At 31.6% G+C, this 143,825-nt stretch overlaps 14 protein-coding genes, 1 long non-coding RNA gene and 1 other non-coding gene across 19 annotated transcripts; 4 read left to right on the top strand and 12 right to left on the bottom strand.

The window, feature by feature from the left end:
• The first annotated feature begins 5,390 nt into the window (after nt 1–5,390).
• Nucleotides 5,391–9,783, top strand: LOC114374941 (NAC domain-containing protein 73-like). Its single transcript, XM_028332668.1, has 4 exons — nt 5,391–5,510; nt 5,652–5,900; nt 6,284–6,473; nt 8,584–9,783. The coding sequence occupies exons 2-4, from the start codon at nt 5,709–5,711 to the stop codon at nt 9,198–9,200; spliced, it is 999 nt and encodes a 332-aa protein (XP_028188469.1). The 5' UTR covers nt 5,391–5,510; nt 5,652–5,708; the 3' UTR covers nt 9,201–9,783.
• Nucleotides 9,784–16,848: 7,065 nt separating this feature from the next.
• Nucleotides 16,849–26,075, bottom strand: LOC114374940 (guanylate-binding protein 3-like). The gene is made up of 14 exons (XM_028332667.1): nt 25,772–26,075; nt 24,683–24,844; nt 24,410–24,475; nt 24,121–24,264; nt 23,844–23,957; nt 22,589–22,690; nt 22,321–22,506; nt 21,468–21,557; nt 21,257–21,391; nt 19,798–19,920; nt 19,620–19,705; nt 18,932–19,544; nt 18,700–18,777; nt 16,849–18,231 (listed from the first exon to the last, which is right to left on the bottom strand). The coding sequence occupies exons 1-14, from the start codon at nt 26,015–26,017 to the stop codon at nt 17,197–17,199; spliced, it is 3,180 nt and encodes a 1,059-aa protein (XP_028188468.1). The 5' UTR covers nt 26,018–26,075; the 3' UTR covers nt 16,849–17,196.
• A 6,336-nt stretch (nt 26,076–32,411) lies between these two features.
• Nucleotides 32,412–33,159, bottom strand: LOC114374471 (glutaredoxin-C9-like). Its single transcript, XM_028332112.1, has one exon. It carries the CDS (start codon nt 33,111–33,113, stop codon nt 32,712–32,714), a length of 402 nt encoding a protein of 133 aa, XP_028187913.1. The 5' UTR covers nt 33,114–33,159; the 3' UTR covers nt 32,412–32,711.
• Nucleotides 33,160–38,406: 5,247 nt separating this feature from the next.
• LOC114375614 (MLO-like protein 6) lies at nt 38,407–43,787 on the bottom strand. The gene is made up of 14 exons (XM_028333443.1): nt 43,668–43,787; nt 43,439–43,496; nt 43,155–43,309; nt 42,561–42,677; nt 42,267–42,327; nt 40,643–40,731; nt 40,438–40,512; nt 40,232–40,320; nt 40,081–40,130; nt 39,931–39,971; nt 39,664–39,837; nt 39,538–39,573; nt 39,065–39,193; nt 38,407–38,880 (listed from the first exon to the last, which is right to left on the bottom strand). The coding sequence occupies exons 1-14, from the start codon at nt 43,785–43,787 to the stop codon at nt 38,548–38,550; spliced, it is 1,527 nt and encodes a 508-aa protein (XP_028189244.1). The 3' UTR covers nt 38,407–38,547.
• Nucleotides 43,788–44,876: 1,089 nt separating this feature from the next.
• On the bottom strand, nt 44,877–47,351 carry LOC114373824. Of its 2 annotated transcripts, none has more exons than XR_003658470.1 (4): nt 47,330–47,351; nt 46,901–47,069; nt 45,955–45,995; nt 44,877–45,400 (listed from the first exon to the last, which is right to left on the bottom strand). It is a non-coding gene; the product is annotated as an uncharacterized LOC114373824 (long non-coding RNA). The 2 variants fall into 2 exon arrangements; XR_003658469.1 differs by lacking the exon at nt 47,330–47,351 and adding an exon at nt 47,162–47,244.
• Nucleotides 47,352–48,999: 1,648 nt separating this feature from the next.
• On the bottom strand, nt 49,000–55,304 carry LOC114376434 (auxin response factor 3-like). The gene is made up of 11 exons (XM_028334552.1): nt 54,221–55,304; nt 53,845–53,901; nt 53,256–53,438; nt 52,960–53,044; nt 52,781–52,871; nt 52,535–52,699; nt 51,983–52,102; nt 51,827–51,902; nt 50,460–50,619; nt 49,421–50,355; nt 49,000–49,324 (listed from the first exon to the last, which is right to left on the bottom strand). The coding sequence occupies exons 1-11, from the start codon at nt 54,539–54,541 to the stop codon at nt 49,307–49,309; spliced, it is 2,211 nt and encodes a 736-aa protein (XP_028190353.1). The 5' UTR covers nt 54,542–55,304; the 3' UTR covers nt 49,000–49,306.
• Nucleotides 55,305–70,895: 15,591 nt separating this feature from the next.
• LOC114373727 lies at nt 70,896–71,840 on the bottom strand. Its single transcript, XM_028331249.1, is given in 2 exon segments — nt 70,896–71,547; nt 71,638–71,840. Coding segments are annotated over 2 exon segments (705 nt in total). The 5' UTR covers nt 71,810–71,840; the 3' UTR covers nt 70,896–71,014.
• Nucleotides 71,841–73,315: 1,475 nt separating this feature from the next.
• Nucleotides 73,316–75,817, bottom strand: LOC114373725 (pterin-4-alpha-carbinolamine dehydratase 2, mitochondrial-like). Its single transcript, XM_028331247.1, has 6 exons — nt 75,477–75,817; nt 75,309–75,394; nt 75,137–75,222; nt 74,618–74,741; nt 74,449–74,517; nt 73,316–73,742 (listed from the first exon to the last, which is right to left on the bottom strand). The coding sequence occupies exons 1-6, from the start codon at nt 75,575–75,577 to the stop codon at nt 73,654–73,656; spliced, it is 555 nt and encodes a 184-aa protein (XP_028187048.1). The 5' UTR covers nt 75,578–75,817; the 3' UTR covers nt 73,316–73,653.
• An 11,005-nt stretch (nt 75,818–86,822) lies between these two features.
• LOC114374980 (pathogenesis-related genes transcriptional activator PTI5-like) lies at nt 86,823–87,785 on the top strand. The gene has a single exon (XM_028332709.1). It carries the CDS (start codon nt 86,857–86,859, stop codon nt 87,529–87,531), a length of 675 nt encoding a protein of 224 aa, XP_028188510.1. The 5' UTR covers nt 86,823–86,856; the 3' UTR covers nt 87,532–87,785.
• A 2,795-nt stretch (nt 87,786–90,580) lies between these two features.
• LOC114373428 (ethylene-responsive transcription factor ERF091-like) lies at nt 90,581–91,700 on the bottom strand. Its single transcript, XM_028330888.1, has one exon. The coding sequence runs from the start codon at nt 91,585–91,587 to the stop codon at nt 90,790–90,792; it is 798 nt and encodes a 265-aa protein (XP_028186689.1). The 5' UTR covers nt 91,588–91,700; the 3' UTR covers nt 90,581–90,789.
• Nucleotides 91,701–97,814: 6,114 nt separating this feature from the next.
• LOC114375659 (GDSL esterase/lipase At5g45960-like) lies at nt 97,815–104,141 on the top strand. The gene is made up of 5 exons (XM_028333507.1): nt 97,815–98,168; nt 98,268–98,401; nt 99,127–99,360; nt 103,415–103,691; nt 103,789–104,141. Exons 1-5 carry the CDS (start codon nt 97,907–97,909, stop codon nt 103,980–103,982), a joined length of 1,101 nt encoding a protein of 366 aa, XP_028189308.1. The 5' UTR covers nt 97,815–97,906; the 3' UTR covers nt 103,983–104,141.
• Nucleotides 104,142–108,801: 4,660 nt separating this feature from the next.
• On the bottom strand, nt 108,802–114,191 carry LOC114375433 (GDSL esterase/lipase At5g45950-like). Its single transcript, XM_028333214.1, has 5 exons — nt 113,832–114,191; nt 111,529–111,659; nt 111,169–111,402; nt 109,568–109,814; nt 108,802–109,128 (listed from the first exon to the last, which is right to left on the bottom strand). Exons 1-5 carry the CDS (start codon nt 114,121–114,123, stop codon nt 108,941–108,943), a joined length of 1,092 nt encoding a protein of 363 aa, XP_028189015.1. The 5' UTR covers nt 114,124–114,191; the 3' UTR covers nt 108,802–108,940.
• Nucleotides 114,192–117,338: 3,147 nt separating this feature from the next.
• On the top strand, nt 117,339–117,411 carry TRNAE-CUC. Its single transcript has one exon. It is a non-coding gene; the product is annotated as a tRNA-Glu (tRNA).
• A 3,287-nt stretch (nt 117,412–120,698) lies between these two features.
• On the bottom strand, nt 120,699–125,042 carry LOC114373661 (D-aminoacyl-tRNA deacylase-like). 2 transcript variants are annotated; one of them, XR_003658449.1, is made up of 7 exons: nt 124,714–125,042; nt 124,539–124,636; nt 124,305–124,445; nt 124,001–124,081; nt 121,478–121,503; nt 121,321–121,376; nt 120,699–121,225 (listed from the first exon to the last, which is right to left on the bottom strand). XR_003658449.1 is itself a non-coding variant. In XM_028331170.1 (6 exons), the coding sequence occupies exons 1-6, from the start codon at nt 125,025–125,027 to the stop codon at nt 121,222–121,224; spliced, it is 639 nt and encodes a 212-aa protein (XP_028186971.1). In that variant the 5' UTR covers nt 125,028–125,038; the 3' UTR covers nt 120,699–121,221. The 2 variants fall into 2 exon arrangements, 1 of the variants encoding a protein (XP_028186971.1); XM_028331170.1 differs by lacking the exon at nt 124,001–124,081 and having other exon boundaries at nt 124,714–125,038.
• Nucleotides 125,043–125,839: 797 nt separating this feature from the next.
• Nucleotides 125,840–131,159, bottom strand: LOC114374083 (glutamate receptor 2.7-like). The gene is made up of 5 exons (XM_028331680.1): nt 130,805–131,159; nt 129,196–130,475; nt 128,507–128,813; nt 127,971–128,368; nt 125,840–126,729 (listed from the first exon to the last, which is right to left on the bottom strand). The coding sequence occupies exons 1-5, from the start codon at nt 131,085–131,087 to the stop codon at nt 126,178–126,180; spliced, it is 2,820 nt and encodes a 939-aa protein (XP_028187481.1). The 5' UTR covers nt 131,088–131,159; the 3' UTR covers nt 125,840–126,177.
• Nucleotides 131,160–134,278: 3,119 nt separating this feature from the next.
• LOC114373835 (glutamate receptor 2.7-like) lies at nt 134,279–140,765 on the bottom strand. 2 transcript variants are annotated; one of them, XM_028331382.1, is made up of 6 exons: nt 140,370–140,765; nt 138,231–138,414; nt 136,883–138,144; nt 136,151–136,457; nt 135,306–135,700; nt 134,279–134,922 (listed from the first exon to the last, which is right to left on the bottom strand). In XM_028331382.1, the coding sequence occupies exons 2-6, from the start codon at nt 138,331–138,333 to the stop codon at nt 134,419–134,421; spliced, it is 2,571 nt and encodes an 856-aa protein (XP_028187183.1). In that variant the 5' UTR covers nt 138,334–138,414; nt 140,370–140,765; the 3' UTR covers nt 134,279–134,418. The 2 variants fall into 2 exon arrangements, with proteins under 2 accessions (XP_028187183.1, XP_028187182.1); XM_028331381.1 differs by lacking the exon at nt 140,370–140,765 and having other exon boundaries at nt 138,231–138,764.
• Nucleotides 140,766–143,825: the final 3,060 nt, after the last annotated feature.

Raw genomic sequence — 143,825 nt, 5'->3', positions numbered from 1 at the left:
GAATCGAATATGCGACTTTCGTGTTATTAGCACGATGTTCTAATCAACTAAGTTAATAGGTCAATTATGTTATAAAATCATTAATATCGTTATATATAATACTAAATTTTTTTATGTATATTTAATGCAAATGTAAATTTAAATAATAAATTTTGATCTAATAATTAATTTATTTACATATATTAATTTTTATGAAACTTATGATTTTTATTTAAAATTTATACATGTAAAAAAATACATTATTAGATCAAAATTAATTGTAATAAGGTCAAAAAATACATTAGTAATTTTATGTTAATAAACTTATGATTTTTATTTACAATTTATATAGGTAAAAAAATTAATTATTAGATCAAAATTAATCGTCATAAAATTTATTATCTAAATTTACATGTACGTTAAATATACATTAGAAATTTTAGTGTTATATATAACAATATTAATTATTTTATAATATAATTAACTTATTAACTTAGTTGGTTAGAGTGTCGTACTAATAACTTGAAAGTTACATGTTCAATTCCTACATGAGCCATTAATTTTTAAATTAATTCGTAAAATATATTTTTGAAAAAAATTTAATACAATCGTTAGCTTTACAAAAGGATAAAATTGAAATTACATATATTATGCTGGGTGTACCAACAATTTGATGGGTACGAAAAGCAATGTCCAGAATACAATAACCTAGATTGGAACCACACACAAGGTTTTGGGCTTTCGGTATATGTTTAGGCCATGGGGTGGGGTGGTGCAACACAGATCCGTGACTCATATTTAACGATTTTTCTTGGGACAAAACTTAAATGCAAGTAATTACGTGCTTTTGTACTGTTGATCATAATTAGAGTTTATTCTTCGCAATTTACAGAAATCTTCAATGTAAAAGTTGTATTAGGTGAATTACTGAGCTGAAGAATACTTTTGAGTATAAAATTTAAATACAGTTCTTTAAGTGTTTTCAATATGATTTTTTTTAAAATTAGAATTAAAGTTCTATTTTGCTGATAATGGAAATGCCAAAGCGTGGACTCTATATTATGGCATTTTTACGTGTGAAATAGAACCATAGTTAGGGTATAATGCGTTCCTTGGAAAATCCTACCCATTTTCATCCTATATGAACAGTCAGTCAGTCATGTCTAGACTAATTGACGCATAACAACCAGTCAGCCACCTTCTAGAAAATCTGAGATGTTAAAATCACAGGAAACTAAGATAGTTTTAAATTGTTGTACGTATAAAACGTCTTAATTTGTTTAATTAGTTAAGAAAAGCACTAATTAAAAACATATTTCTATATTTATTAAAAAATGTCATTAATAATCATACTATTTGTGGACCTTAAAAGCATAATGTTAAAGCAAACATCTCCCTAGTAGAAGTACACGTTGACATATTGTATCATTGTGTAGCTTCCCATATACAAGTGTTAGGTTCACTGTTCATTTCTTTTATGTCACTTCTTTCTATACAAACAACTGACAATTTGCGGTAATAAGATTCAATCTAATTAACTTGACATTACTTTGATCCATATAAAATATAGAAATGTGATATACATACAATAATTTATATGACAGTTTGTATAACATTATTTTATGTTCAACCCAAAAATATTTACAATACGATGAAATTAATTATTATTTTATCCAAAGTTTTATTTACACATGAAACTCATTTAAAATCTTATGTAGAGAGAATCAAACATTTTTTTGACTGATAGAGAGAATTAAACATAGAAAACAACAATTTACAAATTATTAAGGTCAAGGGTTATGTCCAAATTCCAATCCTAAAAATTAAAAGGTTTACTCAAATATTTTCATATAGACATGAAAAACCAAAAAGATGAAACGAGAACATTCAAATTAGAAAGAAAAACAAAGAGATAAATTATCTTCAACTTGATTCTCATGATGCTCTAATCTCTTAGGTTTCGACACCTTCAAACTATCCCTAAAAGAAGTATTTAATACCTAGGGCTAAAAGAGCTCAAGCCTAACACAAATTAAAAGAAAAAAAAAATCGCTGAAAATAGAGTACTTAACCGCACATCTCAGTTGTGGCTACCATTATCCATGGTGAAATTGTGACGAGCTCAACTTGAAAAATCTCTCTTACCAATAGTCAATATTGTCAAGGGACCCACCACAGTCAAGGCGTGATCAAATTCAGCAAAGGTCTCTCTTTACAAAAATTGTGGATAAATATTTATTGATGTTAGGCACTATTTGTATGTCGTTTTAATTTTTATAAGTTAAGATATGTTCAAAATACTACACCTATGTCAAGTTGTCTAGATATAACTAATTTTCTCTGTGGTCCCTTTATAATTCAATCAAAGTCTCCTCATGGAAAGTCTTTGTTTAAGTTTTTCATAAACAATAGACACCAAAATAACCTTAATCACATTATTGGAGCTCAAGTTATGACTGATTTTATTTCTCTTGCTTTAGTTCATTCCACAAATAATCTTTTCTAATTAAAATCACAAAAATACAACCTAGTGTAAGAAAAAAAATCATAAACAACATAAATTAAATAAATAATGATGCATAAATCTAACACAAAATACATGCAAAACAAGTATAAAACATGACACAAAGGAAAACTCCGTGTAGTACTTTCATAACTAATCAACTTGATCTAATATAAGTATTTTAACTTTTTTTTTCTTTTTTACTTTCCCCCCTTTTTTATATTTTTAGAAAAATTATACAAAATATATAAATATAGAATTTTCTAACTTGCACTCATTTGTTTGCTTTAGAAAAAATGTTTTAGCAAACTACACCACCTATTTAGTTTTTAGTACATTAGAAAAACAAATTTATAACTTGCTAAAATATTGTTCTTTCTAAAAAGCAACGATTTAATACACACTAACAAATCTTTATAGAATTTACTAATTTATATTCATTTGTTTTTTAACAACAACTATGCTAATTAGCTTATTCATAACTCGAATACTCGAATTTGAGACTTCTAATTAAACTAGAATAATCTCATGCAAGTTAACCCACTCCTTGATGATATTATAACTTGTTAAAATACTCATTCTAAAAAAAATTAAGTATATATTAACAAATTCATATAAATATATGTTTATATGATTCTTTCTAAATCTTTTCATTTTTTAAATATTTTCTTTTCAAATTAATTATATTCTATCGTAAAAAAAATTATAACTTCTATTTTTTTAATATAACTTTAAAGTTGTAACTATTTTTTTTAGAAAAATTATTTTAGATGTCCTAAATTATTTAGGACATCAAAGTCATAAATATTTATAAATATTTTTTTAATTAATTAATAGTGATTTTAGTTTTTTTTTTCATTATTAGTTTTATTTAATATTTTTGTATATTATTTTATTTAATGTTTTCTATATTTTTATATATTATATTATTTAATATATTTTTTACATTATTTTATTTAATATTTTTTTTCATAATGTTAAGAATTATTATTTGTTTTTTAAATTAAAAAAAATAATATAAATTAATTAAATTTAAATAAAAATATAAAAATGTACTATATATGTATGTATAATACATTTTAATATTTTTATTTAAATTTAATTCTTTTATATATTTTTTTTCTAATTTACAAAACAACTAATAATCTTTTAAAATTAGTAAAAAGTATGAAAAATATTAAAATAATAATATAGAAAATATATTAAATAAAACAATATACAAAAATATAGAAAATATTAAATAAAAAACAATGTACAAATATAGAAAATATTAAATATTTTTTATGTATAAAAATATAAAAAATATTAAATAAAACTAACAATGAAAATAAATTAAATTATTTAATAATTAATTTTTAAAAAATTATTTACGACTGCTAAAACAAAAATAAAAAAATTAAAATACTTACTACTTTAAAGTCGTATTAAAAAATAAATAAAAATCATAAATTTTTTTACAATTTTAATAGGAAAGAAAAAAAAGTTATAAAAAATCTTATGACTTTGTACTAAAAAATGGTAAGATATCTTATAACTTATTTTTTTTAGGAATGAAGTTAAATTTTACTCCCATATCTAATGATTTTGAAAGAAAAAAACTGTATACTTTTTATCTTCCCTTGTGCGTACGTATACTATATACGGTATTCTGCGGAAAACATCGTCGTCCGAAAAAAACAAGAAGCTTAACGCCTAAGCTTCTCTCGCCTGGCTTCTTGGAGAAGCTCTCAAAAACGTGTTGGCGGATGTCACGTCGGAAAAATAATTAATAAATGGCTCTGCTTCTCTCTGTCCGTCTCTACTTTTCATACTTTGAAGTCAACATCCAAACCAGATCATATTTATATTATTCCAAGTCCATTTATACAAATTCAATGCAAATCCCTCCAACGTCCAAACGTCGATGACTTCGGCAGCAAGTGTCTTGTACTGTACCATATCATAATCTATTGTTTAATGGAAAACACTTAGATGCTAAAACATGTGATAACAGTATGAAATGAGATCACTTCAATCCTCTGGTTAGCAAAATGTAACAATATTCATAAAAAATGTAACAATACATTATTAATATTACGTTGTCTTTTTATTTTTTTTATCTTTTAATTATTGTGTTTAAGATCATGGTACGTAGATTAACAAAATTGTTTACGAAATTCTCTGAATATTGTACCATGTTTTGCGTGAAACTTTGAACGCATTTTCGTTGGGTTCAGAAGACAATATACGTGGAATAATTGTTTGGTATGGGTGTTAAATGTTAATAAAGGGGAGTAACAGGACTATACTTATAAAAGAAAAGATTAAAATCTAAAATAAATTCAACTTCTTTCTTAAATTAAAAATTAACTCATGCATTTCAACTTTTGAAAGAATTAAATATGAATTTCTATGAGAGTTTACATAAATCATAAACGTATTCTTCATGTTACGTTCTTGATCGGTTCGTATGTACATGTCTCTTCTGATGTGTATGAATTTTCACATATCTTTAACTGCACTAAATTTTGACGCTGCAGCTAACACAAATAAACTCTAGAGTGGTGAAACGTCTTAAGAAGAATCAGGTTGCTCCATCTCCACTCTTTGCTACCACCACCTTTTCCCCCATCTTTTTAACTCGGGTAATATAAGATTAATTATAATAGTGCTTGTCTTTCTTTTTGCTAGTAAAGTTTTAATATTAATTCATGTATAATTAATAACGATACCCTTTTTAATTGCTCAATTAGGTAAAGTGTAATTAGTTGTATTGTATCCGGAACAAAGTCTCCCTAACTAGGACGCACTTATTCCGTTGTAAAAGCGTATATACGAGAGCGTAGCCAAACGTGACCTCCAAGCAACCTTCCCTATATCTAGACCCACCTTTTATTTCTCACCTTTTTTTAATAAGCTCTATATCCTCTCTCTCTCTCTCTCTCTCTCTCTGAACAAGAGCCTGCAGCCAGAGTTAGAGGGAAATCAAGCACGGCTCAATCATCGAATCATAGAGAACACATACAGAAGAAGGAAAAGTGGAACCCTGGTACGATTAAATTCTCGATCTCTTTCAGTAATTTGAAGTTGATTCAGAACAACCGAGTCCCTAAAGAGACAAAGCTACTAGCTTTACCTTTCCTCACTCCTTTTCATCTCTATTTTTTTTTTTTTTTTTGTATTTTACTAGGAAGCTGATATTGTAGGAAGGTTTGCAAGAAAACGGATTTTGTTTTGAGATATATGCATGTGCAAGTGCATAGGGAAATTAACAAAAAATAAGATGACATGGTGCAATGACTCTGACGAGAATAGGGTTATTGAATCAATCACGCCAAGAATAACTATTACTCCTAACACTGATGACAAAAAGCTCACCCAAGAAATTAGAACCACAGCATGCCCCTCGTGCGGCCATAACATTGCATTCAAAGATAAGGTACTTATTATATTGTCGGTAAATATTTTGTTTTATAATTTAAAATTTATAAAAATATATTATTTGCATTAATTTTATTTTTATAAAAATAAAATATTTATCTTAGAATTTGTTACATAAAATTAAAATTCTTATTTTTTGAGATTTTACTTTTGGAGGATCAAACGCAATTAACTCATTATTTTAAATTTTTTGGAATTTTATTAATACTGTTGTTCTTTTATTTAATCTGGGGTTATGCATCTTCTTTTTATTTATTTATTTTATTTTCTAACACTTATAACCTATAAATGTTTGTGCTTTTTCTCTTTTAAGTTGTTTTTTGTTTATATATGAACCAATCTCTTATTAGTTTGTGTTGTACGTGTGTGGTGAAATATTAGGGTGGAATCCATGACTTGCCGGGGTTACCAGCTGGAGTTAAGTTTGACCCAAATGACCAAGAAATATTAGAACATTTGGAGGCAAAAGTTGCGTCTGATGCATGCAAGCTTCATCCCCTAATTGATGAGTTCATACCAACGCTCGAAGGCGAGAATGGGATCTGTTATACACACCCAGAAAAACTACCAGGTGCTTCATGTTTTAATTACTTTATTTTATTTTAATTATTTTTCTGTCTAATTAATTATTAGTATAGTTTCGTGTTTTAGAATACCTATCGCATATATGTTATATACACATCATTGAAATTCTCATTAATCGGGAGACACGTACGTCTTGATGTGCACGATACCGCATGCATGAAATTAATTGTTTTAGTAATGAAATAATTTATTTTCCTTTGAAAAGGATCTCTAATCATAAGGCGGTTCAAATTTGAAAATGACAGCAGAACATTTTATGCACTCTATATAAAATGAGATCTCAAAAATTAACATTATCATACAATATCTTTGGTTTTAACATGACTTTCATAAACATTCTTCTTATTTTTTTTAGAGATACCAAAGATTTTAAGATGGCTAGAAATTCTAGCATGTGAAATTGGGGATAAAAATAAACGGATAGCTGAAATAAAAAAAATTACAAGTGTAAACAATCATGCATTTCTTCATTCGTCGTTCTTGCAATTGCTCCGTCCAGTACTCCTTGTATGTGTCATTCTTAAGTTGATATTTTCAAAGAAGAAGCACATGGGAGAAGCACGCACCTCTTTTATATAACTTCTTGTTCAAGTATGTTGCAAGAAAGTTCTTATGTTAGCAATGACTACCAAACTGATCAAAAGTGGCATCCTATCTTACATAGCCATGTAGCAAGAGTAATGTAAATGTCAGCCCTTAATTTTCAGCAATATTTTTTATTTTATGACATATTTCAACATGATACCAAATAGAGGATTGTTGTCGGCTAATTGTATCAACAAAAGAAAAATGAGGTTGCTGCCGTTTTACTCTTAATGAGGAGCTTTCTCAATTTCTTACTCGATTCAACTTTTATAAATATACACTCATTTTCTCTTATATTTCATTTTCATCAAATTTTCTTTTAAAGTTATCTTTTTTTTTTTTACTTGCATATCATTTATTATACCTATTTTTTTCTCCTTACCTTTTCTTTTTTGTTTTTTTTTTATCTCTCTTCTTTTCATCTAAATACATTTCACAAACGGATATATGTCTAAATTTTTCCTACTGGATAATACCCACTTTTTTTATGAGATTCAATTCCCAAACATCACAAATTAAAAAGGGTAGCTTTTTTCTGGCATCCCTTGTGGGATGTGGAATTAGTAGAATGAAGAGAGATGTTGAGAAATAAAATATATGCCATTATAAAGAAAGAAAGAAATAGAAATTAAGAAAAATAAAGATCGATGTAAAGGAATGTAAGGAAAAACGAGTATGAAAAATTTAAAATTCTATATAAACTGAATTACTATTTTTTTTTACTTTAATATATTTATGTGAGAGCTAATAGAAATAAAAAATATATATTCCAAGTCTTAGTATTAAAGCATTTTTTTTCTATGTGGTGCTTCAACGACACCCTCAAAGAGAGTGTTGATTCATGTTAATTAATTTGGATTAATCTTTAATATAGTCATCGACTAATACAAGCCATTTTTTTATGTTTAATTGATGTAGAGCTAGCAATTCATCAGTACTGATACATAAATAATGCAACGATTCATGTAATTAATGTGTACACCTCCTCTTTCTCATGTTTTCCGTAACCTTTTGAATTATTAATAAGATAATGATAATGAATGCCTTATTGTTTCAATAACTTCATTCTTTTTTTCTCAGCATTTCAACCACTTCATTAATGGTCATTATTTGTTTTTATCTTTCTTTTCATATCATATTAATTAACTATCATACTTTCTCTTTCTTTTCTCAGTTTATCACTCTAGATATCAAGTAAACTTTGTGGGTCCCTTCATCATTTTTCATAGTAACATTCCTCAATATACAGTGTTTCCTTAATTACACAATTAATAATTCCTCTTTTTTTTTATTATGGGTCTGGCTCCTCTGAAATGAGTGTCTTCAGAGAATAAAGTGTAGTCTCAATTGTTGATATTTATCTTATCAACATATTCCTCTTTTCAGATGAGACAATTCCTTTCATTATATATGTTGTGTTTTATGAATATGCATAAATCTCATAACCAGAAGATTCCTTTAAAATGCGAGAGATATAAGAAATTGTTCTATATATGAAACAATATATGCAGGAGTTAGCAAAGATGGGCAGATCCGCCATTTCTTTCACAGGCCCTCAAAAGCATACACGACTGGAACAAGGAAAAGAAGAAAGGTTCACACTGATGATGAAGGAATTGAAACAAGATGGCACAAAACGGGAAAAACTAGAGCAGTTTTTGCATCTGGTGGTGCAGTGAAAGGTTTTAAGAAAATACTAGTACTCTACACCAACTATGGAAGGCAAAAGAAGCCTGAGAAAACTTACTGGGTGATGCATCAATACCATCTTGGCAATACTGAAGAAGAGAAAGATGGAGAACTAGTTGTTTCAAAAGTCTTCTACCAAACACAACCTAGACAATGTGTTAATCCCATTATCATAAAGGACCCGTACGAAAAAATGTTGAATGGTGGAAGTGTCCAAGACAGCACAAATACATCAATAACTAAAACTACTGCAACTCTTTTGGATTGCTACAATGCTCCTTACATAGATTATGATCATGCCCATGCGAGTCATAATAGGGAAAGTTCCTCACAACTAATAATTCCCAGCTCGGTTGTTCAGGTTGATGGCTCTTATATTCGCTCAACAATGGATGCAAAGAAAGCAAGATTTGAAAGTAACACTGGGAAGAGCTTCTAGGTAGACAAGCAGTGACAATGATTTACAGCATGTCCTCCATATTGTTTCCATTACTAATTGAGTAATAGTATTTATATGTGAAATTAGACTGAAGGAATTCCAAGGGTTGGAAAAATATAGGTTTTTCCTTGAATTATTGAGATCAATATGGCGCAGGCATGATGGACTTTCCCATAATTGACCCTGGTTGAAGTTGAGAGACAAGCAAGAAGGTATATATATTTGCGGTACTGTAGTTTGATTTTAATTTTAGGGTACATGTATATTCGTAAAATGTGTTTATACTTTATAGATATTACAATACGTGGTAGGGTTATCGTTTATTGACAACTCTTCAGAACTATGTCAGTCTATATATTATGTTTTGTCTAGAATTGAACTTTTCACCCCCTCAATCCTGAAAAAATTGCTGAGATGTTTCATTATTATTATATTATACATCTCAGCAACTTTGCTGGGAAGTTTCAAGTTTGTCCCTCTTGATGTTTTTCCCCCTCTTTCCTTTGGTCGTTGATACAATAGAACCTTCTTTTTCTTTGAAAGGTTGATTGTAAAATAACGTCAAGATCGTAGAATTTTCTTATTTATGATTCTAAATCGCGTTTCCAACTGCTATGATGCGGACTACGGCTGTTATAACGTGATATTATTATATGTTTGTACTTTGTTTGCTTAATATAAAAAAAAATTTATAATTATTCTAATTATTTATATATTTTTCTCATAAAATAACATAATTTTTCATTTGTTTTAAGACTTGATATTCCTAACATTCTATATGGTTATACTCATTCAATTATTGACACTTAGAAATTAGAATAGAAGATTAAAATCAGAATTTTTATTTTTTTTACAAAAAATGAAATAAAATGATGCTAAGGTTTCGTTGCGGTTTTAATATGATTTCAATATAATTACGTTGTAGTATTTTATGTGATTGAAATTTACATCACAATTGTGGACAGATATAGTTGTAGACATCAGTGCAACAATAATATTGTTGTCACAATTGTAGTTGTGGACAGTTGTGGACTGTAATTTAAAATTTATGATTTTCATGTTTTCATTGTGGAAGAATTTTTATTGTTTTTATCTTTTTTGAGTTGCTTTAATATTATTCAGATAATGTTATAAAAAAATTATATAATTAGCCTATAAAAAATCACTATATGAATTTAAAATAAATTTATAAAAACTAAAAAATTTATATAATAATATTAATTAAATAATAGTATAAAAAAACTTATATTTATATTGTGAGAAATCCTAATTAAATTTAATGTTATTACTAATTACATGCATTGCATTGAGTGCTCTAAATTAGAACCTTCTTGTTTTCTTTCTCCACAAGCATTCTAGTTAAGAAATTATCCCGTTAATATCTTAATTGAAATATTATCCACTAACTTATTGACTAAGGTCAAGTACCAAAAGCGTACGCGACAAGAAAAGAAAATGTGGAACTTTGAATGCCAGAAATAATTGGAAAGGGCCTGCCTCAAGGATCATATCCCCTTCGTTAATTACTAGTACTACGTACGCCCAGCGAGAATAAACCAATCTACAAATTAATTAAGTACAAACTAAGGGGAAAAGAAATCATTTCATTGCAGAAGTTCAAGGTCTTCTTAATGTTCTTAAAAAAACAAAAAGTTTTCTTAATTAATGAATTATATTACGTATTAATATGTATACAATAAATTTACGTGATATTTTTTAAAGCATTATTATTTTGTGTTTCTATTTATCTCTTTAATTATTATACAAATATATAATTTTCTTTCTTAATTTGAATGTTAATCCAACAAACTTATTAAAAGCATGTTGTCATTGCTTTTCTGGGTATTCATTGTCAAGTTAATATTACTTTTTATCTTACATTAGATTTTAAGTTTAATATCTTTGAAATTTTAGTATAATTTTTTTCATAGTGTCAACTAAATAGAAATTAGTATTAACAATTTTTAAGATAATTATTATATTAGATAACAAATTTATCATACATACTAATAGTATGATAAGATGATAATATAAATTTTTCTTACATTATTCATAACCTATTTTCCTTTTTTTAATGTTATTGAGGTACGTGTAAATTGAGTTACGCCAATCAATAGTAATTAACATTAATAGTTGAATTTTTTCAAACTTATTTTTTAAATTGAGTGTTTTTTAATAAAAACAAACCATTTTTTTTGTTTTTTTAATGTGTTTGTTAATTTAAACTATTTTTACTTAAAATAAATAATTTTATGCTTATTTTAAAAAGTAAATCATACCTTTTTAAAAAAAAACATTTTTTATAAAAAATACTTATTTTAATATTTTTTTTAAAAGTTTAAACAAACTTAGTGATTTGTTTGCTGGGTTCCAAAATCAATAACTATCCTGAAAATTCTCTCATTAAGCATGGGCTGTCATTAGTTGTCTATTTTCTTTATGAAAAAAAGTTAGTTGACTATAAGTTGTAAACATGTATGAAACCTAACTATGTTGGTAGGTACGATCTTAATAGTAGATATACGCTATGCATGCTTTTCAACTTAGTTAAGACTTCCTGATCTGGCATTCAATTCGCCAATGGTGGAAAGGAATGAAACTTGTTACGTACGGTTTTCATTTTAATATTATAGTTTTGCTATAGATTCTTTGCAATTGGTACTTTGTGAGCTTGTCGAGTGGAAGTTGCTTGCTGTGATTCTGTGAAGAAACCATAACCATGTTAGTATATATATAAGTTACCGCATGAAGCAACACATACAAATGTAATGTGAGACAGGTACCCTCCATTCATATGTTGGTACTTTGTCACGTAGACATGCAACCAAAAGTCATTAAGGGATTCCGTTTGATTTGTTTTTAAGTTTTTCCATCATGCAATTTTAAGTGTTTTCTCCTAGGACAGTATATAATACGCTTCAACCCATATTTTTTTTTATGCTCTCTTCTCATCAAACACGTCACGAAACTCATGAGGAAGCTTGGGGAAATCAAGTCCAATTTGGAATCAACTGTTGTTGCTGTTTTTATAGCCAATGAAACAACCAATGAAGAGAATTCTGCAATTACTGGAGTTGTTGTGGATGTCAAAGATGGTCTCCTCGATAAGCTCAAGGATGGCCTTCTTTAAGTCTTTCTTATCCCATCCATGTATCTCTTGCATTTGTAAATTAAAATTAAAGAAATGTGTAAGTACCTCTGAATTTCTCTCTTTGAAAAACTTTAGTACCAATTTCAATTCCAATTGTAATGTTTCTACAAGTTTTATATTTGTGCTTGTGCACTTTTTCTGCTCAGGTAACGGATCGACATGGCCGATAATAGGAAAAAAATTGAAGAGTAATTTTCTTTTCAAATAAATGTTAATTTTTAACCATCAACATTTTAGTTCAGGGTGTATATAATTAGGATTTCAAAAGATTTTAAAATATTCTAAAAAATTCTTAAGATACTTAATTAAAATTTTTAAATAATTAAAATAAATATATCTTATGATATTCAATTAAGAATATTAGAATTTTTTAAGGAATGTAAGAAAGTTTATTAGTATTTAATTAAGTTTTTTACAACTTAAAAAAAATCTTTTGGTATTTAAAAGTATACAAATTTTCATAAATTTTTTCTTAGGATAGATTTTAATGGATTTCATCAAATATTTTAGTAAAAATACACATTAAAAATTATCATCCAAACTCTTAAGATTTCGTGAGATTTTTTTCTTTTTTTTCTTACTAATTAAAATGTTTTTTTTCATCATACATAATTCATTGTCTTTTTATTGAAAGCAATAGACATTTATAATTTTTTTATTCTTTTGACCAAGGGACATGTCCTAGAACATATGATATGAGAAATTTTTCTAATTTTTTGAATTTAAAATTGGATATCTTGATTATGTGCTTATACATATAAATGATTTTAAATAATATATATATATATATATATATATATATATATATATATATATATATATATATATATATATATATATATATAAACATAAGAAATATATAGTTTTAATGTGTGAGAAATTGACTCATGTATAAATGGGATTTAAAATAATTGTTAGACATGATTTTTGTTTGATTTTTATACAATTAACATGATGATGATTGAAGGAAAATGAGTTTATTGTACTTATAAAGATGCTAGGAAAAATTTATTTGTTTTGTAACAGATTTATGATTCTTTTTATAGGATGATGAATTTTATTTAAAGTACTAAATAAAAAAAATCATGAATCTTTATTAATAATTTAGAATGTTTTATAAAAAATACATGAAATTCTTTAAAATTTTAAAAATTCATAATATGTTTTCAAATCTTATAAATTCATATTTTATAAATCCATTAAAATTTGAACCACAAAATCTTAATTATAAAAGTCTTTTAAAAAAATCTTTAAAATTATTACATTCTAATAAAATCTTTTAAAGTCCACTAAACTTTTTTACACCAAAATAATTATTTAAACTTCTATTTCAATACACTCTCTTAAATTCTAAGATTAAAATTACTAATTTTTTTAAATACGTTGATCAAGGTGTTGTTTAATTGTGAGGAGGGAAGATGAGAGGAGAGAAGAGAATTGGTGAGAAAAGAAAAGAATTATAGGTAAGAAATATAGGAGAATAGAATGGAAATTTTTGAATTAAAGTTAGTTAGTAAATAATAAAAAAGAAATATTGAAGTTGAGTAAATGAACATTTTAACCTTTTTAAAATATAATACTTACACCACCAAGCACTATAAGCCATTTTAATCATTCACTGATGCTTTTTTTTTTTTTTTTTACTTAGCCGGTTTCGATCTTATTTTCTTTTGTCAATTGGTTGTGATCCTATTATTCCAGTGAATAGGCACAAGAATGAAAATTCTATTATCAAACAAAAATTTATCCTTCCCCTCTCTCTCTCTTGTTTCCTCTGTGTCTCTCACCCACTTTATCCCCTGTTTCCCTTTTTACAACTTTTCTTCACCAACAAGTTTGCAATTGGAAGTTCACCAACATATCGCATACCATACAAATCACAGATCTGAATCCATTCCAAATTTAAATTTCAAACCCACAAAAATCTATATTTAGGAAATAAAAAATCAACAAAATTCTCACAGAAAGTAATTCATTCATTTCAAATATCAAACCTTCAAACCAAATTATACAATTCCAGAGCAACTAAAATTGAAATAAAAAATGGTCAGAGATGTTGACAAGGCCAGCAGATCCAGGGACGGTGTCGGTGGCGACCAGCAAAGAGGCGGGAGAGGATTTTTTCATGGTGTGGTTGGCGACGACAGATGGAAGGTCGTCGGTGTGGTGGTGGTGGGTATCGCCGGCGAAGTCAGAATGAGCAGCAGGGTTTAAGCAGGAGAGAAGACAAGTATGAGAGTCACTGTGAAAAAAAACAGAATTAGAATTTGAATAGAGAATAGAAATAACTAAAAAAAAATTGAGTTTTTTTTGTTATTAATTATTAAATCTTTTTTTTTAAACAAAATTATGATTTTGGTAAAGAATTGTTGTTTATTAATTGTTACTTAGTACTAATAAAAAAATTAATAATTACTTATAATATTTTAATTAAAATTTGTTTTCAAATATAATTTTACAAATTTTTTTTGAGATACATTAGTAATAAAAAAAGAATTTGAAACTTTTTTTTTTTCCTAAAACCCTTACTTGGTTGTTTGGGCCTTAAATCAGCCCTATGAGCAACAAAAGAGAGTAGGGAATTTGTAGGGGTATTTTTGGTGGACACCCCACAAAACATTAAAAGGACAAAAATATATTTCATTTCTTCACATATTGATGATTCGTATGATTCATATGAATCGATGATTTGTATGTGAATTTTTTTTAACTCATACGGATCAACAATTTGTATGAGTTTTTTTTTTTTTTTACGGATTGTCAATCCGTATGGGCCTACGGATTCCCAATCCGTACGTGGCCCATAGGATTTTATTTTTATTTTTTTTCAAAAATATAATTTATGATTTAATTTAAAATTAATGGTTCAAGTAGGGATCAAATTTGTGTCTCCTACATTATTAAGAAAATACTCAAACTAACTGAACTAATAAACATATTATACTATAAACAAATAGTGTCGCTATATATAATAGACATAATTTATATAATGAGCTTTCCAATATATAAAATATATTTTTCAAATTTGTTTAAAATTTAGTAATCTTATACTTTACAATGCAAAATCAACTAATAAAATTTAGTTTTTTTAAAAAAAAAAAGTAATACCCACTAAATCTAATAATCAACTACTAATGGTGTAAATTGCACTTGAAAGACACCTAAAATTCTAAAATATATATTGTTTGAAAATAAAGTAATACATTTTTACAAAATATCCTTAATTTAGTATCAACTCTTAATTACTATTTTTTTTAAAAATTGTTTACAAATTTTTTGGAATCCCACAAAAATACGACCTTAATGATCCAATTTATATACTATTGCGATAGTAAAAAAATTAAAATTTTTTTTTTTTTAGAAATTTTTTATTAATTTACTTTATTTACAAAATTTGATAATTAAACAAATTTGATATTTAATTGAATGATGTATTCAGATATTTTTTTTATAGCAATTGATAATTAAATAAATTTGATATTTTTTTACATATGTAAATACTTATTAAACCTATGATTTTTATTTATAATTTATATATGTAAACAAATTAATTATTAGATAAAAAATAATCATCAAAAAATTTATTATGTAAATTTACATATACATTAGATATAAATTAAAAATTTTAATGTTATATATAACGACACTATTTATTTATAATATAATATGTCTATTAATTTAGTTGATTTGAGTGATCTATTAATAATGCAGGAAACATGTTTGAGTATGAGTTAAAACTTATACGAATTATCAATCCATAAAAAAAAAAAGTGAAGGACATTTTCATTTTTGTACTGTTTTATTGGGTGCCTCAGAAAAATGTTAGATATCCCTGTAAATTCCCAAGAGAGTACGAGAGATAGCAGGGAGGGTCAGAGGAGGCTGAGGGCAAGATTGGAAAAGGAGATGCGCACTGACAATTTCTCTTCATATCTGTTCATACGAGAGAAAGAAAATAAAACGTGTGGGTCCCACAATTTTTTTTTAATTTCTGCTCAAATCATTACAACCAAAGCACTCATATATTCCTAATTCTTTGTTGTTTTTTTTTTCCTTTTCTCATTAACTTAGGTGCAATTAAACTGACACTAAATATCTTAATTTTAAAAAAAAATTAAAATTACAAAATACATAAAACATAAAATAAAGAAATTAAAATTATATTTTAACCTTAAATTTACATTAAATCAAACATTTTACTGTTTATTAAATTTTTATTTTTTTATTTTATGTAAAAATATATAAATTTATTAAAAAATATAGTGTAATTTTTTTATATTATTATTTAATCGCATTATTTTTTACATTATCTAATGACATGATCATGTATTGTAAATTTAATAATATATATAATGATTATGAATTCATACCTAAATTTTTAATTGATTCTCAAGCATACTGGTTACAACTATGCACATGATTTGAAAGTATACTAACATTTACTAATTATTTTTTAATCCGTTCTTCAGGAACAAAAGGGATGCTCAACTAAAAGGCTAATCTAAATATATGGTTTGAAACTAATTTAATATCCATTGTTAGTAGCGTTAACTTACAAATAAACACCGAATACAACTATACAAAATCTACTGAATACAACTAACTCGAGCATTTAATTTAACAAATGAAGATCAGACCATCATCTCTTTGGCCAACCGGAGTCATTACTAGCAAGCCAACTAAACACATACAGTATAATGATTAATGAAGCTAAAACTGAAAAATCGAATTAACAAAACACTTATGGTCTAGATGCGAGCCACCATGACATAAATGAAATTTGTATGGCCCACACCCTTGTTAGAGGCCTCTACTGGTGGACATGATTACATGCTATGCCATTGCCTATGACTTCTGAAGAACACATTTCTCGTACAGAGCAAGGATAGCTTTCTTGTTGGGATTCTTCAACTCAAGCAGCTGATCACCGTAGTTGTGTTTTGTCAGCTCTTGCTTGAGCTTCTGGATGGTAAACTTTTTATAATCATCCTCGTTAGTTTGCTGACTATAGTTGTCTTCATCACCTCCAATGGAACTAACATCTTCCAGATGTGAAAACTTAAGTGGACTAGATGTACTCTTAGATCTCTTAGTTCCCCTTAAGATTCTAGGGCTCGAATCCATGTCCTGACCAGATTCTACACCTATATCATCTACCCTCAAACGCTTTCCACGAGAGGCAGTTTTTAGCTCACTGTCCAATATTGTTTCATTCAGTTGAAACTTAGTCAGTTCTTGATGGAGAGAATCAATTTTTGCTTGTGCAGACTGTAACTGGAGAGAGAGAGAGTCGGCCCTGCTATTTGCCTGAGCACATGCTTCACGTTCTGTTTCCAAAAGTTGATCAAGAATCTGTGTGCTATTTCGCCTCTGTGTTCCATCTTTCTCCAAGAGTGAATCTATATCCTTCTCTCTCTGTCCCACCTTTTCCTCTAGTGTTGAAACCCTAACAAGTGCATCTTTCTCTGAATCCCTCACTCTTTGCAATTCACCTTCCAAATTATCTTTCTCCCTCTCCAAATTTTCAATTTTCCTCTCAGCCCTTTCAATATGTGCCAGTCTCTCAATTGCAAGCCTCTGCATCTCGCTCATCTCCTTCTGAGCCAAGTTGGCTTCAGCCCTAGCTTTGTCAGCTACTTCAGTAGCCCTTACAGCTTCTTTTTCAGCAATTTGACATCTTTCCTGAACTTCCTCAAATTTTATGCACTCGGTGTTGTACTTCTCCTTTAGATGGTTAATCTCCTGTTGAATTACCATTACATCCTTCTCATATGACTGAGCCCTAGCATTTTCAGTTTTCAATCTCTCAATCAACTTTTTAATTTCAAGCCTCAGTGGTGATATCTCTGACTCATAATTTCTTATTTTTGACTCAGCAGCCTGCACACATTTCTACCATCAGACATGGTATTTAAACCCTAAAGGTCAACAAGTGTACAATAGACAATACAAAAAAATCAATTGCAAAAGTATCCAAGTTGACTTCAGGTATCAAATGAGTTTCTCTGGTTTAAATCAAGTGCTACTCGGTTAAAACACCAACCATGGCACTTAACACAATCAAGTTAAGAATTCCTAATACTCTCAACTCCAATCATCAGTTTTTATTTTATTTTATTTTTATTGGTGGGGGAGGGGGAGGGTGAAAGAAATAGGTCAGAGTATCAAATAAAAAACAAAATTCATTATAAACATGCACAAGATAAATCTTGTCATTACTGAGAGCCCTTGAAGTGTTCCGTGGGACAAATAGTCCGTCTGGTATGAAAAAGATATGAAGGTGGAAGTGAAAGCAAAGGAGTATACAAAACAGTTTTCTTGAATTATCTTAGCAGGCATGAATCTTACCTTCAATTCCAATTTCAAAGTTGTTAAACACTGCTCAGCATGCTCAATTTTGGCAGTTTTCTCCTTTATTTTATCTTCCTGTATAAACCAACAAGGAGAAACGAATAAGAACTCCATTCTCCATCCCATTCATCATATACAACATTAATAAGCTCATTGAACTTTATGCAACAGCAATTCTAGGTAACCAGCAATTTGCAAAAGTGCAGAGCAGGAATATCAGAGAGCCTACCTTTTCAGCCAAAGTGCTAGAAAATTCCTCTCTTAAAGCATCTTCCCTCAATTGTGATTGCTTGTTTGTGTACTCCTGCACAATTGCTGCCTTCTCTAGAGCAGCTTTTGCTTCTCTAACAGCAATTTCATACTTCCGCTTCCACTCTTCAGCCTCCTCCTGAGCAGACTGGGATTGCTCCCTTGCTGCAGCCAACCTTGCTTCAGCAGCACTACTATGTGACTTGAGGGCTGCTATTTCAGAACTAGCTTGGTCTTCCTCAGATTTATGCCTTGATAAAACTTGTTCATATTTTCTTTTCCAATCCATGGATTCTTGCTTGGTAGAATCCAATGTTTTTGATAAGCTAGAATATCTCTCATCCAATGAGCGACAGCTAGCCCTCAGTTCAGTAATGCGATTCATATATTCATCAGTTAGTTGCTTCTTATCATTGATGGCATCCTCATAGCGTTTAATATACTCAGACTTTTCACTTTCACTGGTTTCCAGTCTCTTATTAAGCAGGGCAATCTTATCTTCAGTCAATCGATAGTTTAAACTGAGAGAACTCTTGTCAGATTCAACTTTATTTATCAGTCTCCTGGTTAGGTCTAGTACCGGGCCTTCAAAACTAGGGCAACCGACAAGTAAACTATTAAAAGTCAATTTTAAAAGAAACAATTAAAAACAATTTCTGCAGACAAACCTTTGTTGTAAGAAGACAGCAAGTTTTTGCCACTTCTCTGGAGCTTGAATGGATTTTTCATATTCACATAAAAGAGCATCAAGAACCTGCATAAGATATACATAATCAAGTCAGTTTGTCATTTCAATAAAGCCACCCTACTAACATGAATATTTGCAGTTAGCCAAACAACAATTACCTTGGCAACATTATCTATCTTTGCATCGGAAGCATTACAAGCTGCCCTTAGCCTCTTTTCCATAGACTGTATGGCATTAGAGCATTGTAGATCAGCTTCCATATACGCATTCCTCTTATAATCCTGTCCAGAGTCAATAAAATAGAAGCATAACATACAATATTAGGCCACTCCCCAAAAAGAAAAGATGGCATACCCCTTAAAAATAACTAGTGTAATAATTATAGTAAAGTTAGGTTAGTCAAAGGTCAAAAACCAGAATTCATTTTAATAATTCTTTAAATTTTTAACAGAAGCAGTAAGCACCACGTGATGCTTGCCAATAAGAAAAGGAAACAAATCTAAACGATTGTCACAGACCAATAAGAAAGAACAAATCTAATTTGATTGAGTAATTAATTGACAGGAAAGGAGAGAATTCTCCTTCCAAGGGTCTCTTCTCCTTCAAAACTGAGCAACTGCTTGGTTTCCAAATTATATCAATTAAAATACAAACAGAAGGACTACTAATGAACACAATTATATAGCCAAAATAAAACTTTATCTGCCCTATATGAAATATTCTATTTAGAACAGAAACCACACAAGCGATCCTATGTAGCACCAACCAGAAAACATATTTACTTAAAGATTCTAAGTGCAAACTAGCAGAAACACTGCCAGGCTCCCAATAAGGAGCTGATGCAGCAGAGAAACACAGGAGCACAAAAGCTTCCTTATCAAGAGTGTACCAAAAGACAGGAAGAAGGGACATTTTTCAATGTGGCCGATCATTTAGTCCCATGTACAAATGCCCAAAAAAAAGTAAGATTATTACAATCTTGGTAATGGTAGAAGTCTAGAAGATGACATGTACCTGATAACAGGGAAATTATCCAAACAAAAGTGGGAGAAGATGAACATAAAATTTCATACAGGGGGCAATTCCCAATTTCAACTTTTAGGACAAGGTTGAGCTTCAAGGAGATGGCACTGATATAACCCAAGACAAAGAATTATAGAAGAATAAAAGAAATATGATGCAAAGCAGTTGGAGCAGTTACAAAAACTTAGTTGCATGATTAAGAGTAGCTACAAAATTGATTGTGGTTAGCATTGTATGAATAAGGGCGTAGCTAAAGTAATAGGAAAGAGTAGAAGAGGTTTCATTCTGAATTATTAGCATTTGAGGAGCTAACTAGAAGCGCAATTGTTAAAGGGCAAACCATTTGAAGGGGAAACCCTTGGAAGGTCAATTCTCTCTTTTTTTTCTGCTTTCCATTCAGTAAACATTACAGAAATGATCATGCTTTTTGTCTATTCTGTTTTCTCATTTCCCTATCCAAAATCACAGACTAAATTGTGGATTTGTAAGATACCTGACTAAAAAAAAATTATATCTACTCTGATATGCAAATAAGTTTTACCAAATAAAGTTTAATCAGTTAATTGCACTCAAATAATTTTGAATATACAATACCTCAAATGCCTTTTTGAGGAATTTCTGCAGCATGCCTTCATATTTTGTTCTTACTGAACCAACCCCTACAGCACTAGCAGTAAAGGCTGCCATTGAAATTCGAACTGCCTTTTCATGTGCTTCCCTCAAAGCAGCCTACAAGCATTGTAATTAGAAAAGGAAAGGAAAATAAATATATAATCACCATTCAATTTCAATTTGAATAACTAACCTCCTCAGGAGGCTTAGTACAGTCAAAAGAGGACATATAAATCTCGGCAGCAGAATCATAAGCTTTACGACACTCAGCTTCTTCAACACTCTGCAAGTCAACACTCAGCAACAATAAATGCAAACCAAAACTAAGGAATTTATGCTTGAAAAAATTTCCATCCCAACTTATATTTTACTTCCATTACTGAATCCTATTACATATACATGGTAAGAAGTACATATGGAATCCTCACAGGTATTAGTTCACAAACCAGAAAAAAAAAACAAAAACCATTCACATTAAAAGGAAGGGCATAGAAGAATACAGTACACAATTGATGTGAAGAAATTTCACAGCAGAACTTTCAACTTCCAAATGAATTTTTTGGTGGTTGTGAAAATAATGAATATATGACACATGTACAAGCTAAATAAATAACCATTGTGTTAGGATGGCCCCTGTTAATTAGGCCTTGTAAGTTGAGAGTTGGCCGTATAATCTTAAATTAGGCTGTATAATAATGAATATATGACACATGTACAAGCTAATAATCATTGTAATTAGGCCTTGTCAGTTAAGAATTGGGTGGGAGAAACCAGAATCTAGAATTCCTGGGCCAAAGCTTTAAAAAGTATAATGAGAATCTTAAACAAAAATAAAGATGGTAAAATGTAAAACAGGACAACAGCTGTCAAAAAGTCATATTATGCAATGAGCCACTAATGTTTCTGAAAACATATTCATTATATTATTTTATTAGTTATTGCCACGTATGGCCAAAATTAGAAACATAGTTTAATAACATTAAAAAATTCCTTTTATGATATGATATTCTCACATGCAGCCTTGGTTTAATGATGGACAAACTGACCTGCCAGGAGGAAGAAATTGTAGGCACAGCACCATGATTGAGAGCATCCAGATAAGATTCAGTGATTCCAATCAACACAGGACCTGTCATCATAGTTGCCCCAACTTGTTTTGGCCTTGCTCTCTCAAAAACAAACTTCGTCAGAGTATCCAGGCTAGATCGAAATTCAGGCCGTAATTTTTCCAACTGCACATTGAAGATAAAAATTTCAAGTCATGAGACAACAAAATGAATGACAAAAGAATATGGTAACTGGTAAAACACCAACCGATATCTGATCAAGTCGCTGTAGATCATTTTCATCGTTCAGAGGTCGCACAAGAGTGAAGCATTCTCTATCTGGGAATAAAGCCCGAATGGAATCTCGAATCTACTGATTGATATTGTCAGAAAATTAGCAATTCAGAAGAATAAACCAAGTTCATCATTTGCGATTTGCTAATAATGCTATAAAAGCTTACAAAACGGATTTGGTTTAAAATATAGTGCACAACTATAATGAGAGCATGCATTACAATAAAAGAAAATAAGCCACAGAAGGATTTGAGTAAATGGAAAGCAGACAGGGCAATACTAGATTGACCTTCCTGATAAATTCATGAACAAGACTTAAGTGATGTTCTATAGTTACTTTTGGTGCTATTTTCCAATGAAAACACAAGTGTAACAGTTCATCAATGAAAATATAAAATGTGTAATAATCGTTACACATGTTGTATTTTCATTGGGAAATAGCCCCAAAAATAACTATAAAACAACCCCTAAGTTTTGTCCTTAATGCATCTCTATCTGATTATTTTATTCCCCATATTATTTCATGTATTTTTAGATATAGCAAAAACCGAGTATGGTCTGTATTTGTAAGGACACTTGTGTTTGGTTTTAGAGTTACCACAGCTTTCAATGCACTGCACGGATGCTTTAACACGTTCAACGTGAAAATAAACATGCCTTCAGTTTTCAAGTTGTTAGCATGGAAGAGAAGGGACTCAAAAAGTAATTAGGGGGAGTTAGAACTGTAAGTTAAGGACAGTTAGAACAGTTAGAGAAAGTTAGAGCAGGACAGCAGCTAGTTAGAACATATCAGTTAAATAAATATTGAGGATAGAAGGTGTTGCAAAAGGGTCTTTTATCCATAGGGAATTGCTGCATTAAAGTCAACGGTTCATGAATGTTCAGATTAATGCATAGTGCTTGTATTGTGTACTTATTGGATTCCATTTATATTTACAGTTAAATGTAATTAATTCTGAAATGTATATAAATATATATCTTGCTTGGTGCATTTTCACTCCAGTGTTTCATTAAGAGAATTAGAAAGTCTGTAAGAAAGGGGAAACCCTTTGTGAAGGGGAAAACCTTGGAGGAAAATCATTTATCCTATTCTCATGCATTCAATAAAATTGTCAAGTAAAGAATTTCCAATTTATTTAAGGATCGTAATCAGATGGATAAGCCTTGTGAATTGATAATAATGGTTTCTGTGAAAAAATAAAGAACTAAAATAGGAAGTAGAAAGATACCTCGTTTTTAGCAGTTATATCTTTTCCACTCCCTTGGAAAGGCCTCAAAGCAATTTCCAGATAGTCACGGGGTGTTATTTTTCTGTTATCTTCTACGAGGTCCAAATAGAAGTCCTGCCAGCAAGAGGAATGACAAAAATAAGGCAAAGACTGAAACTAGACACCAGAAGTAAGCTAAGATAACATCAAAAGCTCAAAGCACAAGATCAAAAAATAAGAATCTCAAGTTTCCAAAATATGTGATGGAACGGTGACAAAAGGTTTCTAAACATCATACTCTTAGAAGCCAAACAAAAATAGGGGAAAACTGTCCCAGTTCAGATGTAGAACTCCTTCCTCCAGATGCTCTAACACGAATGTGCTTTGTCATCTGAGTGACAAGAGAAAGTCGATCAAGGGCAGCCTCATCAATACCACCCATCTAGACAAGAGAGAAGAGGGAATAAATTTGTATGCTCGGTAGTGGACCCACAAACTGGTCACTAATCGTTAAAAATCAAATAATATGGAGAAGTAAAAGCACTCTCAATTATGACTAAATATAGGATTCCATGAGTTGCCCCAACCTGGTTATAAATGAACATGCTAGACAAAAGGACAGCTAAGGAGAAGATCTGGGTGCTGTATGTTCCCTGTACATTGAGAAAAAAGAGAGGAAAAGAACATTACAATGGTTGGAAATGGGCTAGCTACATATACACAAGAAACTAAATACGGAAAGTAGTATGGTATTACTACAGTAGCTAGCATCAATATCCAAAATCCAAACTGATTAGAACACCAAACAAACATAAAATAGAAGGAAGCATATGTCTTTCACTTAGAGAACCCAAGCTAACCGTTTGATCATAAGCATCTATTCCTTCACTGTCTAATAGCAGGAGATTGTACTCTGTTCCATCAAGGGCAGTCCTCTTCAACGGTGCACTCCACAACCATAGTCCTTTGGTACATGGTCGATGTGTTGATGCTACCTGAAATCCACTAGTCCTCCCCAAAAGCTGCAATAAGGATTAGGGTAATGAGAACACAGTCTCAACTCTTTTTATCACCAGACTGTTTAAGTAATCTGTGCACAAAGTAGTTACTCAAAATGAGACTGGGTTTCATGACAGCTGGGAATTAGTACATGGTCAGTTAATTAGAAAGTTGGCTAGTGTGCCAACTGTAACTGACATGTCAGATTGTGTAATAGAGGAAGTTAATCTCTTAGCTTAGATGTATAAATAGGAACATTGTATGATATATGGACAACTTTTCAGATTAATAACATCAAACACTTTTCATTCTCAATTTCTCTCCAATATTTTCTTCTACTTCCTCACACTTTCTCTCTGTTACTAGCTAGATTCTTTTGTCGCATTTCACTCTAACAAACATATCCAAGAAGGGAGGAGGAGAAAGCAATGCCAGAAGAAAAGTCATATTTCATACCGATAAAAAAAAAAGCATCAGAGCTAATAACATTTTCTGAAGAGGCAAAATATTTACTTAAAGGCACCACTAAAATGGTTTAACAAGAGGTTGCTTTCTTTGATCTTATAGTTCATGACAGTAACAGACAGAATAGCAGCATAAACTCCAAACCCAATGCATAAAATTACAAACCATCACTCGGATTCACTTCAACCTCAATGTCAAAGAGTTTAACTCACATGAGAAAACTGTTCTCAACTTTTTTCGCTTCCACACCATAATAGGCTATAATAATAGGTAATATCAAATTAACAATTTACAAAGCACAGACACATCCACTACATACTGCGTTTCATTAGGTAGATAAAAACGTATTCAGTGCCTCTAACAGCACGAAACGCTCTTCCACAATCCTAACATACAATACTACAATGCCTATAAATAAATTATAAGTTGTTAAACCCTAAAGTCCAAAGGAAGAATCATTCATTGACTTCAATTAAAAAATTAACCTGATTCAGAATGAAACTCTTGCCCTGGCGAGCACGGCCGCACACAGAGACCACGCCGACGGGTTCCTTGACGAGCTGAAGCGTGGCGACGGCTTCGGGGTCCATGCGGAACCGTCCATTCTCATCGCAATAGACAAGGCGAATTGGCCTCGCCGGACCGGTCACCGGGGACGAAGAAGGCGTCGCCGCCGGTGAGGCATCGGCGGCATTGTCCCTTCCTCGATTGAAATTGAAATACTTTATCATATTCTTCTACTTTGGTTCCCTCTCTTGAGTTGAAAACCGGGGAAACAAGAGCAGAGAAACGTTTAAACTTGCAGAGGGAAACCCTTCCAAATGACCATATTGACCCTGTACTGTTCTGACGGTGCCCTTAAGGTGTTATCCCCGCCAGGACCACTCAGTCAATTTACCTTAACCTACTTTCGTTTTTTAGTTAATCACACAAACTAACTTATAGTAATTAAAAATCTGATTAAATATTTTTGTTCCATTTCAGTATTTTTATTTTATTTTATTAGAATTTTAAATTTTTACTTTAGTATATTAAATTTAAAAAGTTTTATTTTAATTTTTTATGTTTTTTAAATTTTTATTTTAATTACTTTTTTATTTTTCATTAAAAATATTAATATTCAATCAATGGTTCAAATTTTAAAATAATTAATTATTTTAAATATTATTATAAATTAATTATTTTACTTATATTTAGTATTCCATCAAAATTTTAATTGATTTGAAACATGAGTATTTTGTTTAAACAAAATTAAGAAATTCGTCTTTTAAAATAATAGACAGATGTGATTAAAAGGATGTCAGATGGGGAAAGTTGAAACCCTAAACAAAATGATGACATGCATTGTGATTTGCCAAGGGATTCATTGTTCTCCCTCTTCCGACATTAGCAAGGGAAAGAATGGGAACAACAATAGACCAACGCGACCTCCTTTGAGTCTTCACCGATGGATTTGCACATGTGAGGTTTTGTTACCGATTTCTGAAAGCATGGTTGTGAGCATAATTTTAGAAGTTTCCTTGTCTTTTGACAAACAATTGACCATGGAGAAGCTCCACCACCAAAAGGTTTCCATCGGGGACAGCCACACAATAACAACTAGATTTGCGGTGATAATCACATTGTCAAGCACTTGATACGCAACTAAAGCCCAATAAATGCACAGAAAGTCACAAATGAGAACATTGGGCCAAAGGGTGGAATGCCAGATAGGCCCAAATGTGTGAGACAAAGGTCAAAAAGGCATGAGGATTTTGTGTAATCTTCTAGAAAGAATATGTGGATGACTCAGCTAAATTTTGTTATTATTATTTAAGATTTACAACGATCAATAGATTCCAATATTGTTAGCACTGTAAGGATCCTTGGCCACCTAGAAATCGATCCATGAGACTAGGAATATTGTTAGCATTTGATAGTCTTTAAAAATGAGAATGAAATGAATAATCAGTAGCAAAAAAAAAGGATCTTAATCCCAATTTTTCTCCTTATTTTTCCTCTTCCTTATCTTTTTTTTCCAAGGAGTATTCTCCAGCTCGAATTGGAAACCAATTATGTTTTGAAACTTGCATTATTTGGTGCTTTCATTGCCTCTCACAATGCCTCCCAAGCCTGAAAAACACGAGAACTCTAATGAAGAACTCATGACACAAATGAAGGCGATGCAAATTAGCATTAACGCCATTACAAAACAACATGATACCTTCTAGAAATTTATCTCTACCTAATTACCCAACATCATCAGAGACCATATTGCCATACAAGCATCACCCTCCACTAATTCTAAATACACATCACCCATCATTAAACCTCCCAAAATTTCTTTCCTACCTTTTGAAAAGTCTAATCCCTTAGATTGGTTGTTCCAAACAGATCAATAATTTGATCTTACCCAGATCCCTGATTATCAACATATGACCTATGTTCCCTTTTTCATGAAGGGAGAAGTTGGTACAAGTGGATGGTCAACAATCACCAAATTTCTACATGGGAAGCCTTTACTAAGGCCTTAAATTTCAGATTTGGTCCTCTTAAGTTTGACAACCACTAAGCTTCATTTTTTAAGCTTTAGCAGCAAGGGAAGGCTGTTGAGTACTAACAACAATTTGAAATCCTTTCTAATAGGGTAATTGGGATGCCTATAAAAATGTTACCTAACTGTTTTATTTATGGTTTGAAAAAGGGAATACAACATGAGCTTTTCATTTTAAAACAACATTCCCTATCACACACAATTGACTTAGCCAAGCTATTAGAAGCCAAATTCACAGCCTTGAAACCTTCTCAACCTAAATTCCTTGGACCTGCACCTCCCACCTCTAATCCAAACACTACCCAAACTGCCATCCCCATCCAACCCTGTTGTCTCACACCACAAGAAAATGTATGATCGTTGCAATAAAGGCTTATGCTATAATTGCGACCAAAAGTTCAACCCTGGGCATAATTGTTAATAGAAACAGTTCCACCTATTACTATCCGAAGAAAACCCAATTGATGAGGAAGAAGCCAACACCTCTACTACGGATCCTACTAATCCAGGGCCATTAGTTGTAGTTTCTACTGACTCCAGTCTGATCCTTCCCTCATCAGAGCATTTTCAACTCTCCCAAGTTGCCTTTAATGGGCCACCCTTATCACAAACTTTGTGAATCCATGGCAAAATACGTGAGTTGGTTGTTACCATACTCATAGATTCTGGAAGCACTCATAATATTATGCAACCTCCGGTTGCCGAGTTCCTTAAACTACCAATTTTGGCAGTCAATTCCTTTTATATTGTAGTAGGAAATGAGGCTTCTATTAAATGTGAAAAGAGCTGTTCAGATGTGCCAGTTTTAATTTCTGAACAAGTGTTTTCGATTCCTCTTCCCATCTTGCCAATTCATGGGTAAGATCTAGTCCTTGGGGTGCAGTGGTTACAAACACTAAGGGGATTTCTCTCAAACTACAACATACCTTCTATTCAATTTTTCTACCAAGATAAACCCATTACTCTTATTAGCTCATCATCCAATACCCCTATTTCAGCCACACTGGTCCAATTCAATCGTTTCCTTGTCACCGATGCAATAGCCTTAGTTCATAGCATTACTGTATCCCTCATTGACCCTTCCATTAACCCTTCTACCAACCTTGATACCGCTAACTTGGACCCTACTTTAGCTTAAATTCTTTAGCAATTTACAACCATATTCAACATCCCTCATGGATTTCCCCTTCATAGATAACATGACCATCAATTCACCTACTGCCCGACTCCACCCCAGTGAATGTCAAGCCTTATTGTTACCCTCACTGTCAATAGAAGATCATGACACACATGATTCAAGAGATGTTGAAAGAGGGCATCATTCGACCTAGCGTCAGCCCTTTCTCCTTCCCTGTTCTTTTGGTTCGCAAGAAAGATGACACTTGGCATTTTTGTGTTAATTATAGAGCTCCCAATGCCATAACTATCAAGGATAGGTTTCATATCCCAACTATGGATGAATTAATTTATGAGCTTCATGGGTCTACCATTTTTTCTAAATTAGACTTGCGTTCCAGATATCATCAAATATTACTTGCACCAAAAGATGCTTTCAAAATAGCTTTTCGAACTGCTGATAGCCATTTTGAGTTCCTTGTCATGCCCTTCGACCTTTCAAATGCACCATCAACCTTTCAAGCTACCATGAGTGAGGTATTTTGCTCCCTTCTTCACAAGTTTGTCTTAGTCTTCTTTAGTGATATTCTAGTATACATTCCAGACTAAGAATCTCACCTAGGTCATCCACACCAAGTACTTAAGCTACTAGCCACTCACCGTTTGTTTGCTAAGTTTTTGAAATGTCAATTTGGAGTCAATCAAGTTACTTATTTAGGCCATATAATTACTAGCGAAAGAGTGGAAGTTGATCCCGAGAAAATAAAAGCCATTCAAGATTGGCCAGTTCCACTCTTGGTTACCTCCCTTCGGGGTTTTTTAGGTCTCAAAGGGTACTACAACAAGTTTGTGCATTATTATGCCTTAATAGCTAGCCCCTTAACATATTTACTCAAGAAACAAGGATTTAATTGGATACCACAAGCAGATGCAATGTTCACAAAATTAAAGAAGGCTATGGCATCCTTACTTGTCCTAGGCATTCTCGATTTCAACTAAACCTTTGATGACCTACTTTAGCAAGAAATTGTGCCCAAAAATATAGGCAGCATCAGCCTATGAGAAAGAGATTATGCGATTATTGTTGCAGTAAAGAAATGGTGCCATTATCTCCCAGGGTGCCACTTCAAGATCTATACTGACCAAAAAAGCCTCAGGGGGGTCCTTTCTCAAACCATACAAAACCCCTGCCCAACAACAATGGTTGACTAAATTTCTAAGGTATGATTATGAATTCTATACACACCTGACCGTTTTAATGTTGTTGCATATTCACTTTCAAGAATGCCAAGCCCCCCTGAAGTAGTGTTCATAGGAATTTCAGTCTGTTAGACGTTTTTCATATCCCAACTTCAAGAGTTCTACGCTTCCACAACGGTGGGAAAGGCGTTGTTGACCAAATTTTCCCAAACCATAGCTTCCAGTCATTTTAGTGTACAACACGGTCTCCTATATTTTAGATGGCATTTTTTATTCCGGTAGAAATGGAATTGCAATCCAAACTGATCAGAGAGTATCATGCGACTCCAGAGGGGGGACACTCAGGGAATAAAGGAACTCTGGTGTGACTCAGTCGTTTTCTCTTGGCCTAACATGACTAAGGCGGTCAAGGAGTTCATCAAAACCTACACAGTATGCTAATAAAACAAATATTCAACCTATAAACCTTATGGATTCTTGCAACCCCTACTAATACCCCAATAAGTTTAGGAAGACTTATCTATGGATTTTGTGATCAACTTGCCTCCCTTGAATGGCAAAACTACCATATGGGTTATTGTGGACCGCTTGACCAAATATGCTTATTTTATAACTCTGTCGCCTTAGTTTTCAGTAACCCACTCTGGCTTCCATTTTAATTTCTGAAGTGTACATGTTGCACGACATGCCCCATTCGATTAGCAGTGATCGGGATAAGCTCTTTGTTAGCCATTTTTGGCGAGAACTGTTTTGAATCCATGGGACTACCTTGTCCTATAGAAGTGCCCACCACCCAGAGTCTGACAGATAAACCAAGGTTACCAACCGGACCCTTGAGACCTATTTGTGCTGCTTTGTTGAGGATTCGCCCAAACTTTGGTCTCAGTTCTTGGCTCTTGCAAAGCACTGGTACAATACTCCATACCAATAAGCAATTTGGATGACTCCTTTTAATATTGTTAGAGCACTATAAGGATCCTTGGCCACCTGGCAACTGATCCATGAGACTAGGAATATTGTTAGCATTTGTTAGTACTTAAAAATGAGAATGAAAAGAATAATCAGCAGCAAGAAAAAAAAAAGTATCTCGATCCCAATTTCCTTTCATATTTTTTCTCTTTCTTCATTTTTCTTTAAGGAGTATTTTCCAACTCGAATTGAAGATCAGTTCTGTTCTAAAACTTGCATTAACACCTTGATTGTAGCATTTGAGAGATGCTAGATGTAGTGTGGTGTAACACTTGGAAGAAACTCCACCATGAGTAGGAGAAAAAGGTTGCACTAGAGGATGACACGAGCAAGTTCCACAATGATGTTTTTACTTAAGAGTCCTAATATTTTTAAGCACATAGATAAAAACATATGGCTGGCACAAATATTTCTTTCTATCTCTTAGTATAGTATTTGAAGAAGAAGAAGAGATCTTGTGTATTTTCTATGCAATTGTGGGAGAAGAAGAAGAGATCTTGTGTATTTTCTATGCAATGCAATTGTGGGTTGGTTGACTTAGTCTAGTTAATAACATCCTATGTACTTATAAATTTCCTTAATTTTTATTTCCTTAATTTTTAATTACCATTTGTTCTTTTTAATTTTATAAATTTGTGATTTTGATCTCATGATAGATTATTAACTAATAATTATGATTATTAAAGATATTAAATTAATTATAAATTAAATAAAAATTATTCATCATAAAAAAACTTAAACAAAAGACTATTAAACAGTATTATAAAAAATTATGATTAATAATTTTTTATTTAATTATTTAATAATTAATAATTTTGATTATTTTATAATTAACTTAATAATTTAAATAATCATAAAGACTAATGTTATAATTAAAATTTAAAGAAACTAAAATCATAATTTAATACGCAAGAATGCTAACAACACTGTTGTTGATGATTGTGAAAATATTTTAAAAATTACTAATTTTTGTGTCTCGCTTCTTATTAATTATTTCGCTATGACAATTTAGAAATGAAATCCACCAAGAACTATGGTTTCAATCAATTTTAAAAAATCAGATGGGAGTTTTAGAAAATTGCAGAGAAGTGTTATTAGCATTCATTTTCTTTTACAGTTCTTTTAAAAAAAAAACTATAACAGTGAATTTACCGTAACAAAGAGTCCAAAAATTAAAAGTCATAATATAAATATAATAACACAACACATCTTTTACCTCTTTATTACACTAATTCCATCTGGTTTAATTTCCCTTTACAATTTATCGAGAAGAGGAAAAACGTTACTGGAAGCATAATTAGAGATCGTTTTGTGATAAATTATTGAGATCCAATTGATGAACTTGTACGTCAACATCAACTAATTGAAACAAAATGTACAATATCTCTCTTCCAGACTTTTCAACACAAGGGAGTTGTTAACAACGCAGTTTCTCATCTTGCCCAGTTAAGAGACGCAGGAAAAGAAAAATAAAACACAAAAAAGGAGGGAATTGAACCTAAGAAAATTAATTTCGCTATATCTAATTAATTTCCCACTCGAGAAAATAGGTTTAAAAAAAAAAGAGCAGATGTAGAAAAAAAAGATGGAGGTAGCTAGAGTAAGAGTCAGAGCCACAAGGCACCAGCATCCTTCAAGATGGGAACCAATTCACCTGAGATATGAGTGGCCATAACTCTTTCCAACCCTCCGAACAACTTGCCGGCCAGGAACACCGCCGGAAACTGCACCGTTTCGGCGCCCTGCGGGGACAGGTGGAGAGCAACGGCGGCTTCGTGGTCCTCGTCCACCTCGTACACGGGAGGGTTCACTCCCAGACCTTGTAACAACCTTTTTACCACGTGGCACATGCAGCATCCCCGTTTTCCAATGATTACCACCGCGTTCTCCGATACCATTGTGGCAGCTTTGGATGGATAGGTGCCATTGGATTCTTTGATTCCTCCTGCGTGTGGCATGCCACGTGCTCCTATGGGGATGAAGCTTCTGTGGGAAATGGCTTGGTGCATGGTGGAGAGAGAAGTGTGGGAGGAGGGGAGGATTAGTGGAGGGTAGAGGTGGAAATATAAATAAGGGTGAGAACTGTTGTCAAAGGCAGTTACGCAATTCTACGTCACCGCTGTTGTGGGTGACGCGGTCAACACATTCCTGGAAGTTACATCCATGATGAAATTAATGCTTAGCTGAGATGCTCCTCTCTCATGTTTGTTTTGTCCCATTACTTCACTAGGTATCATAGTAAAATTCTTATTTTGGAGGTGAGCTAGCTAACTTGCTTGCTAACGCAAGTTATTATTATTATTCAATAATTAATTTCCTCTCTCTCCAATTTGCTTGTTATATTTAGGATAAATAGTTATTTTTATCCTTAGTCGTGTAATTTATTTATAAATGCATACTAAATTATAAATTTTAATTTCTAAAAATATAAAAAATGCGATAAATATAAGTTAACTTGCATTCGTCATAGTTAATAAAATAATATACGTGATACAAAAAGATAAATTTATCATGAAAATGATTGTCAACCTAATCATATCTAATTGACAGCATATGAGCATATTTGTCATATAAATACATACATTTCAAAAATATAAAATTTTAGTCATCAAAAATATAAAAAGTATGAATGTGATTAAATATATCTGGATATATTTGTAACACTTTTGGGAAATATTATTATATAATAAATATGTTCCTATATTGGTAATCGGATGGTTACCAATTATTTCAGACAAATTCATTTATTTGTGTCATGTAGGTTATTTTATTGACACTGACGAACTGAAGTTAACGGTTGAATATATTTATTACACTTTTTTTATATTTTGAGACACTAAATTTTATATTTTCTTCTTTTATATACATTCAACGAATTACAAATTAAAAGTAGCTATTTATCCTAATATTTATGAGTTATTTTCTGGTCCAATTGCTACCGTACCCCTCTGGCCAAAAAGCGAAGTCGTATAAATGTTAAGTGATTTAACATTGTCATTTTGTCATGCAAAGTCTAGTTTAATTAGTAAAAAAAAATTGGTGAAAGCATAAACAGCGGTCACCTGGCACCGGCCAGAGGTAGAGTTCACGGATATTACTACTGACAAGTCTTGTTCTACTCACAGTAAAGGACGGTGCAGCAAAACGACAACGTTCTGATTACGTCGTTATCCATTTGCACGAACTCCATTCGCTGGCCACGTGGTTGCGGGAACCAGAGTGATCATCGCCGTCCACATGTTCTGGAGCTGTCGTTTTTCGAAAACTGGGTTTAGTGTGGATGGTTCACCTCCACTACACGTTTTCCTTGAGCTTCTTTATTCTTTTTAATTCAAATAAAATAAAATGGTCTCACACGGTTTAACTTGACGATAAGATTCATTTGGCATTCACCAAATGTTTATGAATTATAACACGTTATAGGCTCACTCAATTATAACACCGTGTTATCTAAGCAGGCACATGTCACTCTCCTTTGGACTTCAACATAAAGTTCATTAATGCTACTGTAATTTTCCTTGCCTCTCATCTCTTGAACTTCGATATATAACGTACTTAGCAAAAAAATAAAATGACAGTGTAGTTTAAATTTCACCCTCTGCATACAGCGGTTAGTTAGTTGTACCTCATTTTGTTTGGTTGAGATTTTTCTCTATACTGCACAAACAGAAAGTTTGTACAGCCTTATAAATATGTTATGCTCGAACTTGGAAAAAGAAAATCTTCGATCAAATTATCATTTGAAGGCTTGAACATTGAACTAGATACACAATAAAAATGTGATTAACTAAATCATAAAATAAGTGAAAATGAAATGATACCCAATATGAATATCATATAAATATTTTATTAGGTAGTAGCATGTTCTGTCATTTATATATATTTTTTTAATCCAAAATTGAACGTGATGTTTTGTAGTTTATAGTCATATATGCAAGGTAAATATATCTCTCTTCACGTTGTCCCATTCAATTAATGTATATACATCTTAATTAATGTCGTTTCTGAGTATGAGTTTAGAGTGGAGAAAAACAAAAAACAGTGTGCCGAGAATCTAACTAGTAACTAAAGTTACAAAATTATTTGTGCCAGGGTGTTTTAATTGGCCTATAACAATAAAATTCATTTCTTCAAATTTGAAAATGAGATAGTTCTTGTTTTTTCTTTCATATAATCACGTTCCTTTTGTCAACGCACAGTTTCAGGATCTTTATATTGTCACTTGCCACTTCTCCAATAAGGTTAGGAAGGTGGAGCAGATTTGGGCTAAACTGTTTGACAACTAAGTATTTATACTTATATATAATCACTAACTATTTAACTATCTATCAATCCGTATCTGTGTGCACGTAAGTATTAAAATAGGTTAGGCCTAACTAGATTTTATTTCTAAATTACCTTAATCTGTTTTTTAAAAAAAATCAATGCTCAAACTTGATTTGCTATCTGTTATAATCTTTAATTTTCTAGATTTTACCTAATTTATTTTTTATCCACTTTTTTTCTGTCCATTCTATTTTCTCTTTACCAAACAAGGAATAACGTTAATTTTTATAAGTTGCATGAATTTTTTTTATCAAACATGGAGAGTAATATCCTTTTTTCTTTTGGGGCCAAACAAGGAGAAATCTTGCTTAATTGATTGAACCAGTGAATAATTATAAACCTCCTCCTACTTAGAATTCAATTCTCACAATAAAATAAAATAAAAAGCAGCGCGCCCCAAAAGAAGTTGCCAAGGTACAGTAGAAGAATCCAAGTAAACACATTATTTTTTCTCATAAATAAAAATTACAGGCAAGTATCTTGTCTTCTATCGTAATAAACATCAAAGATCCCACGCACCAAAAAGAGAAGATAACAATGGAATCGGAAGCAATGTCAAATAACTATTTAGTCTAAAAAGGAGATGCTAATTCTACTGTTACATTGTGTGCACGTTACACGCCTGGCGTGACGACACCACGCTTGACCCCTTTATATATGCCGGAGGAAATTATGTGCCTCTTTACATTTTTTAAGAATAAAAACAAACTAAAAGAGAGAGGATGGAAATTAAATAAGAAATAAGAGTGGACAGGGAGAGAAAAAGAAGTTAAATATAAAAAATGAAATAAATATGATAATTACTTTTTATCTCACATCAAATCAAATGAGATTTTTTTATTGTGAAAAATAAGATCTATTGGTAACTATGAGTATAGATTCTATTTGAATAGTTAAATTAAAAAGAAAATACATTTAACTTTTTAAAGTGGTTATGCAACTAATAATTTTTAATTTTGATCGTTCATATATGTAGTTATGTGATTCAAATATTTATATATATATTTTTTAAATATCACTTAATACTTTCTATATATATATATTAGATGTGGAATCCGAGTATCTTCGTATGTATTAGATGAAAAAGTAAAAATGTAAGTATATAAAATTATTCTACCTCTTCAGATCGAGCAGCTTATGTATTCCATATATCTGACACTTGAATACATATATATGCCATCTCTGTCCGGAAAATTTCCAAACTTCTTTCATCTTATGATGTTTCGCATGTGATTCATAAGAGTTTTGAATTATTTTCATGACAGTTTAGGTTGCCATATTATGATCATTATTAGAGTTGATTAAAATTTATTGGTAAGAGGGAATGTGAATATTTAAACCAAATTTTCATTTTAATGACGAAAATTAAGCTTGCTCTTAACAATGGAACCTCCAAGTGTAGGGCCGGTTTATGTATGTATGAACAACTATTCACACCAAGAAAAAAACCTTTCGACTTGTGCAGTCTGAAATGCTAGGTGGCACAATGGATGCATTATCACTGTTGTTGATAAGTCCTTGCTAACTAGTTGATTGAATTTCTTGCCAGACAACCGTTATCTGCTTTTCCAAGTCTTTAGCCAGCAAAAGCATGGAAACAAATAAAATAGTATAGTCTATGTATTTCATCATTTGTCACTTATATCTTCTCCATTCAATCACTTTCGTCCCATGTAAAGTTAAAACCATGGACTGATCAACCTAGGCTACCCTCCACCACCATATTTTATAAAGAATCTCCAAAGGGGCCACACAATCCAATATCTATATTATTCCAAATTTCCTTTGTACGCAAAATTTGACTTTCCAATGGTTTTAAAATGCGTATTGGGTAATCACTAAAATATACACCAATCGGTGGCGCACACAAATCATCCCGCATATAGTCTCCACATTTTATGCACGTCATTTTATTGGAGGTTGATGACGTATCCAGTGATGAAAGTCTCCATTATATATTTAATATTTTACTACGTACCTGAAAGCCAAGCTGATAAAATCATAAAACAATCTATATAATTATATATATCGCCAATAATGCCATTCCTTCGTCTGTTCAATATTTTCACGTCTTTTTCACTTATGTATATATATAGCAATTGAATTTGCCAACTCAACAACTAAAGAGAAATGTATAGACTTTCAAATTCAATCAGGTTCTAGTTTTTTTCTTTAATTTTAAAATTGCTTGTCAAGAGGCTATAACTTTAAATTTATTAGTATCTTTGAATGAGTAAATTTAAGATTTTGAGAAATTTTAAATTCTAAGAATTTCAAATGTTTGAATTGAAATTCTTTTATTTTTAAATTTTTTTATTTGGATAAAAAAATTAAAATTGTGAGGGTGTAAGAAAATGAATACAAAGAGAAGAGAAGATATGATTGATGTGTTAAAAAAGAAGAATATTAATGCGATATAGGAAATCGTAGAAGAACTATGACACTACCATATCCGATTACAGCATTCAGTCAACTTGAGGATAAATGTTATAAAGGAAATACATAAATTTTTTGAAATGTTCTTCCATCAAGAAGAAATTTTCAATTTCTCACATTTTAGAAGGAAATTAAAATTTCACATTTTTAGTTGTTTAAAATTTTATTTTAAAATTTCAAAAATTTAAATTCATCAGAAAAAAACTTTCAAACAATGAATTTTAGATTAAAGAAATTTAAATTCTCTAATAAATTATTTTTCTCAGTTAAAATTCTCTATTCAAACACACTTGTTTTTTTAGATTAAAGGATATATTTTTGTTAAACAAGAAACCAAACTTAAGGCATCTACTTGCTTTTTTTTTGTACAGTAAAAATTTAATTTAGATGAGGGGAAGGCACACCCTCTTGAAATGTTAGGGAAGATCACTAAACTTAACAAAGAATTTACGTGTCCCTTGCAATGTGAGAGGATACCACTATTTTTAGTGAAGACTTACGGAGAAATTTACATATTATCAACCAAATGGAGAAGCAATATATACATGTGTGTGTAAATGAAAATTTACTTGTTAACATATAAACACCCGGTATTCCAAGACCATATAATAATTTCACATATGTATAGCTTAATTTATATCTCCAATAATCATGACTAACTAGAAAGCTTATAAATGCTATTCAAAGTTGCAGGTTAAATCCTTGAAATGAACTTAGATTTGATGCCTGATTCTCGGATTCTTGTTGTTCACTCACTATTTCTCCTTGTGTAATATTAACATTCATGTGCTTATTAACATCTAATGGACGATCCATAAAATTGGAGAGCGATGCACCAAGCCTGAAAGAAGGCGAAGCCTCTAGTGAAGTTTCAAGTGAAAGCGAAGTGTCTAAGCTTGTGCCTTGTGAATATGGATTCCTAAGAGCCATATTCTTCTTGGCCTTATCCTGCCAAATTTGGATTCCTCTAATCACATTCTCTGTAAACACAACTTTTCTCATCGAGGTACCCATCTGTTACACATTGCATGTTATGTAACAAAACATTAGTAGAAAATACGAAGCAAACAACCTGAAATAATGACAAAATTTGCAGTAATAGAATTTCTAAGAAACAGATAAATATGTGATGCTGTGGAAATTAATTGCACTATTACGAGTGATCAGAGTTATAATTAGTTACGGTTTGATTGTGTACCTGAGTTACCAAAGCATAAAGTGGTAGTGTTACATAGCCACAAAGAATTTGTACTGAAACAACCATAGCTACCCTTATGATGATATTCTCAATTTCTTCATGAAAGCATGATCTGATGCCGAATCGGATCTGTACTTCACAGAAAACAATAAGTTATTCCGAAACAAAGAATAATTTTTTTCATATCCTCCATTTGTTTTTGCTATCTTCTCCTTTTTGTCAAGTAATGTTGCACAGCTAAAAGGTAATTGTTAAATAAATTATAGAAAGTACCAATTATTTATCCAATGATCAGTATACTAATTCTAATTCTAACTCATTGTGGAAGGAAAAAATTGACAAAAAGGCTCTGGCTATACAGTATTTTCAATTTCCTTTAATACATTCTCTCTTCATTTTCTTTATTTTCCATCTCGCTTTTTTTTAAAACTTCTCTTTTAAGAACACAAATTTGTCAATTATGAGGAACTTACCGAAGTCCATGTGAAAAATGCTAGTTGAAAGGAATTCTGCATGATGCAAAACACTCTAATAATGAGTTTAAATATATGTTTTCCAAGATTAAGAATTAAGAATGTATGGTGTTGTTAAAGAATAACCTGAAACAATATGAAGCTAATGAGATGAAGCAGCAGCTTGGGCCATCCAAACCAGAAAAAGTGGTCACTGGGCCTCACAAGCAAAGTTCCTTTGATCATATGGGATTTGTCATGACTATCCAAACACATATCTGTTATTATGCTTTGTAGCTTTGTTCCCACCAATAAAAGCACCTGTGCAAAACATAAATATCACCTATATCCTATGTATGACAAAAGTACCATGACTAAAAAAATAGGTTCGATTACATACTAAGCTATCCTTACCATTAGCGGAATAAAAGGCAGCCAGAAATGGCTGTAGAATGCTGCAGAACAAAAAGGGGAAAAAAGAAAAAGCAATTAGATGTAACATGGCTCATTTATTTGTATCAGAATCTTCTTTTATCATAAATTATATAGTAGTTTAATACTTACCATTTGCATTGAAGAATATGTAAAGTACAGAGAAGATCCAAATCCACCAGCTGCAACAATATGCTCACAAAATACAATTATATTTCTGATAAATGTTAAGATTAATTCAGTCGCGTTTTTATTCAAGTCATGGTAGGTAGTTAATTAGTACCTTAATCCCACGACAACTCCAAAATCATTCTCCAGAGCCCGTTCTATATATTTTTGGAAATCAAAGTTACTTTCTTCTGAAAAATGGGCCTAGGATAATAGTATAGCAACAAAGTGTAATAATTAGATATTTCACCCTATAATACCAATATTACCAAAAAAGTCATGATATGAACCCAAACTACTTTATTGAAAAATTAGCGTTACCATGATGAATCCATGTCTAAGAGTGAAGTAATCAACCTTGGGGACAGATCTATAAAATTGTCTAACAAGACAGACCTGGACAAATTAAAAGGGTAAAGTTAGAAAAATAAATAAAAGAACCACTCAATAAAGACAGTGGAAGATAGATTAGTTAATAGCTAAAATAAAATTTTATAAATCCAACAATTTAACTTTTTCAACTTACAGGCCAATACATTACAGAATTGTTACTCCAATAGTTAAGATGCCGCTTTCCAAATGGTGTCTGACGAGTGAGCTGAAACCTCCGTGGATCTACACTTCCAAAGCAAGTAATGAAATTAATGAAGTTTCCTGGATTTTTGTATTTTAAATAGTAGTAATAAATATGTTTTGAAGTGTTTCAACTTTCCAATATGCTTTGAAGTTATGTTTCAACACTTTTTAAAAGAGTAGGAAATAATAGTAAGTATAAATTCACTTAATTATATTAAAATTTAGAAAGAAAGAGCTATTAGTGGTCATCATTTTGGATATTTTGGAAAGAAAAAAAATCAACTGTAACACTTATTAGACGAGGAGAGCAATTCTAAAGTGGGTTAATTTTTCTTTTGGGTAAATTGTGAAATTCACCTAAATGTAGTAACAAATTAATTCTTAAATAATAAAAAATACAGATTTAATTCCTAAATGTACAACAAATTAATCATGTCTTTAAAATTGTGAAATTATTTTATCATTAAATTATAATTTTTAAAGACTAATTTGATAATAAGTTATATTTTTCAAGAATCAATTTGACATTAAATTATATAGTTTAAGGATTAATTTGTTATTAAATTATCTATATAATTAATTTGTTGTATTTTTTGTTTATTTAAAAATTTAATTTAATTTTTTATTTTCAGAAATCAATTTATTAGCGCTCAAACTTTTTGGAATGAATTTTACGATTTACTCTTTTCTTTTCTACATGCCACAATAATTTAGCTGGTTATTTTTTTGTATTTGGTTTACGATTACCAATTTTTGAAAGCAGTTTATTCAAGACATAGTAGGATGTTAAATGGATACTTCTCCTAACATATATTCTCAAACCTGGTTTACCACTATCTACGTTAGTTAGCTGGTTAATTTATGGGATAAAATGATAAAGAGAAAACATTTAAAGATAATGCTATTAATATTTACTCCTTTCTAACGCTTCATAAATCATAACTATGCACGCGCGACTACACGATTTTTTTTTTTTTTTGAGGTATCAACTACACGGTTGCTTTTAAGTTTTAACTGAACTGAGGGAAATAATTTTATATAGGAACGGTCAATGGTATAAAATTTGAAATATCTTTTTTTTTCAAAAAAAGAAATTTTTGAAATATTTTATTAAAATGGACATAAGCCAAAAAAAGTACTTGAATAGCGTACTTTTTTTTTCTTTTTTGTCAATCAAAGAAAAAGAATACAGGTTATGACTATGGTATAAGGCATACCTCCCCTGTGGAAAAGTTTGAAGTGGATATATGCAACAAGAAAATATAAATATGACAAACGAAGGAAAATAAATGCACCCCAATGACACTTCCCTATCACAAGAAGGTAGCATCCCTGTAGCGTACGTTAGTCCACAGGTTGCTATCTCACTGTAGTAAATTCAAAGGTCGAATACAAAATAGTGTAAACAGCGCCACAAATGTTCAAATCATTGAATTGTATAAGCTTTTTATTTGCTTTGTTATATTATACCATCTATTATGTCATGATGATTTAGTCTTCTTTTTTGACAAATCACAACCAAAGTATAATGAAAACAGTACAAGAAATTAATGAGATAGCTAGCTAAGACTTACCATATGCAAACTGATATTCCAATGTTTTAGTTTCTCCTTCCCAAGACTCCCAACGCCTCATCTGCATGCCTCCAAGGACCGTCACAACCAAATTAAAGTAAGTTTGTCAAACACAAGTCCAACATCCCCTTAATTGTGAGGAATATTGGCTCAGAGAAAGTAACATAATTAGGTCATGTTTGTATTAAATGTGTGGCCTAGCTTATATAGATTCCTAGCTTTAATTAAACCCTCAACTTGGTGTAGAAATGAAGGAGAGGGAGAAAAGGAAATGTTGAAAGAAAGATTAGTCACCTTCGCCATTCCAAGACCAAAGGTGAGAATGCAGGAAACAACATGGCACACAGCCAGATGAAAGATGAAGTATTGCAGCTCTCTGACACCTTCCCTCGACAACAATGATACTTTTCCCTGTGGACACATGCAGCACCACCCAAAACATTCAAATATGGAAAATGTCGCCAACATAGTTTATCATACACTTCTTTTTAAAAACACATTTTACTGTTAAGTTGGTTATAGTTTTCACTCATAATCTAGTTTTTAAGAATTAGCACTCCTCTTAAAATATACATCTAAAAGTAACTATGTAAGGCTGAATGGAATATGTAAAATTTTCAGGAGTTTATTTTTTGGTATCGCAAAAAATTTATATTTACAAAAGGACTCAAACCCGGCCCACTGGTTTTCTCTTCCAATAACCTTGCCTTATGTGATGTTTTAACCTGAGTGCCTTTCTCTAAAGTTTCCAACCGAAGTTCCATCATCAAGTAGAAAACTAGAAAACCAACTTCCAATTACAAGAATTCATTGATGATACACATGCACACACACAACACACAACACACTTATTGACACAGTTATATGCTTATATATTAATTTGCTTACCTGCTCTGCACATTTTGTTTCTTCCTCAGCATCGTCAAAAGCTATGCTTGCGCAGGGAATAAGAGTTTCACCTACACCCTTTGGAATGCAAATATTTGCAATTGATTTTTCGCTCACCGTTAGCAGCAGAGATGTGAAACCCAAAAGCATCAATTCTGCACCGAAAATAGGCAAATACTATCACGTTGTTTGTCTTAAAGAGTGAAAGGAAAAACTAATTAATACCAACTCATTTCTCTCTAAGCTAGCTTCATGCATGTGATCTGGAAATTAATTAAGCTTACCTGTTTTAATCTTTTCAAGAGCCTCAGTGAGGGATTTCCTCCTTTTCCTTTTGAAATACTGAAGTACATGAAAGAATTAGTTAGATATAGATACCCTATATTAATTACTTGGCATAGGTGAAGAAAGAAGAATGAATTCATGATCCGTGTGTTGGTTTGTTCTAATTAAGTGTGGCTTGTGTCTGAAGAAAAAGTTGAAACCCGAAAGTAACAATATTATTATATATACCCTGGCCAATATATGGAGCAAATGCTCAATAAAAATGGAGATAACTATCATTATGAAGCAAACTGTTGCCACAGCCCATGTTGGTGTGTTCTCTAAAGTTGTCTCTGAAACATTAGCCATCTTATTTCTCAACTATGCAAACTAGCTATATATATAGACTATAGTCGTCTAATATGGAAATACTAATTTCTTTGTTATCAAGGCATGACTTGACTAACCAATTTCTCACATGTTGCGCCAGGTGTGACGTTTACTCAGCCACGGCATAAAATATTAGGCTAACCAAAACAAGTGCAATTAGAAGAGTAAATAGACGCGTAATCCAACAAATTAAAATTACGGAATAGTAAAAGGTACATGAAAACAATCAACCACAGGAATTAGTAGCTTTATTACTTGTCAACACACGGTTTCACCCATCTTTTTCAGGAGTGAAAATCATATAACTAAGACACAGGATCATTGCAACAAATAGTAAAATCTAAAGCCAATTTTAATTTTTTTTATTTAAAAATAAGAGAGTTACATGGTAAATCATTTTACTAAAAAAAGGTGATTTTTTTTGTTAATATTATAAAAACTAATAACTATTTTTTTTATTAATGACCTATCTTGAACATAAAACTACAAAGATTCTTCACATCAACATAATCTTTTTTTTAGGGGAGATCAGCATATTCTTGATCAAATATGAAATTCAGGTTAAATCCATTCTACATTCATATAATATTGTAACATGTTTATTATGATCATTTTTACTGTATCTTAAACATTTATTATTTAGGAGACAATTAATTTTCTATCGGTTTTGAATTTATATTACAATGACAGTATGTACAAAATTTCTAGTTTTTTATGAGTTGGTCAAAATTCCCACCATTTCTCCAAACATTTAGAAATTAGCTAAAAAAAATTAGTAATTATTTTGTAGCAAATCTCTAAAAAGAGTTAACTACAAAATTGCTACAATATTTTTGGCAGCATGAAACAAGTAGCTAATTAACTAGGAAAAATAATCCTAGTTAATTTGTAGTAATACATTGCTCAATTTTTTTTGTTCCTAGCTATGTAACTATGTTATTTTCATAGTAAATTTGTAGCTAATCTATAGCTAAAATTATTCTATATCTATAGTAATTTAAAAATTATTTTCTAGTTAATTCCTAGCTTATATATCAAAACACGTAAGATAAAGAAGAACCATATTCCTAATCATGCAAAACAATTTTTTTTTTTTTGCAACATATAAAATTAGAAAGTCACAACAGAACAAATGATAAAATCCTAAAGGTCCAATTTTTTTGCAAAATAAAGTTAAATTAATGTAATCTCAAACAATCTTTCTCTAAATCAACAATCTTGTGCCTAAAGGTCCAATTTGCTTTAACACTATGCTGCCAAGGAGCACCAACATTCATTATGAGTCCTCATGATCCTCCTCAGTTGCTCTAGCTTGGGAGTCACCAAAGAAAGATATAATGGGCTCCAACACAGGCATTAAACGATTATCAACAAAAGAAGTCATGGCAACATTTACAGCTTCCTTAATAAACTTCTTGTGTAGAAATTCAAATGTGGGAGGGACCTATGATCTTTGAAGATGAAGTAGCCATAGTTCCAAAAATTTGTCTCTTCTTTGAATCTGACACATCTGCCCACACTGTTGAATCAACCAATGGATGCTTTGAAGAGTCTTCTCCATACTTTTCCAACATTATGGTGTCATATGACTCCTAAAATAATATATAAAAAACCATAAATTAGCATATGTTCTCATTTTTCTTCTACAAAATTTAAATATCAATGCAATAATCTGCTGGCCAAAGTACTTAAATATAAGAAAAAGTGAGTACCTAAAAGCAAAAGTACTAGTGGATTGAACAGTGATACAACTTCATATTTCTGAACTGGTGGCATAAGTATGTAGAAAATACCTTTCTTGCAATGTAAAATTATTACTTAAGAGACTTTTACTTAGCCAAGACAGTGTGGCTTGGCCAATAGCTTCTTGACAAGCTAGAACTTATGTAGCTACTGCCATAGAGAAAGGAAATTTACTATGGCAAAACATAAACTATAACATCACAAACAATCAAGCTCAAATTTCATTGTTTATCCCTAAGATCTATGCACACAACAACAAGATTCAAAACCAAAAAACCCAAACAATCAGAATCAATCTAGGATCCAATTACAAGTTGAAATCCAAACGCACACACATAGAAGCAGTAATAAATCAACTGAAATATAAAAGCAAAGAAAGTAAGGAAGGAGGGGAGAATCTTACCTCCTTTCAGTCACGTCTCCTTCTCACCTCATGAAATGTATCTTTGAACAAAACAAAAAAAATCAACATTAAAAAAAAAAGTCTCAAAGATGCCATAAACACGTCTTTTCAAGAAATCCTAAATGATAAGGAGACACAAATAGAGAGTTGAAGCCATTAGTTAAGACACACATGAGCAAGAGCTTGAGAGTTGAGATACCATCAAACACTAACAATAACAATCGATTATTATATTTAACTAAAGTAGCTAATTTCTCCTCACATAAACAAAACCCTACAAAGGTAGCTTTTATATCGCTGAAGCACTGATACACGGTATCCTTGTTCCTATTTCCTAAAATAAATCTCTCATCCTCATACAAGTATGGATTCCAGTTTTCAGTATATATTGTGATTTATGGACAGAACCATATACATAACAAAAAAAAAAAAAAATTATATTACTAACTTAAAAGACAAGTGGAACATATCAAGCAACCTGGAGATTTTGACATGACTAAACAAGCTGAAACAAGAAAAATAATTATAGCATCTCCCTTCTTCACAACACCAATATCTTTCAGATAATTTGCAAGCTAAAACAAGAAAAATATTAAATCACTACGAATTTCCATTGTTTTTCTGGCAAGAGAAACAAAACATATTAGCTCTTAGTATACAGAGGAAAATCAGAAGCAAACCTACCTAAAATTGAATACCAACAGTACATCCACACAATCTCAAATCCAAAGAACATGCAATCCCTAAATAAAAATGGAAATAAAAATTACAACAGCAGTTCTATCTAATAGATTTGAGATATGCAACGAACTTTCGGTGTAGCACTTGACGAGATTTGAAATTAGGAGTTACCGAAAAAGTGGCCAAAATAATAGGAAAGTAGATAGGTTTCGTTGTGGTTGACACAAGGAAGGCTTTGATAGGAGTAGATTTGTAAGATGCTTACCGTGGTGGGCGGAAATAGCTTTGATGGTCGCAGCTTGGATTGGGCAAAATCAGAAGGCAAGGCCTATGGTGGCCGAAATCAACCTCCGTGGCGGCGGAGCAGAGAGAGTGAGGGAGCCAGGTCGAGCAAAGGCCCCAGAGTGAGAGTGAAACCCCCCAAACGCAAAAACCTAAAAGAGATAAATAATATTTAATTTTAATTTAATATTAACTAAAAAAATAAATATGATAGTTAATATATAATTAATTAACTACAAATTACTTATAAATTTTATTCCTAGTTAAAATAGCAAATTGTAAAACTTCTGCGTGTTCGATTCCTAGACTTATTTTTAGAAGAAGAGAATATCATATTTAGTTTATTTATGTCACAACAATCATGTTCAATAAAACAAAATAAAGGCGGAGCTAAAACTTCCTGGACTCTCACTGTTATTTCTTGTTGCGCCCCTGTGCATTTTCGAAAATGAAATATAAATTGTTCATTTTTCCTTTAGCTCAGAATTTGGGGTATTTTATCCTGCACGTACAGAGTGCAGAAAGTAACAGCCCTCAAAACTTCACTTCAAAACCTGTAAGTGATTTTTTCTTTTTTTTGAAGTTTGGATCCAAAAAAATGTTATACTTTTTTCATTTTTTTTCACAATATATTTTAAAATTCCTTTTTTTATCTCTATATCTCTCTTATTTTAATCACGATACTTCTGCTCTGTTCTTATCGCTTTTAATGTTCACAATATGATTGTTGAAAAAAAAAACTGCATGTTTTAAATGAAAAGTGCAACCACATGTCTTTTTAAGTTAATTGAACTGATATATACTATTTTTTTCATTGATATATACTATTTTTTTCTTAAACTTGTGTTAGTTGCACTTTGTTTATTTTTAAAATTTAAATAACTTTTGAGTTTTGTTAACAGGTATTCTAAAAAATATTGATTAAAATGCATTAAATTCATTCTTCTGAAGAGCTTTAACTACTTTTAAAAAGTAAGTATTAAATGGCATTTATATTTTAAAGGCAATAAATACTTTATTTTTAGTGGTCAATTTTTTTGTTATTTTTTATTCTTTAACTAATGTATACACTAGATAGCATTTTGTTTATTGGCATGTTATGGGTGTGACAAGAAGTATTTGGTTACTTTGCCGATTATTACTTTTTGTTAAAAAAATTAATGGATCATCTTTAATAAAAAAAAATCAATCATATTTTTTTTATCTATAAACATTCAAATTTAAGACTTTATTTTAAAAAATTAAATTCAGTTTCACTCAAAACATTAGTTAACATTCAACATAACTATTTGAAATTTGGACTAAAATACATGTACAGAAACACAAGTAGAAATACATGAGAGAAAAAAAAGGGGGGGGAGGGGGGATATCACTGCAACATTTATGACACATGGTCCCAAGTCCCAACCGAAAGTTATGATAGTCATCTTAATAGTACACCATTCAGTTTATGGTTACATTACTTACATGTACGATCTTACGATCTGATAGGCAATTAGAGATGTTGCGCTGCTTCACTATTTTTCACCATAAATGTTACATTCACTTTCTCTTCTTTTTCGGTTCATAAACTTTAAGGTGGAAAGGTAACTAAAACAACACTTATCTAGTTACCCTACTCTAAAGTTAGGAATAGGAGTGAGGGAACAAGCCCTGTAAAACCTTAACTTATTGAAGTCAATTTTTTCAATTGTTCAACATATTAAGGAAAAAAGAAGAAGAGGAAATTCTCAAATAAAATTAGCGTTTTCCATATATATATATAAAAAACCTTGAGTTTCACTCATTATGCAATCAAACTTAAAGTCAAGCTTGATCAAACATTTAATGAGTAAGGGTAACAAATAGTTTAATTCACTTACACCGTTAAAGAATACCAACACTTGACTTAAAGACGTGATCAAACCGGCACAGTCAATGTGTTATATTAGGACTTCGGAGGAATAGTTTTTAAGAGAAACGAACTAATCATTGTTGATTGAATACTAACCACTTCAGTGTCCAGAAATCACTGAGAAGTTCAGCTAAAGAACGTTCTCCCTAGTGTTTCGAGATCCTCAAGAAGGATCCATGGTCTTTCGGTTGAAATTTTAACATCTTGCGTCTAACAAATACATTCAACTTTACGTGCCAAATAGAAGATTAATATGCATAGGATTACAGAATTAGTTTTTACTCGAGTATGTATCTCTTACAGGTCACATTGCCTATGAGCAAACCATTAATACACAAGCACTTCAACTTGGTCATAGCCAACAAATATGACACACAAATAATAACAATTTTCCTCCTTACTTAAATCCAAAGCACATAACCAGAGCATACTAAGGACCCGTTTTTCGGCTCATCTCATTCCAGTGTCATATATTGCGCACGCATGATTCTAAATTCAATACTGCAATACACCCTGCAAAAAGTAGGAAGAATTATCCACAATCAGTGTGAAGCATGAGTTGAACAATTACACCCTGCATGTCTAGGACAGGAAACATAGATCACTTACCTTGGTGCAGTTACTTCCAACTCCCTTACTCGGAAGGGAATGGCCGGGATGGAACTCATCTTCAACAAGTCTAGTAAAGGAAGGTCCAGAACTCAATGGTAAAGTGATGGTAGAGGCTGACGCCTCTTTCTTTGCAAGATGTGTGTCCTCAGTCAATGAAAAACCAAAGAGTCTGCAACTACTTTTACATGAGGAAACCAACTCTTGACTGCTTCTCAATGCTGACACTGATTCATGTGGCCGTGAACTACCCAACTGGTTATGAACATCAAACATACCCAAAGAACTAGCACCTTCGGGAGCTAGCGTGGATAAAATAGGATCATCGAATGGGGAAGATGCAAATGTTCTACCTTTCACTTCAGATGTGTATAAACCTTGGTAATGGACTCTACCCTCCATTTCCTTATCACGTTTGTTTTTATTATAATCACAGTTTGAAACTGGATTAACTGCTTGCTGGAACATTAACACAGATGATGGAGATGATACTTGTGCAGGTGTAACAGATGCATGCAAATATGGAGCATTGTCATGCATCTGTGCAGACCATCCATTTCTGGTGTTAAGCAACTGACAGCCATCATATAGTCCATAGCAACCATTTGCTCGAGCCTCCTCAATAGATAAGACTCTTCCATATGGTTGGCTTGGAAGAATTTCTTGACCTTGCAAGACCTTCTGGAACCGGAAAGATTCACTAAAGCCTATGCCATTGCAGGAAAAATCAGACGCTGGATGCGGCATTCTGATATTATTTCCTGTTGGAGGAATCCCTGAACAGTTTGAACCAGGATAGCACCTCCCTAACTCGTATAACCGGGGACTCTGAGCATTAATACCATCAAAGGGAGTATTAACACCCAAAATTTCTTGACCTTGCAAGACCTTCCGGAACCTTAACGATTCCCCAAAGTCTGATGCTCCAATCCCATCTGACATGCATGAGTAACAAATTAATGAAATTATCAATATTATTGCATGGGGAAGCATGGCTCAAAAACATTTCTCTTTTAAGAACACAGGCTTAGTGACTTACCGGGAGTGGGAAATTCCAGCTTCACTGAAGTCATTCCAATCCTGGTCCTCTTCAAACCAGCTGACATCAAGTTACTGGAATTTGAAGCAGAACCAGATGGCTCAATTTCCCATGGGGAAACCCTATTGCGCCTAGCAGCTTCTATGTCATCCCACCTTACCTGTAAAAATGATAAAGAACATATGGCTGTAATCAATTATATCATAGTACTATAGAAATGACATCTCAGAATAAATCATAATCAACAATAGGGTAGTGACATATAGGAACCGCCGTGTCCATTATGAATGAATACAATCAAATCTTTTGTAGTTTAACAAGTTGACATACAAAACAAAGGTGAGCATGAAACTTAGACAGAATTAACAATATTAAAAACGATGATAATCATTGACCTGCAATATACAATATGCCAAGTAGGACTTAAAAAGAGATATGTTGTTGGCAGCTGGAAGGAGAAAAGCAAATAAGCTCTCCAGTTACTAATTAGTGTTCAAAGACAAGCCAACTTTGGCTGAAACAATTCCTATCAAACTTGTATTCCATCACTAAGCACGGAACACAACTTAATCTATAAGTTCACATTATAGCCAAATTACACGATAATTAAATTTTCCATACAATTAATTATGAATTATGGCAGTAAAAAATGATGTGAACTATGATTTTCATTCAAAATGATATTTGTCAAGCTGATAGCCTACGTATAGGCTGCCCAACAAAAAGGGTTGGGGATACTACTAAATATTCCCATGAGTAATTTAATAAATATATATGTATTTTCTTTCCTGATGTTTTTCTTTGATTTGAGACACGTATGCTCAAAGGCAGATCAATGGAAGTTCTTACATCCTTCAGAGTTTGTAAACCCAATTCATACATGGAATTATTTTTACTGAATTTGACGCAGAAGGAAAATCAAAAAGAAAGAAGCATATGTGTAAATATCTAACAATAAAAAAATAGCATCAAATAAAGACACATGGAACTATAAAGGATTTGATATTTGTTTACAGCTTCTTCAGAAAAGTGAAAATAAGAACAAGAAAATGTGCCATAACTAAATTATGAAATTTGTTGGTTATAACAAGGAAAAAAGCAGTAATAAGTAGTATTGCTTCTATCCAGCAAAATTTCGATCCAAAACTAATGTGAAAAGCACAAAAATGTAAAAGTGTCGAAATAATATAAGTCTAGAAAATCATGAGCTGCAAATCTCCGGATGAGTATGGACTGTATCTTTCCAAAATGAGCTGAAAATGATCATAAGCATTACGATATCAAGCCTTACAGCTTACAACACACAATCTCGTGCACATGAACATTAACAATATTAAAGGAAGTTAGAATCACCAAAGCTGACATACCAGTAGGCATCTCCATTTTGATCCGAGCCATCTAACTGGATCAACATCACTAATTCCAGCAATTAATCCAGTGCATCTGCCAATAGAAGTTAGACCCAGATAAGTTATTGATAGGTCATCAATATTTAGCAGGAACAAGCATGATAATTGACAAACCTTCGCTCTGCCGCGTCTTCAGTTTCAAAACGCATCCTGAACCTCATTCCAACTGAATAAGAACAGTCAAGGCTCTTTAAGAATTTGTGAACAGGTATGATGAATTCTGAAGAGCTGAACCTATAAAGGAACAGTGAATTATAAGACTTCAATCACATACCATGGTAATTGGATAAACTGTTAGCTTGACTTTTTTTTTAACTCGAATCTTATTAAAACAAACGAAGCATACAGAGAAAATGGAAATTTTAAAAATCATTAAAATATTCAATTACTAATGGGAAGAAACTAGGGACTTCAATGCAGTTTGTTTTCTTCTATTAAACCAAATCTCCGGTCCAGCACCTTAAAATAGAAGAGCTGAGGTGAAATGGGAAATTTTCAATTAGACGTCATAAACTAATCATCTTTCAGAATTCAGAATCCCTATCTCCATCTCCATCTTATACAAACAGAAAAAACTCCATAATAACTGTGCACAGGAACTGACAAATTTACAGATTTCCTTCACTAACTCCTGGGGAAGGTACAGGTGAATAAAGAAAAAAATACCTTGGATTGTAGCAAACACTAAATGCACATCTTGTAGATAATGCATTAACAACACCCTTGAGAGTTGCAGGATTCAATTGCTGACCAGAGGGAACTGCAAACGAACCAGCACTTTTCAACTGAGCTGCCCTGCGAATCCCTAATCTCAGTTCTCCATCGTCGCCCCTGATTTAAATTATAAAATGTTAGTTGAAGTTAGGAATATTAGCTCATATTCATATTAGATAGGAACTCCAAAAATGATACCTAAGAAACAACACAGCATCTCCAGAAACAAGCTTCTTTTTGTTCACAAATGCACTCCACCCAGTTGTGAGCAGATGCCTCCGTGGTTGGCCTGCTCACTCACATAAAGTCAAAAAATAAAAACTCCAAGTATTCAACTGGCTATGTATTAGTATGTTTAATGTTAGTAAGTGAAATACCCCTATATATATGTCGAAACCTCCATTCCAAGCCATGAAGATCCTTTGCCACAAGCTCTTGTGAAGGTCTCTGTTGACTGTAATCCTAAAAGTAACCGTGGACTATAAATTAAAAATGCTACAAAAAAATATCCAAAGCATACTCCAAGATCTTGATATCATGGAGAAACACATTTCAAAGCATCTACAAGATCAGGCTTGAATTTAGAATATCAAAATAGGAAAAGCAAATTAGAACATTCAGCAAAACACTAGAACACAATTCCTATGGCGAGAAATCAATGCTTCATAATTACCAGGGGAGGAAAGCAATCTTCAGCTGCTCGCCGGGGCACCGAGAATCCACCATGAGTGCTGGTGTCTGAAGCTGTGAGAGTCTTGCAGAACATATGGGGAGTTGTTGACTTCACTATAGCTTCAGTATCCTCCTCTTCCCCATCAGCAACAATTTCCCCTTCCCGCAAGCTTTGCTCCACTTGCTGTAATCAAGTTCAAGTTCAAGCAAAATTAAAACTAAAATAAGCTAATAAAGACACTCTTCATCACTTAATACCCCTCTTTCCTCTCCTTTTCATTCCTACAATAAAATAACAATACGAGACTTTTCTGTGCATCTATTTCTCCCAGATAACATCATATCGAAAGGGCTAGTAACATGGATATAGAAAGAAAACAAAACTGAGTTAAGCACATAGTCTACTTTATGTCTCCTTTGGTTTCCAGAGCCTTGACATTCTGCTTAATCAAACAAATCCATTATAACTAGTCCGTTTAGTCAAATTTTATCTGACCCTTAAGACATAGATAGGTTGAGATATCTTTCTGCAAGCTTCCCCCAAACCCAAAATGAACCAAAGTAAAATTAACATCATTGATAAGCCTCACCTCACTTTCAGGAACCAACAACACTTGGCAATACACTTCATCGCTCCCTTCCTCTGCCTGCTCAGAAAAAGCACAACCATACATCAAAATTTCATGTAAAGTCCAAAAAACAGGTCACCCCAATAAACCAAAAGAACCAGAAGTAGGAACAAAATGGGGGGAGGGGGATGTTCGTTTCTTCATTCATAAATTTTTAAACTTGACAAGGAAACATGAATTTTTCTCAGCACGCAGACATAACAAAAAAGCACAGATACAAAACCCCATAAAGAAACCAAATTTAAGAAATAGAGGAAATCCTGAGCCGACAACATTGGTTTTGTTTTGTTTTGCCCGATGAAAGAAAGAAAAAAAAAGTGAAGAACAACACACTTACATGGAGCTTGACATCAAGGACACGACAGAACACGTGGGGTGGGATATCATAAGCAGTGACCGGAAAATCCTGAACATGCTCAAAGTGTCCCTGTGGCAAGTACACAACAACACTTCCTTTCTTCGGCAGAGAGATCAAAGGGCCCGCACACGCGTGCCACAGTTCCAAGCACACAGAAGGAGGAGTAGGAGGAACAACCAAGGTTGAAGCAGAAGTGCTTATCCCCGAGTGAGAAGAAGAAGAAGAATATGAAGCTGGAGAAGAAGCAGATAATGGAGCAGCTTCATCATCTTCCGTGGTGTTCAGATCGATCAACCCCATAGCAACAAAAATCTCTTTGCAATGTGAACAAATCTAACAAGTGAAGGAGAGGTTTGGAAGAAGGAGTTGAAGGTTGGAATGAATGGTTTCATGCCTGCAGCATTTTCCGAGAGCGTGAGGTGTTGTTGAGTAACTTTGGCATTGCTAAAAGAGGCTGTGACCCAATACTCTCCAAAAAGAAAGAGACCCTCTTTCTCTCTCTCATTCTCTCACTACTCTATATGATATGAGTTATCACTCTCTCTGCTGTATTTTTTTTTAAATTTTTTTTTACTTTTGTTTCTTTTTGGAGGGTTCTTTTCTTTTTTTACTTTATGTTATGGCATGGGGGAAAGAGGGTGTGTATTTTGGGGTAGCATCAAATCAAGCTTTCAGTGAGATTTAAGTTGGAGTCATATAAAAATGGGAGCTTTGTATCCCCTCTTGTTTTATTTTACTCGTCTTCTGAGAGCTGAAGCAGCAGAGCAGTGGTGCAGTTGCTGCTGCAATGCTGAGACTGTTGGGTTTGATGTGTGGCAGAAAGAGAGAGAGAGGTGCAAACAAACATGGCTACAAGAACAAAGACTGTAGTAGTGGTAGTGCCTCACTTTGTGAGGTTAAAGACCAATAAAAAAATATCACAAACTGAATAAAAAGGTATTTAAGACTGTACGGTATCCCTGTATTTCCGGGCGGATGTCTATTCTGTCCCCTTCTACTTCACCAAATCTCACACCTATCCCTCTCTGCTTAATGCTCTTCCCTTCCCTAGCTTCCCTAAGCCAAGCTTTCAATTAAATTTGGTCATCATCACCCACCCTGTTATATTTACAACTTACAACTTGCTTATTAGATCTCACTTCCCATATGACGACTTTACTCCAGATTTTGTTTGTTGACCATCATATAGTTCCTTATCTACGGAGATTCTCCAACCACTTTAGTACGTGTACATTGTTAAAATGTGATTTCAAAGGCCAAAATACCAGTATTTGCAACATTTTTTTTTCATTATGCCATATGCAAATATGATAACAGACACATGTTAACAGTTAACACAAATGGTTAAGAACAAAAGACTAACTTTCACATTCTCCTCTCTATATGTATGGGTTTGATGACGTCATTTAACTTGTTTCATAGATAAGTCTCTTCAAAAATCTCTAGTGACTTCTAAACTTTTGAATAATTGCGATCTAGGGGAAATTGTTTGCATCTCAAACATGTGTAATGATCCTTTAAGTGAGTCTCTAATAGCATCTCCTACAAGCTAGTTGTGCCTTGTTGGATAGAAATTGAAAATGTTTCTCCAATCTATATGCTATGACATGAGACATTTATTCCCATTAACTGATTTTGTTGATAACATAAACCTAATGATTCATCTTTAGTTGTCTCTCAGTCTTTTTTATTAGTCTAATTTTATTTAAAACAAAATCATATTCAATGACAATCTATAAATAATTAGAAAATTTTTTGAATTTAATTTTAAAATATTACTGAATAAAAAAATATTATTAATCAATTGAAAAACATTTTAAATATGTTTAAAAGTAAATATTAAAACATGAATAATCTTTATCATATGACAATTTATATTTGAGTAATAACAAAAACACTGATATTATCAATGTATTTTAATTAAGTTAAAATATTTATGAGTGAAACTCATTTTGTAAATAACATTCAGATCCCATTGGTGTAGAATAAGTATTTTGCTTGCTTCCTGTTGAGCCTGAATCATTATTGATGCACCTTATTATTGCTCCTATTTGGCAGGCTTTGGTGGTTAATGTTGACAATTAACCAAAAACAAAGACAAGTGAAAGACAAAGGGGGTTTTATATAGAAAGTTGCATAATGGTTTTAAGCATTCATCTTTTCGCATCAGAAACGGCCAATTACTTTGCCTACCCAAGTTTTGACTTTGCCATTTGGGTCCTATCATCATTATTAGCTGTTTTCTTAGACAAAAAGTAATGACAAATCCAAATCACTCTGGCTAACCAATTATGCAACCGGTAAATTAATGAACAGCTTTATGCTTTGTAGCCTAGATCATAGTCTTTTGAGGCCACTCTTTACAAGTTTGGAGTTATTCGTTGCTTCTAATATACATATATATTATAGTACTTTAATCATCAGTCTCCATACTGTGAAGAAAAGTTCTTTATTAAGCTACCTGAGTAATAAATAAATCGTGACAGAATTTGTTGTCTTTTATTTATCAACATAGTTTTTTCATTTCTTAAAAAACTATAATATGACAATATCACTTAAATATATTATTGATCAAGCCATGAGTGATATGCCTGAAATTTAAAAGGTCATGCATATGCATATTAAAGAATTATCTACGGGATATTTATAGTTAAAGAATTGCCTACATGACATATGTTAAAAGAATTTGTTACACGTAAATTATTAATAGGATAATAGCTCTTTAGACTCAAAGGAGACACCTTAAAGGAGATGGCTATTATCAACATAGTTCTTTTTTGTTTCAAAGGAGTCACTTCGGATGACTGTTAGATGGAATTATTGATCAAGAAAGAATTTGAAAATCGTATCCAAGTGTTGTGTTATTAAGATTTCTTCAACTACACGCGTTATTTTTGTCAACATTGTGTAAGTTAGCAAGGAATGTTTCTGTTATGTGGTGAAAAAAGAATAAAAGGGAGAGACAGAAGAAAATGATCTATGGAGAGAGATGATTACACATATCTAATATCTACATCACACAATCAAATGGTTATTGGAATATACAGATAGCAAACACTAATTTTTATTAAAAAAAATATATACTTTTTTTAGACACAATTAATGAATCTTGGGTTTTCAATCTATGATCATCGTAATAAGTAGCGGTAACTATGTAACGAAGATGGTAGAGAGGAAAATTTCTTGGGCGAGGATAATTGATGGCAAAAAATCAATATAATTTTTTAAGATTTTTTACACATGATTTTTTTAGTTTTTTTGTGTGAAATAATTTTTTTAAATTTGAGTAATGCTAAGTGAGATTTTTTTTGAATAAAAAACAGATACCAAGAGACTTATCTAGCTAGCTGAACTAGTCTCTCTGGTTTATTTATTTAAAAAAATCAAATCAATAATAAAAAATTAATAATTAAAAACTATTTCAATAATTTATTTTAAGTAAAATGTAAGAATCAATCGTAAGTCATTCAATTATTAAGGTAAAATTAAAAATTTATAACAAATGATAAAAAATTAACTATTTAAATTTAAATAATTGAACGACTTACGATAGATTCTTACATTTTACCTAAAATGTTCAAAATTTCCTCCCATACTTTATAAGAGAAACAGAATTGCTTACTACACTTTTAAAAAAATATTTTGAGTATTTAATTCAGTTATATATTGAGAACTTAAATTCTAGAACATCATATGCTAATTAATTCATGCCTTTCATGCAACTCTTTAATGTTTTAAATGATATTTAATATAATTATATATTTAGAACTCAAATTCTTTTATGCTCTCACACAGATCGTTGAAGTTAAAGTACTTGCACCACCTCTTGAGAAGTTCCATATGATTGTGAAGGGAATTTTTTGCACCTGTGACTGTGAAGATGCTTTGAATAGCACTAATCACTAGTATATATATATATATTGATCTGAGAAGAACGTCGTTTTAAGATTTTTTATTTGGCTATTATTGGAGCACTTTTATGGGTATCAAACTTATAGGCAGCTGTAACTGTAATACACCGACTTGAAGCGGCCTCCACCGTCAGGGATACAGACAGGAAAAAAAAAATCACCCAAAAATGAACGTGAGATTTTAACAAATTAATGCAAAATTATAAGAGATTGATCCGTCTGAGAAAAAAGTTTTTTATTTTTTTAGTTTTGTTTTTTTAATTTATAGAAGAAATTGTGAAACTAATTTTTTGTTTTTTTTTTCTTATACAAACTTAAAAAAACAAGAACAAGTGAAAATGAAAATATAAATAGGAACCTTTTTTTTTCAGGCAAACAAGTTGCCAATCATTATCCTAATCCACGCATGTTTTATACAATTGAATCTATGGTTTTTATGTTTGAATAAAAAACTATGGGTTTTTTTTAACGGAGCATGGATGGTTATTGAATCAGTAATTGTAAGGCTTTTAATTTTTTACGCCGAACAGTAAAAGTTGTAAGGCTTTAATTAGTGTCTGTTAAGGATTTAAATCTGAATCTAAAGTTTATTTTGAGTTAAAACAATTACAGATAATTTTTGTGTTGAATAATTTTATATAAATTTCGCTATTAACTTATCTTTCAGAATAAAAATATCAATGCAAATCTAAAAAACAATAAAAATATCAATATATAAATTACTTTAATTCCTATAACATTAACTTTTACCGAAAATAATTTTATTACAAATCCAATTTTATAAACGCCTACGCAAATATACACAATACTATTTTGAAAAGGTATGTTTCTTACGTACGGGAGAGCTATAGTTTAATTCTGCATCAAAGCCTAATATTGCATGTAACATCCTTATTAAATCACATTACATGAGAAGAATTTAGAAATTGCGCAGGTATGAGGTTATAGAATTAAGGATAATTTAAAAGAATTAATTAATAATATTTATATCAATAAAATGTATCTACCGTTTTAGTACCTCATCACTTAAGAACTTTATAGTTAAACGTGTTTTACTTAAAGTAGTTATGAGATGGATGACATTTTGTCAAATTTTTCAAAAAACATGTGAATGAAGATAAAGCACGTTAAAAAGTCTTTGTGTTGATTTGTGGGATCAGTCATTGATCTTGAAAGCAAGCATAACTGATTTTTAAGGTTTCGAAAAGGATTACATATAGAGGATTATGATCGGTGGAGGGTTCTAACCAACAATAATGTTGAGTAAAGTATCACCGCGTGAAGTGCTGTAGTGTGAGAATTGCCGAGAAGTAAAAAATGAGGAATGTTACATTGCATATCTAACAAAAAAAACATAAAAACTTATATGATAAGTTATAACAATCAAAAGAATCTAGATCTATTGGTTGAACTAGGTGCATGAATATTCTAAATCTCTTAGTATTGTTTTTGATTCTTATCGATAAAAAAAAATTAAAACAAGCACATATATTTATCGGTTGTTTATTTTAGTTTAAATTTTAAGAAATAACTGTTTATTTTCTAGAATAATATAAATTCAATAAAATAAGTAATTTTGAGTGAAATAAAATAAAAAAATGCTTTCATCAACCAAATAATAAATAGCATTGAACATTTTGGTAGAATTTTGACATGACACCACACCTGTAATAAAAATATCAATGTTATCTAAAAAAGATCCTTAAATATATGTTTGGTTGTTGCTTAGGTGAACCACTTGATAGATGGTCTATTATAGATTATTAATAGTGGTCTTTAGATTAATTTGATGTTCATAGTGTTATGGTGTATTCTCTGCACAATAATACAATCTATTTCCTTCTAACTCAACAATTATCGTTGACAACCGCTGATAGTCGTTATCAGTAGCCGCCACCGAAGATAATTTTTGACGAGGACATTTCATTTTTTTAAATATTTTTCTTTCCTCCTTAAAGCAAAATCAAAACACTTTAACAAACATTCTCATCAACATCGCGTTGATAGTCATGATTTTGGCCACTACCATCGTCACTTATATGACATCCTATACGGCAAGCATGTTTTCCACCACCAAATTCTTTTGTCAAGAATGAAAACCTTTAGGGACATAGAATGAGAAAAATAATGTGTGTCGTCAACTTTGACGACAGTTGTGTCCCCTTGTCAATGTCACAAGCTTACACGACAACAATGTTGTTGGCGAGAAAACCAAATATAGGTTTCTTAACAGGAGCATAACAACAACAAAACCTCATTATGAAAAATAAGCTATTATTGTTTTCATGGTGTTTGTCGACATGATTTGGGTGCAAAACAGGTTGTATCAAACAACAATAACAAACATATCAAAATTGCGCAATGGTGATTTGGTGGGTGCATGACTGACTTGCCATGGTTTGACAGGTTAATGACAAGCTTGTCGGTAACGACGTCAATGTGAAAGGAGTGAAAAAAATTGAAATGCCATTGTCAAAAATCACCTCTGGCGGAGACACATGGAGTAGATGATGAGAGTGGTTGAAATGCATACAAATCTACCAGATCTACAAAAGCATATTTGCAACGGTATTAGATGTACAACAACAGATCTAGATTGAATCTTGCTTGATTGTTGTTGCTTCGATAGTATGGATGGGAAAAAGGGTGACGCATACCTTCGAATAGGTTGTGATACTTGTCGAAGCAGTTCGACAATGACAAAAATGTGGTGGCAGAATAATGAGAAAGGAGGGAAAAGAAGAATCAATGAGAAAAAAGGGAAAAGAGAAAATGTTACAATGTGGAAGGATCTATGATAATACAATACAAATTTATGTATCTAATAGTTGTAAAGAGTGATGTATAACGAACTTCATGACTTAGTGACCTATGCTATAATTGACCCATTTTTTTTGTCTCCATAAGTTATCGTTATCGTTTTCTTTTTTTTTATTTTTTTATCTTTGCAAGTTTTTTTTTTTTAATTTTATCAAGTTTGTGTCTTTTCAATTTCTGCCCTTATAAGATATTTTACTCATTTTAAGTTCTTATAAATTTATACTTTTTTAATTTTAATGCTTATAAGCACGAGTTTATGAAAAATTTAAAATTTAAAGAGACAAAAATAAAAAAATATATAAATTTACATGAACTACAAATAAACAAAATATAAACTAAAATTAGAAAAGTAATAATTTAGAGGGACTAAAATATATTTAAAAAAAACTAAAAATAAAAAAACAATAACTTTCAAGAACAAAAAATATATTAAAGCAAAAAAAGAAATAGTAATTATATAGTTTCTAGTGTATAAGTTCAACCAAACACTAGAGAATCAAAGCAAATTGAGGAGAGAAATTGGGTTGCATGGTTGGTTGCTCTGGACGGTATTTGGCAAATTTATCATAAAGTCCTTGAGTGGCTGGGTCCTTCCCCTTACAGAGGAATAAAAAAGAAAGAGGGCAAATCCATAAATTGAGTTTGTGAGTGCATGGACCAAAGTGTGCAATTTCAGTGGCAGTAATGAAAAGGGTAAAAAGTCTAGGACCCAATGCCCCCTACTTGGATAACCCGAACAAAACGGGTTACCACTCACTGCCTAAACCGGTTAATCCATTGCCTCTTACTTTTATCCTAATCTGGAAACTGCAAACCCCTTCTACTCCACGCTCCTCTATAGGCCAGTGGTGGTGTTGGTGCAAAATAATGCACTGGGAAGCTGACAAAAGTAGAGAGAGCCATGTTCCATACGTGTTTTCCTCCTTATGCTAATTATGTGCTCTTTCGTTTCTGGATTTCCCTATCCTCAATTATTATCTAAGAGATAACCCTTTTCATACCTAACCAGTGTCCGTTAATGTTAGTTTCTATAAAGCCTGTATTACAAAAAATCAAACTAAATATGTTTGGAATGATTCTGCTTTTATTTTTTAAATATAAATTTTGTTTAGTTCACATAGAATTAAATTTAAAACACTTTTAAATTAAAATAAGTAATTTTAGTATATTTTTTTTAATTTTCAAATACAACGTTCTCCATGTTCTATAAAATTCTTTAAAATATGGGATATTAAATTAGGCTGGAATTATGTGATCTGAAAAAATTCTTAATATATTGAATTTAATTTATACAATACAAATCAATTAAAAAATTTGGACCAATTCGAGTTATAAAGATGAAATGAATCATTAACATCCTATCAATTATACATGTCTAAGAAAGTATGGATGCCAATTTTATTTTTTTTTATAGAAAAAGTACGCATGAGTATTCCTTAGGACAGGGTACTTTTCTCTGTGTTGATTATGTCACACTCTAAATAGTATGAACTCCAATAAGTTGACATTTTTTTTTTATTTTTTTACTTTTTGTTTGACATTACTAATGTATAAAAGAAAGGAACATGATAATTGATTTTGGGTATAAAAAAAGATTCATTTGAACATCAACATCAGCAACCCATATATTCCATTATTGATCAAATTATTCAAGAAAACAGTTCCCTGCCAACCATTAATTAGCTGGGTTATTTGTTCATTTTCCATAAGGATTGAATTTGAATTTGTTCATCAACGTACGATTTTCATAACCAATATTATTGTTTTTTTAATTATAACGGGAAAGTAGTAAATATTTATAATTTTTCAATATTATTTTTCATAACATTAATTTGATTCGATATGAAAAGTTTTGAAATTATCACCAAATGAGGAAAATGCGTCTTGCATAAAAAAATAAAATTTATTTTATTATATAAAAATAAAGACTTAAAGCTTTGTGTGTGTTTGGTAAGTTCATTTGTTAGTTTATAAACTATTTTGATCGGCTTACAAGTTATGAGTTAATTGTTAACAAACCCTTCATGAAAAAAAAACTTTAAAAGTTTGAAGTCATAAAAAAGTCTAGAGTTTTGAGTCCTAAGTACTTCGTTACAATAGGCTTTAATAAATTAATATATGGCCTAAACGGCATATACGTGTAAGGAGAAGGATGCGGTCTAAGAAATTTAACATGAGAGGGTTATGTGAATTTATCTCATGCATAACTTTTAAACACAAATTTATATCACTTTTCCATAAAAAAAATTAAATAATTTTAGTGGCAGAGGATTTGAAACCCAACTCATAACATAGACAAAAAATTTCACTCACATCCTCAAAATCATTAAGGTCGATCACTATCACATACTGTACAAAATATTTCACACCCATTGCAAAAAATATTGAGCAAAGCTTGACAGGTTTTCAAATTCAGGGACGAGAATTTAATTTCTGGAATAGATATTTTAACACTGTTAAAAGCTATCCTTTTATTATATCTAGGATAGATATTTCATGTATGCACCAGTATAAATGTTGTTTTATCCGAGCATGTGGGAGGGCATGCATGCATATGTGCATGTCATATTGACCCTCATCACCTACATACATGATCCAAATGCAAACACCCTCCTCTCTCCCCCACTTGGCCCTCCATCAATGCAAGGCAGCAAGCTGCATGATATTACAACACATCACCCAACCAAACCCCACATTATATATACTATCATTCTCCTTATATGTGGTTCCCAACCACTCCTAGACCATAACATAACATCTTCCAAAAATTTACTTCATCTTCTTATCTTAACCAAACAGGGCCCCAGAAAGCAACTTGAGAGGCGCGTGCAGCTCACGCGGTACATTATAGAGCGTGGAGAGAAAGAATAGAAAGTGGAAAGGGGCAGAGAGTTTAGAAAGAGTTGCAGGGGGTGGGGGGTACAGAAAACCCTCGACTTTTACGCGGGTGCTGTCTATCTTTTCTCTCTCACCTCTTTCATCGTACTTTAGTCATGTCATCCGTCTCATTTGCACGCGCCCCAATGGTGAGGAGGCTACTTTCGTCATTTCGGTGGAGGTGGGCCCCGCTCGAGGGTTACCAAAAGGAACTAGACCGGTCTTTGTCTCCATCAGAGGCTGTCGGCTACCGTCAAGTGGGTTAAGATCGGACGGTCACGATTCGTCAAAACTCAATTAAAGTAATCGTAGAGACCCACACACTATTTCTCTCTGTATGGGAACGTGATACCTGGAATCTAGAGACCCACCATAAGGATGGATTTTTTTTTGTGCTACGTGACACTGTATCCTCTGCTTCATACAGCTTCACATTAGTGCTCTTTTATCCTATTTTATGTTGTGACACAACCAAGACCTATGGATCCCTTTCAACCTGTATTGGGATGTGTAGTAATCTGTGAAACAAACATATATTTAAGTGTGGGTTTGTTTTTTTGAAGGAAAGCAGAATTAAAAAAAAAAAATAGAAAGTGCTATGATTTTAATGTTATTTAGCAAGAAAAAATTAGAATAAATAAAATTTTGGACGTGTAAAAAAGTAGATTAATTTGTCTTTTTTTATTCATCATTAAATTTATTTATTTTTATTTCTTAAGAACTAATTTATCAGTGTCTTGCATTTTTAATGATGAATTTATTAATTGCATATCCAAAAGAAAATTTTGGATGTATAAAAAAGAAAAAGAAAAATTTACGCAATGATATAAGTATCCTGAAAGAAAAAATGGAAACAAGATTAAAAAAAATATTAATTTAGTCTTTATATATAAGGAAAAGTCAACTTTTTACTACTTTTCTTCTAATTTGGGGTAAACCAAAATTATTGTGAGACCCAACTAAAACTTTCTTTCATCTCATGTTATCAAATAAACCAAATGATCAAAGGGATCAATATTCCAAAATTTTCCTTCGTCTTAATTTTTCTTCTATTTTCAGTGGTAACAACTAAAGTGCTACTCTCCTCTTATTTGTTGGATAGAAATGAAGGAAAAAAAGAGTTAAATTTAAAATATGAATATTTTGAAACGTGATACATATTTAATAATTTTTAAAATATTATATTTTGTATTTATCTTTCTGTTTTATTTTATTATTTATTATATTTTAAATTTTAAATTTTCTCTCTCTTTCACTCTTATTTGTATATTTTATTACACATTTTATTGTATAAATATTATTTCTCTTAATTTTTATTGTTTGTTTGAGAGGAAAAATAAAAAAATAAACTTATTTTTCTCCAAATTGAAATAAAATGGAAAATAAATGATATATAACTGTTTATTTATTTAAAAAATATAATATAAAAATATTGTTACACGATTTATTATTTCTTTTTTACTTTCTTTTCTATTCATTTAAACAAGCAGAGAGAGAAGGTTAGTCAATTCAATTTTTTTCTATTCATCTAAACGATATTCTTTTATTTCTATTTTTATTATTTTTATTATTTATTCCTATTTTTTTCTCTATTTTATTTCATACAAAACATTGGTGTGTACTTGTTTTTTTTATCGTCACATATTCTATACGCCTATTAAGAAATTTAATTTAGTTGGTTAATCATGATTTACATGACGAACTGAGTTGTTAGTGTGGATTTGATTTAATTTATTTTTGATAAAAAACATTTAATCTTATTAGTTTTTTAAGAGAATTTTAAAAGATGAGGTATTATGGCTAGATTTGTGTATGTAATAGGAGGTTCATTATATATAAGATTATTTATTTCTTCATTGACAGTTATATTCTTCTTTTGGTCTTAGAAGATTGAATGCTGGCTCAAATAGGGAAAATAGAGTGAAGTACACTGCAATGCAAAGGCTCAGCTAGGGGTCTAGCGGCATAGGTGGGACTCTTGTTGTCAGGGGAAGCAGAAGTAATTAGATTTGAATTTTTCTGTGTGGCATTTTTTACCACCATAATTTGATGTTGCAAGAAAAAATAAAAGTAATTAGAATAGTGCATTAGTATCATGATTTTTTTGTATTTTACGTATTTTTTAATAAATTATTATTTTTGTTGCTATTTTGTCTTAAAGGTTAGTATTTGTCAAATAATTACAATAAATTATGCGTTCATCTCTCTTTTTGAAAGAAGCGATGAAAATTAAAACAAACTTCTTTAAAGAGAGTGAATTAACTTTTGAAATGAGAAAATTCTTTCACATAATTCACTTAAAATTTTAAGAAAAGTCAGCATACTTTTTAGTATAAAAAAAAATCCCAGTTCGTTCCTATGTTTAGTAGAAACAGCACTTGGAAATGATTTATCTTTCTCTTTTCTTCAATTGGAAAAACATGATTTTAAAAGGGCAACTACTACTTCTTAACATGTTTTGGAATCTCTGATTAATGTACAATGTGTGTCAGTGTCCTCGTAGAGTCAACAAAAATCCATCCTTTTTCTTTTTTACCGAGAATTTTATGGAGAATATGTAGTACATAATATCCATTAATTAGTAAATTTTATATATTTATATTGTGAATTGAAATTTCCATCTTAACCTTGAAGATAGTTTTTATTTTATTTTTCTTAGAAAGTGAGCTGAAATCTAATCTAACCTTAAAAATTAAGTTATATATTTTATCTTAGATCTTATTTTTTCTTAAGGTAAAATTTAAATGTTTTTTGATACACTCCTTCATCCTAACACTTTTAAATTGATTGTGTTGAATAATATAGTAAATATCATTTTATAATATGAGTTTGAAGTTGAATTAAATTCAAACTCATATTTTGTCCACCTGGGATGCGGATGAAAGCAATGGAGGATAAAATTGATCGGGATTGAAAAATAATCCATTTTCCGTTTTGTCAAGTACTATGTCAAATTTTACTAAAAAAAGTTTTATATCAAATCAGTAATGATTTTTTTTATAAACGTGCATTATTTTATTTTTTTGCACAAACTTCACATGAGGTGGTCTGCAATGTGTATAATTGATTTTGGGCAACAAAATTGCTGATATAGTTTTTGTGAAGTTAATAACAGAAATATTAATGTGAATAACATGACTAAACAATATATGTATTATGGGGAAAATTAATTATGTTGTTGAGTCCATTTTGCTTGTTAAATTTTGTGAAGTCAAGGATTGATTCATGGCTTAACTGTAGGAAAAAATGATCAAGTCCCTTGAATATCAATAATTTATCATATGACGTTGTTGCATTTCTTTTCTTTCTTCTCGAATCTCAGTTTTTCTCCGGATTGGTTTGTGGTGTTGGTCCCTCTCGCTGTGGCACTTGTATTCTTATGTTGTTATATTTTTCTGAGAAACAGAATATGTCGTTTTCAATGGACTCGTTGAGCTTTTGCAGTCATCAGAATTATAATTATTAATTTGTGTTTGTGGAACTTGAGTAGTCTACGTCACACGCATGTCTGAATAGGGGCTATGATCATAGGCTGGCTCACTTCTTTCCAAGCTATGGACCATGAAATTATTAGCTTATAAATGAAGTACGTGATATTTTTTCTTAGTATCATCACCATATCTTTCACATTCTCTTCCTCCTAGATAATGTAGGTATATATTTTATACTTTAAATATGTAAAAAAAAGTCTCATGTCTAATAAAGAATTGTTAATCTTAAGACAAAACGAATATTCGAAAATAATTATATCCTTTAATTAATAAGTTATCTTCCTACTCGTGCGCGCATGTTATCATTAATTTTTAAGAAGACATTTAGGTACGAAAGGAAAATTGTAATACATGACTCTCAACATCGTGTTAGACACCAAAACATCTCAAAATTTAAACACGAAAAAAATGGTTGTAGTCACTATACTGAATGCATGCTTGTTCTCATCCATCAACTCCTTCTATCAAAATTATTTTAAAGTGATAACGACTTCTTTCATGAAGATGATAAAATAGGTTTGTTGAGAAATACTCTGACCAACAAAAATGAATATACTGGAATTCAACAGAACTCCAATCCTTCAGACAACGTGTGTTTGGCTGAATTTATTTTAGAAAATAATCACTTATTTTTGTTAATTTTAGAACAGAGACATGTTTGTTTTTATTAAGAGAGTCTAAATCAGCTTGTTGAACAAAGATTATATGAACTGGTATAAAAAAATACAATTTTTTAAAAAGTTTATAAGCTGAATCAAATATAGTAGTATTAATCCAGTTACTTGGAAAAGTAGGTCAATATTACTACTCATTTCAATGGACCATTTAGCCCAAAGTGTGAAACCCAGTGAACTGACATTTGAACTGCAGAATAGGGACAAGGCCCATAATGACTAGGCTAGGCACTAGCTAGGCAGGCAAGGACAAAATTGGGTATTTGGTTTAGACTTTAGAAGGAGTTCCATAGCGCAATTATGGGTGGAAAAACGACAGTTTTGTTCTAATTAGCAAAAAAGCCGGACATATTAATTCGCAGGTCTTAATTCTACATTTCTGATTAAAAATGTCGTGTCATGTTTGTTTAACATAAATCAATTTCATCAATGTCGATTGGGTGGTCCAAATGATAAATAACTTAAAATTTTCGTTAATTAAAGTCTTCAGATTAAAAAATAGGTTGTAAGAGAGTTTTATCTTTTTAAAACCTGTATTAACTTGTCTCGTACTTGACTTTAAATTTTTATAAGGATAGTTTTTAGATTAAAACCCATAAAGAAACCTGATAATATATAGGTCGTCTAATTTATTTTGGTATGGGTTAAACAACTAGGATAGAATTGATCCAAATTTATAATGACACAAATAAATACTTTTAATGATGAGTTTAATAGTCATATATACTGGAAATAGAAAATAATTTTATATTATCTTTTAATTACAAATCATGAATGATATTTTAAAATAATTATTATAAAAATTAGCAAACTTATTATATATAATAAATTATAATTAAATAATAATATAAAATTATTTTATACTGTGAATACATAAAATACTTTCTCTTTAATTATTTCAGAAAGTTGTGACTATAAGATTTACCCCTCGAAAACTCATTTCATCACTAAATTCAATATATTGTGTTGTCAAATTTGTCATTTTTGTGTTCCTATGCTTTACTTCTCTTACAAGAACGAGATCATTTTAAATTTAAAAAAAAAACTAATTTGTCACTTAAACCAATTTTTTGTGTGTATTCAGGAGACTTTTATTTAGTATTCAACTAGTCTTCCTCTTATCACATAAGCCTATCTTTGGAATAAAATGATATTTTAGTTGCAATTTCATGCCTAAACCAAGAATTAAATCCTAGACTTTGGTTAAAAAATTTAAATACCATATTAGTTGTGCCAATAATTTTACATGTCACTGTTTAAACTTTAATATTTGTGACACAACAATAACCAAGCGTGTTCTTTTTAAAGCTTATATAAAGTTTGGTTAGGCCTTATAAAGTTTAAGCTTGATCTACTTTTCTAATCTAAAGTCTTATGCTTGTCTTTTTTATCAGATATAAGATCTTTAAAAGTTTAACGTAGCCTAAAAATCTATTTAATAGTGAAACCTATTAAATAGTGAAAAAAAAGTTACAAATAAGCTAATGACCTAAAATTATGCGTAGGTTAACAAACTTAAGTATTTAACTAGAGTACCAAATATATAATTAATTTCAAGACATTATAATATAAATTTAATACAATAATAATTATATTATTATAGATATATTCATCATTATCAATCTATCATTATTATTGTTATTATTATTTACTTAAATAAGTCAACTTAATAAAGTTAAAAGATTTTTAACAGCTCAAAGCCTCAACTTTCTAATTAAATTAACTCAAATAAATCAGTTTAAATTTAATAAATATAACTAACTTAAGCTTAATATAAATTACACCATCATTGACCGTAAGACTCAACAACAGACACGCTAATATATTTCTACCCCCTTTTGCCACACACACTAAGCCACTCCTTTAAATTAGTCTCTAATCTCAATTATGGAATATGAGAGAAAAGTTACACTATTTGAATATTTATTTATGATTTTAGCCTTCTTATCGAATTCCGTGCAAGCAAGTCACTCACTTGTGCCAAAAGCAATTAGGCAATTAGCCATAAATGTGGCATTCAGGACTTTAGATCAAGCTGCCACGCTATTGTCATTTGCAAATTACAAGTAAAAAACAAAGCTTTGCTTGTAAGAAAAATAATCCTTGTTAGTTTTTTTATACAAAATATTCCTTGTTATTCAACAGTCTAATTGGCATTTTTTTGGCAAAAAAATCGTAATTGCTCATATAAGTTAAAATCGAGGATAATAATTACATAAAATCCTTAAGAAGATGTGAAATTATCGTTGAATTCTTAAGGTTTTGTGTAATGTTTGCTTGAGTTGCAATCTATTTTTATCTTCACCAATTAATGTTGGATAACCATATGATTAGGTAAACCAACTAACTTTGTTACAACCTAGCATGCGTTGCACATTCCTTCTTGCACTTCAAGTTAACATATATCTTTTGAATTCGAATTGTGCATAGAATAAATAGTGCATATACAAATAATATAAAAGAGCTTTATATTGTTGATTGGTTTACATGATAAGTTTGTTAATTTTTATACTAATTATCTTGAAAAATCATATTATAATTTCTTATTGATAGTCCGTGTAAATTTTGGTATATATAAATTATGCTCATCTTATATATTCTCTGTTGGTTTTTGTGATTTAAAACTATTTTGTACTAGTATTTGATATTGTAGGATAGTAGTTATACAATTTTCAATATAATCGCAGTCTCTTTTCTTTTTCTTTTTATTTGCCAATCTAGTATTATATATTAATTCATCGAGAAGATAAGCAAAATATTTGACATGCATATACTTTTTCTTTCATCTTACTTCCACTCTATTTTTTATCACTATCATTTGTCACATTTATTATTTTCTCTCTTTTTTCTCTTTTTTTTTTTCTTTCTTTCCACCCACATATACAAAGAAAAAGGGTGAATATTTATCATTACTCTGAAAATATATTGCGTTCATACATCTTATTGAATTTGTGCTTCATTATCAACCATTGCTTGTTCCTTGCTAGAAATCTTACTTCACTAGTTAAAGCCTCCTCTCTTCGCCATCTGAAATTGGTTTCCCTGAGACTGATTAGAATGCAAAGGCCTTGAATTAGAGTCAAGATAAAGGAGAACCAGCACCATAACCACTGAGCAAATAAACATGGGTATTGGCCCAAAGAACCAAAGCAGCAAATCTAGAGCAAAATAGAGGGCACGAAGACCAAGTGACCAGAAATCACCTCCCCGTATGACTGCTATTTCCACACTACTCACTGGGATAAAACTATCTGGGGTGCTTATCAAATAGTTTGCATGAACAAAGTGTCTTGCTGATTGAACAAAGCATGAGAAAGCAACGAGGAAGCAGGTTAATAGGCAAATGTACTTGATGGAAATAGTGTTTGGACTGGTGTCACCATAGATTAATTGACTCTGGAAGAAAATGTTGGATCTGTTGGCAATCCAAGCTCCAATAAGGGAACACAGAGTCAAAGAGACTGAGGCCAAGAATGTAGCAGCTGTAGTGTTGGATTAAATAACAGACAGAGCTGTGCTAACATCCCTTTTTTCTGCCTGGTCATTACCAATGTTAAAAAACAAGGAAAATAATTAAAAGGGGTTTCAATCAAATAAAAGAAAGGATCATAAGGATATTATACTTGCCTGCATAATTCTTTCAACCCAAATTCTCTTGTCATTGTTCTCAAATCCCATGACTGTAGTGTGAGGCTGATTGACATATTTGCAAAGCAGGAAGAGGTGATAAACAAACATGATCAGCAACCCGGATGGGACCAAAATCAAATCCAGGTACTCCTTATGGAACTGCATATTTATGTTGTTCCTTTCTTTGAGTCCTGACTGAGAAGTGGTGGAGGATTGGGTTTCTATTATCAAAGCCTTCAGTTATAAACAACTAAACTATATGAAATTCCTTGATCATCTTTCCAATTAGCATTTAATTTGCTTCAAGGATCATTGATCTTCCGTGATTTGACAACCAATAGCAACTTGCTAAACTTTCCCACCCTATTTTATTACAAATCCTTGGAATTATTGATAGTACAGCTCGAAAACTAATGAAAGGAAGAAAGAAAATGGTTTAAGGGGAACAAAAGGCGTTGCCAAGAAGAAACAAGTTTTGTATTCCAAAATGTTCGAATCTGAACAGGATAAAGATAAACCACTGATCTACACAAGGGTTGCCTAAATAGCGGAGGCAACATGTAATATATAATTAAATTAAAATAAAATAAATAATTCTTAGAACTAGGCGGTAATTTTTTTTAATACCGGCATAAAAAAATTTATACCACTTAAATTAAAAATGGAATGACGTGATTAAAAAAATACATAAACTCATTTGAATAACACTTAATCCAATATGAATAATAACATACGCAATTGATCACCTCTTGCCCCTGAAGCCAGATTGGTTTAAGATGGGTTGAATTGCTAATTATTTATAAAATTTTATTTGAATACAACAGTACAACAAATTATTCGATCAAGACATCACGAAAAATTCCATGATTAATATTTACACAAGTTGTGTCCTGTTCCTCAGTCCACAGCCGAATCAATATCACTGTGGATAAAATTAGCCTACTAGCAAAAGCGTCAGCCTTCTCAGTGACACAGTCACCAAACCTAACCTCAAATACAAGCAAAAGATCACACCTAGGCACAGCATAATTAGCATAAACAGTTCCATGCATCCGAAGCATTCGGAGGTAATTCTCATCAGCAGTGGAGTGGGATAAGCACCTAGACACATCAAAGTACTAGCAACTGGAACCCCAATGAGGTCACAAAACACCTCAATTCCTTCCTAGAGTTCAAACAATCACCAACCACATATAAAACCAGTTTCTTAGATTCCAAGAGTCCAAGACCAACCTAACAATAAATAAGCTTTAAATGTGCCTCTTGGGAGACTTGGAAAACCTATTCTACCCAGGTAACCTAATCGGTCTGGGTACTTATCCCACTGCTGATGAGAATTCCCTCCAGATGCTTGGGATTCTGTGTTAATTCTAGAATTCTGATATATTTTTAATCATTCCCAGTAAATTTTCTTCCAGGGATACTGAAAATAATCTGTGGGAAGGAATGCATTCGCAAAAGGGAGATGGAAGACATTGATATTCCAGTAATTCATGAACCAACCATATTTTATGCCACTAATGGCTTTTTATAGACACAACAAATTTCTATATAATCCAAACAATTTTTTAATTTTTTTTATCAGGGTGTACTTTCCAATGGGAGAGAGATCACTGTTAAGAGGCTTTCCAAGAACTCTGAGCAAGGGCTGCAGGAGGTTCAAAACTGAACTTCAGTCAATAGCCAAATTTCAGCACCAATCTTGTTGGCTGTTGCATTCAACAAAAAGAGAAACTCTTGATTTATGAGTTTATTCCCAACAGAAGTATGGACTAGTTTATTTTGTTCCTTGTCTTAACCATCCTAGTTAATGGTTCTCTTTGACAATTACCATCATGTAGATTTCATGCTAACGTTGGACGTTATTGACATCTCAGATGATGGTAGAAGAAAATTAATAGATCGAACTAGAGCTTCCAAATTATTAGAAGGATAGCTCATGGCCTAGTTATAAAGAAAAACAAAAACCTTACAAACACTTGGATTTCTTCAATTTCCTCTTTGATAATTCAGTTAGAAGTCTTCCGTCTTAGCAAGTCATGCAAATTAAGCTCATTGATCTTAGCAGCTAGAATGAAGTCATTCTGTGTCAGCCCACCTACATAAACATGGATTACTTCAGAATTCAGATAATGCCCATATTTGGATATAAAAAAATGAAGTATGACGTAAAAAAAATAAGAAAAATAACACATTAACTAACAAAGAAGGGGAAATTTGAGACGAATTTAAACAGAGTTGGAAAGAAGCAATGATGCTGTCCAAGCTAGACTCAGGAATTGATTCACTGTTAACCATGAAAGAGAGGGATCAAGCACTTAATTTGTACCCAAAGCTGATAGCTTCAGTCCAGGAACCATTGGGGTAGGCAGGGGATTTGAAATAGCCATATTAGCTCTTTGATGCAATTCACAAATGTAATTGCTCTGAGTCTCTGAAATAGTAGGCGATCACCCGTAGACGTAGAAACTAGGAACTAGAACTACCTCAATAATACCCAAGTAGTGTAGAGGTTCAAGGTATTTTATCATGAATATGAAATGAAGCTCTGAGATAAGTTGATAGATTTCTAAACTGGAACATTATGAATGTAGAAGTGAGTAAGATGAAAAGAGAAGGGTCACTCTTGGCTGCTATAAAGCCAAAAGAATGAAGAGCATGGCACAGATTTGAAAACAAGAACTGGGGGTTTGTTTAAGCCCATGAAGAGCTTATCAATATAGGTAAATTTTTCCTAAAACATAATCTTGTGATATTTTTATTTCTTAGAAACCAACTTTGATTATATAATGAAATATTCATACCCACAGAATGCGTCCAAATCTCTATAGTAACATTATTCCAGCCAACAAGGTGAAGATCAGGATGATGACCTACATTATAAACATCTTATTATACTTTCTATTTTTCCCATAACATCAATAGAAACAGGGTGTGGGTGAAAGAAGTAGAAACAGAAGCAGAAAACAACACCTTCAGCTTCAGCAAGACCAGCTATTATCCTGAAAAATTCCAATCCTTTGGTAAAAGTCTTTACTTTCCATGATCTCCTCAATTTCAACACACCATCCTCATTAACCAAATTCCACTGGGCAATCTGATCACTTAATGTTAGTAACAAAAAAACATGGATTCTTAAATTGACAGAAGTTGAATCAGGGTTTTAAATAGCCACCCCTATCCGCAACAGGAGGAGCTGCCGCAGCAGAGTGGTTTAGTGTGGTGGTCATAGCAAACCAAATTGTGGGCCACCGAATAATAAGGGCCGTAGCAGAGCTATATATTGCTTCCAAAAAAGTCTTCTGAACATATGAATGTCACTAATTTTGAGTAATTTTTTTTAATCATTTTTTTGAGAATTTATACATATATATATAGTATACATAATTTAAACTAGTACATAAAAAATTTAAAAATAGCTGCTGTTCTGCTATCTGGCTGCTATCAAGGATTTAAAACATTTGAGTTGAATGTTTTAAGGATAACATAAACCTGTTGAAGCATTGTGCGTGCTGCATCCTCGGTCATGGGCTGCAAGTCCTTTGTATTGCACGGTACACAGTTCTCAGTTGATAAGTCTGAAAAAAAAAAAGAAATTTATAGTAATAACAAGTGTTATCAAACGCCTACAGTGAAAGATGTTGTAGGTAGAACGTAGACGCACCTTTGTTGGTAGTGCAAAATGTAGAGCTTGTGTGAACAGAAGAGACTCCAGGTGGGTCCTTAATCTTATATAATTCAGAATTTATTCTAAACGTAACAGAGTGAAATCAGTGAATGAAGGGAACAAAACAATGATAGAAAGCGAAGAAACAGAATTAGAGGAAATTACCGTGCCGGCGTGTATGAATAATAATAGGTTTGGGAAAAGGGTGATAATGGTGGCTTGGATAGAGCTAGCAGAGGATGACGAACAAGAAGAAGGCGATTCATTTCGTCGACGCTGCAAAGAGGCCTAATTTGAAGTACTCAGTTCTGTCCCGCTGTGTTTTTAGGCTGTTCAGACTTCACAGGGCTCCATATGCAGGGATGTGGGAAGAAAATAAAATAAAATACCCGAACGAACCGATTCAAAATTGAACCAAATCGCTTTGCAGAACCAAACTGAATCAAACTACTATATAAAATCGATTCGGTTAAACCGAACCATTTTTAAGAAAAATTAACTTCGGATCAGTTCTTTAGAAAATCTGATTCAATATGAGTAAAAAATAGATAATTTAATTGAACCGACGCAAATCCAACTTAAAAAATCCAAATTGTTTTAAAAACAAACTCAAACCAATCCACTTAAAAAGAGTGATTCGATTAATCAGACTATTCTTATAAAATAAATTGAAAATGGATTGGTTTCAAATATAAGTTGTCTTTGATTTGTATTTTTATTTTTCTATTTTATTTTTTGAAAACTGTTTTCATTTTTAAAATATTAAAATTCTAAAAATATGTTTGGTTTGATTTCTTGTTTTCTGTTTTTAAGAAATAAAAATATTGAAAATACATTTTCAAAAGGAAATGTATATTTAGATTTATTTAAAATTACATTTCTTGCAATCGTATTTTCATTTTACTCAAAATGAAATTCTTGGTCTCAACTAGGGTTATTTTTGCCCGGCCTTCATGATACTCTTTTTGGATGATCAAACTAAGGTTAATGGCGGCCAACCTCTGATAGGGTTATTTTTTGGTTGACCTTAGCCAAAGCTATTTTCAATCACTATGGTTAATTTTGGCTGATTTTGCCCAAGGCTATTTTCGGGTGACCTCGTCTACGATTAATTTTGGTCAACCTCAGTTAGGGTTACTTTTTGCCGACCTTGACCAAGGTTATTTCAGCCAACCTTGATTAGGGTTAATTTTGGTTGATCTTGAGCGGGATTATTTTCAGCCAACCTCAAGTAGGGTTAATTTTGGTTGATTTTGACCAACCTCTTTTATACAATTTTTTTACATACTCTTTTATTAAAAAAATAAAGAAACATGATACTGAAAATATATATTTGAATTATGAAAATTAAAAAAAGTGGTCTAACTTTTTGGGCCTTAGCCCACAAGACTTTGTGGGTTTTTTGGCCCTATGGTCATTTATATATGTGACCCATTTGGCCTTAATCAACATGGACCAAAGTCAAATGGATTGTTAACTCGTTGACGAGTCCATCAATTCGTCAAAGTAGTAAAGTAAAACGAAAGTTCGAGTGTCGAATCCACATGTACTTTGTTTGTACGTAGAGGTAATTTTCAAGCAATTAATGAATTGATTTAAATATTTGTAATTTAGAACATTAAAGCAATTAACAGAAAATTAAACTAATTATCTAACATGTACAAGGAAATAAAAATAAACACTCAGAGCGTTGAAGCGACGGTTGATTTAGAATATGAATATGTTGGGGCTTGGCCTACCAAAATGACTCTTGTTGTAATGTTAATGATTTTTCTCTATTTAATCCTATTCCAATTATCATCTACATTTACTCATATACTCTAGCCATGATTCCTCATATAAAATAACTTAATTTACCTAATTCTTCTCCTAATCCCTTAAGAGATAAACTAGTTAAATTGAATTGTTAACGGAGATGCATACAGCCTGCTAAATAAAAACATTCTATCCCTGAAGATGCATTATCTAAATGCCCTTTTCCAGTTCTTAAGAGACAAACATTTCCCAATGCTTAAACCTTGAACATAGCATGAATATGGGTAATAAAATTACAAGCATGAAATTAAGCACTGAAAAGAGACAATGAAATTGAAATAACATTAAATAGACAGTAAAAGTCATTACATCAAGAGTGTTTGGTTCCTAAACTCCCAACAATGGGTGATTTAGCCTCTCAATGTCATAAGAGGCTTACAATTGCAAAAGTGGTGAAGAGTAGTGAGGAAAAGAGGAAAAAAATTGAGATTGAGGGAAAAAATGACTCCTAATGGTTGATTTCCTTTCTTCTTGGACGAACCCTAGCCTTTGCTCTTTGTGGGATGCTCAATCTTTTTGTGAAAACCGAATTATCTACTTCCCCCTTCCCATCTTCCTTTGACATGCAGCTTTGTGATGTTATCTTTTCATGACCTCGCGTTAAGCGCAACTTTGTCATGTTAAGCAAGAAGTAAGTGGTCATGCGCTAAGTGCGTGAGGCACGCTAAGCGCGCCTTCACGTGACATCAGGTTCTCTATGTGACTTCTTCGCGTTGAGCGAGTGCTATCGCCTACTAAGTGACTGTGTTGCGCTGAGTGGGTATGACGCGTTAAACGAGAGTTTTCATATCTTCAACTTCTTTTTCAAACTTTATTCTGTGTTTTTGTAACAAATATAATACCAAAACAATATATATTTATCCGTTTAAACACCAACTGGACAAAAAATTAGATGATGTCAAAATTTTAATTATTCATACAAAAAGAAAAAAGAGAAAATCTAATAATCTTTATATAACTTAATTACAAAATATATGTATGTACAACAGTTATTACTGACACATTTGATGGCTCTACTTTTCCCATGGAAAATTGGAAATTCAACCATCATGTACTAAGGCTGGTCTACTCTAAAAAAAAAAGGCCGGTTCGGCTTTCTGGCTTCTTCATTGTATATTGGGTATGGGCCAATATATTTAGGTTCAGTTTTTTTTTGTTTTTGTTTTATTTCCGTTTCTTTCTGCTTGGAAGGCATGCAGAAGCAAAAAAAAAGAAAAAAGTATACCGAAATGCTTTTAAGTTTTTTATTTATAAAAAAATACTTATTTAAAATTTGTCTATATGCATGCCTTTGTAACTTCTTCCCTTCATATATATATATATATATATATATATATATATATATATATATAGAGAGAGAGAGAGAGAGAGAGAGAGAGAGAGAGAGAGAGAGAGAGAGTAGTAAGTAGCAACTGTTTTATGCGTAGATGAAGGATAAGTAGTACCTGTTATTGACACAAATTTCGTATAGGATAAAGAATTTAGACATGCTTATTTTTGTGGGACATTAATTGAAAGGAAACGAGAGATAACAAGTGGTGTGAACTTAGTGTTAAGGAAATTTGTGTAAAAAAATCACAACTCTTTTCTAGATGGTTATAATAACTTTAATTTTGTTATATTTGATTGTAAATGGAATATATTTCACGAAAGTTAAAGTAGCAAATATTTACCTGTGGTTGTGGATGCCATTGTGCTATAGCAGCTAACCGCAATCAAGATCGAGTGTAAAGTTAGACTGATGATCATTGTTATCAGGAGTGAAAACAAATAAATAAACGTAAACTTAATTATAATCCAGTGTCAACTTATCATTATTGAAGAAAGTTGTTTTTTGGGTTAATTATTTTTCCTTTTTGACCATCTCTTAAATATCTCCCAGTCACTATTTACGATTAAGCATATTATAAAAATGACTACAGTAAATTTTAAATAAAAGACGGCGATATTTTATGTTTCTTCATTTTTTACGGTTCTAGTCGATGCCCTTATTTTTGGTGTAGTACCAAAACAACATAATTTAAACCCAATTGCAGTTAATAATCTTCTACTGCATTCGAACTGGCCATTGTTTTTGCCATTTTCTTATTCATTAATTTAATCCCTCATTTTGTTTGAGACAAAATTTGTTTGACAAAAATAGAAAAATAATTAATGACTAAATATAGTATATCTCTTTGTTATAAAAGAAGTTAAATTGATTGATTATGTCAATTTTAATATAAAATTAACTAACAATTTAAAATATAGCTACTAATTTATTTATTTTATTAATTCCAAGATAAAATCAATTGGATCTCTAAGATGGAGGTTTTCAATTGAGTTCAACAACCTATTTATTTTCTAGATTCGTTTTCTGATCTGGCTCCAAAATGGTCCAAAAATTAGCTTTCTTCAGTCTTCCCCCGTGGCCACTGCCCCCACTGCGCTAAAAATAAAAGTAAAAGAGGACTGGATTATTATTTTTTCAGGTTCCTCGTCGAACTTTGAAGAACTTCATTTAGAAGTTAGAACCCAACTTTGAATTGTTTGCATTTAGAAACAGAAAAAAGGCTTTTATGATTTTTATTATTAAAGAGGGCATTCAATTATCAACTTGGTTTTGTCTTCCTCTCAATACTGTTCCATAAACACCCAACAACATGAAAAAAATAAACGTGATACGAGTTAAATGTAAAATGTTCATTTTTCTTTGGTCAAGTTTTCAAACCACGTGAAACTGCTGTGGCGACCCTCTAGTCTCAATTCTTCAAACATGCATATTTGTCCTCCACTTATATTTTTATTTCAAAACCTCCAATATTAACACAACACCTCTTCTTTTTGGCAAGAGAAAGATTAAAAAATATAGAGAAGAATGTTTTGACTGGGTGGTCAATGTAACATGTTATTTTATGTGATAATTATAAATTTTATAAATTAATTTTTAAATAAAAGGTGAAGTCTGTGATGGATCATTTGAACATATGATCCACCCGTGCACCACCAAAATATGACTGATTATTAGAGGTAAACATGGCACAGTGCCGGTAGCTACAGTATCAAATATGTTTTTTTTAAAATTGCAAAATGGTCCCTGCAACTATAGATTAGGCACCTACCAGCGTCACCTGTGGTATTAAGGACAGGCTTGAACATATCTTCAGTGATTTGTTTCCACTGCATTGTCATCTTATTTTGTTATCTAATGTCATTTGCTGAAGTGGATTAAATATAGCACCGATGTAAAATAGTCTACCCCTTTTTATGATGTCGTCTATGACAACGGTCGTAAACCGATGTAGAATGATCCAATTATCCGATATAGAATGTAACTTTTCTAGTAGTAGCTTTTCTAGTAGTGGGAAGATTAAAGTTAAACTTATCACAACAAGCCAATTAAACATGAACAAATCAAATAACAATCATTGGAAAAAAGCCCTCTACAAATGATTCAAAATACCTAGAAAACAACTCGGATAAACTCTCAACCAATTTAGCGCATAAGAATTTTTATGAAGAAAAGTAGTTACTGTGTGGGTTAAGAATGCCTATACTTGTATAAAAAGTAGCACGAGAATACAAAGTAGGGGGAAGCGTCAATGAGAACAATGAAGGTGATGTGCACGAGACTTGTTCTTAAGAAAGATTTGAAATCTTTTCAATGTTTTTTAACATTGATTATAGAACTAAGATTGCAATCATGTTTCTCACTCTTCTCTCAGGCTCGTCCTTCTTTGCGCCCACAACCTTGTCAACTTTCTTCCCTTTCTTCACCAACACGAACGTCAGCATCATCGAAAACTCTTGTGTCACATCTTATTCCCCAAAATAATCAAACGCAGAAAAGTAAAAAAAAAAACATTCACGAAAACAAAAATTGGAATCAATTAAGAAGAGGAAGACAAATTTGGAAGCAAAAATAACCGGTAATTCGTTGACTGGGGTGTAAGCGGATGGGGTCACCTTAAATTAGAATTGATCCAAGGCTAATTGACCTCAATGGGTTATATTTATAAACTTATTACCTAATAGGGTCTGTTTCAAAACTTATTCGCGATGGGGTCTCTTTTTATAAGCATTTCGTCGTCCGAGTTGGCGAAACAACGTGAACAGTGGTGTTTCGCCATTGTGACTGGCGAAATAGGGGGAGGGTGGGGGTGTTTCACCATTGTGACTAGCGAAATAGGGGTAGGGGTTGGGTTTCGTCATTGTGGCTGGCGAAATAGAGGGGCAAGGTGTTACTGTAAAACTGGTCCCACATCTCTTTCGTAGAGGAAGATGATGGAAGGTGGTGGCTGATTCTCGAAGGCAGTTTAAGGAGAAGGGCGTCCAGTTGGGAGTCGAGGCGGTGTGTAGCGACATGGAGAACATCAAGACATCGTTCTGTTTGAGCTGGGACCAAGATTCTTTGGGACAGGTGCTAAACTGAGTGACTTTTGCCGCAACAGACCTTGGGACCCTGATATTACTTTTGGGTAGCCATGATTTGAAGTCCCAACACCTTGAGGACAAGGTGTTTTTGATGGGCTCGGGAATGATACAGATGCATCAGGGGGGTACGAATGACACAGAGGGGTCTGCAGGAAGTAAGCACCAAAGGTCCAAAGAGGAAGGAACGTACAGCATAGTTGACATCATGCATACACGCACCGTAGGTAGGAAAAGCACAAATCATATGATAGCATCGTGTCTTCTAGAAGATGCGTAGGTAGTGGAATAAAATCATATTTGCTTTTAGGATATTTCGTTTTCGTTTTTGCTTGTTGGGACTTGTCCCCTCTATAGCAGCTATATATGTAAGAAATGGCGCTTCTAAGGATATCAGAAAAATATAGCAGAAAAGTTCTCCCTTTCTCTTAGGATGCTGCTTGGTCCTCCAACTCCAAGCTCTAACACACTTACACCCGTATATTGACGTCAATTTGATGTTAGTGAACTCTTCGGACATGACATGAATCGTTGGCTCTATGAATCTTCAAGGACTGCACTACGACACCGAGAAATCTATCACAACCTAATGTTTATGTCGCTGTTCAAAGGAGGAAAAAAACAATTTCATATCCAACATTGGGGGGGGGGGGGGGGGGATTGAGATCTAGGAATTTACGAGTTTAGTGGTCTCTTTTGAAGTGGAGCTGCCATAGCGTCGACGAGTGGAAAGAAGTGACACGAGAATTCTCCGACAAAAACCACGGCATGTTGGAGAGATAGCCGCGAATAAACTGATTAAGATTTCACTTTACCCAAAAAGACCAACATTGACACCACCCCACGTTGGCTACAGGCATACACCATAACGACAGTAGACTTCGTCACCTCCCCCATTGATCTCTATCAAGCTAAGGTTTTACTTTCTCAAATAAACCAAAAACTTAATTACGTAACAGTCCAACTCTTATATTCTATAACGATCAAACTACAAAATTGCCTAACTATCTATCTATAAGTGTCGAGTATTTAATATTATTCAATATCATTTAATCTCATCCGTCAAAAATTTTAATATTATATCTTACTAAGCCTTCATGGCCCACCTGTGGACCAATTACTTCAGTCCATCGTAGAATCTACCAAAGTGAAATATCTTCTAAATAAAAGCCTTAAAAAGTCAAAGATTTAACTGGCACCAAACAATTCATTTAAAAATTAGGTAGTTTTTTTTAAAAAGAAACAAGTGAAAGGAGGTGAAAAGTTAGAAACAAAGACTGTTATAAGACTTCTAGTAACTGAGGGGGCCCACTAGTTTTATCCAGATGGGCACTCGATCATCCCACACTCTTTTTCTTATTTCTTTCACCATACATAAAATTATATAAATTTTTAAAAGTTTAATTATTCATTTCATCCTTATAATTTTATCATTTATATTTTAATTTTTATAGTTTTGAAATGGTTTTTTAGTTCCTATAATTTACATTTTAATTTTTTTTTAGTTCATATAGTTTGAAAGTGATTTTTTTAGTCCTTATCATTTACATTTTAATTTCTTTGTAGTTTCTATAATTTAAAAGTGATTTTTTTTAGTCTCTATATTTTATATTTTAATTTTCTTTTAGTCCTTACCATCAAAACATGAGTAATATTATTGATTACAATTAACTACAAACATATTAGTAAGTAATTCGTAATTAATTTATCTCAAGATAATTTGTAATAAAAAAATAATTGATAATTTATAACTAATTTGTAGATAATTATTTTTATATGTTTTTTATAGTAAGGGCTCTTAGCTCATTGGTAAGTGCATCAAATGGTCACAAGTAGTAAAGTTACTTGGAAGTCTGAGGTCGAATCGACATGAACATTGTTCGTACTTGAGTTGGTGTATATTTCAATTTTTAAGCAAGATAAGAGTAAAAGAGATAAAAAAAATTGCATATGTAAAATTTTAAAAAAGTAAGGGATAAGAAGGATAAGAAATTTAAAATAAAAGATAAAGAAAGATAGGAGATAGGATAAAAATTTTAAGATATAAGAGATTTAAAGATAAAAAAAATAGATAAGAAATTTTAAGATAAAAGATAAGAAAAATAGAAGATAAAGATGATGATAATATGCTTGAATGCTTAAAGATAAATTCAGAATTTAAAATATGTTAGACCTAGCATGCCAAAACTACCTGTGATGCAACTTTAATAATTTTTTTCTATATAATGTTATTTCAGTTTCCACCCATATCTATTATGATACTCTATATTTGATTTCCCGCATGAAGAGTCAAACTTATTATTTTCTCTCCCAAATTCATTTGCAAAGATAAAATAGTAAATCGTATTAAGAATAAAGATGTATGAAATAGGCTAAACAAACATTATTCTGTTCCTAGCAATGATTTCATTTAGATGTCAAACAATGCATGAGTATGGCTGATCAGACCACAATCAACAACCATGAAGCACAGAAAAGAACAAGAAAAACCAGAATGTAGATAATAAGGAAGAGCTACATTACAAAAGGTTGGCCTGACAGACTCCCAACAATGGGAGTTTAGCTTCTCATAGTCATGAGAGACTTTATGGGGTTGATGGGATAAAAGAAGAAAAGGAATAAATAGAAGATGAGAAGAAAATAAGAGGCTCTTAGGATGTATTCACTAGTTTAGGTGGGTCTTTTTCCATTACTTCTTACTAGGCATAAGGTAACTTAAAATTCACGCGATCTCACGCTAAACTGGCCTCCTGGGTTTAGCGAGTATGCCAATTAGAGCTTAGTACCGGATTTACGCTAAGCGCACCTTTGGATTTTTTTCGTGGGTCTTCCTTACACTAAGCTTTTGTTGGTCCAATCTTTAACTTTTTTTTTAAAGTTTTTGCATCAATTTTTCCCTCAAAATCACTTGTAATTTTTTCTTTTGAATCCTATCCTGTTGATCATAATTTAAAATAATATTAAAATCCTCATTATTTTATTAAAACCAACATTAAAGGAGTGAAATTTTAATTATTTTTAGACAAAATTGACTATCAATTAAACTTAAATTTTACAGTTATCAAGGACTAAAAGATAATTAAAATACAAATTATATGGACTAAAAAAATCACTTTCAAACTATAAGAACTAAAAGAAAATTAAAATATAAACAATAAAGACTAAAAATATCACTTTTAAACTATATAGACTAAAGAATTAAACTATTAATCATAAAAATTAAAAAAATATATTTTTAAACTATAAAAACTAAAAAATAAAAATTATAAAATTATAGAGATGAAATGAATAATTTAATCATTTTTAAATAGATTCAAGCGTAGCAAGTTTGACACTTGAATGTAACTGTCATTGTCATGACAGATCAACTGTAATTTCACTCTTTGCCCTTGGAAAATCACCGATGTTGTACTTGTTCTTTGTCTCCGTTTTCAATTTCCGCTCGTTGATCTCGTTTTCTTTCCAACTCAGATAGCACGCCTAAACACAAACAACTGAAAAGGTAACATCACACTATATTTGTCTACTCGATATTCATTCATTCCTCTGAGAGAATCCGGGATTAATAGTTTAATCTTCTGTACAAGATTTTGTGTTACTTTACAGATGGATTCCAAAATATTTTACACAACCAAATCTCATAGTAAAACTTTATAGAAGACGTACCGTTTAAATGTTAAAATTCTACAATCAAATGGGCATCAAAATTTGTTGCCAATAATAAAATAACAATGACTAAATTTATCTCTTTGAAATAAAAGAAATAAAATTGATTGATTTTGTCAAATTTTGATATGAAATTAACTAACAAGTTCAAAATATAGCAACTGCTTATTTATTTATTTATTATAATTAGAAGATTAAATTAGCTTGTGATAATGCCAAATTAGTGTTTAATTGGTTGTGTTAAGAGAAAAGAGAGATTTTTTGAGAGGGAGAGAAAAGAGAGATAAACAAAAAAAGATAATGTTGTATGAATTATTGTATTTTTTTTAGATTAAAATGTAATTTTTATTCTCCTATTTTTTTAAGTTGATTTTAGTTTTTCTATTTTTTATTGAGATATTTTGTTATTCATTTTTAAAAAAATCATAATTTAAATTTTTTATTTTTTAATTGAGATATTTTATATTCTATTTTAAAAAATTTGTGATTTTAGTCCTATTGGTCAATTTTAAATTTGTTGAATGTGTACTTTTTTATATTTTTTTAATGAATTAAACTTATTAATAATTAAATAATTTTAAAAAATATTTATCATGTATATAATAAATAAATAGTTGTCCGTTAACATTTATAAAATATATAAATTAATGTTTGAAATCCATCATAATAATTAAAATTTTGAATATTTTAAATATGAGAATGAAATATTGCAATTAAAAAATAAAAAATTGAAATGAAATAATGAATTTTTTAAAGTAAAAAATGAAATATTTTAGTTAAAAAATAAAAAACTAAAAAAATAAAAGAATAAAAATTACATTTTAATCTATTATTTTATGAGTGAAAAACAAGAGGAACAACAAAACAGAACAGATCCTGGCGAGAGAAACACTCCTCGCAGTATGAATTATTGCATGTGTATGACGTATCTATGGTGTTTGATTTAACATGTGTTTAAGTGGGTGTTGGCATCCTACATATATGTTTGCAAAACCATATCAATTTGTGAGAGAAAATGCCAAAACTATTCTTAGGTGATTCTTGTAAAATTAATTAAATAAATATTTTAAAGATATAAAAGAATAAATTATAAACAATTTAAAATTAAAAATTAGAAGTTAGTGTTTAAAAAATCATAGAAGTCACTAAAAAAATATTAAAAGCCAATTAAAAGAAAGTTTTTTTATCGAAGAGTCAAATAAATTTTTCGTATAATTACTAATTTTTTTTTACCTAAATTGTAATGTAATGTGTAAGAATAATTTTTTTACCTGAGTTTAAGGATCAATTTAATAATAAATTATATTTTTTAAATATTAATTTTATATTAAATTACAAAATTTAAAAATTAATTTATCATTAAGCTATCTACCATATCAATTTATCAAACTTTTTATATAAAAACCAAATTAATTTTTTTTTAAAATAATCTATCACTTGAAGGAACAAAAATGGGTATTTATCATTATTTTTTCCTTCAAAAATCATGCTTAGACTTTTATGAAGCGTATGAAGTATGAAGTGCAATATTGTAATTATGAAGGAAAAGTGATGGCAAATCCAAAACAAAACCCACCAAACAACAAATAGAAAAGTTAGTCCCACTCTTCCATGCGTGTCCCAAAAACCTCTCTTCTCTGCCACAAAATATTCTATGCCCCCAACCTTTTCCCATTTGTGCTATTCCATAGATATATGCCAAGTCCAAAACCACTTGCCAACTTGCCATTCCTTCAAAAACCAAAGCCAGACCGACCCTAAGAAGAAACCAACAAACATGGGAAGCAAGAAAACCTACGAGGAAGAAGAAAGCACGGCTCTATTTTCCCATTCCCAAACACAAACAGACTTGCTGTTACCCTTCAACGAGAACGACCCACAGGACATGGTCATATACCAAGTCCTCCACGAAGCCAATGCTCTCACCAACACATTCCTCCCTCAGCCCACCAGAAACATAACAAAGAAGCACTACAGAGGAGTCCGCCGCCGTCCTTGGGGAAAATACGCCGCTGAGATTCGCGACTCGGCGCGCCACGGCGCCAGGATATGGCTCGGCACCTTCCAAACCGCTGAAGAGGCTGCCATGGCTTATGACCGAGCCGCGTTCAAGATGAGGGGCTCCAAGGCTTTGCTCAATTTCCCAGCTGAAATTGTTGCTGCTGCTACTGCAACAGAGTTATCTTTCAAAAGTAGTAGTAATAATAATAATAATAATAATAATAACAATCCCGATGCTGTTTCTGATTCCAGTGCTGGTAGCTCTTGCACGAACAATTCCACTTGGGTAAATAGGAATCAGTCAGAAATCACAAGTGGCACAGGTTAGCTAAATGGTGTTGAAGTTGAACAATTAATTGTAGAAATCTTTTTTTGTTTCTTTTTCTCAATCGTTTTGGTTTGTTATAACTATTATAATTATTTGTATCTGTCTGTCCAACTGGACAACAAAAATTAATTAATTGAATGTGATACCATGATCATGCATGGGTTAAAATTATAATGGTTAGTGATTTTTCTTCTTCTTCACCTCTCGTAAAAAATCTTTTGGTTTTAGTGTTAATTAATTGTTCTTTGTTTTTATGTCTGTTATATGGGTCCCTAGAATCTGTGTTTAAAGATAGCCTAGTACTGTTTGAAGTAATGGGAAAAGTGACCATAGGATCACCAACACACTAATAAGAGTGCTCCTTTTCTCAACGGCTTATGTTTAAGCTATAATGAAACTGCACTACTGTGCTTTTTTTTTTTCTTCTTATATAAGATGTGATTGCAACGTCACCTTATAGCACCAACTCCTCTTTGGATTACTACTATTATGTTTAAGCTATAAAGAACAATTTCAGAACTACTATTTGTTAAGGATGGATGAATGTCACATCAAGTATGCATTCATTAAGGACAGTAATATTAAATATAAAGTCTATATTTCATTATATTGCAAAAATGAAAACCATTATTATCTAACTTAACAATAGTCAAGGGAAAAAATGGTTTTCCATTTGTCCTTTGTCAACCTCGTGCTTTGAAGTTTGAATTGTATTTCCCCCTCCCTTAATTTTGTTAAAATTGACCAAAATTTCTCTCCTGAATTTTGATTTGTTGATAAAAAAAATTAAAGACTAATATGTGTTTAGTTTATTTTTAATTATTGAAAATTTTAAAAAATTATTAAATTTCAATTTAGAATAAAAAATAGATTAAAAAACAAACAAATAAAGATAAATTATCATTCTTAGTCTGTGTGGTAACTGTTGAAAGACAATTTCATAACAGGCCGGGTTCAAATTTGGTAAGAGAAATAAATAAATATAATATTATAGTAATTTGAGATGATTGAAATTTTTTTATTTGGCTAACTACAGGAGTAGTACGTGAAATGTATTTTCATTTTAGAAAATATGTTGTTAATACTCTTCTTATTCTATTAAATTTAACTATAATTAAAATGCTAAAAAATCAAGATATCCAATTATGAGCATAAATAATTCTTATATTACGATCAATTTTATCCTTTCATTCTAAATATCTCACAAAATACTTAAAACAATATTAAGCATTTATTCTACTTAAAAGACAAAATAAAAATAAAAATTGGTTCTAGTCATTTTACTTTATAAATCTATGAAACGTGAAGTGTGAGGTTCGTTTCTAATAATGCGTTCCTCCATTTTTTTTTCATTTTTTGAGGTACCCTTTTCTCATTCTTTAATCTCATCCTTTTTTTTAACTCTTTATAAGACTTGTTATAAATCCCACCTTAAAAAAGAAAAGAAAAAGAAAAGTTATGCCGCATTAATACAGTGGATGAATCGGTGATATGTGCCGTGAACATGTGTGCACATTGGCATATAGACAAATTGATTAAAGCAAAACAAAATTGGCCTAACTCGGAGCAACTTGTATGGTCCCCAAAAAATCATCAGTGATATTGACAATTTTATTCACCCAACTGTTAGAGGAAATAACAACATTATTCTCAAGTCTTTCTTCGCATTTCAGAGAGCTCCCTTATAACAAGGTCGATCACCCTAAAATAGGAAAAAAATCTAAATGAAAAAAAAAGGAAAAGGAATGCTAACAATACATTTTTTTTTTTATTATTGACTGAAATATATAAAAAAATAATTTTTTTAGGTCTTACTCTTACATCTTATTTAATGAGTATGATTTTATAGTTCACAATATATTTTAATTAATGACAAAAATTATGTTAGAAACAAAAAGTGTATTATTGGCCCGACGGATGATTTATGCAGAATTAAAGTCTCACCCTCAACGAGTTAAAAAAATTCAAATAGCTTTACAATCAAACCAGAAATTAATTAATTATATAGAAAGAACATTCTTCTCAACTTTTGCAAGAGATACTTTTGTAAAATAATGGCTCAACTTTTGTGTGTCTTTGCACCGAAATCAGGAAAAACTAAACAGGTTATATAGAACTGGGGCATGCTTTGTGGTCCTTCATTGAAAATGAAAAATATTGCAATGGTCTTCACACCAGTCCAAGATTTGCATAGGCCTTGGACAGTCCAATCATAAAGATACGAGGATTGGAAATCAATGTTTCCAATTATTTTAGTTTTTTTTTATGAAATAATTAAAATATTTAAGTAATTTTTAAACTATTGAATATTTATCATTTATTGATATATTTGAGTAAAGTTTAAGGACTACTTTATAATACTCGTAAAAAAAGGACTACTTTATAATACTTTAAAAACTACTCGATGATCAACACGGATTTAATTCAGTTTGACAAGTAATAGTAATTAATAATTACTAATTTTTTTTGAAGAGGCGAAAGAAAGATATTATTCATTCAGCAAAAAAAAAAAAGAAGAAGATATTATTAATAAGAATTGGGTCTACCACAAGATGTGGTTCTCCAAAAAAACATACATGAATACACCAGCCGGTGCAAAATTCTGCAGCAAAACATAAAATCTCTACCCGAATTTAATCTGCCAGATTTATGGACATGAGCTAAAAGAACCGGACACCTGCCATCACATCACAGCATCTGATACTGCATATGCCATTTTGTAACAACACTATAGGCCCACCTAAACATGCAAAAAAAAAAAAAATTCCATACCAGCCAAAGTAATAATAATAATAATAATAATAATAATAATAATAATAATAATAATAATAATAATAATAATAATAATAATAATAATAATTCAGTTTGATATTACTATTATTATCATTGTACTCGAATGCAACCACATTAGTTAGTACAAATTTTATGATAAGCAAATAACCTTATTACCGTCATTTTGCAGTTTAACGCTCTTTTATCCCTTTACTGGACCTTGAAAATAATTTAGAAAATAGTTTTGAGCTCTAATTAATAAGGAATGAAACATAAATGACAAAACTCAGTTTTCTGAAATGCTATTGTACACATGAATCATGATCTTTTTAGATATTCTTTCTTCCTGCCAAATCATTAACTTAGCAGTTTGATGACAAATACAGCAAAAAAATATGCAAAATATGTGACAAAATGGCTACAATATTTCTATATATGACCACCTTAAAGACTAATAAACTATTGTAATTAATTGTGAGTATTCTGTCAAAAAGAAGACAGTAAACTGTCCAAATAATCACTTCCTAGGTCCTGAAATACAAAAGCACCTAGTTCATTTTCTACCATGCATTCCAACTTTTTTGTTGCAGGTTGTTCATTCACCATATCATCAAATGCTTCCCTTTCCATTGATGCTCTCTTCCTGGAGTTGATTAATTTTTCTTTGTTCCCTATGCATGTGCAAGCAAGATGATTAGTTCCTTTGTGGTCACATGCTAAAGCATTTGCACCCCTCTCAAGTGGGAAATTAAGGTATGCCTTTGGACCTCTAATCCTCAAAGCAGCCTTGTCATAAGCCAAAGCTGCTTCTTCAGCAGTGTCAAATGTTCCTAGCCAAACTCTAGCACCTTTCTTGGATGAGTCTCTAATCTCCGCAGCATATTTACCCCATGGCCTTCTCCTAACTCCCCTGTAGTGTTTTGTAATTGCCTTCTCTATTCTCAGAGCATCTTCCACCTTGTTACGAGTTTCATTAGCACTTCCAATTTCCAAGTTGTTATGGCTAGAATCTTCTCTATTGCTTGTGTTAGGTAGAATAATACCATCTAAAACTTCTTCCCAGAAATCAGCTCCCATTGATATCCACCTCCCTAAACTTGGAAGCCTTTGTAGAATTTCCATGGACCCTTCTCTTCCATCAAGGTTAGGAAGTTCTTCCCAAGAGTTTGAAGATTCTGCTGCATCACCTTTTCTTCCATCTGCTCCATCACTGCTCATAATTTTGGCCCACACATTCTCAAGAATCCCTTCAGAAGTTGCACCATGATTACTATGAATATCCATTTTGGTAATGAAAGGTGGAATAAGTGATATTATGAGTCTTATATAAAACTAGACATGCATTCATGCAATGTGAAAGGCAATTTGACAGCTCATCAGGTTTGCTTTAATATGATAAATGAATGGAAACACAATTGGAAACTTGTGCATTAATGCACCTACCAGCTATGTTTAAGGAGGATTTCAGGATTTTCAACACCATGACACGTTTAATAAAAATGGGTTACATTTTTTTATTGCTTCATTCTTGACTTGTGTACTTGTTCAATCATTTGGGACTTCATCCCATGCTGATTTTGTATACCTTGTGCGTTGTATTGGAATACGTTCCTTAAATTCATGGATCAAACATTACGAAACAGAGAGGCAGAAGCATTTGAAAGCTGGCATGGGTGGACTTTGTTGCTTTTTTTATTGAAGTTTGGAACCATTATAAGTTTGGTAGAACTAATTTAATGGTTTGGTAAGTCAAACCAAAACCGATTGCCCAAATTTAATTTACAGGGGATGCAAGTTAAACAAAGTTAAACGAAACTTATTACTAGGCTCAATGTAGAAAATAATAATAGTCCTTGTATGAAATCATGACATAATTTGCTGAAAATTACTTGAGTATCAGGGAAAAAGTAAAGGTATGAAAGGATAATTAAAAAACCTACTAACACTTAATTATTTATGACAAAATCAGAGATTATTAAATTATTTTTGACGTATTGATCACGTAAATCAACCAACCAACAAATTAAGTTACCTTAAAAACTAAAAGGTAAAGCTTTATTGTTGGGAGTTATCTTATTTAATTTCATTCAAATTAGTCTAATTCTCGATATAATAAAATTTATGAAACCCTTCCTCTTGGCAAAATTTCTGGATCTAAAATCTCACTAGTGGGCTAATTAATTCCATCATGACTTTTTCCTCCCGACTGTTCATGAGGTTTACATCACTTCTTATGTCCATTGGTAGAAGTATTATTGTCTAAGCATAATTTATTTGACTTTGAAAGATAAATCCAAGCGAATATACAACAGTGCTACGAACCCATTCCAAATCAAAACAAGGTGGCGTGAAGGAATCCACAATGGGAATTTCTTGGGGCGAAAGAATATTGAGTTTGATTAAGGGAGTGATGGATTAATGGAAGGTTGATTAAAAAAAAACACGAAACAATGCACACGGTTGGACCTTAAAAAATTGATATCTACAACGCCAGAACCGGGGAAGGCTTCTTAGCACTAATGCAAATTGTTGGTTGGTGTATGCAAAATGAAAATGCGGCACTGGGCTCTTGATTCGATGAACCAAACGGCGCAGGTGCTTTGCAAATTTGTGTTTGGTGAAAGAAATTCAAAAAGGGTCAATCAGTTCATATGAATCAGCCTTACTACTATTCAGGAATATTTTTCGTAACATTGACTTCAGCATATTTCCAGATTGCGTGGTTTTGACATAGAAATGCCTATTCCTATGAACTACATTTCTAATAGACTTGGGCTGGATTTGTTTTGTGTGTTGGCCCTTTGTATGTACCCTACGGAAAACGATAGGATGATGCTAGGTGCACCCAGCACTTAATGATAAAAGTCTAAAATACCCTTGTCTTTTTTTAAAAAAATTTGTGCACCCAGCCTCTTCTTCTTCCGCGATTGCGAGTGCCCCTTCTTCTTGTTCAGCCCACGCCCGATTTATCTTTTTCTTTTGTTCTTCTTCAGCATTATTGTTGTTGTGTTCGTGGTGCTTTGAAGGTTCTTCTCTTCCGACAGGACATGCATTGTGCTACTCTACTGTCGACTGTCGAGGTAAACCTCTTCTCCCTTTTGTTGTGTTGTTTGCGTTTCTGCTTCCATTTTTGCTGGTGTAGTGTAGTTTGTAGGGATTTAGTTGATCCGCATAGGAATTTAGGTTATCCGCACTAGAGATATGTTAGGATTTAGATGATCTGCAATAGGATTTAGATGATCCATAATGTGTTTTGATCCGCAACAAACATACGAATCAAGTTGATCCGTATGCTTCTCAGGGATCAACTTGATCCGTATGCTTCTTGCTGATTAAGTTGATCCATAAGAGGCATACAGATCAACTTGATCCGTATGTGTTCTACGGATCAACTTGATCCATGAGAAGCATACGGATCAAGTTGATTCGTAGTGCTTCATACGGATCAACTTGATCCGTATTACCTTATTTTAATTTTAAAAAAAATGCCAAATAGGTTTTTATTTATGAAAAATGTTTGTTATTAGGATTTAGGGTTAGTTTTGAGGGTTGTAGGTTGAAGTAGAATACGAAAGAATAATGAAATAAGTTTCAAATTATGCTGTAATTGTTTGATGTTGATATTGCTTTGAAATTTGATTATGCTACATTGTTTGGTTTGTATTGTACTGTTTGATTTGTTTGAACATGAACATGTTGATATTGGTTTGGAAAACCTTAAGCCAAGAATAGAAATGGAATGTTGTTTAATAGATAAGTCAAACTTGCTAAGCTCAAATCAGTAAAGGCACTAGAACAAAAAATTCATTTGAAAGAAAAGTGACCATAAAACTTGAAGTGAATCTTGTTTAACAAATAAGTCAAGCTTGCTTAACAACACTCATAACTGACTTGATTTACTTAAGCTCATATGTTTCCTGTTTGGGCTTTGTTTATGGCCTAGTCAAACTCAGTTAGAACTCAGAAGGGTAACTTGCCCATATAATATAAAAAATCTCCTGCATATGTGGTTTAGGCAAAAGTGCAAAATTTCAAACTTGGCCCTAGATAAAATACTTAATGAAAACTTCATAATAAGTGTAAACCTGTTATTTTCTAGTCCAATTAGGAAGCCAGCTTCAGCTAGGGCTGCCAAGAGGCTTCTTGTCCCACATCTTTTCCAGTCACGGCATACGAGGATTAAGTCAACTGACTTCCTATCCTAGCATCTTTTCCATTTCTATTCTTGGTTCCTAGCCGTATGAAATCTGAGTTAAACCAAATGAAAACCTTAAGGGCATAAGTTGATTTTAGGGGATAGGAGGAACTCAACCTTCTTACCTTTTTAATTACTTATCCTATAAGTAGTTATGGAGAATTTCATTGGCATACCGAACCACATATTTTAGATAAGTATTTTGGCTATTAATTACATTGCGATGAATTTGCTAAACATATACATATACAATTTGTATATGTTTAGGATGGCAACTTGCTAACAAAATGGTATATGGTGTCCGTCCAATCGTTGATGAGTATGACAAGTTAATAGAGTATGTTTGCTTGGAGGGTTTGGATTGGGAAATGGCAGAAAAGCTACATGAGGAAATGAAAGGGAGTGGTTTGCGTCTGAAGGGCATGATGAGGGTTAAGTGAAACCAATGTTTACACCACTACAACAATACTCTCAGCCTCGACAACCTCCTTGTCCATCTCCTTGACAGCTCTAATCAAACCCCTTGTCATGCCTTTGAGACGCAAACCACTCCCTTTCATTTCCTTCTGTAGCTTTTCTGCCATTTCCTAATCCAAAGCCTTCAAGCAGAGAGACTGTATTAACTTGTCATACTTATAAACGATTATTAATCTTTTACTGTCAGTCACAATAACTCATGATTAGTAAAATGCACAAACCCTATATCATTCTACATATGATTTTAATCAATTACACGTATAAACAATTAAATTATTTTTTAAAATCACAACAGAAACAAACTTATAATTTAAAAAAATTTAAACTTAAATAAATGTTACAAATTCAAAATCTGTATAAACCTTACGGATCAACTTAATCCGTATGATTTATGGACCACCCCCACTCATGCACACCCAGCACAAATGCGTACCTCATATGTCGCCGTTGACGAATCAACCACCACAACAATGAACATCGGCCCCTTCACCTTCACCGAAGCTCACCTATCGCAAGAAAAAATCACACGGAAGAGAGAAAACGGAAGAAAAAAAAAGCTTCACAGCTAAAAGCATTGCGCACCCACCTTTTTAACGAAGAAGATAGACAAGGGACATTTATGATATTTTTAAAAAATGTTGAGTGCACCAACAATAATGTTGGATACACCTAGCATCACCCAAAATGATATGAGGGTATCCCCAACAAGAAGAGACATCAATGTCAAAGTAATAAAAGCATGAATAATATTATATTCTCTTACAAATGTTTTTATTAATTTATAGAAAAATAGTAAATAAAAAATAAATATATTTAATTTTTTGAATAAGTGTGACAAAATGAGTTGGACTAGTCCAAACTAACTTGATGAAATATAGGTCTTAAATTTTAAATTTTGAGTCTGAAATAAATTTCAATCTTTTCAATCCAATTCGATAAACTAAAATGCAAAAACCTGCTAAAAATCCTAATAAATTGAGTTTTTTTAAGGGTTTGAGCTTCATTTTAAAAGTCCAAATTAATTTTAAGCTTTTTGGGTCCGGCATATATGCTATAGCATGCAATCTGCATCGGCTTGACCCACATTAGATTGAGTATCCTACCACCTGTAGTTTTGAAAATATCAAAATTAATTGATATTTTCCATATAAATAAGACGATATTGTAGAATAATTTTAAAAAACATTGAGGTCCCTCTTTTTTTCGTTTTGAATACATGTCTCCCTTTCAGTGCTTAGTGTCAATAATATATATATATATATATATATATATATATATATATATATATATATATATATATATATATATATATATATATATTTTTTTTTTTTTCCTGCTAAATGTTATATAAAATTTTAAAAAGTACAATTTTTAATGCATGTTTTTTCTTATAAGTTTTCCTGCGTGAGTTGTTGGCTAAACGGTATCCTTATTGAAGTTTGGATGTGTATAGGAAAACAAGGGTAGCAAATTCTATTTTTCCCCATATTTTTAACCCCATATTTCCACCTCTCTTTGTCTCTAATAAATTTACATCTATGTACCACCATTATTTTACAATATAATTCATTTAAACAAATGCAAGTTCAGTATAACCTAAAAGAGAAAAAATAAGCACACTCAAAAAAAGTACAAAGGACAACTTATATACGAGCTGAGTGTAGCAAGTCCCCGAGAGCATTTCATGTCATCTTGTATGCGTTATGCCAATAGAGGCCTACTTTTTTTACGAAATTATATTCGATCGTACTATTTAATAACCATTTTTTAATCAAAACAAAATTACCTAATTTTTTAATAATCATCTGAAATTGATCATACATTCAGGAAATATATAGGCTATTGATCGAATAGTATTGATGTCGATACAAAAAACATTGTTTAGTGAAAAAGGGAGAAGTTTTTTTAACATAAAGATGGGATAACAGAAAGTTATTGTTTTGATTTTAGGGTGCTTTTTTAAGATATGTGTATACAATACACACGTGTATAAGATATAATAAGACAAATAAAATTGTATGTACGTATAATTGATATCAAACAGTACAAACCGATATTGAAGGCCACATATAGTTTGACACTTGTCAGTCTAGTGATTTTTTTATATATTTAAAATAGGCCTAAAAATTTGAGCTAAGAATGTAAAAAGGGAAAGTTGAATCATAACCTTTCATCAATAAAGAAACCAATGTCTTTTATCAACAAAGAAACCAATGTACTATAATCACGTTATATGTGCAACACTGCGCGCAGGTGTATTTATAGGTGGATGCTTGAAGCGCTATATATGTGATCGTGCTGTTTATGACAACTACATTACATTAGCTATGCTTTTATATCTGCTTTATTTGAACTATCATTTGATGTTTATGCTGTAAGCTAGCTTTGATGAAAATGAATAGCTAAATCATATATGGGATATATTTTTTTGTCATACGTAAGTTGATGCTTTTCAAAATCCGGTTATATATTTCTGAAATAAACCAGTTGATAGTGTGTGTTGCATCATTTTCTTTTCACTAATAGAAGAACATGATTAATTAATCGTATCTAAATATTGTTCAAACCGTCCTTTAATTTTAGCAGACTATATATTATATTATTTTATTCAAATTTCAAGCTTTGTGTGATCTGTCTCCACGTTATTTTCCGTATATGATATTATAATATATTAATATCATGGGTAAATAGAAGGAAATGTTTGATTCGATTTGCCAACTAAAGCACACACTAAATTCATATTAAAAAAAGTTACAGATAAAACATCATACTTCACAGGGTTATTTTGCTCATGAAAATTAGCCTTGTCCAGTTGTGTACTTGACCTATAATAACTCTATAAATAAGAGTCATTCGTCTCAGTATCCCAGTCCAAAGTTCAAAAACATCTTCAACCAACTTGATTCCCATTTTGAACCTCATTCAGTTGGCATGGGAATCTCTAATACACACTTGTTTCTTTCTCTTGTGCAGATTTTCATTCTATGCTTGCTATGTTTCATGGCCAAAGTTGAAGCTTCAAACCAAAAGCTTTCAGGCTTTTATGTGTTTGGAGACTCCACGGTAGACCCAGGAAACAATAACTACATAAAAACACCTTTTAGGAGCAATTTTCCACCGTACGGAAGGGACTTTTCCAACCAAGTTCCTACAGGGAGATTTACCAATGGGAGGCTTGCCACTGATTACATTGGTAATTAATTATCAACTTATAAGCTTGCTTTCTTTGATATGTATATAAACTTATAACTTACATTGAGTAACTTTGTGATGTGTTTAAAATGCACTGCAGCTTCATACGTAGGTCTCAAGAAAGATGTTCTTCCACCTTATTTGGACCCAAACCTCAGAATTGAGGAGCTGATGACAGGAGTCAGTTTTGCCTCCGCTGGTTCTGGCTTTGACCCACTTACACCAAGCATGACAGTAATATCTCACTTACTTTCTTTCTTAACTTCTTTGTGTTGTAGACTTGTAGTGCTGGTCCAAAAACAGTCTCTTTCACCATTAGTTTTCTCCTACTTTATGCATCTAGTCATATTTACTGGGACATATATTTGGGCACCCATTATCTTATTGTACACCTAGTGATCATCAAGAAAGAGAAAAACTTATAGATAGGATATATGTGATATCATGAAGTGATAGGAAAAAAAATAAAGAAAAATGATAGGTGTTAATTAAGTGTTCAAATATCATAATTCTATTTACTATGACAAAGAAGGTTGTAATATTTAATAAATTTTAATTAATAATAAAAAATATATCCAAAAAAAGTGTAGCACAAAAGATTTATGACACCTCAATATTATTTTACATCACGAGGAATAAAGAGAGAAGATAAAAAAAAATTAGGTAATAAGTTTTTTTTGCACAGTAAAAAATATTATATTAACAAAAACAGTTTGCCACAAGGGATGACAAATTATAGCAAGTTACAGAGCAAATGCCTGCAATAGGTGTTAATGATATATAGGTGTCAAACTATAGCAAGTTACAGAGCAAATGAAAAAAGCCTGCAATAGGTGTTAATGATATATATGTGTAATGTATATATCATTCCTCAAGTGTATTACCTTTTCCTATGATTTACCAAAGTGGAGATCAAACTGATGCATACAATTTAATGAGAAATTCTCTATTTATTTCAGAACGTAATTCCAATAGAAAAGCAGTTGGAGTATCTTAGAGAATGCAGAAAGAGGTTGGAGGATGCATTGGGTAAGCGAAGAATTGAAAATCATGTGAAGAATGCAGTGTTCTTCCTCAGTGCCGGTACGAATGACTTCGTTCTTAATTATTTTGCTATACCGGCACGAAGAAAGAGCTACAGTATTCTGGCATACCAGCAGTTCTTAATCCAACACGTGAGAGAATTTATACAGGTTTGCTTCAATTACGTACTCCCTCGCTATAAATTAATTATTTCAAAGTTTAGCTTCCATGCTAGTAGTATTTATGTTTGAATCTTTTTACGAGTGTACGTGGCTATAATGAAGCCATACATTAAATGACTATTTCTTTTATATACTCTTCCCGACTCAAAATAACTTTAATTAATGATTGAAGAATTGTACTAAAAATACTTACAAATTTACCACATAAAAAATTGAAACATACCAGAAGTACTCACAGTCACACTGCTTTGTTGATTAGGGACCTAATTAACTTTTGTTTCCGCATTATTGTCATTAATTTATAGTAACGGGAAACCCTATTTACTTAATCAAGTTGTATTATAAACATTCTCCATAATTTATTTTGGGCAACTGAATTGGGATTTCTACATTTTAAAATGCCCAATGAAAAGGGATATTCAACAACCTACTTTTGTCGATGAAACTTCTATTAATAAATAAAAGCACACTGCAACATGTCGAAAGAGAGGAATAAAGAAGAAGACACTCAGACAATTGAATGGTTGCCAATAATAATGAAGAGAGGGACAATATGAAAACTATTGGCCTGACTCAAACTCAACCCCACATACCTTGAAACCAAATTAACTTCACTTCAATAACAAACAAAAAATGCGGTGAAACAAATTGCTTGCTGTGCCAAGAATATGGGCATATGGCAGTAAAACAATACGTATATAGAAGAAGTGTGGATCCTTTAGTGGTTGGCACCGTCGTCAACATACATGTCCCTGCTTTTAACATTGAAAAATGTTTAGTGGACACCAATTGACATGTCCACAGACCACAGCCACACTAATTATTAAGAGAGAATAAAGTAAAAGAAAAAAAATTGATAAATGTGTAACGTAATGTAAAGCATAAGAATAAGTTTTTTTTTTATCAGTGCGGTAAGAATAAGAATGATGATAAGAAAAATATTTTTTTAGCCATGATAATGGAAAATGAGAAATATAGAGTATTAATTAAGTATTTATATTATTGGGTGTCCATAAAATATATTAAAATGTACTAATAATATAAAATATTATTATCCTCCAAGTCAATCATGAAGTGTTAGGTATAATACATTTGTTAATCTTTATGATAATCGTCGTGAAAAAAAACTTTATGATAGTCGTTTCAAAAATTATATTTATAATAAATTTTAATTGATTAAAAAAGTAAAAAAAAATTAGACTGGTAATATATCTAAATTCAACTCTTTATTTTTTTAGTTTAATGTTTTGGTCTACATTTTTATTTGATGTCATTTTACAATTATAATCAATATTTTTTCTATATTTTTTTTACCCTTTTAGTTAACTAATGTATATCTTTGAAGAAATTAATTAAATGAAAGATAGAGAAAATTAGTTTTTATTTAATTAGAACACTAATTAATTATAGAAACAACTCAGTAATTGGAGAGAGTAGCATAGAGACAACTCAGTAGTACTTAATATTAATTATCATAAGAAAATATTATAGTAATAACATTTTCTAAAATACTTTTTTTGTTTACCAATCTAAAATACTTTTTTAAAGATCGTTCTTCGTTCAAATAAACCAAAATGCAATCCATTTATTACCAAGATTATCCACTTACCTTGGAACTGGAGTCTGGAGACCTATACAATATATATGCATGAATGTTATGAACTGCAGAATGTAAGTTAATTGTATATATATATATTTTTGGTGAAGGTAAGTTAATTGCATTAAAATGGTTAATTAATACTAGTAATTAACTAGACCACAGGCAATGACGTGGCCTGTCATGTATCTTGTATAAGTTTTCCATTTTTATAAACTCTATGGCTGCTATGAGAGCCTGAGAAGAAAATAACTCTGTCTTGCCTCTAATTAAATTGGGTCCTGTACACCTTTCTCGACCTCTGGGTTAAATTGAGGTCATGTATTTATTAAAAATATTTATTATAAAAACAAATGTAATATTTTTAAGAATAATTAAAGTATTTAATAAAATGCACCAATTTTTTAAATTGTATCCCTATAACATTAGTTAGTGAAATTTTTTAATAGATAAAATAACTATTATAAACTTCCCCACGAAGGTTAATTCAAACAATCAAAAGTATCAAAATCATTATAAAAAACATTTTATTTATAAACCTATCAAGTGTGGATCACAGGATCTTAACAAGTGTTATACACTTATAATGTGGAGTAACAATTCAAGGTTTTGGCGAATATACCTAATACAAAAAAGTATGTTGAAAACCATGCTCCTACGTTTTTGGGCCAAATTTATGTCAGCTATATGGAAGTAGTATGTTGACTATGTTCTTGCTCAATTGATGCTGATGCAGTTCTGTCCCATCTCACGATGTCCGTCCCAATTAATACGATACATGACTTACTTGAAGAAACCTTTTTAATATCAGTAGTTAATATTTTTTTATTTATTATAACTTGATGACTATTATTAATAGTTTTTATTTCTTATTATAAATTTATATTCTTAGAATCGAGTCGTATCTTGATCCATGATACTTAACTTCTAATATGTATCTAAGCATTTGAGGTTAAGATACTGTATATCTTTCTCATTAGATTGTATTCCGATCTAAATCAAGTCCCTCTTAAATTAGAAATAAACCGATTAAAATTCCCGATTATAATCTCAAAAAGACTCCAATCATAACACATGTTGAGACTTTGGAAATGTGATAGGATTTTCCTACAAACCATGACAACTCAGCTTGAGAGGGTGAGATGAATAACATGCGAAATTACATCCCATGAATCCCGAGATTTGGTTTAACATCTTGATACACTATAATGACACATTAATGACCGAATGTATGTGTTCTAAGCAAAGATAAAATGGCCCTTTTTTGACCTAAAAAGACAAGTTATATATTACAGTTCATAGTGTTTTGGATTAAGTTGTCTCCACTACAAACAAAACCTTTTTTGGAACAAAATTTATTACTTTATTTACATTAGAAGGGCTTGAACTTTTTTGTTTATCATATTATTTACAAACAAAACCTTTGGTAAATTCTATGCTTGAGTTTGAATTGTAGCCCTTACTAGTGATGAATATATAAAATTTTCTTAATGGAGACAACTTTTTTATAATATTTATATAAAAAATATTACATTTTTTACAAAATACATAAGGTTAAGATAAAAGAATCAAAAAAACTTTTTTTACATGAAAATAAAATACTTAAAGCTTCTACCTATTACTTTGCTGGTTAGCTTCTATTATTACATATATCCTTTGTGTATTTTTTATTTATTTTAAAATGTATGATTTTTTTATTATTAATACTATAAAAAATTAAGAACATAAGTGGTAAAATTAGTACTATTTTATTTTTTTCTTTTATCTCTTATAATTTTTTTATACCAATTTATTTTAAAAAATTATCTTATTGAGACAATACTAATTCTTATTTTTTGCTCCTATAAAAAAATTAGTATTGTCTCAATAACATAATTGACAAATATATTTAATAATTCTTATTGGTGTCTCAATAAGATAATTGACAACGGTAGGGGAATTTTTTTTTATCTGGAGGAACTATTACATTCACAATCTTATATGTGCATCCATGTAGGAGACGCCATCAGGCATTTAGAATTTTAGAAATTTTGCACAAGTTTACATAGTGCCTTAAAACCGAAGAACAAAGTTAACTGAATTAAAAATCACTGCAAAGAAAAAAAACAACTCAAGTGGAATCCTTTGTATATTGCATTTGACCTCCTATCCTTCTATGTTACATTGTTTTTTCTCAACTAATTGTTAATTTTTATTAAAAAAAAAAGAAATTAAATCCTTAATTTTTTCTATTTTATTCTTTTTTAATTATTCAACCAACCTTATATCTTTATCCTTCTATGTTACATGTAACATGAGTATATAAGTTAGTCTCACATCACTTCAGTATACAAATATGTTGTCTATTCACCTGTTGCATCAAGCAGTTTCAATTAATTTTCATACTATACGATGAGGATTCCCAAACGAAGTGAAACTAACTAATACCAAAAATAATTTGTTCAGGATTTGTTGGCAGAAGGTGCTCGAAAAATTGCAATAAGTGGAGTACCTCCAATGGGATGCCTACCGTTCATGATCACCTTGAATTCCCCTAATGCATTTTTTCAGCGTGATTGTATTGACAAATATTCCTCCATTGCAAGAGATTACAATCTACTCCTTCAACATGAATTGCACGCAATGCAATTGCAGCTCAATATGTCTACTCCAGATGCTAAGATCTATTATGTTGACATATATAAACCCATAGCCGATATGATTCAAATGCGGAAAAGATTTGGTTTGTAATAATTGCTTGAGATAACTATTTTTCTTCAAAGGAAAATATTACAAAATAGTTTATCCCCTGACATTTTTTGTTTGTTTGTTTGTGCTAGGCTTTGATGAGGTTGATAGTGGCTGTTGTGGAAGTGGGTACATTGAAGCATCAATTTTGTGTAATAAGCTTTCAAATGTGTGCGTTGATCCATCAAAGTATGTATTCTGGGATTCAATTCACCCAACAGAAAAGACATACCACAACATCTTCTTGGCTAGCCTGTCCACCATTGATTTCATTGTCAATAACTAGAATAATTAGTTCCTAATGATACATTCCTTCGTTTTCTTCTTATCGATTATGGGGTCCCACATTCAATGTATTTCTTCTTCCCCCTAGTAGTATATGCCAAAGTGGCATATATACAAAATAAAATCTGATCAATAATGTGATCAACGTACGCCAATCAAATAGGTTCTAAACACATCTTATGACTGCACAATACCATCCATTTCTTTCCCCTCTCCCTCATAAATGTGTTATACATATAAACACAAATAACATGCTAAATTTCATCTTAAATGAATTGACATTAATTAAGTGAAGTTTATACAAACAACTAGCACTCTATAATCGAGATAGACAATATAAGAATTTCCAAGAAAGCAAGAATTCTCATTAATTTCATGGTTATCACGCAAGCCCAAAACAACTAAGAAGAATAAGGACCACTAAGAGCCTAAGCCAATCAATAATCTTATATAATGTACGGGCTCTCAAATTTGATGTGTGTTCTTTTTCTTCACCCCTCCCCCCTAAAGAAAGCAATATGGGCCGGATTTATCAATTGGATGTATATATACGACAGTCAATGTTAAGGATAAAGGTTTGAGAGGTAAAAATCATTGAAAGTCAATGGTGAGGACATCACATAAGGGATAGCGTTCCATGTATATATATGATCGGTACTGATGACGTCCAAATATGACATGATGGTAAGAATTAAATGAGTAACAATTTAAGGATTGATTAAGTAATGTTTTAAATATATGGATTAAATTAATCTAAAAGATTGACATAATGATATAAAGTCTTGTTCTATATACATAAATAAAAATAATCTATTTAATAAGAGAATATATGTTTGATTCCGACTATGTGTAAAATTTGATTGAGTCAGCGATAATCACGCATCGCAAACGAAATTAGTCTTTGATTCAATGAGTTAAAAAATATCCATGGTTTCTGACCTAGAACAAAATAAAATATGTGAACCAAATTAAGATTTTTTTTTGTGTGTATAAATAAAATATGTGGACCAAATTAAGATTTTTTTTTTTGTGTATAATAGTTGTACTGAAATTTAAACTTATAACTTTATGCATTCTATTTTAATCTCTCACTACTAAACCAACCTTAATGAGTTACTACTAAACCAACCTTAATGAGTTATCACATTTAGAATGTGTTACGCATAAAAATACATCGTACAAGTGGTTAATTATTTTTAAAGGCAAAATAAGTATATATTATCAATATTAAGGAAGGATTTACATTAGATATGTACAAGTTGTACAGTATGATATACAGTTAAAAAATTAGCTATCATTCTAAAAGGCCAAATTACTAATAATTACCTTGCGAACCTTATTTGAATGATAATTTTAAGGCAATTATATTATCTCAGTATTTCAAGGGTTCTAAACTTTATTTCTCCTTTTTAATAGTTAATTTGCAAATAAATTAGAATAAGCTTAGGGTGCATATTTTGGTAATTTTTTTATCTTAATTTTTGTTTATTTTGGATGTAGAAGTAAGAGGATTAAAGTGGCAGCTAACGGTGGGACCAAAGCAAGGAAATATTGAAGAGTTGCACATCATTTAGGGCTTGAACATGGCTTTTTTGAGGCTTAAGCATGACTTTCTATATATGTTAGGCTTAAGCATGGATATTATGGGGCTTAAGTCCCATGCTTCATAGACTCAAATTTTCAGCAACATAATGGTGCTTAAGTATGATAAAACCGGTGCTTAAGTCTCAAACTACACGTGACAATCTTTAAACCAACACAAGCCATAGCCTTTTAAAAGCCCTAAGGATGGAAATTCACAACAAATTTGGTTTGGGGGGAGTCATCTAGGTTAGGGTGAAGGCTAGGAAGCTCTTCCTTGCCCTCCATCTTTATGTAGACATTATAATTATTAATCTATGTTTATTTTTCATTATTAAGTGTTCTTTACATTAATGTTTGTTTTGGCTTGATCACTTTTTTGCTTGATGTTGTGATTTGAATTGTCATTGTAAAATGCTTTTGAACTTATAAATGGAGAAAAATACCTATTGGGTTTTATGTCTAAGGATGGAACACAACTTGTTAGTCGTCTTTTAATTCTTGTTTTTAAAATAAGTCACTTGGTTAGGCTAGACAAAGAATTGTTAGTTTAGTTAAGGGACTTAGGCTTTTTCTATCCGAGAATCAGAATTTGAGTAGATGGTAATAATTAAATTTTGAATTAGATGAGTGACATTTGTATGTATGAGGAGATGGTTTGGTGAAACCAACCTAACACTTTTATCCATTGTTGTTTTACTTATTTCTTTTACTACAAGTGTTCGTAAAAATTATCAAAAAGAGTTTCTTGTTCTTTTACTCTTTAATTTTTTGTTTATTTAAGTTCTTGTTATTTACATTGTTGTAATCAAATTATAATTGTTATTTTCGAAAGTCATAATTAGTGAACATTGTTATTTTGTTGAGTATTACGTGATTCTCTGTAAATATCATATTTGAACTTTCATTTTATATTATATGTATGATTTGGTATACTTACTAAAAAAACAATTAATAGTTACCCCATACAAAAAGACCAAAAAGTTCAAATCGAATCAGAACTCCAAAAGGTTGAGTCAAGAGTAAATGCACTCCCCTGCATTGTGCACCATGATGAGAAAAAAAAATACCTCGAGGAGTCCCTTTTTTTTTTTTTTTATAAAATCAACTACCACGAAATAGTTGATCTTTATGTGTGCTACATGAATTCAGGCTTATTACCTTTAAATATATTTTTTATTGATAAATGTTAGTTATTAATAATTAATTTTTGTTAATAGAGAATCAAATCTATGATTTTTTTTTTCCTCTTTTGTTCTCCTTTAATCACTGAACCCATCTTATATCTCCATCACTTCAAAATATAATTTTGTTCCTCAAAGAATTAAGGGGTTAATGATTCACACAATGATCATTAGAGATGAAGTCAATGACAATAGGAATTAAATAGATGACAATATATTACACTTATAAAAATTAATTTCATAATTTTTTAAAGATTAAAACCAATAAATTAAGAATGCACTATGTGTTAAAGCTTTTGTATGACAATGTGTGTAACAAGTTGTGACGATTAATATGGGATTGTAGCCGTTCTGGTATAGAATTAATTAATATTAGTAGTTTTTTAGATTATATAAACTTTAATAATTAATCAAATTAGTCGTTGAAAGATGTTGTTATGATAATTTGTTTAAATTAGCCTCCTTGTTACTAATCTTTACTCGAGTTAATTAAAAGAGATGCATGCCAAGTGCATGTTAGCGTACGTCAGATGCATAAGTGACAAACAGATGTTAGTTAGTCCTGCACTTCTTTTTCTCCTTGACCAGCCCTCCCTCTTTTCATCTATTTCCCCTAAAAAGTGAATACAAGAACAAAAACACAACTTCCTTCACCCTGCACTTCTTTCTCAACCCATTTGCTTGCTCTAACCCCACCTCTATTTCTGCAAAAAATGCTAGTTCATGGTGCTAGATGATTTTTCTCTCAAACCTGATGAATTCTCAAGACTCACCACTCCTCACACCCTTCTCCTAATTATCACCAAAGAAACAAGCTTGGAAAAATTAAACTCAACCTCATTGCATTGTTTGAGAGAGCTCAGATCATCCATCAATATAACAAATACTTATCCGAGAACACCAAGATTTTCCCTTGCTGCACCGCTAACATAGGACAAGGCCTTTAAACTACCCAACAATACGCGCGTTGAAGTATAAGTTGTTTCATTTGCATATTGGAATAATCCCGGTCAAAATTAGGACAAACCACATTGGCCAAGTTGTAACAAGTGTTGAAACCGTATCAGATGCTGGTTTGATACCAAGTACAATTAATGCCTTTATAATCAACACAGTGGCTTAATTTGAGTAAAAAAGGATGAGATGTATGCTTAATCAATTAGATGGTATAGATATCTCTTTCGTCAACACCAATGACCCAAAAAAGAAGATAAGGATCACCAACTTGAGCTACTTTCACGATAGCAATTAAAACCATTATGTATCTTGTCTTCCACAATATTGCCACTGAAAACATTTTCCATACACAGTGAGTCAGGATTCAGGAAGGACCCTCAATTTGTCAAGCTAAATTAGTTGAGCCTTTCCAACGCTATGTCAGGCTAAACCGCACTCCAATAATTGAAGTAGACAATGTAAGACTTTCCACGCTGAAAGCCAACAACAACTAAGAATGAGGAACACTAGGAGCTTAGGCCAAACAATATTCTTTTCTTATAAGTTTCTTGGCTTTGCATGAAAGTGACTTATTTCCCCGCCCTCAACCCTATGCATCCTTCCCAACTTTGAAAAAAAAAATACTAGTATTACGCAGTCTAGAACCAATATGCATGATCCCAAGTCTCAACTAAGCCTATAATTAAGTATATATAGCATGTAATCGTGTATTATTAATTCTTTCTCAGAAAAAATTTAATGCCTGTAACATTGAAATTGGTTTGGATAATGGATATGTGATAGTACATAACTACCTGATAATTAATTTCTACCAACTTTTGACATCAAATTTGGGAGCATATAAAGGATGAACGGAAAATTGGAAGATCACAGGTTTGTTAGACAAAGAAGAATGGCTTCAGAAAGTATCATCCACTCCCTATAATCATATTCCATAATCAATCTGATGACTTGTAATTTCTGGATTTAGAGCTGTAGATCTTTGACTTGTGTGTGTGTGTTACATGGTTCCAGAAGTTATTAATGTATTAATTTTCATAGGATTATGATAGTATTTGTAGTTCTGAAATTCTAAAAATTTAATTTACCAAAATTTGATTGTAAAATCAATTATTGCACAGCCTGCAGATTTAAATCCTACAGTTTATGTATTGTTTGAAACTACATGGGGTCTTTTTCCACATTGATACAAAGAAATTTTGACATACAGGCATCATATATTAAATTGGTGGCGCTGTCAAAAGAAGTTACTAATAAAAGATTCAATGGCCTCATTAGCTATTATCTTGTACATCTTTTGCGTTGGATGAACAGCATCCCAGAATACATATTTGTCTGGATCTGAACAAGTATCCACCCCTTTGCATGAATCTCCATATTCTACTGTCCCCGTCCCAACACATCCTTTTGAACCATCGACAAAACCTGCCATCAACCCAAATGAGGATCATAAAAAACTATGTCAAGGACCAATTAAAGACTCTTTCACCTAAAGCAACCTTAAATTATTGAAATTTTATATATATCTATTAATATATGAATCCTTTTTCCTTTGTTGCCCTTAAACTAAAACAAGTGGTTTATCAGTTAAACTTATTTTATTAAGTAAGATTTTGATTTTTAATCTTATATATGAAAAAACGTTATTAAGAGAAAGAAAATTTCATTAAAAATAACTAGTCAGATTTTCCGATTAAAATTAATCATCTATAAAATCAATAGATATTTTCTGATAATAACATGATAAAAAAAGTCAACCATAAATATATAACATTATTCATGTCTCACAAAAGTTATAATAAAAGCAATTAACTTCAGGAACAACAAAAGGCACCTAAAGGAGTAGTAAACATGGCATACTAACCGTATTTTTTAGGGTTGACGACGGCACGTTGGATCATACCATAAACATCAACCAAAGCAGTCTTTAAGCCGAGCTTTGTCTTTAAGTTGTTTAATTGCTGTAATAATTTTGCATTGAATGAGTAAGCAACGCTGTTTAAACTTTTATCACAGCCTTCAACGTTCCTAATTGTCTTGATTAGTGGAATGCATCCCAGAGGTAGGACCCCTACAATGATCAACCTCCTGGCACCCAGTCTATGCATTGCCTGTAGCCACCAAATTACATTCATGATCAGTCATACTCCATTTCATTTCACTTCATATGTTCGGTTTTCAAAGGGTACCGATCTTGACTCGTAGATTAATTATAAAATAGTACAATTTATTTATATTAAAATTATATCTTAATTTCCTAATATTTCATGTCACTTACAAATTATAGTTATATCTGATAAGAGAGTCATTATTATGTAAAAGTGAGATGAATAAACTTAGGTCAACACTTCTTTTGTCGTGTGATAACCTAAAAAATTATATATATTTTTTTAAAAAAACTTACTTCATTCATATATTTTAATCTTATTAATTCATGATAAAATTTAAATAGTCAATATTTATTCTCCTCAATGTCTTGTAGAAAAAATCTCACTATAAACATTATCTTAAACTTTTAATAAAAAATTAAAGTTTTCTTCTGAAAGATCAATTAAAAGATGCGGAAGGAGCATGCGTTTGCAATTAATAAAAGGCTCTCAGATTGTTCCATTGGTGAGACATTCTGGTTACTTCCATCATTTAAAAAAAAAGATTGAATGGGACTGCTCTTTTACGATGATACATATGGAAAGGGATAAGCATCATTAACATATTTGAGGCAGTCAAAGCTAAGGACACTTCAACAAGTAATACTGCACAATTAGAGGTAACTTCATCAAACTATATAAAACTGCTTTTTTTTCTTCTTTTTTTACAAAACTATCTAAAACTGCTAATCACACAATTAATAGCACTTTATTATTGGTGTTATTTTCAGCGGGGAGCTATCAACCTGGGGCCTGGGCCTCCCGACATACAGGCCCATCCAGTGCAAGAAAATGTAATCCATGTACCAACAAAATTAAATGCAAAGCTGTAAAGTAGGAGAGAGTATTGTACCGAAAAAAGTAGGCAGAGTATTAAAGTCAATGGAATCAAAATTTCATTTTCTTGCCAAAGAATACTAGAAAAGCAACGACTTCGGCGAGCAGTTAGTTTTTAGTTTTCTTTTAGTTGGAAAGTATGTTGGCCAATATTAGTAATGTTTGTGTTTTTTTATACTGAAATTAGTAGTGTTTGATAAATACAAGCGTATGCTATTTTAAACCATTTGAAATGTTTTAAGATATATAATAATTTAAACAAAAAATGCAATTAAAAAAAATGATTTTTAAATAAAAAATATAACACCTCAAAATTAGTTTTTTTTAAAAATATGATTATCCAAAAAAATTATCTGTAAAATAAAATTAAAAAAAATGTAACATATAAATATGTCTATTTATATTTATATTATAGATAATTTAGTGAACAGATAACACGTGAATGTAGTAATTGAGTTAAGGTGGTGAAAGAGGGAATTACCTCAACGTCCTTAGAGAAGCGGGAGAGCAAGAAATTCTCAAATTCAAGCAAGCTGAATTGCTTAGGGCGAGTAGGTTCCAAGAAATAGTTCTGCAGAAAGTCATTTGTACCCATACTAATTATATACAACGCATTTCTTGTAATAAATTCTGCCCTTTCTTCACCCACCGCATTTTTCAAGTGTATCTTATAATGCGCAAAATACTCGATCTGTTTGGAAACGGACAAAACATTCTGTTTCATCAAAAGTTGAAGCCAATTAATTAGTCACAAAAATAATTATTCAAATGCTTCTTAATTGGCTTTTTATTTAATTAATATGTATGTTGCATAACAAAGGGTCATATAGAATGTATGTACCGAAACTTCAGCAGTGTAATCATCAAAACCTGTGGCTGCTGATGCAAAACTAACACCATATTGCAGATCTTCTGGTTTCAAATTTGGATCAAGAAAAGGTGGAATCGCTTTTCTGTACCCCAATGCTTCAGCTGCACGTATGTTTGGAAACACTCATACTCATAGTTTACTACATGCAATAGAAGATAGGCTTCTTCTAACATGAGAAGAAAAATAACGTAGAAACATGTGATGTGAATAAAGGAACTAAGGAAGCATATTTTTTATGGAAACTCATGCTGTTCGTGAGATGATATCACTATTGTACTAGTCTAGCCAAAATTAAAGTAGCTTGCGATCACGTCCTCTTTTTAGATTAATGCTTAGTTCCATTTCACAGATCTAGAACAGAGTTAGGTCCTAAGCTATTGAATGATTTTATGTGTTATATATATAGAAGAATAATGATGTATGGACATTCTATGTTATTTGACACTTTTAGAGAGAAAGAGAGAGGGAGAGAAAAAAAAACAAGAGAAAAGTATAAATGTGAATATAATATAATAAAAGGTGAGAAGTAAAGAAAAATAAAACGTGTTTAATGGATGCTTATAAGAAAAATCAAGGTATATATTTATGTATCATTAACCTAGATAGAAACCATCTTTTATGATTTTATATACATCAGCAACACAGCATTAATAATACATTAGATATGTCTTCACCTAATAATAGTCTGTGTTTTTGACAATTGACATAGTACTAGCTACTGTAGTATGGAAGCTTTTATGACAAGTAATCTAAAATTCTATCCTTGTCCTCTCCGTTCTTTTAATTAAAAGTTGAATTCAAGGTAAGGTAGGTAAGTCGGTACATTAAGTCAATTTAGATCATTTTTATAAACACATTTTTTCGGATCTTGTCCACATGCTCTATCTTTCTGAGGTTATTATGGGGAGACTTGTACTGATTTACACCCTCCCTTAAGGATTTTTTTTCGTAAAAATTTCAGCGAGAGACTTTTCACTTGAGACTTAAGAGTACCCCTATACCTACTTGGTACCTTACAGATCAGTTTGGTAACAATTGATCAAAACACCTAAGGTTTTATAAACACGTTTATGGAGGAGGAAAATAAAATTAAAAAATATCTCAACTTTTAAAAAGTCTTTTGGGTGTTTGTGGGACATGTTTATTTGTGTTCTTATCCAACTCAAATTTTTGATAGGGTTGATTTTTTGAACTAGAACCCAACCGAAACATATGGGACAAGAACAAATCAATTCATCTTGTTGGCATAATATATTAATTTTAATATTATATATAATTAAATCATTAAATTATGAAAATATACACCTACAATTGAGATATTTTTTATGATGATTTTAAAATTAATAATAACAATATGAATATAAATATCATGTTAGACAAATTAAACATGATTCAATAATTTAGTTATTTAAAAAATTATAAATTTTAAAAGAATATATGATATTTGATTAGGTCGAATGATTCAAAGTATAACCTAAACTCATCATCAAAATAATTAGGTTCAATTTCTTTTAAAAAAATACCTGTTAAAAATTCCTTCAAGAAAAACTGAATTTGTGGGACAAGACAAGTGATTAACACCCTATCATTTTTTATTTCTTAATTTTTTTTATAAGTGCTTATTAATAAATTTAAAATTGTTAAATGCTAACTAGTGCTATTAATATATACAAATATATATATATATTTTTTAAAATAGCCAACAATGTTGCTTAGAAATTAGCTAGAACATCATTATCTTTTGCTATTATCCAGAACTTTGATCATATTTCAAGTTGTATGTTATATATTTTGAATGCAAATGAAATAACTTTATAAAAAGAAAAACTAATAATATCCTTAGGACACAAGTTAATGAATTAAAAAAGGATTATTTTTTATTAAAATACATAAATTACACTATTCATAATTATTTTTGTACTTTTCTATAGTTTCTATAATAAACATTTTCTTCTTTTAAGAACATTAGTTAGCTAAATCCTTTAAAGTTTAATAATATTACTCTTGTTAATGTGAAAAAAATTACATTATCAATCAATACAAAATATTATTAATATAACTTTTAAGCTAATTATTTTAAAATTAGCAAACTATATATAAAAAAGAAGGTCAGGGTTAGATGACAAATGGAAAGTTACTTTACATTGTAAACGAATAGCATATTTTGCTGTAAGCTTTTCTAAAACAAACTCTTTATGTTCTCCTAGTAACCTACTCATGCCATAGGAAAAGTGATGAAAACAAAGGAAAGGGGGGTTTGAGTTTTTTCTTACCAACGAAGTCTGTGGCAAGTCTCCCATTACTAAACCTTCCAGTTGGGCGGCTGTCAAAGAAGTCTTTCCCATAAGGAGGAAAGTTGCTTTTCATAGTGGTGTGAAGGGCATTGTTGTTCCCTGAATCAACACTTGAGTCTCCAAAAACTAGGAGGCAAGACACGTTATGCTTTGCTGCCACTTGCCTCACTTGTTGATTAATGTCCACAGCAACTGAATAACATGGCATCATCATCATCATGGCCATTGCTAGTGCTAGTATCATTTTCACCAATATTAACTGTAGTTCCATTAGCCTCACTAAGGAATGCAGAGGAGTTCAGAACTCAAGTGAGAACTTTAACTACTAATGTGTGTATTCAACAATCCCATGCATCACCATTTAAATAAACCACGTAAGGATCCTATGTGGTAAGTGGTTGCTGGAGCATTTATAAAACGGTTCCCTAAATTAATTACAGCATTTAAAGTTTAAAACTACCACTATCCCTTGCCTGGCCTCCTCTTTAAATGGAAAAAGAAGAACTCCGAGCCACGAACTGTAGTTCCTTTACTCCAAATGTAACTCAGATTGAGACTTATTGCAAATATCTCATGTGCAATATTGGTGGAGTTTGGTTTTGGTTCCACTCTGTACGACAATAATGGACTCTTTATTATTTTTTATGAAGTTCTACTGGACGATTTTATTTACTGCTATATTTTGGGTCTGTTGGAATATGATGGTATAACGTGTTATCAATATTCTTAACCTTTTAATATTTCGAAGAAAAAAAAAGAGAGACAGACAGAGTGCATATATTTCGAAAAATGGTAACAATCATGATAAGTTTATCATGCATTTAATTGTTGTGTATTGATTGTTTATAAAATTGAGAAAATGTAAAAATTACTATATTTCTTAAAAAAAATTGTTGAGTAGTACAATCCAATATACATCTACTATAGATTGTTTAATAGTCTCTAAGGATATTTTATCTACTTGTCAATTTTGCTCATTATTTTCAATTCGTATATTGAAAACAGATCAATGAAAGAGAGGATCATATAATACAAAAATACATAAACATAACCATACGTTATAACACATTTTATTTGTCTCGTTTTACCGCTCATTCAAAAAGTTGTCTTCAAAATACTGTTGCTAATCACTCTATGTATTATCATTTGTACTAAACTTTTGTTTTAAGCTTTAAAAGACTCTCTTGTCTATAACAATCTAAAATCGTACTCCATCTATTTTATTATAATTGTTATTTTAGATTATTTTACATAAATAAAAATAATAATAAATGAATGAGAAATAATAACATTTTTACAAAACTAATCTTATAATTATTAATTTAATTTTAAATTTTATTGTTCATCATTAATATTATTAGAGATATAAGTAAACAAACATAATTAATGTTAGATTAAAATATTAAAATAACAATTATTTTATATTTTTTTACACCACAATTACTATAAGACCAAATAAATATATATTAATAGGGAGTATATCAAACGAGAATACTTTATTATAGTGAAAAATTAGAACTATAAATGTACATTATTAAAATTTATTTCAATGGTCAATTTAAACGCTAAATTACCAATTCAACACTTTAACATTGTTTTTCAATCTTATTACTTCAATCCGTTCTTCCATTTAACATTTGCATTGGTGGCTTGCTGCACGATCCTTCCAATTTTTTTGCATAAAAGAAGCAAGCATAGAACCAAATAAAATATTGTTGCAATCATGTTATGGAGGTCTCACTCAAATTGAAGAGCACTGACTAAATCCTGCATGCCGCCTGCAATCAATGATATTGGTTACTCATTAAAAGTTGTTCTCCAATGCTACACACATGCTTTTCGATTGCTGTTTTTTCAAGAGCATCTCCAGTTTAATATATCAACAACAACAACAAAATATTATCAACAAAATTATCCTTTCAAAAAAATAAACAAAAATTATAGTATTTTACTCAGATCCATCCCTATTCACATGTTACTATATCATTTAAATCAAATCTTTTAATAATTTATATTTTCAATTAGGATTGATTTGGGTAAACAATTTAATTAATTACTTATTAAATTAATTAATAAATACTTATCATATAATCAGTTATGTATACAATGTTTGACTAGATTATACTTTTGTTCTCTTACATATTATAATTGTGTAATTTTACTTATTTGAGTTTTGATTGTGCAAATTGTATTATTCAGGTATTGTAATTCTAGGATTTTCATCACTTTGTTGATTTATCATTCAATATTTAACTTTTTTTTTTTTTTGCCTGATATTAGATAATGACATATTAGAAGATTTAAAAATTAACAGGTGACCTGACACATATTGATGTGACATAAATTATACTCTTAGGTCACATAATTGTGAAAGAAAATAACATCATTTACTTTTCTATTAGTAAAATCTAATGAATATTTAATGAAAGACAAACAAATGGACTAAAATTGTTTAATTGTGATATATGAAGGATTCAATTTGTACAATTAAAACTTGAGAAATCAAAATTACATATTTGAGATACTTAAGAGACAAAAAAATATAATCAAACCAAAATATTTTTATAATTGAAGATAAATAATATTAAATTGATTTTATATAAGTTACATGTTATTTTTAGAAAATATTATAATTTTTTATTGAAATAAGTTAAAACTAAATTTATGGACATATTATTTTTGTAAGTTTTCTTAAACATTTATACAAGTATTTTAGGTCATTATGCCATACAATAAATTTAAATAAGTGTTAGAACATAATGAGTTAAAGATATACTTTAATATCATGTTAGAATGTAAATTTAAGTTTAACTCAATCTTACATAACTAAACTTGTAAAATAAAAATTATTTCTCATTTATATATTTTTTAATATTATTTTTAATCAATGTAAGACTTGAACAATTATCTTTGCCGATAACTATCAATGGGAGACTTCAAGACATTCTCTCCTTATCCCATTACTATCTGTCCACAATTAGAGTGACTTATGAACAGTAGGTTTTTTTTTTTTTTAAAAAAAAAACAAACCTTTCTATTATTTAACTTGTCTACCTATTGATCGATATGTTAAGCAATAAGGCAAAGAAAAAGTTAAAAATAATTATTTTATTGTTTCAATTAAATATAAAGAACACCGCACTCTACATTTAAGTGCTTGAGGCACTGCATGGGGTGGTCTCGGGTTTCTTTAGTTTTTTTTTTTTTTCCTGTATCTTTTAGGTACCTGCTGTGGTTGGGTTTTGCACATCTTGTATATAAACAATTAACTTAATTCAATATATAATTTTTTGCTGTGCAAAAAAACAAAGTACGCATATTCAAAAATCAAAATGGTTATTATTTATACCAAAAAAAAAAGCTTCTGAAGCTGAGAATGTGAAATTGAATTATAGCTTTTTTATCTGACAAGTAAGAGAAGAGTGAATGATAATCGTCAAGTTATGCATACATTTTAATTTTACTATCTTCTAGTGTTGTCAATAATCCGTTGTAGTCTAGTTGGTTAGGATATTCGGCTCTCACCCGAAAGACCCGGGTTCAAGTCCCGGCAACGGAATAAAGTTTTAGCTTCACAAATCGAATTTATACTACTAGGTTTATTGGCTTAACGAGTTAAAGATAGTTTTTTTTTTTCTTTGCCCTAAGAGACATGGAGGCTTTTAGTGGTGGTAATGATTTGCCATGAGGCCCTTTTAATCTTCCACCATAAAAGGAGGCGTTGGGGATGGTAGCAAGTAGCCTTTCATAATATATAGATAAGTGGTCTATTTTATGTTGGTGATCTCCTTCCAAAAGAGGATATATTATATTATTGTAATAAATTTTTATATTTTTTTCTAAGGAGCTTTAGTCGTGGTAGCTTACTAGCTTTTACAATATAACGTGATTCATTTTTCTTTTATGAACACCATGTATTGATCGATGGACTGACTTTTTATTTTATGCTCCTGGTAGCTAACTTACATAGTAGTGGTAGCTTACAGCTTGTTTATTATTCAACTACAAGATTACATATATACACTTGACGGTGGATGTTCTCCACCGAAAAAAGGTGGCTCTAATGGTAGTAGCTTTTCAGAAATATAAGATTCAACGTTTGACTTCTATGCATCACTGAAGCTTTTTGCAGTTCTATTCACACTCTGGTACGTAGGGCAAAGTGCTCTAGTCAACATTATAGAAGGCTATGAATCATCCATTGAAAGTTTGAAATGAACTTAATTAATTAACACTAAAAAGCAAAAGTACAGTTCATTTTGACAAAGATTTTCATGTATGTAATCAATGCGCTTATGCGCGCATTATACGATCAGTTGGATATATAGTATAATTTTTCTAGTAAGAAAACGTTTTTACTTTTTATTACAAGACAAGGCCGTGGAGAATGGAATATCACACCAACCAAAGAAAGTGTAAGCCCTATTGTGTTTAACAGTTAAGTATTTAAGTTGAAAGTATGTGTTGTGTTCTAATATTCTAATAACTAGTTACTGAGAATAATTAATTGAGAATGTAATCGGATGATGTAAGGTTGTGTGTAGGTTTGTAGATTGCAACAGAACAATGTTTAATAGTTTTTTTTTTTTTTAATTTTCTCTCTGTCTATATATAATTCAATATTTCTATTTCAAATTTAATTTATTTCAACGGAATATTTTTGTATTGAATATTTTAATACATAATATATCAGTTTATTTCATTTATTCAAACAACATTTTGACAATTTTTTCAATATAAAACTATTTTTAGTTTTTTATTTGAATCCAAAAAATTATACTATATCAAAATTATTCAAGTAAAGAATTGAAAGAAGTGTTAACTAAAAGAAAAAAAATTAACACTCCAATAAAATATTAGACTATATCAAAAGATTTTTTAAAAAATGTATGCAATTATAGAATACTATTAGAAATACACATAATGGTTGCTAGAGTTCTAAAAGAGATTTTTTAAAATTAAAATTATTAGTATTTTAGTTCGTGCAATGAACATGATAAATGTTAATTTATTCCATATAATTAAAATAATTTTAAATATATAAATTATATTACAATTAAAAATCAAAAAGAAAAAATCGTGAATTTGAAAAATTAATAGAATGAAATTACAATTTAGCAAAAAAATTAGCATAAGGTTGATAATTAATAATTTAATATGACATTAAATTTCTCAATATTTTTGTCTTATACCTAAAAATTTGTAGACAAAATCCTCCAACAAAAGTACAAAAGATTGAGGATTAGGAATTGGCCGAAAGAAGAAGAGAGACATGAATGAAAGTAAGAAGAAGGCAAATTCAAAAAGAAAGGGTGAACAAACCATTTTGCATAAAGGAGTTTGTAACTTCCTTTAAACAAATAGCCATGGATAAATAAAAGAAGCATGTCCCACCCACCAGACCAGACAGAGATTATGAAAAGAAAGAAAGCCGAGAAGCATTAAAGACGTGTCACAATTCTAACAGGCTGCACGAAACATGAGCTGATTCCGTAGCTCTTATTTTCTTATCACATGGAAGAGGGGACAAGTGAGGGCTGTTCTAAGGGGTCCCTCAAAAACTATACCAGCCTACACACTATCCAGCTCAGAGAGAGCAAATGATTCTAAGTTTGCTCAGCCACTTCACACTGTCTGCAAGAGCATTTGTACAGACACAAATTGATTTGAAAATATTAATTTTGTGATACTTCTGCTTCTGGTGTCCCTGTCTAGTATTCATTCAAAAGTAACTTTGCAAGGCAGTCAAGATTTCCTGAGGGTGTTACTTTTTTTTCTTTTTATTTATCTTCTATTATAAAATATTTATGTTAAGTAAAATTAACTGAAAAATTAATTAAAAATTTAGTTGAAAATTAATAATTGAAAGTTAAAAATTAATTTATTAAATTTTAAGTGTTTGATAAAATTAACTAGCTAAAAAATAATATAAAATGACAAAAATAATAATATCACGATTTATTTAGAAAAAATAATGAAAAAATTTGATAAATATATTAAGAATAAAAAAATATAAAAAATAAGAAGTTAGAAACTATCATTTTAAAAATAGTTACTTTAAATAATATTTCAAAAAATATTAAAAATTACTGAAAAATTATTTATCGAACAATCAAACAAACTTTTCAATTAATAAAAAAAAATTAAAAACTAATTAAAATATCTTATTCATCATAATCATAAACTGATCTAGAATCTGGATTATTTTTACTTCTTTTTTAATTGTTTAAATGTGTAATTTTTAATAAATATTAATTTTTAAAATATTAACTATTTTTATACAAAAAATTAAAATTAATATCAATATAAAACCCCAGGGGGAAAACGTGTAGCAGATTGCGTGTACCCAACTCTTGATTAATGACAACAAAAAATGTTGAACAGTGAACACCGCGAGAGATAGTACAGAATCAATATTTTACAATTATGAATCCACGGTTCCATTTTTTTTTCCATCCTTTTATTGGTTCATTTTGATAAATAAAAAAAAAGGTTCAATTATAGTTTAAATTCCTTTAATTTGAATTGTTTGTGATTTTAATTCTTCAAGTTTTACTATCCAATTAATCGATGTTCAATTCAGTTTTTCTTAAAAAATTGCTTAATTTTTTTAGAATACAATATTAATTCTAAATCTATTTAAGAACACCTTACTAATCCCCCTAATATCGAATACATTTTATATTTTCAAAACATTAAAAATATTTACTTTTTCATTTAATACATTCTTTAAAATAGTAAAAATATTTATAAGGAGATTTGTAGAAAGAACTCATACAATAAAATCATCCATGGAGAGTAGAAAGAACCCAAAGTCTTGTTTCAAGTTCAGGTCTACAATAGATATTAGGAAGAAGGGAGTGGAACCTTCAACAGCTTTATTGGTGGAATCAAGGTTATCAATGGTAGATAGTGGAATATGGCAGAAGGCCAAATATAAACATGCCATTGCAGCCATTGGTGCCGTCCGGCCTCCATTCACAAATTGCTTATGGCAGAAGAGTCGAAAAATGCCATGTTATAGCATTATGGTGGCAGTTTTATAATGGTTATTTAACAATTTTGGGTGGAACCAGTTAAGAGTAACAGTTACCCAGATAAGTAGTCATCAAGTATTAGCTTGTTTTGTCCAAAAGGGATCCAAACTCTATTCCCATATGGCAGAACGAACAGGGACAATCTAAGGCATTCTTTGAACTAAATAGTGTTACAAAATGGGGTCACTACTACATTGGGGAACAAAGAACTTCAACTAGAATGAATAAACACATAATGCGAATGTCTTGCATTTGGTCTTTCTGACGGAAGAGTCAAAATTCAAGCTCAACTTCATCAAGCCAGATCAACCGCTGATCAAGATTCTGCTGCATCAACTGTATTCCAGAATGATATGAATTGTTAATGATATTCTTATAACAGAAAAGATGAGCATTTCTCATTCAAAATTAAAGTAACATCATCAACTCACTTTGGTGAATTTGAATCAAGCTGCATGGTAACTGGTCCATCATTAACCAAATCTACCTGCTCTCCATCACAAGATTAAGGATTGTTAACATAGGCAGCGTAAGTAATTGTCACGCAATAAAGGCACCCTGCACAGGGACTGAAGGGCACAACTTTACCTTCATCATTGCTCCGAATACACCGTCTGCATAAGAAATTGAAAGGAGCTTAAGGGTAGGGACCAGCAGAATTAAAATGAATCAGTACAAAGCAACAAATTAAACTAAAACTCCTTGAAGGAAATCAGTATTGACAAGTCTCAGAGAGCAACTAATTATTTCCAGGGCCATGGAAAACAAATTCAACAGTTATCATGATCTTAGGTATTTTCAAGATTATGATTTTACAATTTACAAGCGATCAGCCAAAAGATTTGGTTGTTACAATGTTGATAAGAATGAACGCAGGCATTGCACATTGCATGTCAAACAAATTTTTGAATTAACAATAAGTTGAATTGATACATAGAGTGCATGAAAATACATCACTGGCATTTGTCTCTGACTCTTTGTGGACCACAATACACAACCTTTTAATATTAGTCCTTACTACATAGCAGTACTACCATATAACTCTGCTTTGTTAGGGGATAGAAGATTCAAGATTCGTAAATAACCTGAATTTTTGCAGAGGAAAACGTGTTCAACACTCCAATCCAACTCACTATATGTACATACGGATACGGATCCCCTGCAGTTGGAAAAATAACTGCAGGGGGTTCACTGGTTTAATTAAATCTTACACCTTTCATTCTTTTTTAATTTTATTTTTCATTCAAATTTTATGTAAGTAAAAGTAATAGTTGCGATCCATGCGGATTAAAAAAACTGCAGAGGATCGTGATCCATGTACGTACATTACGTCAAGTACTTCTAACTTAGATTTCTTTAAAGAGGATAATCTTTCAACAGTCACTTATTTTAAACATCTCATCAATAATTTTCATTTATCTTTATTTTTATTTTCCTATCACGTCATATCGCTTATTATACCTATATTTTTCTCTTTTTTCACTCTCTCTAGGTGTCAAAAATCTTTTTTCTTCTTTAAATATATGAATGGAAAAATGCATAGCTATTTCAATTTATTACTCTAACATGAGATAAAACAAAAATAAAATAGGGTAAATAATACATGCTGGGACACTATAAAAAGATTTATGTTACCTAATCACAAGTTATCACATATTAATTCACCAAAAAAAAAAGTTATCACCTATGAAAAATTTGTTTATTTTTATAATAACTTTCTTAAAAGTTATTTCAACAATTATCTCAGATAGGTTAACAATGTAAAATTGTTTAACCTGACAATATAATATCACATTTCTTATAGTAAATTATATTAACCCCTTGTTAGTTGCTATTCATGAGTTAGTTTGATGTTGAATATTTGCAAGAAAATAGTGTTTTACCTCCAATTTATGGTTCTTTTTGTACGAATTGTACATATTATTCTGTTTAGTATGATTTTATAGAGTAGATACTCCAATTTTGTGAATTAATGTTGAATCTAACTCATTTTCAAACCAAAGAAGAGAATGTTCAAGTAGCTGATGACTCGCTCAGCGAGACGGATCCACTCAGCTGCTTAGCGAGACATTTGCTTAGTGGGTTGAAAAATCCTAGAAGAGGATAAGTCAGAGATGTGCTCGCCCAGCGCGCAGCCAGTCCGCCCAGCGAGGACGTTGTCTCTTCTCGCGCTCAGCACGCCCATTCTCGCTAATCCAAAATTCACTTACTCTCGCTTAGGGAGTCAGTCTCGCTAAGCGAGCCTTCAGGAGCTGAAAGGTCTAAGAGCCTTTAAAACATTGAAGTTATCGGAAATAAAGAGAGTTTTGGGAGGAGAGCGCATTTTTTGGGAGAACAAGAGACAGAAAGAGAGCAACAAAGAGAGCTTAGGTGAGAAGGAGTGAAGTTTAGGATTTAGAGGTTGTAGGAGACATCCTCAACCATCTTTTGCCATTTTCTTTCACTCAAAGCTATTCCTTCCTTGTATTGTGAGATTGCATTGCTTGTAATGGAAGGCTAAGTCTCTTTGTTGGGGAGTTCTACTGAAAAACCTTATGTAACACTCTTACTATCCATTTAATGTTATTTTTATGTGTTCATTGTTTCTAAGTATGTTTATTTTACATGCTTGTGGCTTGATCACCCATTTATATGTATAATTAGGATTTTTAGCATTGGGAAATCCTTTAAAGCCTTAGAACTTGATAGAGCAAGCTAGAAATCTGTATGTTTAGGAATGAAGTGCAGTGATCTAGTTCATATTATGTTGTAGGCTTAATGTCACTCTTTTAGACTAAGTTTGTTGAGGGATCAAAGACGAAGTTTAAAGAGAGTTAGACTCATTTACTAGAAGTATCTTGGTTTGAGTAGTTTCTCAAGATAAGAACATTATGATAACGTTAAATAAAGAAAAATACATATTAAACATCAAGGGAAATTCAGTAGAATGACCCAATGCTCTTAACATATAGTTGTTCACCTTCATAGCTTTATATTTTGTTTATATTCAAATAGGTTTTCTAGTACAGATCTTAACATTTACCTTGCCTTTAATCCATACAAATGTTTACATACTGAATATACGAGGTCTGAGTGAAACAAATTCTCTGAGGATACGATACTCGGTCTTACTGTTTTATACTACTTGTACGAATCGGTACACTTGTCAACGTTTGCGAACACCCCTCTCCCAATGCTGTTCCTTTTTTATCCCTGTTGTTTACAAACTACAAAACATTACCCGACTAACACCCCTTTTCACTGAGCTCTTCTGATAGTTTGAAAAATACTACATTATACAACCTAGAAGGAGTTGTCTGTGTGTGAAAATCTCAGTTTAATTTGCTGTCTTTATTTTTTATAATGAATTTACTGTATTTATTAATTATTATAGAAAAAGAGAAATGAAAGTTGAAAGATAGATAACATAACATACCCTTGATTGCATCAGAGTTATAGGCATTCCTAAACCTGTCAACTAAAGAGGCATAGAATGGCTTGGCTCTCTGAGGTGCCATCGCAACGTGAAAATCCGGTTTGTTACCCTTCAGGAATCCATACAACGTAAACTGACTCACTATTAAATAAAAGCACAAAATAATAAAATAAACTATAATTTTTGCATCCAATATATAATTAAGATTGAAAATGCGAATACTCACTTACTCACCCAACAAAACTTGATAATTTTTCTGCATTACACTGTGGTCCCACGCTTTGCCCGTATTTTCATTTGGGAACAGCCTCATATTCAAGACCTTTCGACATCTGTTAATTAATAAAGTAAAGATAAGTTGAGTAATGAGTAATGAGAAGTTGAAATTGGATTGAAAGGGGGTAAAGACATGTAATCGGCGTCGGCGTCGGAATCAGAGTCGTGGATTCCGACGAGGACGAGAAGGCCGGGGCCGATCTCGGAGACGATGCGGCCTTCGACCTCGACGGAGGCAGAGGCCACGCGCTGAACCACCGCTCTCATTGCAGTAGTCACTGCGTTTCTTCTTCTTCTTCTTCTCACAGTAACAGTGGAGGTCGAGGTCGAGGTCTCAATTCTATGTATGTCTCCCACACGTGGAACCCTACACGGCGGCACCAATTGCAATTGCATCTTTAATTCATCTTTATCGTTGAATCGTTGTGTTGAATTAGATTTTCTCATATGTTTAAATATTTTTTCTCCTTTTCTATTTCCGTGTACTTATTTCTAACATTCTTTTAGCTTCATCAGTTACATTTTTTCTCATCAGAAAAAAAAGGTCGCCTCTTCTTTATCTTAAAAAAAATCTATTTAATATGAAATTAAAGTTATATTTGAAGTTATGATTATAATTTTAATTATTTTGAAATTAAAATAAATTTAGCATTATATTTTGTTTCGAGTAAATAATTTATGCACCGCTGATGTAAAAAAATTATATTATCAATCATCATTAATTTTATAAAGTTATTTTAAAAGTAATATTTAATAATGAATTTTAATTAAATGACAATACATAGAAATTATAATTATTGTTTATCAATAACTAAGCACGGTTTATCGTTGGAAGAGGGTATTCTATTTTTTTATTGTGCTCCTCCTTTGGTGTAATTTCTGTTTAGTTTGTTTGCTTGTTAATCAATAACTATTGATCTTAATGGTGTATATTTGTAATAAGAGAAGTTAAAATATTTTGAAATAGTTTTGTTTGTATACAATTTTACATACCAATTAAAATAACTTTACCTCATATGTAAGTTGGAACAAGATCAATAGTAACTTGTGTTCATTAGACCTTTGGTATAGAATAAACACTCGGTCTCCCATGAAAAAAGATATATGTAAGTTGGAAGTGAACAAAAACAATTTTAATACAATTGCTGATGTTGGTTCTTAAAATTAAGTAACTTGAGAATATTATTTGAACAAATGAGTTCGTATATACAGAGTATTTCTCAGACAAAAAAAAATGTGTTGTAGAGTTGTACACAGTATTTCTAAATCAAAATGAGAATTATTATGTTGTAGAGTTGTAGTCATGCATAATCTTATTCACTATGTTTGTACAATACGAACACAGAATTCACTATCTGATCGTATGTATGTTCTATATATTTGCAGACATTTGTAACTAGGGCCACATATTTTGTAGCTTCAGATAGAATAGTTGCCTTTAACGGTTCTATTTAAGCACATTGGAAGAGTTAAAGAGCCCACTACAGATGATGTTATTCGTGAAAAAGGCTATAAACTTCACAAAAGATTGATTGACAGTGTCTGGTAATCTACATGAGATCCTAAGGTACACCAAAAGCAGTGTCTACTATTGCAACTACTTTGAAGTGTTGGTGATTCCTAAATCATGAGTTGTCATCTGAACCTCTGGGGGTGGAGAAGGTAGCATTAAAATTCCGGGTAGCGGAGAAGCCATTTCCTGCTGATGCTCAGGGGAAACAGTCATGTTCACGCGATCCCATCTCAAAGAACAATCAGTCACAACCTGTTCCTGTGCCTCACTTGAATTATTGATCTTTTTGTTAAAAATCTGTTTTGCATGTGTAATCACCTTTTCCCACACTTTATGATCACTTGGTGTGTCATTGCCTTCTGGTGCCACTGCTTGACATTGGTGACAGGATTTTACTAGAGACTGGATGGCTGATAGTAGCACACAAATGGTGGAAGTGGCACCTGAGATGACATATAGAATCCATAAACTTCTCAGCTTCAAACTGTCCGTATCATCGGAGGTCACGTTGGAGCATGATGCCGGTGAGGTAATCAACCACTTCTCTTCCAATCTCTTCAGCTCTGCTTTTTTTTCTGAGAGATGTAATATAGCTTTTGACACGTCTCTGGCCAGTGGCGAGCCTTTCTGGAACATCTGCATTAGATTATTTGAAAATTCTGTCATAACTTAAAGAGTAATACTAAACTCCATAAACATTTTGTATTCATCCATCCGAGTAAGTATGTAAAACTGTGTCAACAAAATCTATAGCAAAATTGTCTGATTCCCTAACATTGTATTTGTTGAGATTGAAAATCATAGCCCAAACATAAAAGAAAAACTGCACAAACACACAATTGCATATGCACGCGCGCGCACATACTATGGATTTAAATTTGTTTAACGTATTACCAAAGCTTCTAGATATATCTAATGATGGGTGAAATAGAATGATATGTTATGATTCACCAAAATAAAAAAAATGATATTTTATGATGGAACTTCCATACCATAGCCCCTAATTTGGAGGGAATGAAAAGAGAGATTTTGGATGAAATATAATGCATTTCATCAGGTTCCATTTATCCATTCCATTCTATCCTGTTTTATACAATCCAAGCAATGGAACCTTGTGTCATATTCCAAACATAATTCTATTATCTAGGTGAACTTTTATATCTGAAGTAAGAATCCAATAGTGTATCAATCTTTAATTGAATTTGCAGTCTATCCTGATCATAATCCACTATGCATCAAAGATAAATACTCCCTTATTTGCTCACTTAAAAGAAAAAACTCTCTTATGAGTTTTTTCGTGTTTAATATTGGCAAATGCTAATCATGGTCTTTAAGGTATTGATTAAGAAATTCATAGAAACGATGGAATCCACCCTTTTTTTTATATATGTCCTATTTTATTTACTATTACTTGTTATATTTTTTTATATCTAGGATCAATACAATTTATTATTTTGAGATTGAATATTTAGAAAAAATATATATAAAAAAAATCGTGGTTGGGGAGGTTATAATAGCAAGAGTCATTGGATTTTTTTTATATATTAGAAGAATCCAATTTTGTTATTAATAGATTGGGAAGAAGAAAAGAATAACTAAAAAATCAAATAATTATTCATCAAAGTCTCAATTATTCAATGACATATATAACTAGGAATAGGAGGACAAAAATTCAAAAAATATTTTTATTGGGATGCGGAAAATAAATGTGTTTTTCTTTTATTCCTTAACTAATGTTCTAGGACCCTTTAATACATTCCATTATCCCTCTATATATATTGTAGTGAAGTGAATTAGTATGACAAATTATTTTTCCATTATTCCTCTATATATATTTTGATGATAAGAAAAATATGACAAATTATATTATCACTTACAAAGCCCAGTCCTCCAAATCTGGTTCTGGGAGTGAAACCAATGTATCTGTTGCAGCATTCACTTATGAACACCTTTTCATATGGGAGTTCAAGAAAGGCAGCTGCTATACTGTTATTTTTAAACGCACCATCGTAGTTGTATTCATCAGTAACATTTATGATGTTCTCAGGCTTAAAATTTTCTACTTTCTCCAGGAACGACCGAACAAATGAGTCACCATCACAACCAATTTTCATGTTGTTCCTCTTCAACCACTGAATGTCTGTGACATTTGGTTGCAGTTGTTTAACTGTGAGCATTGAAGAAAGACTAGCAGTGTAGCATGAAGTAAGGATCAGAACTAGCAAGAGCCATGAGACCATCACCATACGAGTTAAGTTGCAACTCATTTTTTCCCCTGCATGATGAAAAATCCTTATTACTCAAGTTTAATTCACATTTTCCATTCAGGAAAATTTCTTTAACCATTTTGCTTGCTTTGCATAGTTCTATTTGACGTAAAAAAAATGCTAGGAATTCTGAGATTGATACTCACTATGAGCGAAGAACAGAGACGAGAAGGTAAACCAAAGAGCTGTACTGATCTGGCTCTTCCAATTGCCATGAAACTCAGGATTGGATTCTCTCTCAAGGTACCAAACTGCTAACATTGTGTAAATCAAAATGGCACCTGTAACCATCCACAGTTCCCAGGTAAAGGGCTTTGTGAACATCCATGCTGACTCTTCTGACTTTGATGGAACTATCATTGACAATCCTGATTCTGCATATGGCACTGTAAAATCCACGTACTGCATTCTTTCCTCTAGTATGGTCATGTCCCCAACGACAGCATCATAAGTCTTCCATCATTATTTAACCACAAGACAATGAAAAAGTAGTCCAAATCAATAAAGGAAAACAAATTCATACTCTACATTTAAAATAGTTAAGTAGTATTTAGTACAAATTAGAGTTATTCCTAATTGCTGCTAATTATTAGTGAACTTTGTTATATACTCTTAATTTGATGGCTTCTCTTTGAAGATATTGTCACTGAAAAGGTAAGCTGTCCTTATAAAACAACCAGCCAAGTTTTCAATTAAAAGGGATGATAAGCAAATAAAGAGCAATATCATATCTGACCAAATGAGGCAAATTCACTTCAAAGAAAACTAATGATAATGAAAGAAATAACATTTGCCTGTCTATCGTAGTAAGGAAAAAGGGAAAGAGATTTGATACCTTGTTATAAACAAGCTGAACCAAATCATTATAGGTTCCATCAATGGGATAATATTGATATGGCAAGTCATACCCCAAAAGGGGGAGCACACTCTGAAAAATATCAATGCAGAATCCACTATATATTTTTTTATTCTGATCATAGTTGACAAACTTGGAAAATGAGGTTCTGTTTCGGACTGCGATTCTCAATGGATTTTGTTTAGTAGGCATTTTCCAGCCCTTTGGATCATGCTTCAGATCCCCGGGCCAACGTACACCATTGAAACATTTTGTATTACCTGCAACATTATATCCACCTTGTCCTATAGGGAGGTTTGTGGTGAACCCATGTTGTTGACTCCAAAAGCATACTTCCTTGTAACTCCTCCCAGCCACATTTACTATCCTCAAAATAGGATTCTGCAGGAGTTGTCCATCTTCAAATTGAATTTGACCACTTAAACCAAGAAAGTTGCTAGACAGTATTTCTCTTAGTAAATTCTTTGGGCTGCTAGTGTTTCTACCGGCCATTCTGTCTACTGCTTGAGTCACAATTTTAATGCTGTCATATGCTTGCAAAGCATAAAATCCTGGGTAGCGATTATCTTCCTCAGCATTCTTAGGCCAAAATTTTTTCCGGAATTGAGCCTCAAAATCTTGGTACTCAGTGCTGTTTTCGGAGTAGTAGGTCTTGATTCCTAAAGCTCCTTCCATATAGGAAATAGAAGACTTGTTGACAGAGTCCAGCAAATTAGTTATGCTCTCTGGGTGTATCCAAACTGATTCTTTGTCCACGAGTCCCATTTTTGAGGCTTCTTTAAACAAATGAATCGCCATTTCAAATGAAGATTGCAGCACAATGAACACACGAGATTGTGTTTGCCACAACTTAAGCAACTCTTCACGTACAAGCCCGCCTGGATCATGTAGAGAAGAAATAGGTGGAAGAACTAAGTGGTATTCAATCATTGAACCTACATCCTGGAGGGCCTCAGATAGCAGTGCTAGCATACCATAATCTCCACCATATGCATCATCTTCATAGATGGCAACTACTCTCTGCCAATTATAAGTTTGCACTATATCTGCAATACATTTGATATATGTTGTACTACTGTTAGCCAGTCTCACCAAAAAAGGCCATCGCTCTGTCATCAATGGTGGGGTAATTGTAGGTTCTGCAAATGCTATGATAGGAACTTGAGCTTGGCTTCCTATTTCAGCCACTAGAGCTGCTTCTGACCATTTGTGCATCCCTATAATCACTTGCACCTTTTGCTTATAAATCATCTCTTCAACTGCAAGAAAAGGCCTCACATTCTTCAATCTACACATTTAAGAAAGGGTGAAATGTGTTTTAAGTCCCATCAAAATTGATTTTAGTCTCTACATTTTAATAATGATGGTTTTGGTTCTCGCATTTCTTAAATATGATGGATTTCGTTCTCAGTTAAGTCAAAACGAAGTATAGGGCCAAGGGTAAAATCCGCCACATTTTATAAATACGAGATCTAAAATCACCATTTTAAAATATGGCTACTAACCAACTTTGACCAAATCTTGAGAGATCCAAAACACATTTCACCCTTTAAGAAATTTTAACTTAGCCAGTGCTAGATATACTAACCAAGAGTGATGGCTCTGAGGGGATCCTTGGTGGAGTTCCGAAAATAGAGAGCCAACTTGTAGGTCCTTGAAGTGCTATTGTAACTTTGAGCAGCAATGTCCAGGGCTACTTGCTGTTCTTTCCCAATGCGAGAATTAACATCAATGATAGCCCCAATAGATATAACTTTGTTATTTGCATTTGTAGCTTCATTTTGGTAGCCACTAATGAGACCAAGAGAGATGAGTAAATAAAAGAGCCAAATCATTGCTAGTGTTTGAGGAATAGTTGAAAGGAAATGCATTTTGCTTCAATATGTTTTGCTCACATAACATATTAGCCTTTGCTGAAAACTGAGTATGGACAGGCTGCCTAGGCCTTATTATATGTCATATGAGTGAAATTTCGAGGAAAAGAAGGCAATGAAAGAGAAATTAATAGTACTTGGATGCTAAGGATTCTTGTGGGGACATGGAACTATAACTTTGGGTCAATCATGTGAAGATGTTGACTCCATACTTAAAGACAAAGTTGGGAATCAGAAGAAGGATATAGACAAGGCTGGCGGTTAATGAGTGGCAACGCGGAAAGTCAGTCTTGTCACCAAATAAGTAAGGCATATTCTTGTAGTTCCAACTTGCGAGGAAGTAATTGTGAGGAGGACCAGCTCGTTAGATAGGATTAGTCTAGGATTTGGACAAACCTGGTAGAATATAAAATGGATGAAATTTTTTGTTTCAATACCATGTAGCAGTAAACAGAAGTTGAAGCTCGTAATATCGGATTAGTTTTTTGAGTTAAATTACTTTCAATCCAAATATGCATCCACATTTCCATCATGCCAAACACTCTTTCGTCTCAACATGGAGATAACAAGGGTACTACTACTCACATTTATCTATGCATTAGAGGAAAGGAAAGATAGGTTGGTTTCCAATTGAAGAAAAAAAAAATCCATACTTTAGGGAATAGAATCAATAGTTAAGCAATCATTTAAATCTAACTGAATAATATTTATATTTAATCAAATTAGATTAATTATATAAACTCAAATTTTAAGATGGTATCAAAAGTTAATTATATAAACTCATAGGTTTATTCTTAGGCCTGAGGGGGCATTCCTAGGTGTAACTGAGTGTGTTGAGATCCCATGTCAAGTAGACATATGGCTAATGCATGTAATCTTTAAAAGATTTAACAATCCTTATCACATAATTAGTTGGTTTTGTGTGATTGAGTTGGACCCTAATTAAGTCCAAATTATAAGAAAGTGTGCTTAAGATTTCTAAGTTTAGGCTTTAAGAATGCAGAAAGGAAGTGTTGGCAGATTTTGGATGGAAGTATACTATACGTGCAACGCGGCAGATACGCCAACCAGACACAGACAGAGCATCCATATCCACAAGTTCATAAGAGAAAACAACTGCCGTAGTAGACTAGACTGATCATAGCAACTTGCAATAAGTTGGGACAATTAATTTGTTATATTTGGCATGAAATACTTCTTGAGACGACTAAGTTGGGTGGGACCTACGACAGTCGTAGATAACTTGAGAAGTTGACCCCAAACTTATGGACAGTTTGGCCTGGACCACAAAACGAACAGACCAAGCAAAACATGAACTCAGTCTTTCCACACACAAGGGAAGTAAGTTTAGAATTTAGCATATAACATTTGGAACTGTATTGGAAGTTTGGTTATGAAAATTCATGTCGGCCAACGTACTATGACTTCCATATAGATGATCAGACTGATAAACATTATTCCTGCCGTTATTTTGAATGCATATCTGGTCGTTATTTTGAACTTTAAAAAAATTGTGGCAATGATTCTGCTGCAATTATCAGCCTTAAGTTTAGCATCTTATGTTACGTGTGTCTTTCTCTGTTCAAGACACATGTTTGGCCATGGACTTTGTCATAGTACCTAGAAAAATAAAACCCTATTTTTCATGACATCAAAATATAAATGTATTAAACATCAACGTTGATGGATGAGTTTCAGAAAAAAAAAAAAAAAGTTGCTGGATGAGAAAGTTAGAGTACAATTCTTTGAGAAAATTGGTAATTAAAATAAAAAGTAATTTCTCCAAAACAAACAAACTCTTGTATATAAACATTGTCTGATCAAAGTTCTAGGTCAACACATGATTTTTGAGTCAACTATATATAATAGTTTCTTCCTTAAGGACTAATATATGATATTAATTAGAGGTAGAAAAAAATATAATATGAAGTTGTGTATACTGTGATAAAATATTTTTACATAATAATTTATGAAGGTATTAAAAATAATAATTAATTTATTTTAATCATCAATAATAACTACAGAGCTTATCCTAACATTTAGTTAGCCATTCATCTTTAGAATTATTTTTGTTAATTTTTAAAAATTAATTAAACCGGAGACTCAGGGCACTAAAACAACAAAACTACATGCATTAGTATTAAGCAATGCAAGATAGGAGAAGGAGAAGCCCATAAGGATTTATTTTGAGAATGTCTCCCCTTAGGCCTTAACCCATTGAGATTGAAAATTGACAAAGCCAACCGGAAAGCATGGAGTTCTGCCAAACGACACAGTCATCTTTGCCACGATCGAATCACTTTTGGCTACTTATCCATTAATTAAACCTTTCTTTAAAATAAACAACGCCTTTGTGCGTTCACTTTCCACGGTCAAACATACCTCCAAGCTCCCTAAGAAATTTCGCAATTACACTATCATGGAAATTGAGTTTAGCTAATTAAGTGATTAACGAACCTTTTTTCACATCTGTATATATCATAATCCAAATATCACCGCTAATTAAGAGCACAGCAATTATGGGTTCCGAGAACCATCACCACCACCACCAAATTAAATCCAACAGCAACGTGACATAGGCATGTTAAGATTGTTAAATTTACGCATGCAGGATGCCGCCAAATCCACCGTCTCCCAAACACAATAGAGCCGTTCTGTGGTTTACCCGACCACCGCCTCCACCACATTGTTAAATCCAACACCAGCACAAGCAAACATTTTAGGATTGTTTAAGTTAATTTCTACTGGTTCAACGTGTTTAGGATTTGTTTCACCTTTGATTCAATAATCTCTTCTATTAAGCGATTAGTTGGCCTTCTTTTCTCCTGTTTTTCTGCTTAGTCAAATAACCGTAGGCTGTTATTTCTTTTATCTACTTTCATTGTCACAAAGGTGTACAATGCCTTAGACTCTGTTAAATTAATGGAATGAGATTTTATTGTTCTCTGCAGTCTGCATGCAGATTGCACCAAACCAATAATTATGAAGCACCTTTCTCTCGGATGTATCCTTAATTGGTTTTTACATGTAATTAATGCTAGCTCTCGGATAGGATGGTAGTCCAGATTTAATTTCCATAGATGATAATTAGTTTAGTTTAATATTTTTTTTACTTTTCTTTCCTAATGCAATCTCAAATACTGATCATTTCTTTCCGCAATCTCAAACCTAAAACATTAGACAACAAAGGTTGGGAATTTTAAAGGTATCTAGCCTTTAGCCCTATACTATACTATACAGAACAGCAAAGATGATATTATATACTAATTTCAATTAATTAATCAATACATGTAAATTTATTTGTGTGATTTGTGCAACATGCCAGAGTCTACAGCATATCTTTGACAGCTGACATAGAACGCTGTAGATTAGCCACATCATCAGAGGTGCTTATACTCTCCCACCTTGAGGAATTCTGACGATGTGTTCCACTAAAAGTTGCAGCTCTGCCTAAAGTTTTGTTATTCATAGTATTGTAAAAGCCTGTACTGATTATAATTGCCTTCTTCCAAACACTATTATCATCATTAGCAGTTATATTGCCTTGAAGTTGAGCTTTCTCTTCATGATGATAATGGTTGTGGTCGTCATGTAACCATTTCGTCAATAAGGCCCTCACGAAGCAGATGGTGGATATGGCAGCACTTATGATATAGAGACCCCAAAAGTTGTGGAGGGTCAGGCTCTCAGTTTCTGGAGATGTTGAGCCATTTGAGCATTCATTTGGAGGGGTCAACCATATCTCTTCCAAAGTTTTTAGCTTTCCCATTTCTGCTAGTGTTAAAATGGCTCCTGAAAAGTCTCTTGCCATGGGAGATCCCTTTTGAAATACCTGCACATATAATACAGCCAGTGTAAGAAAACCAAATCTTCTGTTATTTAGTTTAGTGTCTGTTCAAGGACTACAAAACAGGTTTCCATTTCCAAAGGTTTCCCCATGCAGATAAAGTAAATTTTGATCTTAGGTGTTTTTTATATCAGAATTGCAGTTTTATCACCAAAATTACAGAGGTAAAATTCCATTTCTAATTAGAGAACAGCACAAAACACTTAAGAGCAGCCACTGAGTTTTGTCAATATACTTCCTCCTAGTAATATTGCATCACTAAAATATAAAGTTTATTGTGGAAGTTAAGTCTACAGAGTAATATAAAAACAGAACTTGAGAGTGCAAAATACATAATTACAGTTGGAGAATGAGTTGTAACAACTTACAAAGCCAAGTCCTCCAAATTTATTGGCAGCTGTAACTGCAGTGTAATCCTTGCAGTACTTATTCATGAAAACCTTCTCATAGGGGCTCTCAAGAAAGAGGGCAGAAATATTTTTGCTTTTGAATTTATTCAAAATGTCATCTTCTCCGTTGACCTCTATTATTTGCTGCGGATGGAAATCATACACGTTTATGATGTAATTCTTTACAAAGGAGCTGATATCACAACCAACTGATAAGTTGTTTTGCTTTAGCCAATCAATATCTCTTCCTGAATTCAATCGTTTGACAGTAAGCATTGAGGAAAGGTTGGCAGTGTAGCTTGAGGTTAGAACAAACACAAGAAATAGCCATACTCCAACCACTACTCGTGCAGAGTTGCTGTTTATTTTCTCCTCTGAGGTACATCAAAATTAGGCATGTGTTAGAATTTGTTTGCAAAAGGAAGGCTTAGATTTTCCAATTGAAGAAGATATCTTTATGAAATCTAACTAAAGTTTTTCTCTATAAACATATTTTTTTGGGTATTGCAACTCAAAGGTGCCACTGAATCTCCTATATAATTACCAACAAGTTTTATATTATAAGTCAAACATTTCCTGATCATTGCAAGACGGAAGAAGCATTGCTGTAGATTTTAAACAATTTTAATATTCCCTCTTTATATATAGTTTTATCCATACATTTCAGGTCACTTTGTATAAGATTTGTCTGAAATGGCAACTTGACTCAAATAGCACAAACTACAATGGTCTATACACTAAATTACCAATCGATTTTGGCTTTGAATATAACATAACAAAAAGGAAACTTTATGAATTTTCGTTATTTGTATATTTATACTTACTGTGAGCAAAAAATAGAGAAGAAAAAGCAAACCACAGCGTGGTGCTGAACTGATTTTTCAATGGTCCACCAAAATCTGGATTCAAGTGATGCTCCAGGAACCATATGATAAACATTGTGTAGATGAGGATTCCAATAGTTGCGATCCACATTTCCCAGCTAAAAGGTTTCATAAACAACCATGCTGACCCTTCAGTCTCTATTGGAAGAATAAGTGATAAGCCTGACTCAGTGTATGGCTGAGTGAACCACACATCCTTTGATCGTTCAGCAAGTATTGTTACATCTCCTACAATAACATCATGGGACTGCAATTGATTTTTGTCCAAAACAGAAGCATTAGTTTTCTTTTCCCTTTCTGTTTTAGAAAAAAATTGAAATACTAAAAATTTCTAATAAGAGGATATAGTTTAAAAAGTATACCAGAAAGCATTTTGGGTTGAGACATTCAAACAATAAAAATGCTTCGGGGTGAATATATTTTCCTTGACAAATGATGTTGTTTGTGCCAATTTGGTGCAGAATGAGAATACAAGTTTTGGATTGTTCAAATACAAAGGTCAACTAAGGCAGTAAATTAAGAAACAATTTGCTTTAGTTTTGATATGCATATGATGTTTGGTCTATGTGGTAATGTTATGTTGTGGTGTGCAACGCATATATTGAAGATGAGACGAAAATAGCAAACTCAAGCATACTAGAACTTAATGCGTTCAGAAGGTAAAGATTTTACCTTGTTTATGACATTCAGTAGAAGTTTATCATAGGATTCATTAAAGGGGTGAAACACATAAGGCATCCCAGAATACTTGTCACTCAGAATTTTCCGTGCCTCGTGGAAAAGATCAATACAGAAACCACTATATTGCTTTTGGGAGTCTTCCTTCAAAAAATTAACAAAAGCAGGGTTTGTGGGAATTGCCACTTTTAAAGGTTCTGTATCCGTAGGCATTTTCCATCCAATAGGATCAGCAGAAATTAGGCCTCCTGGCCAAACCACTGGGCCGGCTAAGTTATTTGTAGCATAATCACCCCCAAGAGATCCAGCAAACTTGAATTTTGGGGTCCAAAAGTCCAATTCCTTGTAGTCCCTATTAACCACATTGATGACTCTCAATACTGCAGTGTTGGATAGATGATTTCCTTGGAATCTTATATTACCACTTAAACCATTAAAATTGCTAGACAAAATTTTCTCCAAGAACACCCTTGGCTTTGAGTTACTAGATTTTCTATTCATTTTCTCTAAGGCCTCTGTAATGATTATAACACTATCATAAGCTCGTAATGCATCTGATCCTGGTTTAGTGCCTGCTGTTTCAGCATGCTCAGATTGGAAATTTTCCTGCAAATGAGTATAAGCAGTAGAATTTGTAGAATAGTAGGTTTTGATTCCTAAAGTACCTTCCATAGAGGATAAAACAGATTTATTTGCAAAGTCCAACATACTTGTGATCCCCTCGTTGATTATCCAAGCCGAATCTTTCCCCAAGAATCCAATCTTCTTGGCTTCTCTGAACAAGTGAGTTACCATAGGGAATGATGCTTGAAGTACAACAAAAACACGAGATTTTAGTGGCAACAGCTTAAACAATTCATCAAGAACAACCCCTTTTGGATCAGATAAAGAAGTGAAATGTGGAAGAACCAATCGGTTCTCAATCTGCGCGTTACCCTTTTGGAGAGCCTCGGAAAAGAGGCTTAACAATCCAGAATCACCACTATAAGGGTTGTCTTCATATATAGCTATAACCTTCTGCCAGTTGTACGCGTGGATAATATCTGCTATGCAGTTCATGTGTGCAGCCTGATCTTTAGCCATTTGAATCAAAAAAGGCCAACGATGTTGCATTAAAGGAGGGACTATTGAAGGAGAAGAAAATGAAATAATTGGAATTTGAGCTTTGTTTCCAAGGTCAGCAACTAGAGCTGCTTCTTGCCATGTCCCCATGCCAACAATCACTTTAACTTTCTTCTTCATGATTAGTTCTTCAGCTGGAAACAAGAAGCAGCATGATATTCTATAAGCAGTGCATAATGAAATTAAAAAAGTAAAAAAAATAAAATCAAATAGTGCTCACCAGCTGAAGCTGCTTGTAATGGGATTCCCCCAGAGTTACTAAAGAAAAGGTTTATGTTATGATTCTTTGAATAATTATTGAAACTTTGAGATGCAATTTGCATGGCTCTTCTCTGTTGTTTTCCAGCCACTGAATTGACATCAATGACCACACCAACACTTATATTTTGGAAACTGTAGGCAACCTGAGCTCCAATAATAAGGAGAAGCAAGGTTGTTAGAGAAGGCCAAAGCAAAAGATTTGACAGTGCTTTGGAAGTTTGGGCATGAAAATTCATATTGGCTCTCATCTCAAGTAATTAATGTAACTCACATAAAATCAAATATCATCAGAGTGATGTTATGTTCCTATAAAAGAAATAAATACACACATGGTGGAGAAACTGGTCATAAATCATAATCCTGCAGTAGAATGGAATGTTAGATTATAACTTTCGTGGCACTCATTCTGCTCTAACACAAGTCTGAAATTTAGCTTCTTGACTTCTATTACTTTGAAATATGTTTCCACGACAAAAAAAAAAAAAAAAACACGTTAAGAGAATGGAACGGATATTTCTTTTCTTTTCTTTAATAATGGAAACAGATATTTCATGAGTTGGGTATTTGAAACGTCAATATAGATGGCTCGGAAGATTCAGGAATTGCGGCAGGATATCATTCTAAATCTTGATCCCTTTCCTGAAAGATTAGCTTATTATAGCTTATTGTATTTATGTTTAAATATATTTTTATCTCTATAATATACCGTTTTCTTGGTTTTATCTTTTTAATTGTTGTAAACTATTTTTATATAAATGATCATGGTAAATTTTATTTATTTTGGTTCTTGTTATTTAATTTTAGTGCTTATAATTTTTATAATAATTATTTTAAGTTTTATACTAAAATTAGTTAATAATGAGAAAAACTTCTATGCTGAAAATGCTTGATTATTAAACTTTTTGTTTGCGTTTGTATATTTTTTAAGCAATTTGTGTTTGTATCTTGTATTTTGTGTTCTCTTTTTTTATTTTCTCATTTCCGCAGTACAGGATAGTGCGTGGAGAAGATCCCAAGCCTCTTTTGGGACCGGAATGGCATCAGCACAAATGGACTAAGCTATTAGATGAGTTGAATATGGCAGCATCTACATTACATTTCCAGAAGCCATTTTGAGGTTTCGTCCAATGGATAATGCTTCGATGAGAAACTGCAGTAACCTGAGAAGATTTTCGAGCATGCTTCCATTCATGGAGGAACTCAAGAGTCTGCGAGATATATCTTTGAGGATTAATTAGTTTCAGTATTCGACCAAATTTTGTCATTTCAACTGCGCCAATTATACACCAAAGGGTCAAGGAAAAAATGATTTGTTGATTGTCCAGCATGTCAAGGAGGTGAAATACCAATTCGTTAGTTCCTTCGACTTGATTAACACTACTAGATATTCTTGCTCCATAGACTTGCAACTTCCCAAAATATTGAATAGTTTGGTCACACACTCACACCCTAAGAAAGTGTGTCATTAGTTCATTCTCAAAGTTAGTAATTATTATTAAGATATAACATGAAAAATAAATAAAACTAGAGGGATACAATTGAATATTGACAAATATCTATATGATAATAAGTTATGAAATTATTAAAATTTTAACAATTTTTTAATCAACAGTAATGACTACACAGTTTATATTATATTTATGTTTTGTAAGTTTTTAAAATTAACGTGAATAGGTAATGTGTTTTTTTTTCCTCTAAAAAGTTTTTTTTACTGCAATAGCTAATGTTTTATAACAATGAAACTGATTATAACATACTACTGTTTATAACTATATGATGCAATTATTAATTATGATTCATCTAATTTATTTTAATTTTTAATGTATTTTAAGATATTTGGGATGTGCGCAAAGCAAAGTGCTTATGGATAAAAAAAAAGTTCTTAATAATAAACTACTAAAATAATGGACTGTAAAACTAGGTTATAAACTACTAAAATAATTATCAAACACATTAGACTACGGTGGATAGCACAATTCTCTGCACCACTGAATTCCAATTACTACAAGCCCTGATAACCTTCAAATCACAAATCCACCACCTAAGCCAAACAAAACCACACCCAGCCAGAGACAAATACAGAAAACGTGAAACCCACCTTGCCACTGACGCGTCGAACCCGCGGTGGGAACCAGCGAGCATCGTCGTCGTCGTTTACGAAGTTCTTCCATGTTCCCCCGCGGTCTCCAAGTGGCGGTCGTGAAGCATTCTCCTTTCCGCCACCACCGTCCGAGTTCGACACCACGTGGAGGCCTTTCTCCGCCGAGTCTTTGCCGCTTCAAACTTTTCCAACTCTTCCTCTCCGACGCGTCGCCGAGTCGCTGTTCATCTTCTTCCTCTTATAACGGAGCACTATACTTTTGTTTTCTCAAATCCTCTTCTCTTTTGTTTTCTATCCGATCCACAATGATCCTCTTTAGTTTGTTTATTGTGTGATTATATTCTGAAGTTGGTGACTGATTTCTGAAATTGGGTTTGAATATCAGAGATTTGAGTTTGAATTGGGTATTTTTATAAATTAAAATTATTACAATGACAGCTAAAAGTGGTCATAATATTTAAACCATTTTTTTGTATTTCAATTGTTTTTCATGGAAATATTATTACACATAGTAGTAGTTTTTAGTATTAGTTATATTAGATTAATTATTTTAAAATTTAAATATTAACAGAAAACTAGTGTTTTAAATGAAAAATTAAAAAAAAGACTAAAATAATATATTTTAAAAATATAAAAATTATAATAAAACTCTTAAAATTTAATATAGCAAAATGAAATAATTATAAAATATAATATGAAAAGTGATCTTAAGTCAATTTTATATTTGTTTGTCCCTCAATTAAAGCCAACAACCATTACTTTCTATTTTACTCATTCGTTATTTTTTCTTTCATTAATTGGTTCTTCCTTTTCCATTCAGAATACCATTCCCTACATGGGTTGGTTTTGAAAGTTCAGTTTTCTGCTGCTGGAAGAATTTAATGAAAAATATTAAATACCAACAACCATTATTTCCAATTATACCTTACCCATTTATTGTATTTGGAGCAAATAATAATGGCCTGAATTAAATTGATAGCTCTACCAAAAAATAGGTGATTTGTTTGGGTGGTTCACAAACCCTACTTCACATTTGCACTGCATATATCATAATCCAGACATTCCCACTAGCCACACCAAGTAGCTGACGATTATGGTTTCAAAGTCATTGTTGATTGGCACGATCCTTGTGCATGCATTGCTAATCTCCCATTTTAGTTTCATAAGCAATGCTTCTAATTCTCAAGTCTCCCATGGCTCATTCTTGGATTCCCCTCACAAGCTCATCAAGACAATTAAAAGAGGCAGGCTGTTGCTGTATCCACCGCCTCCTAAACTCAATGTATCTCCTTATTGTCGTCAGGCACGACCACGAACACCACCATCACCACTAACACCGCCGCCATCACCACCACCACCACCAAATTAAATCCAACAGCAGCATAAGCAAGTTAAGATCGTGGAAGTTTCCTTGTAATTAGGATCTAGTAGTTCAACTTGTAATAGGATTAATTAGTTTCAATAGTGATTCAATAATTAGTTGGTTGTTCTTTTTCTATTTTTGAACTTAGTCAAATACCTCGCACGTTCTTAAGAATCTAAGTCGTGGGCTGTTATTTCCTTTGATCTACTTTCCTTGTAAAGCTATAAAATGGCTTAGAGTCGTGGAAGAAAAGGATTGTGTTGTTGTGATTCTTTGAATTATTATTGAAAGTTTGAGCTGCAATATGCATGGCTCTCTTCTGTTGTTTTCCAGCCTCTGAATTGGCATCAATTACCACGCCGACACTTGTATTTTGGAAACTGTAGGCAACCTGAGCTCCAATAAGGCACTTGAATAGGAGAAGCAAGATTGTTAGAGAAGGCCAAAGCAAAAGATATGAACCTGCTTTGTAAGTTTGGGCATGAAAATTCATATTGGTTCTCAAGTAATATAACTGACTTAAAACTTAAATTTCAATAGAGTGATGTTACATTCTTGTAAATGTAATGAAAAATATACACACATATGGTGGAAATTAAAACTGGTCAGTGGTTAGAAATCATAATCCTGCAGTAGAATGGAATGTTGGATTATATCTTTCGTGGCATTTCTGCTCTAACACAAATCTGAAATTTAGCATCTTGACTTGTATTACGTTGAAATATGTTTCCACGTACGACAAAAAAGCACGTAAAGATTTTTTTCATTTCTCTTAATCGAACCCTGTCCCAGTAAATAGAGAATGGAACAGATATTTCATGAGTTAGGTATTTGAAACGTATCGATGGCTGAGAAGATTCAGGAATTGCGACAGAGTTATTCTAATCCCTTTCCTGTACGAAAGATTAGCTTGTTATAGCTTATTGTATTTATGTTTAAATATGTTTTTATTCTTATAATGTATAGTTTTCTTGGCGTTTTACCTTCTTATTTGTTGGTAAATTTATTATTTTATTTTTTTTATAAAAATGTTCATGGTAAATTTTATTTATTTTGGTTCTTGTTATTTAATTTTTGTTTTGTAATTTTTGTTTTAATTTTTAAACATTTTAAAGTTATTCACGAAGAAATTTTTAAATTATATTGTAGTGATTAAAATTGGATAAATATCTAATTTAATCCTTGAATTTATAAAGCATTGATTTTGGGTTTCTGATTTTTTTTAAAAATAAAATTTTGTCCCTTAATTTATAAAAAGTGCAACAGATTTGTTCCACTATTTATTTGTTCTGTTAACAGAAATGACAAAATTTACATGGAATCATTGGATTGTTATAAAGTTAAGAAATTTATTGAGTGTGTTGCTGACTCAAATGGACGAAATTGTCATATGAAGTTTCAATGGACCAATTTGTCCACCCAGACACATTTTCATTTATTTTCTCTTTTTTCTTTCATTCTCAAATTTACCCTTTTGTTTTTTTCTCTTCTTTCTCTTTCTTCCTCGTCTTCTCCTCTCCTTCTACGCTTCTATGTCAAAGACCACAATGGTGACACTGCGATGGTGGGGGCCACAGACACAATGCGACGGTTCAAGGAGCAACATCGTCCTTATGAAGGAGGTAGTGTACGAATGGTGGATGGGAAAAATAGAAAGGTAGAAGAGGAAGTTAAAACAAAAGAGCGTCCTGTCGAAAATCACCTTTGACGATGGTGAATGATAGCGCTTATGTTGCTTTGAGTAACTGTCATGCCAGAGCAGCATCAGGTAATAGCATAGTAGTTCTTGGTGGCTCAAATTGGGTGAGGGGATTGTGGGTTATAGGATTAAGTATGAGTGTTCTTGCTACAATGCATCAACTTCAAACCTTTGATTTGGTGTGTGTAAAGTACCACAAATCAAATCATCTTTAAAAATGAGTCATTGGACAAAGAAGAATTACTTAACAAAATAAAGTTTTTTGCTTGGGATTGTCTTCGAGGCTTGTCAAATGGATTCACAAATGATAAATGTTGTGCATAAGTATATTTTGTAATTAAGTCACATAAAAATTATTGGATTTCCCCTCTTTTATTGCTTCTTTTTGTGG

Source organism: Glycine soja, chromosome 11 (genome assembly GCF_004193775.1).
Source record: "Glycine soja cultivar W05 chromosome 11, ASM419377v2, whole genome shotgun sequence".
In the NCBI taxonomy this organism is placed as follows: Eukaryota; Viridiplantae; Streptophyta; class Magnoliopsida; order Fabales; family Fabaceae; genus Glycine; species Glycine soja.
Note: the sequence above shows the minus strand (reverse complement) of the source record. Positions and strands in the feature narration are given on the sequence as shown.

What these genes read in the sequence shown, in the direction of transcription:
- LOC114373725 (XM_028331247.1), bottom strand. Translation starts at nt 75,577, where the DNA reads ATGAATCGCCTTCTTCTTGTTCGTCATCCTCTGCTAGCTCTATCCAAG. An exon ending in ATTTTGCACTACCAACAAAG is followed by an intron (nt 75,223 to 75,308) that starts GTGCGTCTACGT and finishes TTTTTTTTTCAG; the next exon opens with ACTTATCAACTGAGAACTGT. An exon ending in GATTTGGACGCATTCTGTGG is followed by an intron (nt 73,743 to 74,448) that starts GTATGAATATTT and finishes ATGTTTATGTAG; the next exon opens with GTGGGCTGACACAGAATGAC.
- LOC114374980 (XM_028332709.1), top strand. Translation starts at nt 86,857, where the DNA reads ATGCCCCCAACCTTTTCCCATTTGTGCTATTCCATAGATATATGCCAA.
- LOC114375433 (XM_028333214.1), bottom strand. Translation starts at nt 114,123, where the DNA reads ATGGAACTACAGTTAATATTGGTGAAAATGATACTAGCACTAGCAATG. An exon ending in ACTTGCCACAGACTTCGTTG is followed by an intron (nt 111,660 to 113,831) that starts GTAAGAAAAAAC and finishes ACATACGTGCAG; the next exon opens with CTGAAGCATTGGGGTACAGA. An exon ending in GCTTCTCTAAGGACGTTGAG is followed by an intron (nt 109,815 to 111,168) that starts GTAATTCCCTCT and finishes TGGTGGCTACAG; the next exon opens with GCAATGCATAGACTGGGTGC.
- LOC114374083 (XM_028331680.1), bottom strand. Translation starts at nt 131,087, where the DNA reads ATGCATTTCCTTTCAACTATTCCTCAAACACTAGCAATGATTTGGCTC. An exon ending in TTCAGCTTGTTTATAACAAG is followed by an intron (nt 128,814 to 129,195) that starts GTATCAAATCTC and finishes TAATGATGGAAG; the next exon opens with ACTTATGATGCTGTCGTTGG. An exon ending in GATTTGGAGGACTGGGCTTT is followed by an intron (nt 126,730 to 127,970) that starts GTAAGTGATAAT and finishes AATCTAATGCAG; the next exon opens with ATGTTCCAGAAAGGCTCGCC.
- LOC114376434 (XM_028334552.1), bottom strand. Translation starts at nt 54,541, where the DNA reads ATGGGGTTGATCGATCTGAACACCACGGAAGATGATGAAGCTGCTCCA. An exon ending in TGTTGGTTCCTGAAAGTGAG is followed by an intron (nt 53,439 to 53,844) that starts GTGAGGCTTATC and finishes ACTTGATTACAG; the next exon opens with CAAGTGGAGCAAAGCTTGCG. An exon ending in GTTTCGACATATATATAGGG is followed by an intron (nt 52,872 to 52,959) that starts GTATTTCACTTA and finishes GTGAGTGAGCAG; the next exon opens with GCCAACCACGGAGGCATCTG.
- LOC114373835 (XM_028331381.1), bottom strand. Translation starts at nt 138,519, where the DNA reads ATGAGAGCCAATATGAATTTTCATGCCCAAACTTCCAAAGCACTGTCA. An exon ending in TTCTCTATTTTTTGCTCACA is followed by an intron (nt 135,701 to 136,150) that starts GTAAGTATAAAT and finishes GATGTACCTCAG; the next exon opens with AGGAGAAAATAAACAGCAAC. An exon ending in AATTTGGAGGACTTGGCTTT is followed by an intron (nt 134,923 to 135,305) that starts GTAAGTTGTTAC and finishes TTATATGTGCAG; the next exon opens with GTATTTCAAAAGGGATCTCC.
- LOC114374941 (XM_028332668.1), top strand. Translation starts at nt 5,709, where the DNA reads ATGTGCAAGTGCATAGGGAAATTAACAAAAAATAAGATGACATGGTGC. An exon ending in ACATTGCATTCAAAGATAAG is followed by an intron (nt 5,901 to 6,283) that starts GTACTTATTATA and finishes GTGAAATATTAG; the next exon opens with GGTGGAATCCATGACTTGCC. An exon ending in ACACCCAGAAAAACTACCAG is followed by an intron (nt 6,474 to 8,583) that starts GTGCTTCATGTT and finishes CAATATATGCAG; the next exon opens with GAGTTAGCAAAGATGGGCAG.
- LOC114373428 (XM_028330888.1), bottom strand. Translation starts at nt 91,587, where the DNA reads ATGGATATTCATAGTAATCATGGTGCAACTTCTGAAGGGATTCTTGAG.
- LOC114374471 (XM_028332112.1), bottom strand. Translation starts at nt 33,113, where the DNA reads ATGCACCAAGCCATTTCCCACAGAAGCTTCATCCCCATAGGAGCACGT.
- LOC114374940 (XM_028332667.1), bottom strand. Translation starts at nt 26,017, where the DNA reads ATGATAAAGTATTTCAATTTCAATCGAGGAAGGGACAATGCCGCCGAT. An exon ending in AGCGACTTGATCAGATATCG is followed by an intron (nt 22,507 to 22,588) that starts GTTGGTGTTTTA and finishes TTCAATGTGCAG; the next exon opens with TTGGAAAAATTACGGCCTGA. An exon ending in GTACTAAGCCTCCTGAGGAG is followed by an intron (nt 21,392 to 21,467) that starts GTTAGTTATTCA and finishes CAATGCTTGTAG; the next exon opens with GCTGCTTTGAGGGAAGCACA.
- LOC114373661 (XM_028331170.1), bottom strand. Translation starts at nt 125,027, where the DNA reads ATGAGAAAATCTAATTCAACACAACGATTCAACGATAAAGATGAATTA. An exon ending in AAATTATCAAGTTTTGTTGG is followed by an intron (nt 124,446 to 124,538) that starts GTGAGTAAGTGA and finishes TTTATTTAATAG; the next exon opens with TGAGTCAGTTTACGTTGTAT. An exon ending in TAACTCTGATGCAATCAAGG is followed by an intron (nt 121,504 to 124,304) that starts GTATGTTATGTT and finishes TTTCTTATGCAG; the next exon opens with ACGGTGTATTCGGAGCAATG.
- LOC114375659 (XM_028333507.1), top strand. Translation starts at nt 97,907, where the DNA reads ATGGGAATCTCTAATACACACTTGTTTCTTTCTCTTGTGCAGATTTTC. An exon ending in GCTTGCCACTGATTACATTG is followed by an intron (nt 98,169 to 98,267) that starts GTAATTAATTAT and finishes AATGCACTGCAG; the next exon opens with CTTCATACGTAGGTCTCAAG. An exon ending in CACTTACACCAAGCATGACA is followed by an intron (nt 98,402 to 99,126) that starts GTAATATCTCAC and finishes TATTTATTTCAG; the next exon opens with AACGTAATTCCAATAGAAAA.
- LOC114375614 (XM_028333443.1), bottom strand. Translation starts at nt 43,787, where the DNA reads ATGGCTAATGTTTCAGAGACAACTTTAGAGAACACACCAACATGGGCT. An exon ending in AAACAAAATGTGCAGAGCAG is followed by an intron (nt 42,678 to 43,154) that starts GTAAGCAAATTA and finishes ATGTGTCCACAG; the next exon opens with GGAAAAGTATCATTGTTGTC. An exon ending in TGCCTTTTATTCCGCTAATG is followed by an intron (nt 39,838 to 39,930) that starts GTAAGGATAGCT and finishes TGTTTTGCACAG; the next exon opens with GTGCTTTTATTGGTGGGAAC.